A 121,896-nucleotide genomic window follows, 5' to 3' on the forward strand; every position below is an offset into this window, starting at 1 on the left:
CAGTGATCCTGACACCCAACTAGTTTATCGTGTTTGACGCCAAAGGCCCAGGAACGCATCAATCTCGGCACTGCTCCACCTGAAAATGACACGGAATCTAGTGAAACAGAGTGACCGTGTCCTGTCCGATGTCGACACCTCCCGATTGCACACATGGTTTCGCTCGTTTTTCGATCAGGAACCATTATACTACACGCACGCTGTTCTTTATTTTAACTCCAGACAGCAGACGTCGTCAAGTGCTCGTGCTGGGCACTGGGCAGTCAGTCGTCCCAGAAATCCGTGGATGTGCACGGGGACTGTACACGTCGACAGGATGCAGGAGCATGCATGGCCTCCAGGCTCCTGCTGGCTCCAGCCTAGTAATATAACGTGCGTGTCTCGATCGATCGATCAACTCAATCTCAATGGCAGGGCATCGCAGCTAGTGCGTGCGCGGGCGTGTGTGGGGTGCGGTGCGGGTGGCCTCTTTTGTGCGGGCGTACGTGGCCGTGGCCGTCCGCTAGCTTTAGTTTTACCTGCTGAGAGGCCGGCCGTCCGAGCTATCTATCAATCGACCATCGCCATCGGCACGCTCACGCACACCATTGCAAAGTGTGACAGCGTCGCGTGCGCGCTGTGCAGGCAACTTTCTCATGTGTAAAGGCACTGTTCGGGAAAGGGAATCTGCTCCTCTTTGGTCTCTCATCAGACATACTACTGGTCCGATTGTCGTTGGCGCCTGGCGGGCTTGAACATATGTCGCTTGAGACTGCCGGATTGCGACCTTGGTGCTCTCTATTTTTCGATGTGATGCTGAAATGTTTTAGTGGAAAAACACTGTTCTTTCGCTAAAAAAATATTGTTCAAGTAATGCTGATCGTGTCGTATTTACTAGTATTATGTAGAGAGTAGAGTAATAAGCTTTTTTTTTTCTCTCATATCGAGAGCCGAGAGGATGCATGGAGTTGTGCAGTCATGCGGAACTGTGACCTGAACCTGACCAGTGTACATTTTGGTCTCATCAAAACAAACTTAGTTGGGCTTCTTGGCCGGTTGTGCTACTACATGCCTATAGGAGGGCCTAGGGTCGGAGCCCGACCCAGCTTGCTAAATGCTAACGCTAGCACGCAGTTCCAACGAGCGATGAATTCCTCCTCTCTTGCTTCCTCCTCCCAGTCCCAGCAAATTCCAGCAGGTACGACCACGACAAGCAGCGGGTACCGCCGTACTACGCTTTCAGCGCGACGCCGGCCGGGCGCCCGGGCCCCAACAAAAGCGCGCTCCCAATACCGGATCGTGGGGCGCCAGCCGCAACGTACACGCATGTGCCGACGCCGTGCAAAGTCGCGCAGGCGCAGCCCGCGCCCGCCGATGGACAGCACTGCCTGGTGCCTGCCTCCGTCCGTCTCGCTCCGATCCGTCGTCCATTATTGGTGGTCCAGGCACCACCGCAGCAGGCGGCAGCAGAGTCCCGCTCCCGCCCCTCGCGCACGAGACTCCACAGCGGAAGAAAGAACCAAAGGCGATCGATGATCCATCCAACGACGAGGGCGCCTACCCGGCGGTCGACAGGCCACATGCGCAAGCTGCTGCTGCCACCGTGGGCTTCAGCGCTGGCCGCTGGCTGGCTGGCTCCCTCGCCTCGCTCGGCTGGGGCGCGCGGCTCTGCGGCAGCATGCATGCGGGCATGCACGGCCACCGCCGGGCGGGCGCCAGGCAGGCACGGGCAGGGAAGGGGCCGGACTGCCGGAGCAGGCGTGCGCGCGCGTCCGTACGCGTCGCGTGCATGCGCAGGCCGGGGGAAGGAGCTGGATCGATGCGCTCGTGGTACGTCTCGTCTCTCGTGGGGCGCGGGCCGCCCCGCGCGGCAGCAGCGCCCGGTCCACACCCAGGCGTTGTTTAGTTGGCAAAATTTTTTGTTTTTGACTACTGTAGTATTTTGTTTTTATTTGACAAATATTGTCCAATCATGGAGTAACTAGGCTCAAAAGATTCATCTCACAAATTACATGTAAACTGTGCAGTTAGTTTTTATTTTCGTCTATATTTAATGCTTCATACATGCGACCAAAAATTCGATGTGACGGAAAATTTTGAAAATTTTTGCGAACTAAACAAGGCCCCAATCCCATCGTCATGCAATGATGCAAACTGCAAAGCGCGCGCCTGGCGAAACTGCTTAGTTAATTTCGCAGGGGGGGTCGCTCAGCTAGCTGCGTGTGCATGTTGCACTTGGACGCCATGTGATGTACTAGTACGAAGCGAACGCAAAGCGAGGACACGGGAAGGGGGCTAAGCTAGGGCTAGTAGCTGTCGTGCGTGGCCATGCATCTCGGTGGGTTCCAATTAATTTAAGAGCTCCATCGCGAGACCATTCGCTTTGCCATTTTGGTGTGCATGGGCGCGTCGCTCGCCGGATCGGACTGGGTGCCCTCATGTGTCCGCCCCATGTGCCAGCTGCTCCTCGCCACGTCACCCCGTGCGCGAGAGTGATGGACGTACGTACGTGACAGTTTTGACGGCAACACCATACTCCTAACTCTTTAGGGCTACCTAGCCTAGCTATCGGATGGTGGTGAGTGGAGCGGACAAATATACATGATGCATGGGTGGTACGTACTCGGTCAGATGGACACTGTGTGTGTGCATGTGTGTGGCGGAATACAGCTAACCCTTAACTAACCATGCGTCCATGCACATGGAAATGGAGGCGCCACCGCGGGCGCTTCTGCCTTGTAGTAGGATGATGATTGATGAGCACGGCCGGACACCGGCAGAAGCTCAGAGTGTCATTTCTCGGGTGATCTAGGAAACCACGCCGCGCCGCTGCTTGCATGCATGAACGCGTCTGACGATGACGCTGATGCAATTCTTGTGACCTCCCGTGCCCTCCTACTCGAAACACTAGGCAAAGATCGACAGGTACTTCTCCTACATCCGGATGCCGGACGGCCGGCCACTGCCAGGCAGGCCAGCCCGGCCCTCTGATTCCGATCCCTCCCACTGCACCCCCCCGCCGGCAAGGTTGCATGCATGGCTACCTCTAGCCCTTGTGCCCATTTCGCATGTCTTTCCGAGCACAGTCTGAACTGAACGTCTGATCCCCACCTCACGCCCGTCCCCTCGGTCAGCAGCTCCCGCACATTTGCACATGCATGCAGGCTGGAGGAGCTCCTTTTCCACGGAACCGTGTTGGACTTGGACCTCGTCGTCGTGGCACCCGCTGGCATCACTTGATCTCAGGCTGCTCTCGCTTCTTTTAAGTGGCATTGTTTATAGCAACTACTAAACGGACTTTCCCCCATCCCGCGCGTATGCTAGCAGTATAATAGTACGAACGTGCAGGCAGCAGCGGCGGTGGTACGTAGTGGCCTGAAGCAAGAGACTTCCCCAGTCGTGGGGGTCAATGCCATTTGTTGTTACTCACGTGACACTGTCATTAATAAATTTGTAATTTCACAAATGTCTATACGACTATATTAATATTGTGAAAACCATTAGCTACACACATGAACAAATTTAAAATGGTATGGTAAACGGCAGGGAAATTCAATACGTAGATTATTATATTATTTCCCTTGTCTTTTGTTCTTTTTTTTCCTTTTATGTGTCTAACCACCAGTTTGGGCTGACTTCCAAGGTATGACACGTACGCCGTCATGGCACGCAAGAAGCCGCAGCCCTGTTCTATCTATCTGTATTGACATTTCTGGCAACGCACTCCAATAATCAGGGACCGATCAATCATCAAAAGAGGTTTATGCCAGTACGACTTCTCCGTGGATGTCATGTGCGCCGTCTACCTACTGTAATGATTGGTGCACATATACTTGTATATCTGTCTCCAATTTTCTTGTTCGTAACACGTTGTACTGTTGTTGTTAGCTTGCTTCAGACAAAAAAGGAACAGTGACCATCCATGCATCATCCAGCTACGAATAGAGAAACATCCCCTGTAAAAGGGAAAGAAAAGGAAGACATTAGCAGCAACATATATAGGCCCTTTACTGACTATTTTCTCTCAAGCTTGCATCCATAACTTTTGTGCGCTGTAGCAGTTTTTTTTTTGTGTCGCAATTTTTAACAAGAACGCATTCTTCTTATTATACATGCAGTCTCTCGTGTCTCCTTGTTGCTTACGTAGGTCCCCCTTTTGCGATGCGATCGAACGAAAGCGGTCTAGCTTTCATGGCGTCCGTCCGTCCGTCGTTCGTTCGTAGGTGTGGTGCAATGACCAAGTCTAATCTGGGCCAATGCAGAGCCCCTCGCCATCGCCGGCCGGCCTTACGGTCTCGTTGCCACATCGGTGCAGCATTGCTTCAAACATTCGTCTGTCCGCCTGTCCCCGTGTGCCGACAAGTGAGAATCGACAAGCCGAGCAGAGGGCACAAGGCAAAGATGTGGACGGCACGCTGAGCTCGAAATAGACAGTGGTAAATACTGGCGCGCAGAGTGCGCAGGCGAAAGCTACGAGAGCAGGTGCAAACAGAGAAGGTGGGCACGGCAGTATCTAAGGTATGGCGAGCCGAGGCGGCAGCATGGTTTTTTCTGTTTTTATTTTCTTTTCTTTTTCCATTCCAGAGGAAGAAACGGGGGGAACTTTACCTCATCCGTCGGCGATAAAAACCCTTTGCCCTTCCGTCAGTTCCGTGCCCATGCCATGCCATGCCATGCCCTACCACCAAGTGGCCGCGTCCGGCTCCGGCCGGCCCGTGCATGTGCGCGCCAAAGGGGGCCAGGCCAATCAATCGCCTTTGTAACCGACCCAACCGAGGCAGCGGCCGGCCATCCAGCCAGCCATCCCACATGCGTACGTGACGCGTCGCCACACGGTCCTCACCCCCGCGCGGCCGATGATGGAGCCCGTTCTGGCAAGTTGACGCGCGCCAGCGCCACTCGATGCACTCCCTGATGACATGGTCTGCGCGGCAGTGCACCTATCCCATTCCCCTCCCGAGGGACATATGCCGGCGGGCAGCCCAGGTGGGAAACTTGGCGACCGAAACTAGACTGCAGTCTGATGATCCACATGGCCGGAATTCATTGCTTGCACTGATTGGATCGCAGATCGCAATACTGTCACGCTAGCTAGCTCTGGCCAACCAGAGATCAACAATACCACAACAGTTATACTTCTGTAGTATGAAGTGGGGTTAGGACATCCTCAATAGGAGTTTCATGTCACAGTTTCCAACACATCAATATTTTGGAAACAGTGCATAAGAGTTTCATGGGGATGAAACTCTCACTACTTCCATGAAACTCTTATCATCTCTCTTTATTAATATAGCGCCACATCAGCATATTTAATGTGCATGAAACTCTAATGGAAACCCCATTGAGACTGGCCTTAGTTTCCTTGAAAGAATGAACGACTGTAGTGGCTTCTCTTAATTTTCCTAGTGATAGATTCGTAACTGTCAGTAGTCCCAGCATAAGAGCACTCACAATGCAAGACTCTATCACAGAGTCCAAGACAATTAATTACATATTACTTATGGTATTTTGCTGATGTGGCAGTATATTTATTGAAGAAAGAGGTAGAAAAAATAAGACTCCAAGTCTTATCTAGACTCTAGGTCCACATTGTTCGAGGTAATAAATAACTTTAGACTCTATGATAGAGTCTGCATTGTAAGTGTCCTAAGCTACTAGGCTCAGGACTGTTCGGTTCAACGGAATGGAGCCCTAGATTAATGAATCGCAAAAAAAAAAGCCCTGGATTAATTTCAACCTGAAATCAAGCGATAATTTGTACTGTATTTGATCTCCTGGAATAAATCCAGGTGGAACCAGGGCAAAACGAACGAGCTCCGCGCTCATAGGAATACTTGACAAACCAATGCATGCTTGGCTAGTTTCCCGTGCCTATCGGACGGTTCAAGGCGCGCGGCCTACCAGCGGTCGAAACCAATCAGTGGACGTCGGTTTCATCGGGCTGCCTTTGCCTGCCGAGCATTGCATTGCATCTTGGACTTGCACGCATGTGCATTGCTGAGGTCGAAACCGACGGCTGAGGCGGCGCTTCTCCATCCAGAGTCCAGAACTCCAGGTAAGCTCGCGCGCGCGCCAGGCCCGGCTAGGCTATGCCAGGTGCCACCCATCGCCCCCAAACCGCCCGGGGGAAACACCATGATTACGCCTCCGCCCCCGCGTCGCGTCGTTTCCCCCTGCCGTGTCGCGGATTCACGGGGCAAAGCGGCGCAAAAGAACGAACCGGACGCTGCCGGCTCGCCCGTCTCCGTGCACGCGCGGTCGTTCTCGCCGGATCGGAGGAGGAGCGAGCGTGATGGTTGCATGCGCCCGTACTCGATTTCACGTGCGCGGCGGGCCGCCGGCCCTGCAGCCGCATATGCCGTCGCCGACATGCAACGTGCGCTCTGTTTTTGGCTTGTCGTGAGTACGTGTAGTAGACTAGTAGCTAGATAGCTCGGTTTTATCGGATGGGTTACGTATGTGCTAGCATGTGTGTTTATATGGAACGGAGACGATCGACAGCGTGACAGGCATATCTGCCCCCGTGTCGTATGCACGCAGTGTATGGACAATTTTGCTTCTGCCGCCGCTGTGACGACGCTGCGGGCAATTGATGCCAGGACGATTTGATCTGAAACAGATACCATGTGATTTGCGATGTTTGCATAATTTAATTTCTCCGAGGGCCAAGGCGCTCTTAAAAACCTTTATTATCAATACCCGCTTATCCAACCAGCAGTACGAAAGCGACAAGGATACTCGACGGGTATCTATACACATATAATTTAAATTCAGTACTCCTACAAATAACGGTGAGCCGTCTATCTATTTCGATCGAACAATTACAAAATTATTATATAGTAATCAAAATATAATTTTCTTAATCTCAAAAAAAAATATAATTTTCTTAGGCACTGTATTAGATGCCATAAACGTGCCATCTTGATACTCATTACTATTCTCATCATGGTGCGTCTTTCTTGACATTATTGTACATCAACGAGCTCAAGTTTAAATGAAAAAACTAAATTTAAATTGCTTGAGCTTCGAGCCTTCACATATGTTGTTTCTTCTCATTCAGCTTTATAAGAATTACAACTAGCTTGTCTTTGTCATTTTGAGCAATGCTTCAACACATGTGAATTAATACAACAAGTCAACTCATATAATCCAACAAAGATTTGATTCTCCTCAAGATACAACTCCTCGTAGCTTAAGTACTACCCTGACTCTTTACTTTAGCCATGGTACTTCAGCGCTCCCGCCGTCACTTGACTTGCCCTTTGCCTACGCTTAGCAGAGCCATTTTACTTGCTATCTTCACTCCATCCTCAAATCACATCCTTCATTGAATCCGTAATAAGCATACATTACGAAACCATTTTTACTTGCATCATTGTTTTATGCTTGAAAAAGATTGTTTTCATGAGTTCTTTCTCATCAACATATCCTGAATTGCCATGACCGAACTTGAAATGATAGACCAATTTATTCTTGACAAAAATCATGGCCCATTGTCAATTCCTACCACATGCTTGTCATACCCTTACAATTAGTCGCATATCAAATACCATACATGTTTGTCAATCAATCTGAGCCACGGTTGATAAAAGTTTCATTCAATAAGGCACAAAGCGACTACAAGATGCACAAGTTACTTCACCTCATCACCATCATCTCCTTCAGAATCTAAACACGGATCGGCTAGCAGTAGCAGGGGAAACACTTGACTCAGGTTGAGCTCGAGCTGGTTGAGGTGCTCTAGATTAGTGTGTTGTGCCTGATCCACTCTCTGATATCTCTCTTGAGCTTGTTGAAATATTCTCCTCAAACTTAGTGGTTGCCTCATCTAAGATAGGATATCCAGGAAGCATTAATGAATTCCATCTGGGATGAGAGCTGCTATTGTTGTAGTGTACTACACCCTAAATCCGAGCTAACTGCCATCTTAATGAAAAACAAATGAATGGTCGGATCGCAAAAAAAAAAAAAAAAAAATCTGAGCTAACGGCAAGAACACCATGAGTAAATTGTAAATAGTTTCCCATCAATACTACCTTGAGCTAATAACGACGTGGCCCGTAATCAAGATATCAGCTCCAAACACATACGACGCGCCGATAAAATTCGGTTATCGCCTGGACCCGGTTCCAGCCCCTGGCTGCCATGCGCACATTTCGTAACGCAGGGGAAGATCCAGTGACTCCAACGAGGACGCTGGACGCCAGAGGGAGACCTTTGCACTCCACGAAGATGGCCGGAGCCGGACCAGGCCACGTCGGCCTCGAAAAAGCGCCAAGGCGCCCTCAAAGATTTTATAGTTGGGCAGCAGGTGGGCCCTGGCATTATCCGCCCACGTGGTGGGCTAGGCATCTCCTCCCTCCTCCTCCGTCGTTTCCGTTTCGGTTCGGCCTGTGGCAAAAAACGAATGGCGAACGGCTTCGGCAGCACAGTTGTAGCGGTGTGGATCGAAAAACCCGGGCCCGCTCGCAGCGACAGGGAGAGAAAGGCGGGAGCGATAGCGAAGCAAGCATGCATTCCAAGCAGCGCAAAGCGGCGCGGATGTCGTGCCACCACGCCCACCCGATGGAAAGGAAAGGAAAGGAAAGGCAAAGGGGTGGAACGCGCAACAGGGCCGGGGAGGTACGGGCGGGGAGGAGGGGACGCCCGGGCGGGACCACGCTCGTGGCCAGGCATCCCACATGGCTCGTGGCGTCGCAGACTTGGCGGCGGGGCCCGGCGCGGCGAGCAAACAAATAAAGCGGCCGCGCCGGTTACTCCGTTGGCTGTCCTGGAGCGACGGCAGTCTAACGCGAGCATCAATCGTGGTCGGCCTAGTTCAGGCGTCATTTCGCCCGCCGTGCCTAAACGTGCTCTGTCTTTCAGCTTGAGCCTAACGACTGTTTTATTTAGTGGTTTCAGAAAAAAGTTTTATGTTTTGCAGAGAGAAATTGAGCCTTTTTTTTCCTTGTGTTTTCGGGAAGGCAGGCAGTATACGGAGTTAGGCCTCCAAACAAAGCATGATGTCTGACTGTTCAGGAGGTAGCACAGTCCCACTTTGATGTTGGCAGGCACTGCCAGATAGAGATAGAGAGAGAGAGAACAGAAACATCACACATGAAACCAAGAAGGCAGGCTTTCAGAACGCTGGCATACCAGTATACCACTAATGAACAACAAATCTAGGCTACTAGACAACAAGACCTCAGCGAAGGCTGCGCGGCTGCGGCGCCGGCCGGCCAGCACCAAGACCCAGCAAGGGCCAACGCTATCCATTTGTACGTCCAAATCCAACACGACGACGAGCGCCGGAAGGGAGAACCACCGTACCATTATCAATCTTCCTGCCGGCCGGGGCGGGCGGTTTCTGTTTCAGACGAGAAAAGAAAACCGCACTCTGCATGAATTCGTGACGGCCGCCGTCTGATGCAGTGGAGCTTTGGATTGGACGGGACAAGTAAGGTAGCAAGCTTGCAGGTTAGCTAAAAGAGGACGACGGCCTTCAGCGCCTTCTCGGCGGCGAGGCCAATGGCATGCATGGACGGCACAACACGAGGATATGCTTCTTCTCCTATGCATCGTCACAGACAGAGCACACAGGGCTGGGCTCGTGTAGAGGGAGTAGCTAAAGCTAGGAACATGGCACTGCAGGATACAGTACACGGCGCCATTGATCGGTGGTAGCAGTAATAATACTATACGCTACATGACGCACGAGTCATGATAGGCGCATACGGCCTGTCACGTAGCCGCGTGGCGCGCACAGCCTAGCACTAGCAGTGGCAGCGGCACGCCCTACTACCTGAGCGAGGATGGCGACGCGCCAATCATGCAGCGGCCACGTCGCCACCGCCCCGTGCCCCGCCATTTCGTACGGATCACGTGGAGGCCTCGGGCCCTCGGCCCCGGCCCGGAGCGCCCCGACGATCAGGCTCTCTGACGCCCGGGCCGGCCACCACCCCCCCGTGCATCATGGCTTTACATGAGCCAGCTCGGCCACGTCCGGCGGCAGCCGCTGCCGCGACGGTGCACCGGCGCGCCGCTCCTCCCTCCCTCCCCTGTCGCGTAGCGCAGGGGCAGCGCCGTACTTTCGCCTTCCACGCCGGAGCCCGCACCGAGACCCGTTATGGACTAGTCCGGCGGTGGGCCGGCGAACGCGACGCGGGTGAAGAAAGGGAAGGCGGGGAAGAGACCGCGGGATCGGACGAACACTGTGACGGTGGGTCCGCCATCCTCGCCGGCGCTGTCCGCGAGTTGTTTTTACTGCATGGCGAATGCGATGCGATGACGAGGGTCGGAGGGACTCGGGAGTCGGGGAGGGGGGCGGCGGGGCCACGGTGCGTGAGCGTGGCTGCACGCAGGCCCCGCGGGCGTGCTCGATCAGATCGGCCACGTGCCCATTAATCCCCCCACGTCGCAGAGCATTTCACGTTCCATGTTATGTTAGTACGACCGACCAGTTGGAAATAAAACAATCGCGTACCATCATCCCCTCGGATCTTTTTTTTTTCCCTTTGTGACGACGCGATTGCCAATCCTCTCGTCTCTCCTCCATCTTTGCTTGCACACGGGTCTGTCTGTAGTCTATGGAAGTTTTTGCTTTTGGCTTTGTGTTTATACTGCTGTGGAAATCTTACATGTATCCAACAAATTTTGAATTCGAAATTTAGCGAATGTGACCGGAGCCGCGGAAAGCTCGAGAAATTTTTTTCTTGGGTCGTGCGTGGCTGCGTGCAAGTGCAGACCTCTCTCGAGGTCGAGGAGGATGGGGCGACTTGGGATCGCGGGCACGCACGTAACGAAAGGCTCGCGGTGCTCGTCCACCAACGCAAAATCGGAGCATCATTTCAGGTTTCTCTGAAGTACAGGTCAGTAATTACGGTTATGAGATGATACAAATACAAGCAAGCCATGAAGAACGGTTGAATCTGCTTGCAGAGGTAGTCAGCAGAGGATCACGCTACAGGATGTTGAGCAAGAAGCACACGAAAGGATACATCGTACACGATGATGTGAATGTGATCTGAATGAACATTTCAAGATGCATTCATCGGAGAGCGATCGAAACAGACAGATGAGAACAAACCAAGCTACAAATGAATCCTGAGCTGGGAGGAAAGGGAGGGAGAGGAGACAGCAGCAAAACCACTGTGGCCTACGGCTTCTTCTATCACATTACAGAACGGGTTAATCACTGGGACGCCATCATCATCATCATCATCATCATCTTCATCATCACACTAACCGCTCACCGAACTGGGAGAAACAAGACGACAAAGGAAACTAGAGGGAGGGGGGAGAGAGAGAAAGCTAGAGGTTAACTAATCCCGAGGAAAAATTCGTGGGGGAGAAAAGAGAGGGAAAAATTTACAACGAATGCACGAATGCTGAGGCTTCGGGTCACGGCGGCGAGGAGGAGCCGGCGCCAGAGGATGAGGAGGAGGAGGTGGTGGCGGAGACGGCGGACAGCGCCTCGGCGAGGGCCGTCATGGCGCGGACCTGCATCTGGAGCGCCGCGATGTAGTCCGTGGTCTCGGCGAGGAGCGTCGGGAACGACAGCTTCCGGCAGCCGGGCACCAGCCGGCCCAGCACCTTGGCCTTCCTCGCCAGAGGCGGCGTGGCGGTGCCCTTCGCCGCCGAGGCGCTGGCGGCGGCGGCGGCATCGTGGCGCGTAGGCGGTGGGGACGCGGGGGCGCGGAGGCGCGCGCGGTGCGCGGCCTGGAGGCGGCGGCGGCGGCGGGACGCGAGGATGGCGCGGCTCCAGTGCGTGCGCCCGCGCGCCGCGACCGCAAGTGCGCGGTCGGCCGCCTCGCGTACGGCCCTGCTGCGCGTTGGGGCCGAGGCCGCCGACCCGGCGGCGGCGGAGGAAGGCCCCGCGCGCACGAGGCGGATCGCCTCGAGGAGCTTGGACGAGTAGATCTCGTGCTCGCGCCGCGTCCGCCACTTGGACGGCTGCGACGGCGCCGCTGGCTCCGCCGCCCCGGCCGCGCGCTTCCGCTTCCGGCCCCTTTCCTCCACTGCCTCCAGCTCCACCGCTGGCGTCGTCGAGCTCGACGTGGACGCCATTGCCAGTGCGCACGCCAATAATCGTTGCTCGCAGAAGGAAGCCTGGTGTATCGGACGCTAGGAGGAAGGAGCTGCGATCCAACAAGGAGGGAGAAGAGGATGGGCGCGACGCTGCGCTGGCTTTGCGCTCGGCTCGGGGAAGGCAGGGAGGAAGGAGACGGGTGGTGGTGGGATGGAAAATGGGGGAGAAAGAGGTGGGAGACTGGGGGAATATAAAGGGGGGGTGCGGTGCGGCACTGGCAAATGGCGACGCCGATGGTGCTCCACTGCTCGGCCCCCTCTCCCTCTTCCTCTCCTCCTGTGATCCGCTTGGATTTTCTGCCGCAGCTCTTCTACGCTCGTGTGTTAATAAATAAATAAATAATGATAAGCCTTGTTTACTTCCCAGAAAATTTTACAAAAATTTTCACATTCTCCGTCACATCGAATCTTTAGACGCATGTATGGAGTATTAAATATAGACGAAAATAAAAACTAATTGCACAGTTTGGTCGAAATTGACGAGACGAATCTTTTGAGTCTAGTTAGTTCATGATTGGACAATATTTGTCAAATACAAACGAAAGTGCTACAGTGTTTATTTCTCAAAATTTTTCGGAACTAAACAAGGCCATAATAATAATATATTTTCTTTTTTCTTAAAGAAAAGATGCCTTGTTTTTCTTTCCTTGTGGTCTAATCCAATTTGCATGTGTGACACTGGGAGTGAGCTGCTAATTATGAGGTCCACTGGGCTTGGACTGTGTGGCCCGGTGTCCTGTCCACCACTGTGGTCACGCTCGGAGGTGTAGGGATCGCGTGGGCATGATGGCCTTTTCCTAGTTTCCTTTGTGCTCGAGCTCGAGAGCGAGTGACCTCTCCAGCTCTCCTCCTCTGTTTATGTGGCTCTGTTCTGCTGTCCTAGCTAGTGTGAAACTCTGAAGTTCAGTGGCAATACCGCGTACGGTAGGCACCGTATATATCGCGTCGCATTCCATCTGAATCTGTTTTGATAAATCGATGGTAGAATGTACGTGCACCGCATTTTATATGCTTGTTGTACATTACAGATTACCGATGCTGACTTTTTCCAAGAGCCTGAATCTTTTTTTTTTTCGCACATGCCAATCTGCCTTCAGAGTTGAGACTTGAGACACCCGCTGGTTTGAGTTTCAGCTTGCATCGCATGCATGTCTGATTGCTGGTCCAGCGTGCCAGGAAGAAAGCGCCGAGCGCTGAACACAATAGCGGGGCTCTTGCTATCGCTAGAGGTCTCCCGATCTCCATGCATTGCATTCCTTACATCGAGCAAACAGCACCAAAAGAGGCTTCATTTTCATGCCCCCATCGAGAACCTTGTCCACAATACTAGCTAGCCCGGTCACGGTCTCAAGGAAGTGACTGGGTTTATTACGGAGTAGTACTAGATGCATACTACTACTGTAAGTACTCCTACGACTGACGCGCTGAGCCGATGCAGATGCGTCATCAGCCCCCTGTAACAGCCTTCTGTCTGTGAGCCTACATCTACGGCCACAAACCGACGGGGAGGGCCATGCTGCATGCAGCGCCTGCCCTGCCCAAACCCGGTGATCCTGCTGACTGCTGTGATCCAGATCAAGCGGCGGTGGCTCAGGCCTCGCATCCTAGCTAGGCATCGCATTATTTCTGGTTCTGGGGCCGTAGCGTAGCGTAGCTAGGCGCGGTATAACGTGGGGTTTCGGCTGGCTCCCGCTCTCTCAGCGATCGATCTCTACTCTAGGGCTACTACTAGCTACGCTACCTGCAGGCCAGTTTGTTTAGGCGGAGCCAGGCGAGTGATCCGATGCTAGTGCTACGCTTTAGCCATGATTAGAGGGGGGCAGCACACGCCGGCGCGAGCGTCTGCTTTGCTGTGGAGTGTGGACTAGGAGGGGCCTGTAGCCGGCCGGCGCTAGCGTACGTAGCATGTGGCGCCATGTTCCTCCTCTCATGGGCCTGGTCCGCTGCTGGTCGTAGCATGCATGGAGCCCCGGCCGGGGGCGGGCGGGGTCACATGCGTTGAGATGCGAGGACGTCGCTCGGCGCAAGCAACCCCCCGCGCGCCGCTCCGCTTCCCGCTCTCAACTGGGCTAAATCATTTCGTGTCTTGTTCCCCCTCGTGCTCTTCCCCCCTCCAAACTAGCCCGTGCTTATCCTCTCTAATTTGTTGGTTTGCAGGAGGAGAGGGGGCTTCGGATTAATTAGGATCCGCCTGTTCGCTTGAACTTTTCCGTCAGAATTTTACGATCAGTTACTAGTATAAATTAGCATTAGCATTAACAAGCCATTCTTATTGACTGACAACCGTCCGTTTCTACTGCTAGGTCTTGTTTAGTTCACCCTGAAAATCAAAAAAATTTCAAGATTCTCCGTCACATCGAATCTTATGGCACATGCATGAAATATTAAATATAGACGAAAACAAAAACTAATTACACAGTTTAGCTGTAAATCATGAGACGAATCTTTTGATCTTAGTTAGTTTATGATTAGATAATATTTGTCACAAACAAACGAAAGTGCTACAGTACTTAAAACTTTTCACTTTTCGAAACTAAACAAGACCATAGTATGTGACCATTTTTTTCATCTGGGCGAAAAGTTGTACTACTACTAGTATTTGACCCATAACGATGAGGATGAGGGTGGTGGAGGAAAAGAGAAAGAAGGGAGAGAGGATCAGGGCTCAGGCCATGTGCGTTCCATGTTGCATGTGTATCCTTCAGGATGGATCAACGACGTTACTTGGCCGTGTAAAAGACCCGTGGATGCTCTCGCTCGCCCCCGTTCCCGTTTTATGAGGCGGCTGCCGAGCCTTTAATGGTCGCGCCAAGTCAAATGCCCCGCCTCGGCAGGCGTAAACTAGGTGAAAGCGCAGGCCGCTCGTACGCCCGTAGCCGTCGTGATTCCAGCGTTTCATCTGATTTTTTTAAAAATTTTTTTAGTTAATAAATAAGTACTCGTCACGTCTGCAAGCTCTGCTCTGCATGCGCCCCCGCTGCAGCTGCAGGGCCGCGTGTGTGTTTTTAATCCCAAAGAACAAAGCCTAGCGATAGGCTGCACGCACGCCTGCTCCCTCGCTTCCTAACAATGGTTTGCATCATCCTCCCGCCGTACACATATGCGTGCGTGGCTCTTGTGACGTCGAGATTGGAGAAGCATGCAACCTCTGGGCGATCGACGGCGATTCAGTGATGAGGTGAGAACTGAGAGGGGCAGAAGGCATGTCGTCAGGGAGCAAATGTGACAGAGAGAGACGCAATGCAATGCAGACTGCCGATTGCTCTGCCACCGAATAGAGAGCATCAGCATCAGCGTTGAAACTTGGGAGTCATGGTAACAACTCAAAAAAGTTACTAGTATACTTCATAGATTTGGAGCGGGCAGAGAGATATAATCAAACACCACGTTGATGAGTTGCCTTCCATACTTCTGGACCAATCGCTAATTAATAACCATTTGCTTCTTAATGGGGAGCCACATGGGCGTCACTGCCTCATCGCTACCGCGAAGATGCCAGTACGGCTTTCTACGTCACACTGATGAAACGCGGAGACGCTGTCCGATCGAATCTGCTGCTCTTCTACTCTTAAACCATCGCGGTTTGAGTATACAACCAAGTAAAAGTACTATAGTACTTCTTGGTTACCGATGGACTTAAACCATATGGGCATCTGATCATGGAATCAATAATCCAGGTCAAGCACTGAAAATAGACCAGGAGAGAGAGAGAGAGAGAGAACAAAAGAGAGGCTGCAATGTCTGCTCGACTGCAGAGTGCAGACGGCCCTAGAACACATCCTATACTCGCCTTCTGCCACCAACGGAGCACTACAGGAACGTACTGCTACAGGTGACCTGCACGCCTTCCACGTGTTCAAACAAAAACGATCGAGCATCTACAAACACAGTAGTAAAACGTCAAGACACTCGATTGATTTGCATCGGGTATGGAAGACAGGAGGCCCGGAGCAAAGCCTCAACGGTGCCATGATAACCTTGAGCAAGCTAACGACACTGTAAGCGCACGGCAATGATCCGTGGCCAATGTAGCATGCAAATGCAGAAACCACATGGAGGAGGTGAAGGTGATCGAGAGCCAAGTGAGAGATACTAGTACGTAGTACTCCTAGAAAAAGATCCGGCACCCTTTTCGTGAATCTGCGTGGCAGCCTGTGCGACGCCCGTGGCTTAGGCAGGCAGTCAGGCCGTGATTGGGTTCGGCGGCAGCGGCGTAATGAGATCATGTGGCGTGCGGCGAGGCCGGCGGGCGGGCGTCTGTACGTGAGGGGCACCGGGCTACCGAACCGTACCGAGCGGCATGCAGGCGGCGTGCATCAGCCGTGCCGGACGCCGCGCCAAAGCTGGGGCGCCCTGCAGAGAGGGCCGGTTGTTGGACTTGCTACGGTGGCAGGCTGTGTCCGAGCTAGGCGACGCGACGAGCCCGCCCGGCGCCCTCGCCCGTCCACCACCAGCCGGCACTGCCGAGGCAGGGCGGGCAGCCGGCCAGCTTGGTCCATGTACTTCTGCTACCTGTTTGCCTGCAGGTGTGGTGGTATCTATCGGTTTCGCGCACTCGCTGTGGAGCGGGCGATAGAGATGTGGTTTGTGTACGGCAGTATATGTACGTGGCGCCATGTAGAGCTCCAATCATTGTAGTAAGCTCACACTCACATGCGCGGTTGAGCCGGGTACGGAGGCATTGAGGCCGTTGTGGGCTTGTGGTTATTAAGGAATCGGAATTCCTTGCGAAAGTCCGGACGCGATTATAACCAATCGTATGGGCCAAATCCATGTAATGTAAATGACCAGGTACGCTAAGGGGGTGTGCTGCTTTTTAGTCCCAACAGAGGAAGGAGGAGAGCCTTTACTCCACCATTTGGTGCTAAAAAGGCAAAAAAAAAACTTAATTAAACGTGGCCTAACTCCAGTTCCTAAGTATGGAGGCCTCCAAATCTTCCCCTTTAACCTATCTCCTAGGGTGCGTAGGAATCAGATATGGACAGATATATAGTTGATATTTTGATTGTTTTCATATTTCTATTCGGACTAAGATTTGAATACGGATAGTATATAAATAGATAACCAATATCATAAATTTGTGATTTAATTATTTGGATACGAATACAACATCAGAGGTTGAATATTCAAACTCGGATACAGACATTGTGGGGGTATAAACCCCTATACCCTCATGGGCCTATATGGGCCGCACCATCAGAGGTGGCTCGGCCCACAAGATGAAGACGTGCGGCGCACGACTGGTCGGCGTGCACCGCAAGGCTACAAGATTTTGTACCAAATAAGATACTTTGCTTGTAACTCTGTCCCTTCAGGATATATAAGGAGGGGCAGGGGTCCCCTAGAGGACAAGTCATATATCATATTCTCTCAACACAAATCAATACAACCAGACGCAGGACGTAGGTATTATGCCAACTCGGCGGCCGAACCTGGATAAAAAGCTTGTCCGTGTCTTGCGTCACCATCGAGTTCGTAGTTTGCGCACCGTCTACCGATAAACTACTACCGTGGGTATACCCCAAGGTAGACTGCCGACCAGCTTTCGTCGACAGTGGCGCGCCAGGTAGGGGGTGTGCGTACAGCTCTCCCGACGAACGAGATGGTCATTATCCCCGACTTCGTGGTCATGGCGGGCGACTTCACGTTCACCGTCAGCTTCAACAGCTTCACCGTCACGACCACGGAGGAGGTGTAGATCCGATCTGCGCCAACCACTTCTTCATCGACGGCGGCGGCGGCTTCAACCACGCTGGCTACGACTCCAACTACTCCAGCAACGTCTCCGACCACGCCGACAACGCGTCACCCGCTTCTCTGCTACAAAGGGAGGCAGATCGACGACACCGACCTGCTCAGGCTATCGACCAAGTTGTGTGGCCTACTTGCTCTGACCACGAGTCGCAATAATAATCGCCACGAAGAACGGCGCTACGACAGCCGCGACCACCATCACGACAAGTCAAGCAACTCTCCCGACCAGACTTTCGTCCAAAGATAAGTACAATTCTAATATTTAATTTATTTTTGGCATAATATTTTTTATTATCCTTCAAAACAACTTTTTGTTTAGCCGACTAGTTTTTTCTCCTACACGAGTTTTCCAGAGCCGGTACTGTCTCCGACTCCTCCCTACACGTGCATGAGATCCGCTCTCTGCGTTCCGGGTGGTCGGCAGTAGCTCTCTGGCGAGGCTGGCAATCCCACGCGTGTCTAGGTTCCGCACCTCATGCTGATTGTTGGCTAAACCAGAGCTGGTACAAGCTCTAGGACGAATTAACTACTCGTGCTAATTTTATAACAAAAAATCTAAAACTTATCTTAGTACTGATTTTTTATCTAAAGGTTATTTATACATCATGTACTACCAATTCTTTATATTTATTTTTTAGGAGTTTGGCCCAGTCGACAAGCTACGCTTGGAGACTCGTCGACTATTCCCTACGCTGTGCCCGGGGACTGCTCCGACCACCGAGCACGTTTACGTTCCCAACCACGCTCGGGGACTTGTCGACTACTCTCTATGCTGTGCTCGAAGACTGTGCCGACCACCGAGCACGTTTACGTTCCCAACCACGCTCGGGGACTTGTCCACCGGTCCCTACGTCGTGCTCGAGGACTGTGCCGACCACCGAGCACTATACGCTCGGGGACTGGTCGACCAGCTCACCAATTTAAGAACTTGGGGACTGCACCGACCACCGAGCACTATACGCTCGGGGACTGGTCGACCAGCCCACCAATTTGAGAATTCGGGGACTGTACCGACCACCGAGCGTTCTATGCTCGGGGACTGGTCGATTGGTCTATTCAATTGCAGACGGACTGGTAAATTCAATTTTTTAGACCTTGCTACAAGACTCATACTTCGCCTTCCAGCAAGCTCGGGGACTACATTGGTACGATGCATCTGGCGATGCATCTCAGTTACAGAATTTCTTTGAGGACTTTTATTTTGACCCTGGCACCACGTGCCTACGTCACCTACTACCAGGCTCGGGGACTAAGTGGGCACACTTCACCTTGCGGTGAATATGCTTGCTTTTTTGATGTTTATACCTTTCAAAAAAGTAAAGTGGGCACACTTCACCAGGAAAAGAAATCTTTTTTAATTTAGAGCACCATGCATTCTTCGAACAACTCGCTTCTTCGATGTCAATGTTGATCAACTGTCTTTTGAGTTGGTCAAAATACCGTTGCAACTGTTTGGGCGACTTTCCTGTTTATTGAAGACGTCAAGCCTCGCTGATCGAAGAAGCTCAAGACGGCGTGTTACATCACAATACATGGTGCTCGGGGACTAGCTGTGGGGGTATAAACCCCTATACCCTCATGGGCCTATATGGGCCGCACCATCAGAGGTGGCTCGGCCCACAAGATGAAGACGTGCGGCGCACGACTGGTCGGCGTGCACCGCAAGGCTACAAGATTTTGTACCAAATAGGATACTTTGCTTGTAACTCTGTCCCTTCAGGATATATAAGGAGGGGCAGGGGTCCCCTAGAGGACAAGTCATATATCATATTCTCTCAATACAAATCAATACAACCAGACGCAGGACGTAGGTATTACGCCAACTCGGCGGCCGAACCTGGATAAAAAGCTTGTCCGTGTCTTGCGTCACCATCGAGTTCGTAGTTTGCGCACCGTCTACCGATAAACTACTACCGTGGGTATACCCCAAGGTAGACTGCCGACCAGCTTTCGTCGACAGACATATTTGAACTTCTCTAAACAAACTCAAAACTTGAATAGAACCGAAAAATATCCATACCATTTTCTCCCTTGTTCTAAGAAAATATTTTTCTACATAATTCACTCTGACACGTCTTTTTTGTTCTGATTCTCTCTTACACCAACACCCTATATCCCTCCTTTGGCGCACCCCCCTCGGTGATGTCAATTGGCCTGACATGGCTCCTCTCCATGTGCCGGTGCCCCTCTCCTTCTCCCCCACGCACCCATAGCTCAGTATATTGGAACAATGGTGAATATGTGAGAATGGAGAGTTGGATCACATATGCCAGTGTCTAATGTAATGGATTTAAAGAACCTAATTTAAGGACGGTGAATACATGAGAATGGCAAGTTGGGTCACATATGCCAGTGTCTACTGTAATGAATTTAAGGGACCTAATTGAAGGACTCTTGTTGGAGTAGTACAAACAAAGCAAACCCTCAAAGGGTAGGTGAAGCCCTCAAATCAAAAGTAGCCCCCATTATTTCAAGGCTCATGTTGGAGATGCTCTTAGCGTTGTAGAATTTCATGTACCAATTCATTAAGCGAGCCTAAGTGGCATGTTCTATGTCGTCCTAGTTTATAAAACTTGGTGTGCAGGGACGAGGAAACTCCTTCCTCAGTGAACGACACCTTTTGACCATTGCGAGGCTGAGTGGTTTACTGCAGTTGTCTTAGTTACCAGTGGTCTTTGTGGCTTGACCAACACCATGACCAAGGTAAAGGTTGGTGACTGGGAGCATATCTTTCTTTTGTGGAGTTTGAGTGTACTAGATGTTGTATTTGGCACCATGGGATAAGTATTCATCCACGAGAGTTTGTCCTCTCTTGACTTGCTCTTACCTTACATATTTAAGCTTTCACACTGTGCTTGTGTTTTTTAGATAATGGATAGAATCAAGTCAATATTCACACGTGGATATACGCAGCCATCACATTGTGCTTGTTACGTGTGACATTTCTATATTTCCTAAATTAGCATAGATTAGTTGGTTGGGTTGGTTTTAGATTGTAAAACTCTTTATGGGTTGATTAAGGTAGAGCGTACTAGAAAAATCTATTGTGCACGTTATGCTAGTTTGGTTGTAGTTTTTGTAATGTAGATAAAGCGGATTTTAGGTTTGATCCAATCTTCCCCCTCTCCTCTTCCACCCCGCGCCCGGTTGGGCTCACGTGCTCCTACCGTCATCATTTTTTTTGTGACTTTCTATCATCGTCATTTAAGAAGTACCATTGTAGTGCTATTTGTGGGAGAAGTAAGAATGAGAAATTTTGTTTTTACTCTGCATACAAAGGGAGGTTCACCTATAATCTCATTAACCAAAACGGGAACATTTTGTTTTTGTCTTACATTCAGCTTTGGGTGGATGCATACCAAGAGATGTCTACACGAACGGATCTCCCTTTGTTTTTTCACGAACAAGTGTTTGAGCGTACACAACCACACATAACTAAAGGACCACTGCCGGTCTACCTCATAAAATCGGGAGTACAGATTCGGCGTGTACCGGCCGGCCGTCTCGCATATAATCGTGTGCACCTGCGTATCTCCTGTGCAATCTGATGCGAAGATCGATCGATGCATGAGCACAGACCGAATGGTCCTGCTGCGTTCTGAACTGAATTGAATCTCACCGGTCACCACCACCCTGCCCCTGACGACTGACGTTCAAATAATGTGCCCTCCTCACTCCTCAGTCGATAGCTGGTCGACGACGCTCACACGTCCACGTAGGCTCTGGGCAACACAATTATTCCGCGTGATCCGGCCTGACGAAAAACCAGTGCGAATCCTGTGGGATTCGACCGATCAGCTAGCCGGCTGGAAGAAGGCGTGGTGCGCGGCAACGCAAACGTGCCGCTGCGTGCGCGCGCCGAGACCGTCCGGCCTCGCCGCGCCGCTGTGCTCTCCTGCCGTGCCGTGCTGGGTGCCGGGTGCGTGTCCGGTGCCGAGTGTCGCGTCCACGGAAAAGGCTGGTGTCTCCCCAGGAGGGGCAGCGCGCCCGGTCGGCATGCATGATTGGCAGGCAGGCAGAGGCAGAGAGGATGCCTTCCTTTTTGGCGTGGAAACCAGTGCCGGATGGCGAAAGCCAGCAGCGGCACGGCGCACGCGCTCCCCGTCCGTTCCCAGGGGCCGGCGTGCGGCGTCCGCGCGGGCGGAGGCGCGGAGCGCCGAGCGGACAGCCCATGTTTTGCTGCAGATTCCTTCCGCTGCCTGATCCGGGCCGAGTAGTACAGGATATCTCTGGCGCTGCTGCCTCTGCCTCCGCATGCGACGTGTGGTGGCGGCACTCTCTCGCCTGGCAGTCAGTGCCAGCCCCTGTTTCGTGTGGGTTTTCGTGCCTGCCTCTGCTCCTGCATGTACGTAGGCTGTCCTCCGTTCCTTTCGTTTCAGAAGCGATTCAAGCCCTTGAAACAAGAGAAGCGATTCAACTCGGGCCTTGTTTAGTTTTTTTTAAAAAAATTTTGCAAAACTTTTCATACATAAAACATTAAATATAGATAAAAATAATAATTACACAGTTTAACTGTAATTTATGAGATGAATCTTTTGAGTATAGTTAATCTATTATTATTAAATTCAAATAAATTATTTTGTAAAAAATTTTGGAACTAAACAAAGCCTCAATCATATACGGGCACCTCGTTACCGTTTCCATTCTTCCATGTACGGTACGTTGCTTCGTTAGAGTCGGCGCAGAGGCAGGCAGCAGGCTCGCACAATCGATGACGGATGGATCTAATTCTGACCGATCCAGACGAATTGGTGCTTGGATTTTGCTCAGCAGGTCGTGCGGGGGACATTTCACTATTTGGGCGTCAACTAACACAGCTCTCAAGATTTGACCGCTCTCGAGACTTGTAACTTGTTTCCATGGCAACAAGCGTCAAGCGGTTCGAATCGGACAGGACAACACGGCGATTGTGCGAGCGTTCGCGTCCTCTGCATGGCGATTTCCAGCTTTATACCTACTGACCACGCATGCAACCAAACGCATCTCGTATTAACGTCCATAACAGAGCAGTCAACCGAGCAAGCAACCATGCTGTGCTCTGCATCACCATAGCCTTTTCCGGCAAAAACCTCCGGGTAGCAGCATCCTCTGGGCTCTGGCAGCCTGCCTGCCTGCCTGCACACGAGATAAAGGTGAACACAGGGCTCAGCTGGTTGCAGGGCACACCAGTACCTGCTTTCAAGGTTCAAGCTCTCTCAACTCCGCGAGGCCACGCCGGCCAGATGCCATCGAGCCATGTTGATGAACAGGTTTCACCAAACAGGACTGTTCCTGACAAATTTGGCAGGGCCCAGGCCCAACAGCCCCCTGCCCAGTGCCCAGTGCCCACCGGCTCGCCCTGGCGCTTGGTTCATGATTCATGAACGTATCGATCGAGATGCTAAATGAGTCGAAGAGAGGGTGATCTTGTGCTGGTCATACAAAAGATCGCATGTCAGCTGACCACCAAGCTAGTACACTTCATCATGCAACAATAAGCTTGGTAGGGTTGCCAGCCACCAGCTAATGGAAGGCATGGTCCAGAAACAGCCTATGTAGATACAACTACTGCATCCGTCCTATCTATTTTTAGTCAAACTTTTTTTGTATTTAGTCAAACTATCCAAAGTTTGGCTAAATTTATGGGATATAATAGATTCGTCTAAAAGATTTGTAGAATTGAGTATTCAAATTTATGACACAAAATAGGCAAACAAAAATATGATCCATAACAAACCTAATAACACTTATTTGGTATCACAAATATTATTTTTTTTATAAATTTCATTAAACTTAAAATGATTTGACTCCGCACTATACTTAAATTGCACCCTTTTACGGATGGAGTACAGAGAGTCTGCTCCATTTTTATTTTTATTTTCAGACAGTGAAAATGCTGCTCATGCAGAAACATGATGACCCAAAACAGGAACTGCTTTGCAAATAGAGAAGTGAGGTCCATGCCACTGCACAAACACATGGCAGCTATGGCCTAATCCATGGGTTCTGAGGATGAAATAGCATAAACAATCTGACCATTGGTCTAGTCATGACTCACGAGTCCCACTGAAATTATCAGACTAAAACACCGAACTCCAACCGGGGCCAAACCTGTCACCTTAATCATTTGGAAGATGGTAGGAGGATATTTAAAAAAACAGACACACAGGTGTCGACTGTACAACATGAGTATATATAGGTCAAAGAAACGTGCCAGCTGCCTTCCGAAACTCAAGGTAGGAATCGCAAAAGAACTGGGGAACCAGCACAGCAGCAGCACCAAATGTGAGTCACCGAATCATGGATCCCATGCTTTCCACCTGTCCCAAACGCGATGCTGCCGCAACGGACCATGATGGATCGATAATTGTACAGTGCAACCAAATCATGAATCAGCAACAGAAACCATCACCAATTCAGGGAGCTACCACTAGTGTTGGTTGTAAAAGGATGACAGCTAATCTTGCTCTTATGTCGCCAAACAAACAAAACTGACAGGCCTGCCACAAACTGAAACTGCATTACCAGTGTATTGAGATCAACACATTTTCTTGCGCCATTCATGGATACTCAAAGATCACAATGCACGGCTGCCATGACTGCCGCAACTGAATCTTCAACTTCATGGCACATGCCTGCACTCATCATTTTGTTTTATTATTTGGACAAGGAGCATGTGCAAGACCGTGATTTGGAAAACTTCCGCTGTCAGAGATTTTGTGCTGCAGATAGGCAAGCAGACAGTGTTTTTGTATCACATGCAAGGCACCACAACCCTTTGCTTGGAATAAAATTGTTCGATTCAAAGAAACATTCATCAATGATTAGGGTTAACACTTAACAGGGTTCCAACAAATGGACTCCATACGGTGTTCCAAGCAATCAATGAACTGATAATAAACTACTCCATTGATACTGCTGTGCAGTTAGGGGAGACAATGGAGCTGGGTTACAAGCAGCATGTCAGCTATACATCATACAGGGGAAGTTAATCTTGCACTTCAAGAATAAAAAAAACACTTACCCCTGTGGGCCTAGGGCCAAATTGACAATCAATACAATGATGCAAGTAGAACAATCACCGTGAGTCTGACTACACCTTGGCATTCTTTCTAGCAGCTATTAGCTGTGTACTACCTGAATTATCTCTTGGCGAAACAGAATAGGATAGCATAATTTGTGCTGGACTGGGTTCGGCCTCTTCACGGAATTTGACATCAAAAGCAACCGATTGGTAAAGACAAACTTCATCTTCTTTACAGTAGTAAACCTACAAGATAGAATAGAACATACTCAAATGCATAATCTGATAATACTAAGGAAATTGCTTTTCTTTAGTTGATACCACCAGTAAATCTATGATAAAAATATTAACACCACAGTACTTCAGTTAACTAAGAAACAACAGATGACACACATAGCATATCGTAGAGCAAAGCCCCTCTAAACTTTGGGTTATAAATGACACACATGGTTTTAGCCTCGTACATCCTAACTCCAGCAGGGAATGCACACAATTTACGATGACCATATGAATAGGATGGTCTGTATTGACTATTTTCCTAGCAGGGAACTTGTACCCCCTGTAGTACAACTTGAAAGGATGACTGTAGCAATTGACTCTTGTTTACACTTATAATCATCCTACCTCGAGGCAATTTTTACCACTGCCCCATCAAATGGCACCAATTAATTACAACACTCTTTCTATATCTATTAAGATGCTTTCCCATATCTTTCTAGGATTAACTTGGTCATTTGTCACATCTTGATTCATGTGCCAAGAGATAAAGTAAGGTAGTGTTAATTATCTCACAAATTGTGCTCGCAAAAAAAAAATATCTCATCGGTGATTCCATGTCACTACCTTGCAGTTTATCCTTCCCATTGAGAAGGATGACGATATCCTTCTGAACTTCAGTGATGCCTGTCCTTCAGAGTTTAGAAATCCGCTCGCTGGCTCGATCTCAACTTCATTAGGCGGCTCTGTTTCCACATCAAATTTACTGCGAGCTTCCTACACCTCAGCCAAAAAATGTTAATACAAGCACTATTGAATGTTGTACCTCAGTCCCTAGTAATGAATGATGCAAACTTGCAAAGTAAGATAAGAAGAAACAATGTCTTCTGGTTATTATTGACCTTAGAGAAATGGTAACCATCAGGTACTGTGATTGCAAGAGACAAGAATCCTTCCTTTGAAGAACCACCATCGACAATAATAACATCTGTATCTGCTGATAACCGCCGTCTTAGGCGTTTCAATGCCTTTGGTTTTGGTGATGGCGGTTGCACTCCGATCAACTCTAGTGTCTTCACCTCAGCACCTTTGTCACTAAGAGTTATATATCTGATTGTGTTGTTGTTTGTATCTGCTACAAGAAGCCTTCCTGTACATATATCAGTGACGCCATTGTATTATATTCACTAGTGCAGCAGAACACAGGGGATAAATGAGGAGGAAAATTTTCAATGTAGAATGTCAAGAGCTGTATTTATTAAGTAATAACTGTATCAAGGCTAAAATTGCTAAAGGACACGGGAAGTGATGTTCTGTGGCCAACAGACACAGAAAAAAAGAAAAATTGGTGTTGTGTGGCCAATGGACACAGAAAGAAGTTCAGTTAATTGGCTGGCACTCTGCAATGTGATGATTTGCTGGAAGACACCATGCCCATTAAAATAATCGTTACCAGCTCGAGAGGAGAGATAATTTACCCTTAGCCCTTTCTTCTTCCACTCTCCCCTTTCTCTTCTTTCTCTTTCCTCCCCTTTTTCTTTCTCGTGTGTAGCAATGGTTTGGGCCAGGCACGTCAGTAGTGGCGGCAAGATGGGGGCTCGGCAGCCGACGCTGCACTGCACCTGACGAGCTGCATCCAGAAGTGGTGGCAAAGCAGGGTGCATGCACAACCGGTGACACGGGTAGCCCGACGCGCTGCAGCTGGCGGTAGCGGTGAGTGGGGCAAGCAAGCAGAACATGCCACACGGGCCGGTAGTGGTGGCGCCGTGGCAGGCAGGCCTATGTGAGCCAGGCACAACAATGGCGACTGAGGGAGAAGTGGTGTGGACCGAGCACAGCGGTGTTGCGGGAGAGAGAAAGGGAGGGAGGAAGAAAGGCCATTTCTCACCATATTCCTCTTTCATTTCAGGCTGGAAATGACTATTTTAATGGCGCGGTGTCTTCTGGCAAATTAAAACATCACCAGAGTTACAGTCAGCCAATTCAATTAAAACATCACTTTTCATGCCCCGTAGGAAATTTCACCTTGTATCAAAGACCTGACCATCTGTATTCTGTTTTTGAATTTAGCAAAAGGTGTTCGGATTCGCTACAAATTACTGTTGCAAATCACTCCCTCTTGAGAGTTTATCACAAACACATGCTAGGTTTTCTCTCTGGTGGACGGACACAAGTACAAGACAACAATTACTTGGGGTCTGTCATCAAATTGTGAAAGATTGGGGCAGGATTGAGGTGATTTCTCGCAGGAAATATAATTCTCAAGGAGCTTATCACATTGGCTCATCAGGGTACCGGTTGAAGAGGAACCAAAGAATTTTTCATAAAGCGCTCCAAAGACTAAGAGGTACTGTTGGAATAGAATGCTTAACTATGGGGGGATAACCTTTATATAATAATAAAAAGTTTAGTTATTAGTTGTTCCTAAGGGAGACTCACTCTCTGCTGACCCCCGAAAGAAAATCCACGCCTAGAAATCTGAATAACCTTGTTTTGTTTTCCCTTCAGTTTTTGGTCTTTTAGACATGCTGTACATTTTCTATCTGTTTTACTAAACAGACTTGATTGCGAATGAATTGATTGTAGAAGGGAAGTGAGGGTAGTGATAGGCAAAATAGAATCCAGATGAGATTTTTAGTTGTCAAATTCAGGAAACCAATTCTAGAGAAAAGATTATGCTATGGTATAAGTTGACTTGTATGGCAGTTATAGTAATTAACTGAAAATGAATAAATGCCGAAATTACCATCACCAACTTCAACAAGTCCTGCTGGCTCAGAAAGCTGCATCCAGAAAATTCAAAAAAAAATGTCATCGAGCTGTTCCTAGTCACAATTATTTGTTTGTCACAATAAGAAAAGAAAGTAGAGTGCTCAAGAAGCAACACCCTCTACCTATCTAAAGACTACAATTAAGCTAGATAGCAAGTAATGTGGATCATGTCATTTCGAAATGATTTGCATCATATCAGAAATTGTCAACTTAAGGAAAGAAGAAAAAAATGAGGTCCAAGTTTTAGCTCACTTGAGCTGCCAAGCCTGGACCATCCTTGTATCCTGCACGCCCAGTTCCAGCAATAGTTGTAACTTTTCTTGTGACAGGATCTAGCTTTTTTATCTGCCATTTCAGATTAGGATAAGAAAAACGAGAATGAATTAGAAAAAAAAAGACACATAATCTAATATTATTTATTAACAACGAATTTTGCAGATATGGAACTGCTCCATTATTATGAAATCTAGAACTGGAAAAATGGACTATGTGCACTGTTGGTATTCTAAAACCTGGTTCCATTTACTTGTAATATTGGACTAGTAATTAGTTTAATATAACCATTTTTTCACAGTTACAGTCACCTATGGCTTATGTGACAAGCATTACCTTTAACATGATTGTCATGCAATCATCTAAGTGTTGACTAATACTCCCTCCATCCCAAAAGAATGCACATCTCGCTTAAAAAAGTTCGACTCATGTACAGTGATTTTGAGACAGAGGGATTAAGTCATTGAGCACACAAAGGTCCTCACCTGTTCCCAGGAAGGTGCTAGATATTCAACTGGGGTAGGAGAAAACTAGTTGTTTATTTATTTGTTTTGGGTGGGTGGGAGACCTGGATCCTACCATCTGACAGTAACTATCATGTTATCGTTGTCAGGCATGGAGCCAGCGATGGGGCTGCCAGGCCTCTAGCACCCCCCCCCCCCCCCCTACGGCCGCCGGACCCATGGAGCCCCCTTAGTCTCCCTTAGGAACTTTTGTCATGGATGCACTTTAAGGAGAGGCCATAAGTTTATACACAAGAGGTTTAGTGCTGGATATTCTGGGCCCTATATAATGGCTGTAATCAGTACAAGCATTGATATCACATCTGGAAGTCAGCATAAGCAGTGGTATGTCATCAGGAGTATCTGTCCTGCTGACTGGAACATCAAGGGGGAAGTGAGAGAGAGGACTACAAGAACTCTGGAATGAAACTATAGTTTGAAAAGTATCAGGAGCTGCAGAGGGGAACGCGAGATACAGCAATGTAGTTGGAGGACCTGGAGCAGAAGGTGATGTGTCAGAAGCGGAAACAGGAGGCACAATTGGAGTCACAGTATAAGGAAAGAGGAGAAGATGGAACTAGGGGACACGGGAAGGCAAGAACTAGAGGCCGAGGAGAACAGAAGTTTAGGAACCATGCTCTGTACCATGTCAGAAGAAGAGGATAGGGAGAACATATATGGCCCCAGACTCTGGGCTAGAAGGACAACTTAACTACACACATATCTTACAATTGACAGGTGTCAAAATAAGGTTGCTACCTTATGATTGTAGGAATCAGCTATATATACTTGATTGTCACTGGCATAAGCAACACCCAAGGGATGCTGGAGTAGCACATCTGAGCCAGTCCCATCATAATCTCCAAACTGAAGAGACAAAAGTATCTGACTTAAAAATGCCCAGACAGATTAGCATCAAATAAATTAACAAAATATCTTTTGTATCTAGAGACAAATACCCTAAACAAATTTTCTGGAAATACTGGATCTCCTCCAGCCAGCAATCTTGAGCCTCCTGTCTTCAAATTAACAACTCGAATGGAACTGCTTTCACTATCAACAACAAATAACTCCTGCATTTCTGTGATAATAATTCCTGTAAGTCCTATACTCAGTTCCATCAGATCAGAAACAGAACGGGAAAAACGGAGTCAACAATTAATACCAGAAGCTAATGAAATCCCAGAAGGCTGTGCAAACGATGTGCTGGTGGCGCTGCAACATAAATTTGAATTTTCAGAAAATAAATTCAAAACTTCATAGGATTAACCAAATCAAGCGCAAGGATGTGCAGGAGCCAAATGAACACACTAAAGGAAGAAAAGTCTCAGGCTGATCACATAAGAAGCAAGCCTGTACGCTAAGATCTGGAATGGTTATTTTACTTCAACTATCATGGCAATTAGCATAAAAAAGAAACAACTAAACATGGCTTCAAGCTGTCAAATAGGGCCTGTTTCGCTGTTTAGAATAGCTCCAGCTCCAAGATCCATACAGGATTTGCAGCTTGTAGGATGAAATAAAGTGGTTTAGACATATGTATTTATCACAGGAAAATATCGCTAATGACATCATTAACCATCCATCAGATAGCAACTGTCATTAACCATCTTCATAAACATATTACTGCGCTGTAGGACCAATTAGAACAGCACATTTAGAACTTTCTTGACAGATAATTTTTTTGAAACATATTTCCTGACAGATAATGCCAGAATCTGTTACCTTGAGCCATTCAGATTCCTCTCATAGCCATCACCGCTAATAACTTTGGTTACTCCATCACGTACAATGTGCTTCCAGATCTGGTGTTGCCCAGCCATTGCAATATACACGGTCTCCTCTGTGGGATCGTAGCATACATCCCATGGTGAATTTAGGACCTGCATGAACACTTTCCAGTCAATCTCTTTTCTATCTACTGTAAGCAAAGATATGATAAAGTCAAGAGTGTTGGATTAATCCATTAATCAAGACCTACAGGTGAAGCATTACTGAATTACATGGACAATGACCCCCTCAAATTTCAGATAAACCCCGACTCAACCCCACATATCTTCCAGTTCTTACATGCATGGCCATTTGCCTCCTGTTCCATCTATATATAAGAAGGTGTGGTATGGCGTTGGTTGATGAATTGAGCCTGATACATAATCCTTGTGCATTGTGACTAGAAAACCATAATGTACTTTCACAATGTTATGATAAATTATGAACTTGAATTTATAGTTTAAAGTACAAATGTTTTGAAGACAGATTGCTAGAATGAACATGACTCTCACTAGTTACCTATCCCAACTTCCCATGATATGGAGTCAGTTGGTTCAGCATGCTGCCATCTAAGTATCATAGTCTATTTGGCTGAAAGCCAGCATACTAAATTTACTAAGGCGTAACTGTTTTTTTTCTAATGTTCTAGGATAGGAGGCGTTGCTCTTTAATCAACTAGTTCACACGCATGCAGACATGCAATATTTACTGCACCTGCATGGTTTCTCACCTTTCTATTCACGCTCATGCAAGTTACTGTCTTTCTCTCTCTATTGGGGACTAGTTAGCATGCACTTAGCCTTTAGTTGAGCGCTGGTCTCCATACGCATGGTACATGAACCAAAGTATCAATCGTGAGAGAGATCAGAAATTAAAACTTTTCTTGGTCTGCGCACAGAAGGCAGTTGCGCCTTCTATCCTGAGACGGAGGGAGTAATTTATACAGTCATCATCCCTAGACACAGGTAATTCGAATTTGTAAAGGGTTACGTATCTTGTAAACAAACAAGTCAACGAACCATGGATCTAAACCATCTAAGGCATCTCTAACTGCTAGTACCAGACTACTAGAGAATCTGTAAGTGTTTGTGGATAACCTGGACCACAACAGGGTTTCATTATGAGAATATGAGCAAAAGAATTCATGTCTTTATACAGACCAGCAATATTGTGGCTATACTTGTCTGATATATCATCTTCAAATATCAAATCTAATAGGCTGATTCCTGAACTATGCTCCTTGCAGTCAAGACAAGCTATTGATACTTTGCAGCTAGTTCCCAACTAAATTTCCTGTTCCTCTAACAGCCATGAATGCCACTTTGAGGGTGAACCAAACAGTGTTAGGAACAAACTATGTGGCTTATAGAAGTTGCATGCAAAAGTGTTTAGTTTCTGGTATGATGATTCCAGAGTAGTCAGGGGGAAAAAAGCCAGAGCATGCCTGGTTTGTTCCTTGACCTCCTCCTTTGTAATCAGATCCTTTCGTCCCATTTCCAGCTAGTGTTCTCACAGTCTCGTCCACAAAATTAATTTCTCTGAAAGGAAAAGAAGGCATTGAAAGCAGAAAACAACACACCTCTGAGCACATACTTAAACTATGCTAATCAAAATATTAAAGGAATAACTGCAGCCTTGTTTAGTTCACACCCCAAAAACCAAAATCTTTTCAAGATTCCCCGTCACATCGAATCTTACGCCATATGCATGGAGTATTAAATATAGACGAAAATAAAAACTAATTGCACAGTTTACCTGTAAATTACGAGATGAATCTTTTAAGCCTAATTACTCTATGATTGGATAATGTTTGTCAAATAAAAACGAAAGTGCTACAGTTCCAAAAACTTTTCAGTTTTCGGAACTAAACAAGGCCTGCTTGAAAAAACATCAAAACAAGGTGATCCCTGAGAAATGTTCCACCCTAAAGGAATTTTTTTTGAAGTATTATGCACTTCTTTGGTTTGTTTATGAAATTATACATACATGATCCCTGAGAAATTAAATGTAGGGCCTTCTGACATGAAGTGAAAAGAGAAGAGTTCGAGAACTTGATAAAAATCAGGAACTTAAAGAAGAAAACTACAGGCAAACAATTATACCTTTATTACTTTGTTTGGACTTAAAAAGTAGAAAAAAATTATAGATTTCTAATGTGAACAATCAAGTTTAATAGTTGCATTGAGAAGTCTTGTAGCCAAAGCTAACGAGGTGACTACCTAAAGCTGTTGCAGTGGAGGGGGAGGGTAGGTGAGAAAATAGTTTGTACATAAAAAAAACTATAGGGTCATAGTGTACCATGGCCACCTTATCCTAATCATGTTTGTAGAAATAGTTTTGTGGAACATTGCATACACATCCAAACAGTCCCAAAGGTCAGCTCATGAACGGAAATACCAAAGTTACTTTTGTATGAGAACAGGACACCTGATACATCCCAAGTACTCAACCTAGCCACGTAGCCTGCTTGATATAACTCCCTACTCCTAAGCCCAGGTACCACTTTCCTGGGTGTGTTTTTAGTTTTATGTTCTGATATACACTTGTAAAAGTGTGGAAGGCAAAAGTGACAAGGAAAACAAGTTTGAATATAACTACCAAGTGCATAAAAGAGTAGTGAGTGTGAATCAAACTGCAACGACACAGGTCACTAGTAAGTCATTTTACAAGTTCACAGAAACTGAATAATCTAATTCAATTCAGCAGAGGTACTTACCGCAGCGCGTGGTTCTCAGTGTCTGCAACATATAAGATATTCCTTTTGGAATTGTAAGCAAGACCCTGCAATAGGTGGCAATGAATAGTTGTATGACATTACATGCATGACAAAAGAAAGTTCAGATCAAGGAATTTGAATAATTTTGTCTCAAAAAAGATAGGCCTAAGAAAAAGAGCATCAGTTCGGAGCTTCAGAGCATGCTGACTAAACATGACAATGCACAACGCACTCCATTCGATTCAGCAGCAATTGCGTATGGACGACTACTATAGCCAAGTTATCTCAAATTGTTAGAATTAATTGCTCCTTTACTGTAATCCCCTAGCTACCTGTGCAGGCGCCAGGCTTCTCCTGGCCCTTTCACTCGGCTGGCCCTTTGGGCCACCCTCCTGTAATCTCCTATATAAGTGTAATCCCCTCTGTAATCTATTCATTAAGTATTCTAAGCCTGTTGGCTTCCTTTCTATCATGGTATCAGTAGACTAATTGGTCCTCTGCCTCATCCGCTTCCGCTCCCCCAGGCGCCCCGCGCCGCGCGCGCCCGCGCGTGCCCCTCTCGGCCGCCGCCCGCACCTCTCCTCTTCCCCTCCGCTCTCCTCCTCCTCTCACATTACCTCCAATCCCGGTATGGTTACCACTTCACCTTCCTCCTCTTTTCCCACCTCCATTGTTGTTGGCAACGGTGCCACCCTCCCAGTCGTTGGCACTGGTTTCTCCACCCTCCCTGGCCCGTTTCGCCTCAACAATGTCCTCATAGCCCCTGACATTATTAAAAACCTTCTTTCTGTCCGCAAGTTCACTACTGACAACTCTGTTTCAGTTGAATTTGACCCTCTTGGTGTTTCTGTGAAGGATCTCCATTCCAGGACCACTCTCCTTCGGTGTAATAGCCCAGGCCCCTGTACACCTTGCAGCTGCCTTCCTCGCCAGGCAGCCCGTGTGCACTTGTGGCCACTCCTTCCCCGACCACCTGGCACCGACGTCTCGGACATCCCGGCAAGGCCGCCCTTCAGAGCCTCGCTCATTCCTCCTCGATCGTCTGCAGCAGCCCTGATGACGACTCCCTCTGCCATGCGTGTCAACTTGGGCGCCATGTTCGTTTACCTTTTTCTAGTTCACTATCTCGAGCAGCTCAAAAATTTGACTTGGTACATTGTGATCTATGGACGTCACCCGTCACCAGTGTATCCGGTTTCAAATATTACCTAGTCATTCTTGATGACTGCTCTCATTTCCTGTGGACGTTCCCCCTTCGTCTAAAGTCTGACACCTTTTCTACTATTGCCAATTTCTTTGCTCATGTGCGCACCCAATACGGCTGCACCAACAAAAGCATCCAATGCGACAACGGACGTGAGTTTGACAACTCCACCTCTCGTGCTTTCTTTCTTGCCAACGGCGTTACTCTCCGCATGTCCTGCCCCTACACCTCACAGCAGAACGGAAAGGCCGAACGCATGATCTGCACCACGAACAATATCGTTCGCACCCTCCTCTTTCAGGCCTCCATGCCACCCTCCTACTGGGTTGACGCCTTGGCCACTGCCACTCTCCTCCTCAATCGGCTCCCCACTAAAACGCTTCACATGAGCACCCCCTTCTTCGCTCTCCATGGCACTCTTCCCTCCTACCACGAGCTTCGCGCGTTCGGTTGCTCCTGCTACCCGAACCTCACAGCCACCACCGCCCACAAACTCGCTCCTCGCTCCTCCCTATGCGTGTTCATTGGCTACTCGCCCGACCACAAAGGCTATCGATGCCTCGATCTCACCACGAATCGAGTCCTCATCTCTCGCCATGTCATCTTTGACGAGACCACCTTTCCTTTCTCCCTCCGTCGGCCCTCGCCTCCTCCCAGCGAGCTCGACTTTCTAACTGACGATGAACCTCTTCCAAATTTTGCCCCCCCTGCAGGTACACCTGGACACTACGGTTCCTCGTCCGCCTCTCGGCTGACTGGACGGGGTTCCCCATCAACTCGGGCGCCGCCACCGGGGTTCCCTGCTCCTCCGCAGGTCACCACGGTCCCCCGCCCCCACCCGTCGGGTGCCCCGAGCCCGGTACACGGCGTACCCTTCGCTTCGACGGGCGCTGTGCCTACGACATCCGCGGCGCCCACGATGCCTGCAGCTTCCGCGGCATCCACGCCGCCCGCGGCGTCCACACCACCCGCGACGTCCTCGCCGCCCGCGGCGTCCACGGCGCCCACGGCAACCACGCCGCCCGCGCCCGTGACACCTGCGACACCAGTGCCACACCCGACGACGGCGGTGCCCCCGACCCGGCCGCCCATCATCCACGTCTACACCCGACGCCCACCCGGCGCCCGGCTCCCTCCAGCGCCCGCCACGGGACCTGCCCCACGCCGCTCCAACATCGTACCCTCTCCACCGCGCTACATCAAGCAAGGTCCTCCGGTTCCTCCGGCGGCTGTCCACATCCCACCAGTGGTCAATTCCCATGGCATGGCTACCCGTGGCAAAACTGGGTACCGACAGCCACGTCTCGCCCTCCATGCGGAGGGCCTGTCACCGGTCCCGCGATCCTGCCGCGACGCCCTCACCAATCCACATTGGCGTCGGGCTATGGAAGAAGAACATGCCGCCCTGCTGGAGAACCACACCTGGGACCTCGTCCCTCGCCCGGCCAAGGCGAACGTGGTCACTGGCAAATGGATCTTCAAGCACAAGTTCAACGCCGACGGTTCTCTGGACCGATACAAGGCCCGTTGGGTCCTTCGTGGCTTCACCCAGCGGCCTGGCGTGGATTACGACGAGACGTTCAGTCCTGTCGTCAAGCCCGCCACGGTCCGCACCGTCCTCACCCTGGCTCACTCTCGGGACTGGCCGGTTCACCAACTCGACGTCAAGAACGCCTTCCTCCATGGGACTTTATCAGAGACAGTGTACTGCTCCCAACCCACTGGCTTTGCTGATTCTGCACACCCGGAACACGTGTGCAAACTCAACAAGTCCCTTTACGGACTGAAGCAAGCACCCCGTGCATGGTACAGCCGGTTTGCTACCTATCTGCTCTCCCTAGGATTTACTGAAGCCAAGGCTGACACCTCTCTGTTCATACTCCACCGAGGAAACGAAATTGGATACCTGTTGCTTTATGTGGACGACATCGTCCTCACCGCTTCGTCTCAACAGCTACTACTCCGTGTGATCACTGCCCTGAAGAAGGAGTTTGCCATGAAAGACCTTGGGCTGCTGCACCACTTCCTCGGCGTGTCTGTACAGCACCATAAGGACTCCCTCATCCTCTCCCAACGGCAGTACACCCTCGACATTCTTGAACGTCATGGCATGAGCGGCTGTAACCCATGCTCCACTCCTGTTGACACTTGTGCCAAGGTGTCCGCTACAGCTGGCCCCCCGGTGGCTGACCCCACTGCATATCGTAGCCTCGCGGGCGCCCTTCAGTACCTGACATTCACCCACCCTGACATTACCTATGCAGTCCAACAAATCTGCCTTCACATGCATGATCCTCGTGAGAATCATCTGATTGCAGCCAAAAGGATTCTACGCTATCTTCAGGGCACCCTCAACTTTGGTCTGATCATTCCACGGTCTGTCCCTTCACAGCTCATTGTCTATACCGATGCCGATTGGGCAGGCTGCCCCGACACCCGTCGTTCAACTTCAGGCTATGCGGTTTTTCTTGGTGGCAGCCTTGTCTCATGGTCGTCGAAACGACAACCTACTGTCTCTCGGTCCAGTGCTGAAGCCGAGTATCGGGCAGTTGCAAACGGTGTTGCTGAAATCTCCTGGCTGCAACAGCTCTTACAGGAACTGCACCAGCCCGTGAAGACCGCCTCTCTTGTCTACTGCGACAACGTCAGCGCCGTTTATCTCTCCACCAACCCCGTCCAACATCAGCGTACCAAGCATGTGGAGATTGACCTTCACTTTGTCCGGGAACGGGTCGCCATCGGCGCTGTCCGTGTTCTTCATGTCCCCACGTCTTCACAGTACGCCGACGTCTTCACCAAAGGACTACCGTCTTCGGTCTTCGCTGATTTTCGCTCCAGTCTGAACGTTCGCTCCACCGACGTTCCGACTGCGGGGGGGTGTTAGAATTAATTGCTCCTTTACTGTAATCCCCTAGCTACCTGTGCAGGCGCCAGGCTTCTCCTGGCCCTTTCACTCGGCTGGCCCTTCGGGCCACCCTCCTGTAATCTCCTATATAAGTGTAATCCCCTCTGTAATCTATTCATTAAGTATTCTAAGCCTGTTGGCTTCCTTTCTATCACAAATATCAAGAGCAAATAACATGTTTCTGTAAGAGCAATATCTATTGTATGGCAACAATAGTTGTTTCCTCACCTGAGGGCGGTTAAATAGGGCAGCATCAAATGGGCCATCAAGCAATCCTTCCTCAGAACTCCCAACTTGACATATGAACTGCCCTTCCAAGTTGGTCACCACCTTACAGAAGAGAGAAATAAGGCTTTATTAGTAAAAAGAACAAAATCAACTTTCTATGATAAGCAAATCAGTCTGATGTGCCATATTGGTAGAAACCTAAAAGAATAAGAACAAAGATACTCACAATTCGATTATGATTGCTGTCTGATATGAATAATCGATTGTTCTGCACATCAACAGCAAGTTTCCCAGGAAATTTGAGAGGCGAAGTTAGTAAACGACTATCCTTGTCCTTTTCCAATGCCAAGGGAAGGGGGTCATTTCGTAACAGTTCCTTCTCTTCATAAAATTCAAGTGCTGCACCAATTACTTCATCCAGATCCTGAAAAGAGCATGGATAAATAGATTTTGCTGACATGAACTATCAACATGACAACATACAGACAATAACTACGATGAAACAAGGCTAGATGAGTTACTCGAGTTTTCTTTTCTTTTCCTAGGCGAGGGGCGCAGGAGCACCACCATTAGATTGAGTAGAGGAAATTTATGTACAAGTCTTGGAAATGATTTTACAGGACACGAAAATATGGAGTTTTTCTCAACTACAGTAACGAATTTTTAGTTTATGTGCTTTAGCAAATAACGCTAATGCGATACATATACTCCTATTTTTCAAAATATATTCCTCCTTTACTAGGAACTACAGTTTCAGAAAACTCTGCCCCTTCAGTTTTGCAATTTGCAATTATACTGCTGAAATTACCAATTGAAAGTTGCAGGGTTGTTAAAATATCTCGATTACCAAACTTAAGCATGGCACAACTCCATTAAATATTACACATCTTTACCTCCTTTGGCTGTGCATATAAGATAGTTGGACAAACACTGTGAATGGAAGTGGTAATAATCACGCTCAGGTATGCTGTGGCATTAGCAACCACCAGCAAGAATCAGTATACACCAAAAGGTACAATATTTAAGTAGGTGTTATCCAGAGCCAAGTACTATTGGACAATATTCTGGGGCTCCGTGTAGTGGCTGCAAGTGTGTAGAATCTAGATGGTACAAAGCATCACATAACAGCACAAAGCACAATCGAAGAACCTATCTCATACAGTAACTTAACAACATGCTATTATTTGGTGGTGTCCACACATCACATAACAGCACACAGCACAATCAAAGAACCACTCACTACTATTACACAACAGACTCACAAACTCAATCACTCACTACCTAACTAGGCATCACATTCCAGCAACTGTCTGGCATGGATCAGAACCCAACTCCAGTTGCGTTCAGCGGCCGATGGCGGTCCTTCCAGAAGCAAGCGTCAGGTGCCAACCGCGCTGATGATCGCATCGGCTCCGACTTGCACCTTTTCAGAACGAATGGGGCGTAGGCTGCCGCATTGGTGACCGGTGGCAGCTCCAGCTTCAGCTTCTGTTCTGTTGTAGCTGGTTTCAGTGGTGGTGTCTTCTGGACAACTGGACATGGCATGGGCACAGCTGAGTTGACCGTCGATGGATCTTTGCTCTCTTGTACATCATTCATAATGGTGGTGCCTTCTGCATTCTCCTTTTTTTCAGTCTCCACTGTTCCAGTAACAGAAGCCTTCTGTTGCCGGTGATTGCGGTTATTCTTGCCCTGGTAAGACTTCCAATGGACAAAGTCAGTGCTGCAGACCCATGTTTCCTTGGAGACCTCCATGGAGAGCTTTGGCTCATACATCATCAACAGGAGGCAATCTGGTAACTCGCCACTCTTCTTCCTCCTCTGTATCACTGGTCCTGCCCCACCTTCACACTCTTCTGCTCTAGTTTCTACTTTCTCTACTTCCTGGTTCGTTTCCTCGTATTGTGTTTTTCCTTCTTCCTCTACATTCTCGGTAGTTTCTTCTTCCTTCCCATCGTCATAGAATTCTTGTCCTTCCTCTGCACTGTTTGGAGCAACATCACAATCTTTCTCTGACTCTGCCTCAGAAGAAGTCTTCTTCCCCTTTCTGGATGCCATCAGCACCTTAGGCTCTGCAACAAGATGCTCCTGCTCAATCGAGAAGCTCCACCTCCGGCCATCTCTATCAATGGAGAAACTAGCTCTCCTTGAGTCCTTCAAGCTTGAGAAGCTAGACCGCCGTGCCTCCGTCTCGGCTGAGAAGCTGTGCCGCCTGCCAACCCTATCAGTGGACGATGAGGCCCTGCTGCTAGTGCTAACACGCCTCCTGCTACTCAACCGTCGCAATTTGGTGCGGTCCTCCTTCAGAGCTGCCGAGGGAGAATAGCTGCTTATTGACCTCCTCCCCTTCATTTCTTCATCAACTTTCTCTTGTGCTGGAACTTCTTCCTCACTGATCACCAGCTCCACCATGTCTGGCCCTTGGTTTTCCCTCTCTGTAACTTCTCCCAAAGGAACTTCCAACCTGGCATCTTTCCGAACAACATTTGCTTCCTCTACCCCTACTCTGCAGGATGCATCCTCCTTTTCTTCTACTAGATCTCCACATTTAGAACTCTCTTCAGCTTCTGCCTTTGCTTGACCTATCTCCCCTGCTTCAGCGCCATCATTTTCATCAGAACCACACTCTTCGCATTTCAAGTCTTTGACAGAAACAGCTGAACAGCGAGCTTCGTCTTTGCACTCCACTGGCTCAGCCTCAGCCTCCTCTTCCTCTTCTTCCCCGTTGTCGTTGAGGCACCCGGTCACCTCATTGTCCACCTGCTCCACGGTAGCTGCAGCTGGAGACCCCCAGAAGCGGGTGGCAAGAGCAGCCATGCGAACTGGGTCTGACCGGCAGCGCATTAGCAGCAGTGCATTCCTTGGGGGGATGCAGACACTCACCCTCCCCTCTTCTTCCTTCCCCACCACCAAGATCTCATCTTTCTTCTCCACTTCCACCTCCCCTACCATCACAGCCTTCTCCTCCTCCTCGACATCCCATCCTTCCATGACGAGCCCCACTTCTGATGCCCTCATCTCCTCTGCCGGCACAACGGCAGCTCCCTTGCCGACTTCGTCGTCGTCCTCCTCCTGGATCGCCAGGAGGCATCTCGCCACGGCAGCACCGCACAGCCAGCTACCTCCAGCAGGAGTGCCCTGCCGCCGCTTCTTACCACGGTGCGCGTCGGTGGAGAGCGCGCCTCGCTCACTGCCTCCGCCAGGCCGAGACGGCGAGCAGAGCGAGCGACCACCGCAGGAGCCAAATGTCTTCAGTGCCTCGCAGATGTTGACCGGGATCTGGTACACCCAGCCCTGGTTCTTGCCCTGGGGTCCGTCCCGGTCGTCGCCCGAGCGGCGGAAGCTGACCTCTGCGCTCCCGCCACCACCGACTCCGCCGCGCCTGGAGCGGGAGCGCAGCACAGCGGCGGAGGCGTGCTTGGGCTTGCGCTTACCGCCCTTGACGCGGACCTGACCGATGCAGGTAACCTTGGGGGAGGACGGCTCGGCAGGTTCGAATCCGCCCCGGCCGCGGCGGCCACCGCCGGTGGACCCGGACGGGAACATTGGGGACTGGCCGCCCTTGAGGCTGCCGCTGTTGCGGAGGCGGCGGCTGAGTGAGGGGTGCAGAGGCGGGGCCGGCACTGCCTCAGCTCCGCTTGCGCTGGCACTGCCGCGGCCGGGGCTGAGGAGCTTGGAGGAGCTGGAGGGACGGAGGGAAGACTGCGCGCTACCGCCGGCGACGGAAGCGGCGGAGGCAGCGGAGGGGCGGGAGGTGAAGCAAATGAAGAGCTCCGTGCCACCTCCGCCGCCGCCGCCGCCGCCACCCCGGTCCAAGTGCTTCTTGCGGCGCATGAGGGGGGAAGGAGGGGGGGTGTGAGGCTTGCGAGCTCTCTCACTCTCCCAGTCTTGCTTTGCTGCAACCTGCAATGCCGCTGCTGGGCGCCTGCAGCTTGGGCTGCGCTGGTCCGCTAGATGCGGTCGCCGGTGGGGAAGGGAATAATTAGGGTTTGTTGGTGGTGCGCTGGCAGTTTGTTGGTGACTGGTGACTCTCACTCTGAGACCTTGTTTAGTTTCCAAAAATTTTACAAAATTTTTCAGATTCCCCGTCACATCGAATCTTTAGACGTATGTATGAAGTATTAAATATAGATAAAAATAAAAACTAATTGCACAGTTTGGTCGAAATTGACGAGACGAATCTTTTGAGCCTAGTTAGTCCATAATTGAACAATATTTGTCAAATACAAACGAAAGTGCTACTATTCCTATTTTGCAAAATGTTTTGGAAGTAAACAAGGACTGAGTGAGCTGTGGATAGGGTCATGCCTCAGGTCAGGAGGTGTTGAAACGGTGAATTGTGTAGCCATGGCCCACGGGGCTGTGGTGGAGCCCACACAGTCGCTCCGATATACGAGCATGATTATCATCTGATTGATCCTTCGAAGCGATAAAGAAGAAAAAATGTTTTCTCTGCAATATTCTCGGAAATAAAGTTCAGGATGTTTTCTCTGCAATATTCTCGGAAAAGAAAGTTCAGGGGGAAAAGTACTTGTTTTGTGGAAATAGTTTGAACATTTCATGTCCATTCAAAAGTTATTCGCTCGAGCAATCAAGCTCAAGTCTTGATATAACGGATCTACACGCCATCTCTAGCATAGTAATACTTTCGTGGTCGTATTTTTTAAGGAATTTTGTAGTACTATACTAGGTTCCTATCATTTGTTTTTTTCTTGGGGCCCTACAGAACATAGATTTGTCTCGGAAAATTCCAAAACAATTCATTTCTTTCCCCCGAGTTCCTTTGAAAATTCCAAACTTTCTTCTTATATGCAGTACCAGCCCCCTAGGAATTTGGGTTATCTCGTTCAGAGCCTCATAGGATGGGCGAACAGACTCGGTTCACTCCGCCATCAGCCCATCATTATCTCTTCCACCACGCTTCCACCAGTTTAAAATAGCCGTATCATTTTTTTGGTAATCAGCCTATCGATCATCCCTCTGCTCTCACGGTCTCACCGTCGCTCGCTCCCCCTCTCCACCAGAGGCGACAACGTTTCCCCCTGCCAGGCTGCCACTGCCACTTCAAGGCTGCCGTCGACAGGATCCTGGCGGATCTCACGTCCGTCGTCAACAGGATCGGCGGAACTCACGTCCGTCATGGACGCCTGATCGTCTTTGAAAATAGTGAGAGAATAGTTCGCATACTCTCTTGAAAAAAATGGATTCCAAAAAATATTGTTTGCAAGGTCGAAGCATGCAAAGGTAAAAAAGTGTACACAAATATGTTTTCAAGAGAAATGCGTAATACCTTTCTATGACCTTCACCTGATATCTGTGCTAGAACCTTTCCGTTGGGTCCAATAAGAACAAATGTAGGCCAAGAGTTCACACCCAGTTCTCTCCACAAGTACATGTCACCGTCATTTACAACCTTCAAACATCTCAAGTAAGTGAGTCAAGAACTAAAGAAAAAGGAAGCATTTACAACCTTTAGACATCTCATGTGAGTCAAGAACAAAAAAAGAAAGAAAGGAAGGAAGCAATAAACAACGAGTTCGCCAATCATAAACAATACACCACAACGATGTACTTATTTTCTACTATTCCAGTACCTATGAGATATTCTATGATATATCTAGGTTGTTTGAGTAGTACCCATGTGATGTTCAACCACGTATTTAAAAAAAATAATGTTTTGGAAGTGAGGTCTTGTTTTGAAGAACTTATATATCTCGTAAAAAAACACAAGGTGCAATCCAAATTTAACACATAGTGACTTCAGGAAAAAAAAAACTTAAGACTTCATATGATTTGATACATTGCTCATACTCTCTGATAACTGGACCGTGCATGCTCCAAAGCCCAAAGTCCTAACACAGCCAATTATCTACAGGCCTACTGTGGAGATGGTCAGTGCGGTAGTGCTCCAACCAAACTGACGCTAATAGGCCCCAGAGCATGCTCGCATTGTGGGAGCCTGGGAGGACACTCCAATGAGGATGGCAGCGGATCGCACCCTTTGGGTGGTTGAGTGCTCTCTCGGTCTCAACTCATAACAGTGGTGATGCAATCTGAACATGTGGACTTATAAAGTGTTGGATTGATTTGTCCCCGACCCCCCGTTATTTGTTGCCTGATTGATTTCATCTAGCTTTCTTGGAGAGACCACAAGGGGCGCAGTGGTTTCTTCTCATTGAATTGGTCCATCTACTGGCGAGCAGGAGGGCAAGGCGCCTGGACGAGGGCACGTTGCCGATCACCACTGCGGATCTTATCCACATGCCTGGTGGAGCTTTTGCAGGGGGAGGGAACGTGCCTGATGCAGATTGATTGGTTGGAGTTTAGTATTTCTTTTTATTTTATTTGTTTTGAATGAATGTCTTTCTTTTTTTCAAAAAAAAGAACTTGGCAGGAGCACTGCCATATCATATCAGTGAGTTTGGTCTTTCTTGGTGGCATATCATATCATTGAGTTTAGTATTTTCTTCGTGGCAATGATAGGGAGATCCCACATTCGTAGAGGCAAAAGGGACCTTTTACAATGTTTCCCCCACCTCTACGGCCTGGATTTAATATATATTTTATTAATAGATGTGGTGCCCAGGGTGAGAGGGGGATCCTGTCCTACGGCAACGGCCACACTTGGTAACTGTCCTTTTGCAAAATTTGCATATATGCAAAAAAAAAAGTGGTTGACAGATACCTTCACTTCTTCAGACATGGAAAATGATAGTTGGTAGATACTACATGTTATCATGTCAATGTGCAAGGGGGGAAATCAAGCAGGTATCTGAGCAAAGAGGGTTTATGCAAATTGCTAGAAGGATTATACTTCATTTGAACATTTGAGAAGGTATATTGTTGTCATACCGGGTGGGTAACGTTGTAGCGCAGAACAGCATTACGGATAGCTTCAAGGTCCTTTTCGTTATCAAATTTGGCAGAGTGCACACCAACAACAGTGAACTGCAGGATCAAGCAACACACATGTGAATATCCAATATATAGCCATATACAGACACATGGATAGATAAAGAGTGTATTGCACTTGAGTTATATAATGCGGCCATCATAGGTTTTACAAACATAGGCTTGTCCCATTTCCAAACAAAGACATGCTTAAGCTATTAATTGTAGAACTGAGAAATCAAGATAAAGCTATCTGCATTTCGGAAAAGATTTACTACCAACTTCATTAGTTGAAATTTCAATAGTACTGAACAAGAATGCAATAGAAATTTATAACCAACGTCAGAAGATCTGCAATATGGCATCGTGGTGAATATTAGTATCAGGACGATGAATAACCACATATCAAAGTAGCGAAGGTAGAAAAGGAACAAAATAAACATGGAAAGTAACAGTGGCAACTAGTGTTGAAAGATTAGTTCAAGCATGAAACTACGACCTCTACCATTCTACCACAGCAATTAATATAATGCAATTATTCACAGCTCTCCTACATATTTGTGTGGGGGGTGGGGGGGGGGTGTTGGGAGGTGGAAGCAGACATAATCAGGAACATTCCAGCATATGAAGACAAATCAAACACTCACAGGCTTTTCTTTATACTTCTTCTCTACAAACTCAAGGTCTGGCAAGACATGCATGCAGTTAATGCAGCAATAGGTCCAAAAATCCAGCAGCACCACCCTTCCTTTTAAATCCTGCAGGAACAATTTGACAAGAACAATTAACTGTTGAATCATAGTTAACCAGACCTAAAATTTTCAGCAGATAAAGAATCTGAAAATTAGAATAGTGGCCATCCATCATGTTTTAGTAAGGAAAGCATCCAACTGTGAAGAATGTCCTATCAACTAAGATAAAGCAAATAGAGTTATGCATGCAGTTTACATGCATGGAGTAGTAGGGATGATAGTAGATTTGCATGCAGGAACAGTAGGGAATATGATGTTTTAGGAGAAGGGATGATCAATAGGTTTACATGTATTTGAGTCAAGTATATATTCGTGAAAAATGTATATGCATCAGAAGTTTAACATCGAGAATGGGAGCTTCCTGACCACAAGAGCACCACCAGTGCTTCACGAATGCTAGAAGACTGAAACTTTTGGATCATGTTAATTACAGTCTAGGCAGCCCCATCGAACAGAGTGATAGAGATGTATGCAAGATCTTCATAGTTTAAATCCAAAAGACAGGGTATGTGATTAGTACTGTAGCAAAGTTGCAGCTATGATAATAACCTAAAATGAGTTCTAAATTACTCGTCCAAACTGAAGTGGAGCTGTATTCAACCAGTCAAGCTTTCTTGGAAACTCAGGAACATATGTGGCAGAACCCCTACAGTAAAATTAGAAAAAGCATTTGTGTTTAAGTGCAAACGAACAGACTTTGTACAAGAAAGCAAGTCCAAGCTTCACAAGCCTAGACAATAGATTAATGTGCAGTTCGTTAGCTACCCACCCAGATTCAAACTCAGCTAGATATTTCTTTATTTGTTGAACTCTTGATGACAAAGATTCTCCTGCAAGCAGATAGCAAGATGAGCAACAAGTGACACACATGACAACTGGAAACCAATCTTCAATATAGCTTTGGATCCAAATGTTTCCGAGCGGTTTCAATCTCTCTAGGCATGCTAAAAAGAATTTTAGTCACTACGGTTACTTTGCAGGCCCAGCCTAAAGCCCACAATGGCACCATCAACATGCATTATGCCTGATGGAATTTCCAATTACCCAATAGCATTGTGCTGTGTTTAGAAGTGGCAGCCCGAAGTGGGCGGCCGGGTACCATCAAGCACCTAAACATCTTGGTGGCAAGTAGGTGCTAGGCAGGATGGTGATGCCTAGCACCTAGGTGCACTGTGTAGCTGATATTTTAAAGAGTGACATTGTTTTAGGCTCGTGATTTTATTGTTAGCAATAACATCAAAAGTCCATCTTGACTGATCCGTTAGAATTAACTGTAACAATGAACCTGTAAAAGATCCTCCTGCATCTGGATTTCTTACCTTCATTTCTGGCAAAAACTGAACTATTTCCACCCATGAAGAAATTCAGCAGCCCTTTGGGAGATGCAAACTGCATTGCCTGTATACATTAAAATAATTCATGACAATTAATCTTAATTAGATTTGTCATCAAGAATTCAGTGATGACATGGACACCTATATGAAAACTCATAGCCTTCATATAAATTATAGAAAACAAACATGTAAAAATTTATATGAATAACAAAAAGTGGTGTTAGCCCATAAAAACAAAAGGTAGCGTTAATTTAGCACAAAATTTTAAGAAATGGACCCTCGCTTCACATCGCGCCATTGTTAATGGTGTTAGTCATTGAAATCCATCCACATGCATAGTAATTTTTTTCTAGAAGATGAAGTCCATTCATCAGTTTTAATAGTATTTAAGATGTCACAGCTTATGAGATGACACCATGGATAGCAATATCACACCTAGGCTGAGGAAAATGACAAAGGGGGGAGCCCATAAAGTCAGAAAAGTTATGGGTTATGGTGGTATTAATCACACATAAATAAGGTCTAGCTAACACAGTAATATGTAACACCAAGGAAGGATACAGATGTTAGCATAGACCCTCACATTGTTCCTGAACAAGCTACCTGGGTTATTTTCTAATATAAAATCAAGGCAGATCCAGACTGTAGTTAGTTTCTCACTCTCAAATAGTTACCCAACTACCTTATGCACATAAACAGCCCAGGATGACAAAAAAGAGACATTTATTAAATGGTGCATTTCAATCACTCAGCATTTTTTTTTTTGAAAGAGTAATCACTCAGCATATTGCACATTAATATCAGGAAAAACTGCAATAACTACATTATCAATGTCCTCATAGGACAACTGTTTTAAATGGAGGGAATGAAACAAGTAATTGTACCCCAGAGTCCAAATGCTGAATCCACTAGATGACTAGAACTCAAAGTGAGGACTTGAATGAAACCAAAACAAGGACAAAAAGAAAAGAGTACACTTGCAATAAGGCCCTGTTTAGATTGGAGATGAAAAATTTTTTGGTGTCACATCGGATGTGTCGGAAGGATGTCGGGAGAGGTTTTTAGAAACTAATAAAAAAACAAATTACATAGCTCATCAGAAAACTGCAAGACAAATGTATTAAGCATAATTAATCAATCATTAGCACATGCGGGTTTCTGTAGCACTTAAGGCTAATCATAGAGTAATTAGGCTTAAAAGATTCGTCTCGCGATTTTCAACCAAACTGTGTAATTAGTTTATTTTTTTATGTACATTTAATGTTTCATGCATGTGTCTAAAGATTCGATGGGATGGATGAAAAAATTTTGGGTGGGGAACTAAACAGGCCCTAAGTGCAGAATCCTTCTCAAGTGCAATATAAGTAACTGTAGTGCAGAATGAAAGTTTTATGCAGCTATGTGGGTATCTGTATTAATCAGTTTAGTCCACTATGAATTGCAGGGTTGTCTTGATAAAAAAATACTAAAATGTCTCGTGGTGCAACCAGACAATGAATGAGGACAACAGCCATACTATATTCTCGAGAGGTGCACCACCAAACTAGAACATATGCCCAATGCTCATTTTATTAAACAAGTTTCCTGTGTTTTCCCAGATGGAACTTGCGAGCAACCAAATAATTCTTATTTTATGCATATTATAATAAAAATGTGTAAAAAGCCAAAGCTACAAATAAACACCATCAATATACATATTAATGTATCAGCTGAAGCAAGAGTTGTGCAACAGCTAGTTGTGTAAAGTTGTACCTTCCAATTTCTGACTGCAACAAAAAAACAGGAAAGGGCTATTCCCAGACTCCCATATCTCAATATTTCGCGTCGAGAACCCAACAGCCTGCAGGATTTCTTTTCGACATATCAATAAATTATGTTATGCAAACAGTCATGACTAGATAGTAACTTACAGATTAGAATAACACTAATATATCTGTTAGAACATGGAAAACAACCAATGCACAGGAAAGAGAAGAACCTGGATGGTGTTATTTATCCAGAAAATTTTCATGTTTAGTTCATGTTGCCAAAAAGATTTTTCGAAGAGATGAGATTTAAGTACACAAAGGAAACAGTGAACTCAAATACGATTGATATTTAAGCTTTTCCTCTTGGAAGAAACTGACCTTACCCTTCATTTTTTGAGGTTGGAGAACCTTTTGTGTCAGAAAGTCCAGCACCAGTTGTTCCGTTCAGACTCTCAGGCAAAGCATTTCGTACCGAACTACTATTCTCAGTATTTTCTGCCCCTTCATCTGCATTAATTGTCTTCAAATCAGCACCAAGTACTATGGTACAACCAACAGAAGAATGTATATCTAGCTCCGATTTCAACAAAACAACAATTTCACAGATGATACGGTTTGTGGGCAGATCAGTTTGGCAAAACAGTCACTCATAACTTTCAACGTTAATGCAGAAAAAAAAACAGCATGAGTCATATCCAGGCTGATAAATCAAAACCAATGTAATGGATCCAAGTTTCTATGTCCAGTTTTTCATACAAGAGATATGTTACTAGATCAAAATAAACTGTTTGTATTACATACTGTGGCGAGCATTAGAACCACCATACAAAATGTCGTTAATTGAAATGTCTCCAATATTCTTTCGTATGAGTGAGGGACTGCCTTGTTGTAACGCAACTTCCTCTAGAGTAGTCGTCACAGCGATACATCTGCAAGATGTGTGGCCAGAAGAACTTTTTAAAATATGAATCTTTTTCATGGTTCTAAATAATTTGACTATAAGATATATATATGTATTGCATAAAAAGTTTGAACTTTACAGATTAACAGGCAGTAACTGCACCCAACTTAATAAGGATATGGATGTGACTTCATGTAAATAATTGGCACATCAATTCCTCAAAATACAAACTTAGATGTGAAACAAGACAATCCCACCATAAAATCTGTCAAGACAAAAATCATAATAACTTAAAGACCTGCATCGCAGTCGCAGTCGCAGTCGCATTTGTATTTGTCCACAGCATTTTATAAGGAAAATCCATGGTAAAACATTTATTTAGGGTGAACTCAAACTAGTTGAACTTAAGTGCTATGACCAAAGTAAGGAAACCATATTTTTGACAGAAGGAAAAAAAATCCAATATGGACCTCATTTCCGCAGCTTTTGCAGCTTGAACACCAGCAAGTGCATCTTCTATCACAATGCACTGGAAAAAAACCAAAAGTTCATCATATAACACTTCAAACAAATAAATATGATGGAAGGAATGAAGTAACCAAAGAACTTAATAAAAAATAATATACTACAGAGAATTTCATGTCGATGCTTAAAGATTTCTGTTCTTGTCGCGGAAGACAAACAACAAAACCAAAACATGCCTCAGTTATAAAGTTATGAGGCAGCCAAATGGTCAACTTTGAAATCTCAACTCGTACCCAGATTCCATACCCATAACAGCTAAACACAACCCCCAACCCAACCTCAAAAAAAATTGTCACTCATAACATCCAAAGGTAGCTTATATGAGCCAACCAAGGTATACCTCCATCAATAGCAAACTGCATTTGCTCCTAATTTACATGGATTTTTTTCATATACAATAATTCTATCTAATTTACATGGATCCTTTTCGAAATAGCAAACTGCATTTGCCCCTACTGAGCATAAATCATGTGGAACCTATAAACAACTGCTACTTGGCTAAACTGGGGAGGACAAAAGTTTAGTCCTATTAGGTCTCCTCCTGTTGTTAGCTTATCTAGGGTGTATATAACAAACCCCACACAAGAACTGTGTATGCCATCATACCTTAGAAATCCCCATGTTTGTAGCCTTAAGAATCAAACCAGCATAGTTAAAGATTAACCAAAGCCATTTGCTCATAACAACAGAACACATGCAGTCCTTTGTGTTGCTACATTCTACACGTCCAGGCTTGTTTTCATAAAGATGTCAACCTTGGCTATCCATTTTAGTTTGCAAGATAAATTACCTTGTTTGTGTCAACACCTAAGTTCTTTGATGCTGCCAGAAATATGTCCGGAGCGGGCTTCAAATTTTCAAACGCGTCAGCAGAAACAATAGCATCAAATCTGAAATCCAAAAGGGATTCGTTGGACCAAATGACAAGTTGTGGGAAAAATAAAATGAGTGCAAACATAATAATCTTAGGGGTAATATTTTGAAACTCAGTTCTGGTTCAACTTAAATCTACTAGAGGCATAGACATATCATAGGACAGACCCAGTGCTGGCGGCTCCCACATGAGTAGGGTACTAGGGTCTGGGGAAGGAATAACCAAGGCAAGCCTTACCCCTGCATTTTGCAGAGAGGCTGCGTCGAACTCAGGACCTTTGGCTCAGTGGGAAGGCTTCTCACCATTGTGCCACGCCTGTCCTTCCCATGCACATATCATAATAGCAACAAAAGTTTTAGTTCATTCCTAACTTTACGAGGGTTTCGGTTTTGTCCAACGAAAGAAAAAAACATAGATACTTCTTAGTTCTTATGGGCAGTTTAAACCATATAGGAAGATATAATTAGGCTATGTGACTCAGGTGAATTAGAGAACCATAGGAGAGATCTATAATACATACTTGCAGATCCAAAATGTAAAGTGTTGTGGAGGCATTCATTGGCAAGACCTACATACTTCGCAAGAAGCAGCAACAGGTCCACTAGTGGCTAAGTTTATCATAGTTGAGAGTTTGTTTGAGTTAGCTGCTCAAGTCACATTAGTTATTTGAGAGAAGAAATAGCAATTTGTTTAGCAAAGTTATTAGGGCCAACCCTATAAAACAGAGTACAGCAGATTCATCTGGATTAAGCCGAAATAAACCTAAGACCACACAACCTCTTCGGGGAGCGAATCAAGTCTATTTTTGCCTCTACGACTCCCTAACCGAACCACCAATCTAGCCATATCAGTAAGTCATAGTAGCCACCCCACTCTATAACTAATATAAGTCATCCTACACTTTTCTGGCACTTTTCCATTCCTATTTCCTATTATGCCTTATTAATTATCTTACCTTTTTCATATCAAAATTATATCAGATAAATTGTGGGAAGGATAAAAAAAAAGGTTAATTCTGGAAAGTGGGCACTTGGGATTCAATTTAGAATCAAACACTTACAGAGACACAGGCAAACCAGCAGCAGCCAGATTGGCATCCACCTTAATCCTGTCGGCACTGGATGCAACAGCAACCTTAAGACCAGAATTTTTGCACTGTGTAGACAAAGCACATAGAGCCTTTTAACATCAATAGATTCAAATTTATTTAAACAAATTTCAGTGCACATACCTCCATGATGAGCTCCAGAGCCCCAGGGAATCCGATGCCAGAATTTGGCTTTGCGTACTACAGATCAAAACAGAGCTCTTGACCATGATATAATCTAATTCTAATAGACAATACAACTGATACAAGCTGTTGCATTAGTAATCTAACCTTGTCAAGATATATCTCAAAAAACCTCTTCTTGGCACTTTCAGGATTGAAACCTTTTACTCCTTTAGCTCTTGCGACACCTCCAAGGAAATTGGCCTCACCTAAACATTGAGAGGAAACTACAATAAATTTCTGAAAGGTAGCAATAATTTTTTTGTATTGTGTAATAACGCAATGAGCAAACAATGGGAATCATTTTCTGGTGGGGTCATCCTATATGAAAAGATAGGCAGTTAAATGCTTGATAGCATGTAGGACAATTGCAGTTGATGACTATTATCAACACTTGCATTGCAAACTAGCAACCACTATTGTAATAGATCAGAGGCAATGCTGAGCATCAGCAATACCCAAATTATAAAATTTAATGAACTTGGGAGACCCGAAGTTTATAGGATACCAACATGATGTCACAATTGTTGTGATGCAAGCAATGTGACCATGGTCCCAGGAACGTGGTGGGCCATAACAAGCATTCTAAATTTCTAATACACCAATCTGTATGTCAATATTTGGTAAGGGCATATCGAACTAGCAACCACTGTAGTTACCGTTGGATCAACAATAGTATTGGGCAGGAACATATAATTACAAGTCAAACAGTCTATAGCACGGAAGTTAAGTGGCATAGGATGCTACTGTCGAAAGCGGAGTGGATAATGGATTACTTCCTCAGACCTCCAACCTATAATTGGACGTCTGGCTTTTCGAGGAGTTGAACTTTTTAAAAATTGATCATACAATGCAGAAACGCGAATGGCAGGGGCAGCTGGCCAGTAACTAGGAGTCTAGGACCTCAGATAGTTAGTTACCAGTGCCCATGAAGGGGACGAAGTCATCCACGGTGACCTCGACGCCCATCTCGGCGAAGACATCGACGCCGGCCTGTCGCGAGGGCTCCTCGCTGTCGCAGAGCACGCCGTCCATATCGAAGAGCACGGCGGAGACCTTCCCCCAGGCCGCTCCCTCCGCCACCTCGGTCCCCGGAGAAGAGGGCGACGGTGCGGAGGCAGCTGCAGCGGCGACGACGTCGCGCCGCCCGCGTCGCGGGAGCTGCATAGCCGCCGATCGGGTCTTCGGGAGGAGGAGCGGGCGGGGAGGCGGCGCCTGGGAAGTGGGCGGGTAGTTGCGAGAAGCGAGGAGGCGGTGGAGGCTTCCAGACGAAGGCGCGAGGTGCCGCGCCATGGCCGCTCGGCTTGGGTGGGACTCGCCGGGTCGGGAGCGTGCGCTGTGGCAGAGATGGTTTTTGTGGAGGAACGGCTCATCGCTCGCTGGCCGCTGCGGCGCACGAGTGGATGGGTGGAGGTGGAGCGTGGACGCGGTGCGCTGCTGCTGCTCGCGATTGTCCTGGGCGTACATGTGGGCGCCGTGTGGCCTTATCTTCTGTGATAAACTCCAATCACACGAAACAATATATGCGTTTCAGGTGATGAAAACGAAAATACATCTGCAGTTATAGGTTGACGCAAATGTGTGTTGAGAAGGGAAAACACGGAGCGAAGAAGATCAGCCAGCAAGGAATATGCTTCGAAGTTCGAAGATGTACACAGGCTGTTTTCATGCCTGCATTTGGCGTTTCCGAGTTTTTTTTTTGGTTGACGCCAGCGTATGAGCCTTTATAAAAATAAAGTAATTGTGGCCATTTTATATGATAGCATTACATTGTCAGCGGATGAGTGATCCAATGGATGAAAGTTAAAACATTGTAAGGATTGTGGATCCTTCGAAGGAAGAGGGAAAATAGCGCGATTGCCACTGCAAAAAATAAAGAAAAAAGGCATTAGTCATGTCCATTGCAAGTAACATCATTATTAGTCATTCCCTAGATTTGGTACCCTGTTCGTTTCATTAAAATTAGATTATGCTGATGCTAAAATGTTACAAGATAAAAATATTTTACCTTCGCTCAGGAGAATGTGGTCACACACGTGTACGGTGACTGTGTACCTATTTGTTTTTGTCTAATCTTGCCGTTAGTTCCGAAAAGATTTCGGATCTCGGTAGCACTTTCGTTTGTTTGTGGCAAATATTATCCAATCATAGACTAACTAAGCTCAAAAGATTCATCTCGTGATTTACAGACAAACTGTGCAATTAGTTTTTGTTTTTATATATATATCTAATGCTTCATGTATGTGTTCTAAGATTCGATGTGATGGAGAATCTTGAAAAGTTTTTGAATTTCAAAGTGAACTAAACAAGGCCTTACTACTCCCATAGTATAAACTTAGGGCTGTTTTGGCAGTGTTTGATTAGAGTTATTAAAGTTTAATTAATATAATTTGTTTTATTTGGTAATTAGTGTCCAATTATGGACTAATTAGACTCAAAATACTCGTTTCACAAATTATTCTCTAACTATGTTGTTAGTTTCATAGATAATTTATATTTAATACTTTATACATGTGTCCAAACATTCGATACGACGGACGGTAAACTTTATCGCACTCAACCAAATAGGCTCTTAGTTGGTGTTTTTTTTTATTTTGGCTAGTGTAGCACTTTCGCTTGTATTTGACAATCATGGACTAACTAAGCTCAAAAGATTCATCTCTCAAATTATAGACGAACTATGCAATTAGCTATTTTTAATCTATATTTAGGCCTTGTTTAGTTCACCCCGAAAACCAAAAAGTTTTCAAGATTCCCTGTCACATCGAATCTTTCGGCACATGCATGAAGCATTAAATATAAACAAAAATAAAAACTAATTGTACAGTTTACCTGTAAATCACGAGATGAATCTTTTGATCCTAGTTAGTCCATAATTAGACAATATTTGCCCTAACAAACGAAAGTGCTACAGTTTCCGAAAACTTTTCATTTTACCAAAATTTTTTGGTTCGAAGCACTGTAGCACTTTCGTTTGTTTGTGAAAAATATTATCCAATTATAGATCTCGCGATTTAAAGGCAAACTGTGTAATTAATTTTTATTTTTGATTTTGACTATAATTAATACTTCATGTATGTACCGTAAGATTCGATGTCACAAGAAAGTTTTATATTTTTTTTGTTTTTGGTGAACTAAACAAGGCCACCAAGGCCCAAACAGCCCCTTTGAGAAAAATGAAAATTGTTGGAGAGCACTACGAACAAGCCTTCCTCGAGCCTCGAGAACCACACACACATGACACACCCACGATCCATCACATCGCAGGCTCGCGGCTCCCTTCCTCTTGTCCCGCACCAACAGAAAAAAGAATGATGCCTTGTTTAGTTCCAAAAAATTTTACAAAATAGGAATAGTACCACTTTCGTTTGTATTTGACAAATATTATCTAATTATGTACTAACTAGACTCAAAAGATTCGTCTCGTCAATTCCGACCAAACTGTGCAATTAGTTTTTATTTTCGTCTATATTTAATACTTCATGCATGCGTCTAAAGATTTGATGTGACGGGGAATCTGAAAAATTTTGCAAATTTTTTTGGGAAGTAAACAAGGCCTGAGAAAAGGAATCCACAAAGAACTCGGACGGTAACAGTATTTAAACAAATGTATAATCTTTGTCTCTAAATAACTGTCATTGTTAATGTGCATGTCACAAATTTAACTTGATTTTAAAAAATATGTATGATATTTATATCTTCCAATATTTATTAAAAAATTAAATTAAAAGATATTCTTAATAATACTAATTATACACCATAAATATTAATATTTTTAATATATATTTAAAATCAAAATTGTTTCTCAAAAAATAATAAATATTTAGGGACAGGGAGTAGGCCTCATTTGCCATTTGAATAAAGCAGTACTCAAAGGGCATTTGCGCTTGCACTTGCGTGAGAAGTGTGTCTCTTTCACAGTTTTCCTGTTGAGATTGAGAAATAGCCTCAGCATTTTTCGCCCTTTTTTTGGAAAAAAAAGAAGCGAGTCTAAGAGCAACTCCAACAGCTTTGCTATTCTTATTATGGAGGCTTTTTAGAACTTTTATAGTAGAAAAATAGGCTTCAACAGATGTGCTATTTGGTTTTGTAAAATAGAAAGTTTGCTATCCCTTGATTTTCGTTGGCCATATATAGCCAACCACTGGCACTAGCTATCTGATAGCAAGAATGTTGTAAACCTCTTCTTTTTTAAAAAGTTATCTATTTTATAAAATGGCTAAACATTAGAATTTGACTACTCAAGCTCATTTTAACCAAGCTCTTGGAGATGCTCTAAGGGGCATTATTAACGCGCATGCGAACTTTTTAAATCTCGTTTTCAGAAGTCCTCTTGAACCAGCCAGTCAGCCAAAGACAATCGACAGACAACGCACCACGCTCACCAACCGAAAAGCCCGAGATAAAGAATCAACTCCGTACAATACTAAGCCCGATGCTCTCCAGCCAACGGAGCTCTCAAACGGCGATGCCTTCCAAGTCGACCGCGAGCACTCTGGCGAGCGCCTCGAGCCCGACGCCTTCGTCGCCGCCGTCCCCTCCGCCGGCGACGCGGATCATGGCGCGGACCTCCTCGTCCGCCGCGGGCATCCCGGCCCAGCCGAGGTAGGCCTTGAGGTCCTCGAACCCGACCTTGCCATCCCCGTCCCGGTCCATGAGCCGGAAGGCGTCCTCCATGGCGGCGCGGCGCCCGGCGCCTCCCGCGGCGGCGGCGGCGCGGCTGGCCAGCAGGCGCTCGAACTCGTCGTACTGCACGAAACCGTCGCGGTCGGCGTCGGCGGCCGCGATCATGGCCGCGAGGTCGTCGTCGTCGAACCGCTCGCCGGCCGCGGGCCCCTCCGCGGCGGCGTAGAAGGACTTGAGGTCCTCCCGGCTGATGCGGCCGTCCCGGTCCGCGTCAAGCACGTCGAACGCCGGCCTCAGGTCGCCGCCAGCGCCGGAGACGGCGGCGGCGGAGAGGTCGAGCCCCAGGTACTTGCCGGTGGGGCACATGCTCGCCTGCTTCGCCGGGACTCGGGAGACGACGGGAGGAGGAGGAAGAGGAGAGGGCAGGGGGGGAACTCGCAAACTGTCTGGACCTCTGAATCGGAACGGGACGTGCGCTCTGCTTTTTTTGCGGAAGGTCGCTGCTAATTGCGGCTTGTGCTGTTCGCATCTCACCAGAGGCTGGTATTTATAGGAGCGGGGGACGGACTCTCCCGTCATCGAGGACGTTTTTGCCTGTGGACCCGGTGCAGGAACGGTGGACGCAAGCCCATCGCACTGACGCCGTGGGTCCTGGTGCTTTTTGCGGTGGGACCGCCGAGTCCGGTGCAGCGTGAAGTGGTGGACGGGGTGTTTCGGGCCCGACAGTGGGAAACGGTGACATGTCAACGCGGCAGGAGATACTTGGATTTTAATTGGTTGGCAGTTGGCTTGAGATCTGTGATGAGCTTGCGACGCAAGGAGGAGCCACAGCTTGACGGGAAGCTGGGGTCGCCGTTGGTTGGACTTGGACCACGACAAACTGGAAGACGTGTTGGGTGACGTCTTTGCGGTCTCTTGCGGCGCTGGGCCGCTGGGCGTCGCTCTCCGGCTGAGATCTTCCGTGGCGTCAGCTGGCGATTCCACCGCCCCGCGCGCGCCTGTGCAATTTTCTGAGGCCGTTCCCGACTTCCCGTGCGCTGCCACGAGGTTGCTGCTGTAGTAGCTAAACACCAAGCACCAGCACGTGGGTATATAAAGAAAAGGAAAGTTGTGCAGCCACATGGTAATAAATATATTCATGCCATAAACATGCATACTGATATTATATTTAGCCTTTTCCAATTTAGCTAAATTCAAGTTTTTTTTTCCAGAATCTGTTCAAAGCCTCAACGCGGTTTATATATAACACAAATATAAGCATGATTCTCCTATGTTACCAAAGCTCATACATGTTCCAGACTTCATCAAATCCACACCATATATGGTTTCCCATTTTGAGCAATGTCGCTGCACGGAAAGAAAAATCCGGATTCCAATTTCCATGGAGGTGGAATCGATGGTGCAATACCGACGGTAGAGAAAAAGATAGCTTTCATTTCACGGTTTGGAGAATCGTGAAATGCCCGGGATTACATTCGCGATTCGCCCAGTGCCCTACGAACGCGAGTGCCCGGCGGCCGGCGCGCATATATTCCTGGACGAGAAGGACGCGACGTGGCAACGTGGGCACTTGGCAGTCCATGTGTCGTGACTCGTGTGCCCGCCACTGCCAGCCGCAGAGACACGGACACCGTTCACATCATCACATATTCACATGCCATCAGCTACGTGACAACCGTCAGGCTGGTCCAAATCGATAGGACGGCGGTAGGAGTACTAGGGTAGATGAAATGTCACATGGCTGGCACAGAGCGGTGACCGTAGGTTCGTGAGCAACAAAGTGGAGCACGGCTTGCCGGTGATTAGGGAGGGCACTATCCTGTTATTATCCCCTCCATCCAAAAACAATGGAAATCTTTGAGGAGTTAAAAATAGAAGATTTGACCAAATAAATAAAAATATCAATTTTTAAACTATATAATAAGTATCAATAGATTACTTATGAAACATATTTTTATCATAAACTTATTTGAGAATAAAAATGTGACATTATCTTGTATAAATTTAATCAAATTTATGATTACTTAACTTCTCGAGAAACACTGCAATCCTCTTCCTGCTAAACCCCTTTTCTCCCCGGTCCACCACTGGTTCATCATAGAAAAAGACCTCACAAAGCCAGGATCACTAACTAATAGAATAGTACTATTAACTAATACTAAATATATAAATAGAAAATTGAAACAAAAAAGTAACTATTTTTTATACTTTTCTAGTTCTATTGCTATCGTGCGTTTTATGTAATCGATCAGGTCATATAGATATCCCTTCATCACAATATAGGTCATCAAAAAGGATCCCGAACGGCTCACCAAAGCACGAAAAAATCCAATCCTTTCGGATCAGGGATCCAAGCGGTAGCAACTAGACTCTGATCTATGTGTCCTAATTCCAAAAGGATTACAAATCCAGACATGAATCTCGATACACATATTTGTATTTTTCTATGGAGAGTGTACTTTCTATCTGTCCTGAGCCCAAAAGAAGCTTACTTCTAGATCAGATAAAAACAAAACTATGTTAAGTTTACTTAGACTTATACGAAGTAATATCAACAATTATAATTCTAGATATGTACATATTGGATATCATAGTATACTTTTCTAAAACTTTCGTCAAACTGATTTTTATTTCACAAGTTTGGTCAAACTGACTTGACTTAGTATATTCTAGCCAAAAGTGTACAATTTTTGGAGCTAGGAATATTTTATTCATTCATCCAACAAAATTTCCATCAGAAAAATTATATGCAAGGCGATCTTCGTTGTACCTTATCAAAGTGCGCAATGCTTAACATTTTTTGGACAAATTTAGAAACAAGTACCTTATCTTCGTTGTATCTTGAATTTTTTTAATTTTTGGGTGAACTAAACAGGCCCCGATTTACCGATGACCATGTTGTTTAGTTTATCTCAAAACCATTTTTTTAAGATTTCCCGTCACATCGAATCTTGTGGCACATATATGGAGTATTAAATATAGACGAAAATAAAAACTAATTGCACAGTTTACCTGTAAAATACGAGATGAATTTTTTGAGTCTAGTTAGTTTATGATTGTACAATAATTATCAAATAAAAATTAAAATACTACAATACCTAAAATTATTTTTTTCGAAACTAAAGAAGACCCAAACGGAAACATTTGGAAAGATGCATCCATTCACTGCACGGGACTAGTGGTTTGCACTTTGCACACGTCATCAACGTCTGAGGAATCCGACCACAAAATAGAATAGCCCAACAAGGGGGGAGAAATCTAGTGGCCCCTGAAGAAAAGGAGCCCAGTGCAAAAGTAGGCCTAAATTCTTGGACTCCTCTGCACGTCCAATATGGCAATATGTATGGGAACAAAATAGTCCATACAGATCGTACAGCACGGCCCATGAAGAGAAAACCCTGAAAACCCTAGCACTCGTAACCTCTGCTCCTATAAAAGGCAGCGCCGCGAGACGACACTCTCACCACCGCAGCGCCGCCACAGGTAAAGAAGAAAGACCCACTGTTTTCCCCTTCTTTCGTGTTCGTGTACTACTTCGTGATATTGGTGGTTGATTCCGTGATGAGAAATCCAACGAGACTCGAGCCCCTCGATGAGTCGATCCCTCAGATTTCTCTCCGGGGCTCGAATTTTCCACTGGGGCGAGATTTCCGGAGATCTTGAGTCGCTTCGCCTACTGCCCACCGTGAGGCGCAGCGAATAACATTCTCCAAGATTTGCCCGCAAAAAAGTTCTTCCAGATTTCTGTCCGTATATTTTTGTTTATTGTGCGTTTTCCGGTTGTTCTGTGAGCCCCGTGATGGCACAATCTTTGAGACCTGAGATTTTCTTCCTTGATGAATTTCAAAAGCATGATTACTGAGGGCCACAGATTCGATCACCTTTTCTTACTCCTTTTCGTCAGAGCCTAGTTGTTTTACTTGATCGTGTTGTGGATGATGAAATGCACTGGGCTCCGAGCAGTGAAATTTGCTGTGTTTTGACGGAGATGCACTTGCCTAGAAAGCATTGTCTGACATGCACAGTATAGTCTTATAGTCTAGTAACATATCATTGCCCTGATGAGTCATTGAAGAAGGCTGCATTGTACCAAGATTGGGGCTCAGTTTCTTTACCCTCGTCTTGAATTTGCCGATTCGGCTGTAGCCAAATTAACGAGGAAGAAAAACTGGTCGGCTTGCCCTTATTCAGTGGGTTATCCGCTTACCGATCTTCCCATATGCCATCAAATCAAGCTTTTTCTTCACTTTGCTATTAAAACGAGGTGATAGTGGAGGGGCATGGCGTATGCTGTAGCCATTCTTGTAGAACACCTCGAACAGCAAGTTCCTGCCGCTGTCTTTCTCATACTTTTGATTTCTAGTGATCCTTCTCCACGGGCGTTTTAAATCACTGGAGGAAGACGTGGCCGGTGGTTCATCATCCGGGCAGCCTGATGCCATCGTCGCAGGCTGCGTCATTGATGTTTACATTGTTTAACCGAGATCTCAGGACATGACTATTCTTAAATATAAACCTTAATCAGAACCTCGTATTGCAATGAAATTATCCTAAGAAATTCTAGAACTTAATATTTGATGAACGTTTAAATCTCATTTGAAACAAAAAATCAAACAATTTAAACTTTTGACTAAATTTATATAAAAAAACTACTAACATTCTTGATAAATGATAAAATTTGTTATAGAATATATTTTATAACAGTTTTATTTAGAAACGTAAACACTAATATTATTTACTATAAATTTAACTAACTTAAGCTTATTTAGCTGATATAAATTTCCTACATTCTTTACTGGGCTGAGTGTTCTGAACAAATTGTTTGATAAGCTCCTGCTGGATGTCGTTAATAAGCTCAGGCGAACAGGCGCCGCAAGTGGCCATCAGCTGAAGCGAGCACACCGGGGTCTATCTCTATGCTGCAGCGAGCACAACGGGGTCTATCTCAATGCTTCATCATGGTCTAAGGCCTTGTTTAGGCCCTGTTTAGTTCCCCACTCAAAAATTTTTCATCCATCCCATCGAATCTTTGGACACATGCATGGAACATTACATGTAGATAAAAAAATAAACTAATTACACAGTTTAGTTGAGAATCGCGAGACGAATCTTTTAAGCCTATACTCCATGATTAGCCTTAAGTGCTACAGTAACCCACATATGCTAATGATAGATTAATTATGCTTAATAAATTTGTCTTGCTGTTTCCTGACGAGCTATGTAATTTATTTTTTTATTAGTTTCTAAAAACCTCTTCCGATATCCTTCCAACATATCTGATGTGACATCCAAAAAATTTTCATCCCTAATCTAAACAGGCCTTTAGTTGACAAAAACTTTTGGTTCGAGGGTACTGTAGCACTTTTGTTTTTATTTGACAAATATTGTCCAATCATGAAGTAACTAGACTCAAAAGATTCATCTCGCGGTTGACAGACAAACTGTGTAATTAGTTTTTATTTTCATCTATATTTAATGCTCCATGCATATGACGCAAAATTTGATGTGATGGAGAATCTTGAAAAATTTTGGGTTTTTTGGTGAACTGAACAAGGCCTAAGAAAAACATGTCAATAACTGAGCCTGGATGGCCCCCCATGATCTTAAATACAGGCTCCCCATGATCTTAAATATCTGATGTTTTATATGAAAATTACAATTTTATTACATCAAGATTTAAAAAGTTTGCTAAATATCTGATTTGGGTTTTAAGATCATGAGATAGCTTCGACATGAAAAATCCAAATAAAATGGATTCTTTGCATGCTGACTGGAGCTCCCCTAGCGGTCTGATCCGATCTTTGAAGTTTTTTTTCCGATGAAAAAGAAGAATTATATTAGATAAAAGTTAAGGTTATCAAAATGTTATAAGCACTTACGACTACACTTTTAGAAACTGATTTTCATCTATGCCGTACCAAAGTTGTAAATAATTCTAGATCTCAAAACCAAATATATATGATGGTTTGCAATATGCATGACTCATCAAAAGGCCTAAGAACATATCTCTAACGAAAGATGGTCAACTTCATGTAGGTGGAGTTTTCTTTTTTTCTGGTGTCTTTCTTCTTTCTACTATCGAAGAATACGCAAGATCGATAAACTTATTTTTTTTTCTAGTCTTTTATCGTGGTCAGATCTAACCATAATAAAATAAAGAAGAGATCAGAGAAAATTATTTTATAACAGCGCCGTCTTCGCCTTGATGTTGTCATGTGGAAATAAAAGTCTCCATGTTCTCGTACCTGAGAGGATGTTGATGCCGTAGTTGTGGCCCTCATTTTCAACAAAGAATCCTGCTCACTCCCGTGGTCGGAGTCTCGGAGAGGAGACCCTAAGCCTAGGGACTCAATCTACTTGGAATACTTATTAAAAAGGGAGATCGTCCCCTCCAGCTCTAGTGATGCACTAGAGGGGATGAGAGGGGGACCGATGGTTGATGGAAATGGGGGGCTATGGTGGCTGCAACGCTCTTGCAAGGGCAATCACGAGATCGTTACCCGACAACAACTCTCTTGAATACCCTAAGGTAGGTCAAGGAGGGATGGCTGCTTTTTTTTTGTTCTCGAATATGCAATATATTTATACATCTTTGTATTAAGGTAGAAAGTTTGATACACAATGCGTTTCTAATGAGCGTCCCAGGAGGTCTGTAGGATTAGAGCCGGACTATCCAAACCATGGGCGGCTGGGTCGAGATGATTCTCTGAAGATGGAGCATCAAAACAGGCCAATAGAGCATGCACAATAAGGTGGTGAAGCTCCATGATGCTCTAGGATGCTAGGGGGTGTTTGGGACTGCTCCGCTCCACTAAAAATCCACGCACTTAGTTGGAGGAAAAAGGGTGGAGTTGTGAGAGTACCTAAAGAGGTACTCCACAAACTCCAGTTTTCATAGAGCTGCTCTATGATAGAGTTTGTGGAGCAGTCTTAAACACCCCCTAAGCTGGCCTAGGAGTGGATTATAAACTCCATTCTCCTCGTTTTTGTTTGGTAAAAAACAACTCCAAATTACTGCTGAAGCCGCTGAAGAAACCCTGTCAAACAGGGCCTTGTACTAGGCAAGCATAACTTCTTTTAAATCTATTGGCTCCGTCCCCGGAAGGCAGAGTTAAAAGGATGGTTAGGTTTTGAAGGGAAAGGGCTAGCCTAGAGAATCGTTGATCAAATTGGACAGCCTATTCGAGTGTTGGCTGGGCCAAAAACACTCGTTTTGGTCATAGACAGGCCTTTTTTTTTTGTCCCCCTTCGGCGATTTGTGAATGAAAAGTTTTTTTGTCACATTAAATGTTTCATGAGATATTAAAAGAGGTGTTCAGATACTAATTAAAAAACTAATTACATAACTTATCTAGAAATTGTGAGACAAATTTATTTAGCCTAATTAATATGTAGCAGTTATGACTAATCATAGACTAATTAACTTAGAGCATCCCAACAATTTAGCAAATAGACATTACATTCATGTATTTGTAAACAAAATCTAAAAAACACCTATCCAACGGTTTGACAATTGGGCTTTGCAATTTTGATAACTTAGCAAATAGAGGAGAAGGACTCCCATATATGCCACTCCGCGCTTGGCATTGCGTCCCTCGCGCAAAATCTGTCGTCTCCGCGCGTGGTCGCGCGACTACGCCCTCCTTCAGCCGCGAGATTTTCTTTTTTGCCAAGTGATTAATGCCAAACCATTAAAAATTACCTCTTTTCACGTTTGCCATATTTGTTTGGGGCTTGGCAAACTCCATCATTTGCCAAATGAAATATGCAAAACGATTGAGATGCTCTTGCATCTCTAAAGGCTTTGGCAAATTGACTTGGCATTTGTTGTTATTTGCAAACTCCCATAACAAAATGCAAAGAATAAAAATAGGTCATCTCCAAGGGAATTGGTATTTGAACTTGGCAAATGATAAAAATGGAAGGTCTCCAGGCGCGCGAGCTTTCCTCGCGCGTGACTTTGCTCGCGCGATTGGGTTTGCAAAGCCATCCACAACTTGGCATTTTTGCCAAGTTTGCTCCCTCATTTGTCAAGTTGCCCAAATTGCAAACTCCAAATGCAAAACCGTTAGATACTTTTTTTGGAGCTTTTTGGCAAATTACTCAAATGCAAACCTCAAATGCAAAACCCTTGGAGATGCTCTAGAGCATCTCCAAGGCTTTGGCAAATTAACTTGGCATTTGTTGTTGTTTGCAAACTCCCATAACAAAATGTAAAGGATAAAAATAGGTCATCTCCAAGGAAATTGGCATTTGGACTTGGCAAAGGATAAAAATAGGTCATCTCCAAGGAAATTGGCATTTGGACTTGGCAAAGGATAAAAATAGGAGGTCTCCAGGCGCGCGCGCTTTCCTTGCACGTGACTTTGCACGCGCGATCAGGTTTGCAAAGCCGTCTACAACTTGGCATTTTTACCAAGTTTGCTCCCTCATTTGCCAAGTTGCCCAAATTGCAAACTCCAATTGCAAAACCGTTGGATACCCCTTTTGGAGCTTTTTGGCAAATTACTCAAATGCAAACCTCAAATGTAAAATCCTTAGAGATGCTCTAAGGGTTTTGTATTTGATTAATTTGTCAAAAAGCTCCAAAAGAGATATCTAATGGTTTTGTATTTAAAGTTTGCAATTTGGGCAACTTGGCAAATGAGGGAGCAAACTTGGCAAAAATGCCAAGTTGTGGATGGGTTTGTAAACCCGATCGCGCGAGAAAAGTCACGCGCGAGAAAAGCGCGCGTGCCTGGAGACCTTCTATTTTTATTTTTTGCCAAGTTCAGATGTCAATTCTCTTGGAGATGACCTATTTTTATTCTTTGCATTTTGTAATGGGAGTTTGCAAACAATAACAAATGCCAAATCAATTTGACAAAGCCTTTGGAGATGCTTTTAGAAGATTCGTCTCACGATTTCTATGCAAATTATGTAATTAGTTATTTTTTATTTATATTTAATGCTTAATATATAAAAAGTTTTTAGACGGAAACTTAATAGGACCTTGAAAAAGATATATATGGTTGTCATCAAAATATCTATATGTGACCCTGCCGGTGAGTAGCAAGTTGTTTGGACGACGGCGCACACCGGTGATAGTTAACGCGGTCTGAGAGTAGATTGCATATGGCCGGGGAAGGGGAAGTACTTCCGTCGCACATCTGACCTGCTACGCGAGCGGTACTTGACTGAATCTTCACTGGGGCCGTCGGCGCGCGGCGGCCGGCACGCAGGAGTAGGATTAGAACCCAACCCAACTCAACTGGGGTTTCATTTTCCAAAAATTAGTTGGCATTTTCCATTTACGATTTCTTCCTTTGCGTGATTGCGTCCATGAATGGAAAAGACAGACACGGATGCCATCCAGGAAATCAACACGAATACACGATCAATGAAGCTGTGTGCAAACGTATACCATGACGAGAGTAAGCTGGGCTTGTACCTCCTCACCAAGTCCCTAGTCCCCAGAGAAGTGCAGCGCATGATCGTCTACAAAATGACACCTCCCCCGCTTGACGTGCGACCCAGTCCGTCGTCTCGCCTCATGCGTGCCAGCCGTCGCGCGAGCAGTGGAAACTCCGTCCGGATGCTTGGAAAATCCCGGATTGCTTACGACGTGCCGAGGCGGCGTCCTGGACCGAGCGCGATGTGCTTTTCTACGTTTTCTTGCCGCTAGCCTCAGCTGTTACCATCTGCCCGTGCTCGTCTAGACCGCTTCAACAATATGCTTCAAGCTCCAACAGGGTTTTACTAGTATTTTCCGTGACATCTTTCGCTAAGCTCGTAGCTGCATGTCTGAGAGTATCTGACATGCCTGTGATGGGGATTGACGAATAACATATGGTTGTCCGATAAGAGCTGCACTGTAAACCACTCCAAACATATGGTATCTCTAATGTCCAAGCTAAGTAAAAAAAAAAAATCCATTCCTAGTCATTTGTGCACCAAGTAACAATACACACTAGTTTAAATAGAAATAACACTTCTACATTCCGAAACATACAGCTGCGCTTTTGGAATCCACAGTAATAAGCAGAAATTTACCAGTTCAGATAATATTTTTTTCCAACATTTCCACAAGTCCAGCTTACTGGTACGACATCAGTGAAAAAGCACGACACCTAACTCCGTAGACCAAGCGCCGGACAGCTGCAACTTTGCGCCAATCTGCGTACGTACTCGGCAACACGCTCCTCCGCAGGAATATTGGCGTACACACACCATACCAGAGAGGCAGAGACGGTCAACTCCTGTAGCCGCGCGTTTCCGTCCTTCAAAATCCCCGTCCCCTCGGCACAAGCTCCAAGTTAAGTTTCTCCCCCGCGGGTGTCTCGTCTCGTGTCGTGTCGCTCGCCATGGAGCGCGAGAGAAACGGCGGCGCGGCGGCCGCGGGCGAGGAGGACAACGGCTTCTTCTACCACGACGACGCGCAGGTGGAGGCCATGCAGCGGCGCGTGGACGCGGCGGCGCCCTTGGCCGACGACGACCCCTACACCATCTTCCGCCTCCCCTCGGCTGTGCGCGAGCGGCACCGCGACCTGTACGAGCCCAAGGTCGTGTCCGTGGGCCCGTACTACCACGGCCGCGCCGGCCTGGGCGCCGCGCAGCAGCACAAGTGGCGCCTCCTCCGCGACTTCCTCTCGCGGTCGCGGGGGAAGAATAAGCAGGCCGCCGCCGGTGGCGGTGGCCTCGGCGCGTACGTGCGCGCCGCGCGCGAGGTCGAGGCGGACGCGCGCCGGTGCTACGCCGAGGGGTTCGGCCTGGGCGCCGACGAGTTCGCGGAGCTGCTGGTGCTCGACGGCTGCTTCCTTCTCGAGTTCTTCCTCAAGAAGGGCGAGGGGCAGCTCGCCGCGCCCGGGGGCGCCAAGTGGGCGTGGCACCACATGTACCACGACGTCCTGCTGCTGGAGAACCAGATACCCTTCTTCGTCATCGAGAAGCTGCACGGCGTGGCCTTCGCGGCCGGCGGCGACGACGGCGGCGCCGATGAGCGCGACGCGCTCCTGGACGTTTTCTGCAAGGCCTTCGCCGGCGACCTGCCGTCGAGCCGCGTCATCCGGCCACGCAGCGACAAGACCATCCACCACCTGCTGCACCTGCACTACGAGTGCAACGTCCTCAACCCAGCCGCCGATAGCGACAAGGCCCGCCGCAACAGCATCGGCGGCGACGCCAACAGCGCGTCGCTGGCCATCTGGAAGCAGCCGGCAATCCCGTCGCCGCGCACCGGCCAGGGCAGGAAAGGCCGTCTGACGTCGATGATCCCGCCGGCGGGCAAGATGGAGGAGGCCGGCGTGACGTTCAAGCGCAAGGCGACCCCGCGGGACGTGTTCGACGTCAGCTTCCGGTACGGCGTGCTGCACGTGCCGGCGTTCGTGATGGACGAGGGCGCCAAGGTGCTGCTCGCGAACCTGGTGGCGTTCGAGCAGGGAGGTGGCCGCGCGGCGCGGCAGCTGGACGCGGGCAACCTGGTGACGGGCTTCGTGGCGCTTGTCGGATCGCTCGTGAACTCGCGGAGGGACTTGGAGGTGCTCCGCCGGTGCGGGATCATGCATTGCATGCTGGCCGACGACGACGCCGTGGCCTACTTCAACCACGTGGTACAGTATACGACCATGGACTACGACCGGCACCTGCTGGCCTGCCTATTCAGGGACGTTCGAGAGCACTGCCATTGGAACAGATGATCGCTCTGCAGTACCGTGGTTCCATTTGGCATTTGTGTAATTATTTATTTGGAATTATATATTGATTTTGTATCCATCAAACTAGAGACTATTTTAGTGGGGAAAGCTAAAGAATAATTTGAGTGATTTCGAGGGAACAAACAGGCCTTTTTTTTGGAAGGCTGGTTTTAGACTAAACTACCACCGTAAAATCACAGTCCACAGGTCTGTAAATACATGTTGGTTGCAAAATGTTGCTTGGATGACTGGTTAACGTATTAAAATTACAGGTGTATGTTATAGTGTTACACCCGAAAAAATACAACGACCTCCTGTTGTGAAATGTCACGGCAACGACCCGTCTTCCCGTGCGTTGTTGTACTTGTACCCATCCTCCACTTGTCAGTTTCACCACACATTTATTAAAGCGCCATGTTAGCAAAACTGTATTTTTTGCATGAAACGAAGAGGAGAGAGAAGGAAGTAGTTTCACCGTGGTGAAACCCTGCGGGCGTTGTTTCCCACGCGGTGAAACGGAATGAAATCCCCACTGAAGGCTAAATCGTTTCACCATCTTGCATTTGATCCAATTAAATGCTTTGCCCAGCCTAGAAAACGTCAAGGTGAAACTCATGCATTTAGGAGGTTGTTTCATTATTCGTTTCATTGATGCTCTGTCAGTGGATTTGTTTTGGAAACAGTGCATTCAAACGGGCCACTGAAACTTGGAGGCTGAAACAGTTTCAGCCTAAATGGAACCCTTGGAGGCTGAAACTCACGTCCTCTTTTTTGGTGCTAAGATAGCTGCTGCACTCGATCTTCGAGATGTACTATCCCTTGCTAAGGGCAAACATACTCTTGCTCATTCTCCAATTTTGTGTTTTTTCTCTTGCCAGGCTCTTGCTCATTCTCCAACCTGGCCTTGTTTAGTTCCAAAAATTTTAGCAAAATGTACCCTGTAGCATTTTCGTTTGTATTTGACAAATATTGTCCAATCATGGCCTAACTGGACTCAAAAGATTCGTCTCGCAAATTACAGACAAACTGTGTAATTAGTTAATTTTTTTATCTATATTTAATGTTGCATGCATATGCCGTAAGATTCGATGTGACAAGAAATCTAAAAATTTTTGCAATTTTTTTGGGAACTAAACAAAGCCCTCCCTTCTCTCAAAATTTTTGATTGGGGTAACATGATCCCCACATCTCTAACTTGTCTGTAACAGCTTCGTGATGCAATGAAAGTTTAAATTTTCAAGAAAAAAAAAACGCCCGGCCACCAACTCGGCCAGCACCTCTCTTCTCTCAGCAGCGAATGCTTCACACGTTGCATTCATGGTCGCCACTATGCCCGCCCTTCATCACCGTCGGCAAGAAGAAAACGACATCCCCGTACATCTGTTTGCACTGACGAAACAATCAAGAGTCAAATCCAAGCCTAGATGAATCATTCTTGGCGCCAGGAAGCTTTGGCTTGATGATAGGGAGAATTTAGGTAGCGTGGAGTTCGATTGTGATGATTTCACGCTAATTTCGTCAAGTACTAGCCTATAGCATAAGTCTTTCTAAATTTATTCTCTAAATCATGAGTTATTTAACAAAAAATATTTTTTATATCTTTATATTCTCCAACAATTTCTCTATATCTCGTATGCAATCTAGAGAGCTATTCTTACTCTCTATCTTTGGCTAGTGAGAAATCCAAACCATAGGATGTCTATATTTAGATATCCAATTTAAAAGGTTGTTAGAGGCTATTTCTTTCAACAAAACATTTATTCTTGTAAATTAGACAAAATATAAAAAGTCTCTGGATGCTCTTACTATTGCTTATCCTCGAGCTTGATCCGGTTTCTCATTGCCGGATTCGACGAATATACGGTGGATGTTCACCATATGGGTAACAATTGCTTATCCTCGAGCCTGATCCGGTGTCTCATCGCCGGATTCGACGAATCCGCGGTGAATGTTCACCATCTGGCTCACTTCTCACATGTCCAGAAATTAAGCCGTATTTTTTTTCTATCAGCCAAAATGTTTTTCTTTCTTTTACAATAAATTAGCAAACAGTATTTTTTAGTCATGACTTTTCGACAATTGACAGGCACGAAAAGCTTGTTCGCTGCCGCAGCCACGGCGAACATGCCCGAATAACCGGATCTCAGCTGAAGTCTTCAAACTGAGTTTGCGAGCTTAACGTTCAAATTTATTAGGTTTTCAAAACTGACACCTGCAGTTTCCCGCGAATTCCAGAAAAGTATTGATTACAATAAAGTGACTTTCATACCCTTCTAGATGAGCTTTCTACGAATTGAGTCAAAAGACAATTAGACAAGTTTCAGACAATTTTCAAAAGGAGGAAAAGAAAACACATGAGCCATGGAACATAATTTTTTGGAAATTTTGCCATGAAATAAAGCGACTACTTGCCCTTGCACAACTGCAGGGCACAGCATGTCTGCTGCCTAGTCCTGAAGACGCTGGGGGGTTTTATTAACAAACGGGTTTCTGTCAGTAACACGTTGCAAAAAAGGTGAAAGCTATTTCATATTTTCATAGCCTGCACTAGCTCTTATGTGAAATCGACTACAGCTTTATCGCGGACAAATGAGTCAGTTACATATATCAGCCGTCTGACTGCTTGTGTATCGAAAAATAGCACTCAAACTGCGCCGAAGCCCTTCTGTATCCAACACAGTTAGATCATTCCCTCATGAAGATTGACAGCCCAGACAAACCTAGCCTATCATAAAGCATCCAGGACTTTCTGCATCTGGACATAAAATTAGCGAACCGGTGAAGAGAAGAAAATAACCAGTGAATACACAAGAAATCCAGCCAGAAGGATCCCTCCATAGACAAAAGCCTGGGATGACTGCTTTGGATGACTATATTCAATGCTACAGCATTTCATCCTGTCTCTCTCGTTAGCTAGAACACGTTCCACATACCTGTCAAGAGAAGAAAAAAAAAAGGGTAAAAATGATTCGTATGAAACAGAGTGAAACCAGTGAATTTCAAAAGGACAGCACAAAAGAGTAGCCAGGTGCAAATGAGCAAATCTAGCATCTCTGTGTAAACATACTGTTGTGTAAATATAGTGCTTTGCAGGATGTCGGTACTGTTTTGATATGCATCCGCCAGACGGTGGTCATACAGTAAGGAAGACAAGTCCACGAGTTGCCCTTCAAGTTTCTACAAGGGCATCATAGATTAAGGAAAATCAGAACATATATATGCATCTTTCATCATGAAAGTACACTTATGCAATATATGAGATTACTTACATCCAGGTACTCTTCTAACTTCTCAACAAGATCATGGGGGAAAGGCTCCGGCAGAGTGGTCACCTTCTTATAGAATTTCTCTACCCATAACTCAGTGGTTGACTTGTTTTTATTACCTTTCACAAGTTCTCCTAATGGCGTCTTAAGATGCTCTGATGCAAAAGATTGGACAAACTGCACCAGACCAGAGATAGTAGTTATACTTTCTGTGCATTGAGGAAATAGGTGAATAAATGTACGCTGAATTGCATGTAGGACCTCTGATGTGTCTCTTATTTTGCGAAGAGCAGCATCGACTTGAGCATAAATTGTAGTTCTCTACACACATTAAAACATGGGTTACATAGTGGTAGTGGATATGAAAGCACAGAAAAAAAAACAATTTATGCCAGTAAAATATCAACAAACTTAAAAATTATGCGGCAGCAGTTATGATTTATGCAGTAAGCATAATACCAAGATTTCTTAGATTTGGATAATTGGATGCATTGCATAGCCAAGTTATGTTGATCCAAAAATTTGAAACTGGCAAAACTCGGACAAAAGCAATTGGGACATAGTTTGGCCTCTCTCTTTTTTTTTTTGGTCAGTTTGCATACCTATGCACTGTGCAAACCATAGGAAGCATGAACAGCTTTTCTACTTTAAGCCTCGCTTCGACATAGGAAGCATTGGCCTCCCTTGCTCCCTGCCTACTCATTGTACATTTCATAGCAATGAAAAATTATTGCTGACAACATTACCAGTGCTACATCCTGGAGAATTTGGCTGATCTGGGAGGAGTTTGAGAATGGTCCAAACGGATGACAGCCTGCAGCCCACAGCCAGTTCACTACATGTCTTTCATGAATACGTGATGCCCTTTCATATGGCGCACTCAGACCGCCAACTGCTGACGCCAGACCAGCCAAGATGTGGCGCTGTGCGAGAGACGGAAGAGCAAACTGCCTAGTCGTTTCTGACACATAGCTGTGACAGCAAATGGATGATATAAAGAATTAAATACAGAAGCAACTTGAGCAATGCAGTACATACAAGAATTCATGGAATATCTTTGCCTGACAGAAACACAAAAATACCTTAGAGGAATCTTTTCATTGTTATGCTCAAGCACAATAACAACATCTTTACTTGCCCAAACAAGACTTTCCTCTTCCATGAGAAGTTCAGCATCAACATCGGCCAGTGATAATACAAAACTGAAGGGTTATTAAGGAAAAGGGTCAAATTTTAGATCATTGTCAGAATTAAATTCTGAGGCATGATAGATTGATTTTGTAACCATGATCTGCTAGAAATGGAGAGATAGAGGGAGGAAGAGGTGCCTGCTCATGCAAGTGAAGCTTACACTGGGATCACTCTGGTCCCATAAGTTCTGTACAGACTTCCATGTTTCTTCTTTCCAGTTCCTCTCCTTTCTTTCTTATTTTTGGGCATGTAAGATTCCCACAAGGGCTTGTGCTTAATAGAATCTTTTACATCATCTTCTCCATCGGTCCAATGCTGTAGCCAATGCCAAAAAATCACAATAAAAAATCCATAACAGCAGTCATATAAATAAAAGTAGAAAAATATTTTGTATAGAGCCTCATGAAACAGATGCGCTTGCAGGATATATCAGACAGAACATATTATGCACCTGCTTTAGGAAGAATCTACTTGAGAGAGAAGGATTTGCAACTTCTAATAAACCAGCAGACAGCACATCAGCAGACCGCTCCATTTCCTGTACATGTCGAGAGCACATCATTGCAGTGCTGCATTAAAAAATTTAAGACAAGAAATTTAGACCGATCTTTATAATTCTCCTATACTCTGCACCATCTTGAAACTGAGTTTTACTTCAAGAAACTCAGTAACACATCCAGTTGATGATGGCCTTTTACATTTGGCGAGAACATGTCTGTTATTTGCACTTGATTCAATCCTTTCCCATTACAAAAGTATATAATCAGGCGATGAAGATTATGAATCATACAATTGTGCTTGTTTATCCTTAAGGCATGATTAAACAGCTATATAACAGATGGCAGGTCAGGTGAATCCAAGCCTACTTCTCTGTGTGCCAAATTCTCATTTTTCTTTCCTGAACACACAGGAGAGCTGCATAACATTGTATTAATAGAAGAAGACATTCTCATTTAGACATTAATATATGCAAAATGTGAAAATTGAACAATGTAAAAAAAAATAAAGACTGCCAGAAGTGTCCATTTCGTTTAAGCATACAGAAAACATACAAAACCTGCAGGTATGTGCACTAGCAACAATTGCAAATTTCTTCTGCAGTTCAAACATGATCACTTGGATAAAGCCAAAATCCAACAGACCTCTTTAAGTATTGCTCCATCCAAGTAAGTTTTGGTACGGACATGAAATCGGCCATCACTCTTTGTTTCATGAAGAGAATGGCTACGTGTTGCTTTGGAAACTGCAACAGCTAACTTTTCGTGCTGGTGCAGCGCATGCGAACCAGAAATTATTATTACCTCCTGACCAGGGTGGACCATCTTTTTAACCTGAAAAATGTGAACTAAGAAAACTTGGAGGATGCATAATGGCATGTAATAATCCAGGTCACAAATTGAAAGAAAATAGATTATATATACTATATGGATCCTAATCAACAAACCATATGTGGTTCTTTGCTGTACAAAACCAACAAAACATAATTTGTCCATGATATGTCGTGTAGACATAGGTTAAGCCACCTAATTGTACTGATATTGTTTTTCAGCTAAGGGGCCGTTTGGCAGCGCTCCTTGGAGCAGATTCTCCATGAGAATCACTCCTCAATCAAACAGCAAAATCCCGCACGGATTCTGGTGGGGAGCAGAAAATAATCACTTCTCCATTTACACTGGAAGCGGTGAGAGGTAAATAAATTAAATAAATAAATAAACTGCTCCATTCTCACCTGCTCCCCATCTTGCTCCCCCAACAGAATCAACTAGAATCACTCCAACAGAATCAACGAGCTGGATCCAAGGATCAGGGAGTGAAGCTCTACCAAACAGGCCCTAATATACACTACTAATTTGACAGACTAGCTCATAATCTGGTTATTTTTAACAAGATAGCAACTCGAGCACAGATTGTTACTATACACTCTCCTAAAGGATGGATAATGCATATGGCTATTAGATAAACAGAGGAAAACAATTTAACAATTTTGTTGCATTTGCCACAAAACATTGTTCCTTGTAACTGGTAAGTCAACTAACCTCCCTTTCTATAGCTTGAACATCTATGCTATAGTTATGGCCTTCTTGAAGAATGTTGTACCTATTGTGGTTCTGTAGCACAATAATAGGTACAAGCAACCTCACTGCCATGTCAACAGTTTCAAATCTGGAATACAAAAAAAGGGTAACATTAGAATAACTAAAAAAAATAGAAGAATTCATGACCTCTAAATCATAGGTTGAGATAGAATGCTAGATATCATGTATCGCATGGCCAACATAATCTAGAAATGCCTTGAGTTAGCATAAGTTGGAATTCATCTATAACTTGTTCATTTTTTTGCCCTTATTTGCAAAGTTAGCTATCATTTGTCGTCCTTTTTTTTTGGCGAAGTTAGCGGCATTGATGGAATAAACGATAAATATAAAATGCCAATCTGTAATTCATTAGGTTAGGTGATAAGTTGTTAGACATTTAGTACAATCATACAAGACAGAGTGACCTAGTTAGCCTGCACGTTAACAGACAAAGATATGCATGAGGAACTAAAGACGATTGTCCATACACATGTTACAAAGGTAGCATAATATGAAAATTCTTTAGTACTTGGGACCATCACATGTTTCCAATAAAAACACTGAAAAGTGAACAATACAAATAACCAACTGCTTGCTGTGAATACTTCATCCGATCAAGATAAAATATTCTGACAGTTTCAGTCATTCATCAAATAACGAAGAAACTTTGAATGAAGCAAGGTATTTCTACCTTTTGAAAATACCTTATATCAGGAGCTATCACATGCTCAATGGTAGTTGAAATTAAACCTCCGAGCTGCCCAATGAAAATATCTTGCGTTGAACTAGCACTTGGGGCAGCAAGTCCTCTTGGGAAGATTATTTGCGATAGCCGTGGCATTGACCTATAGCTGACACTGCCTTCTTCAGTTTCTATTTTCCCATATGTACAAGGGCCTGCTGAAAGATCTATTACAACAAATCTGCAGACGGCAATCCAGTGGGAGTTCAGAGCACAAATAACTTAAAGCTGCTTGAGCAATTGAAGTGCATCATAAAAGAAAACAACTCCAAAGTGCAATGAATAATGGTCTGGTACGGCAGTCTACATAAGCATTCCTTATGGACAAGGTCATACACGTGAAATTATTTATGTTCTAAGTTTCTCGGTTTACCTATCCGTTATAATCATTGGCATATGGTAACGACCAAATAACACAAAAGAAATCTGAATTTCAGCTAGTTTTACAGGCAATTAAATATGCAAAATACATGCCTTTATAAAGTAATCATGGAAAACAATCATCTAAATATTATCTCTGCTACATAGCTGAGTACACTCATGGGAATGACTACAAGGTGGGGTGTGGATATAGCTGCCAACTGATCACACAATTGGCAAGACTAAACATATCACCTTGACACCTTCCCTTTAAAGGTCAGAAGTTCCCATGATGACATAAAGGGGGTGTACCCGATGCTTATTTTGAGAGAGGATTCCCTGTGTGCCACCCAAAAAAAAGTTGCCCCCCCCCATCTCTGCAATAAAAAAAGTGTGTTTCCCTCTGGTACCACAATTCAAGTTTTTTCTATCTCCAGACCACTACCGTTTGTTTTTGCTGACTTGGACTTAATTGGATGGCAAAACACAAATTCACCGCTGTGTGCTGTAGGTTGCTAATTGCTATTAGATTCCATTTCCTCAGACGCCAGTCAGGAGCCCTCAGGTCATGGGAGCTGAGCCCATGTGTCCGCGCCACCAGCCCCCTCAATGCCACCGTGCTGCCATCAGGCACCGCCCTGACCGCGGCTGCCCTGGGTGGCACGAGTGCCCCGTCGGCTTCCCTCTTCTCCATCCACGCCGCAATGCGGTCGCCCACTACTGCGATGGCTGAAGCCGCCATGCCCATCTGCGCCGTCGCCCCCAGCTCCACAGAGCGCATCTCCCTGCCGATCCTGGTCAGCACCTCCTTGCCCCTGCCGCCTGCTCTTCTGGACGCAGCCAAGAGGAAGCATTCCCGGTTGGGTAAATGGGAGGCCCCGATGCGGACAAGGCTGGGCCACGTGGTTGAGCTTCTTTTTTTTTAGAGAGAAAATACAGCAGGGAAGGGCCCCACTGTTTGCTTTATTAGGACTTGTTTAGTTCTCACACAATTTTTTCACCGCATCCCATCGAATGTTTGGACACATGCATGGAGCATTAAATATAGATTAAAAAAATAATTAATTGCACAGTTTGCATGTATTTTGCGAGACAAATCTTTTGAGCCTAGTTAGTCCATGATTATACACTAATTGCTATAATTACACATGTGCTACAGTACCCCCAAAAACTTTTCAGGGGTGCGAACTAAACAGGCCCTTAATCAAAAATTAAAAGGACAACACTGTACAAAAGCAGATGCACAAAGAAGGAAGCCCGAGGTGGGTTAAAGAGCTAATCTAGGGAATAGGAAAGAAAGACAGCACACTTATCATTGCTGAGTCTATGAGCCTGTAGTGTAGATTCTTCATAGAAGGAGCTTTTCCAAGATCCAAAGGACGGGCGACCTCTATCAAAAACATAATTATTTATTTGCTTCCAGATTTGCCAAGTAGGTGGAGCTTCTCACACCCCCGTCCCTAGAGATGGCTGCTTCTGCATATGATGGCGTCCCCACAAGGCCACAAAGCTCGCTCCAATAACCTGTGGTCTACAGGAACGACAGCAGTGAGGTAGCACTAGCATCTGTTTGATATCTGATCGTCAGTGCTACATCGAGCACTACTGGCTCTAGTGTTTGGTTGGGTTTGGATGTCATTAGATTAGCTGCAGACTGCGGTTTCTTCTGAGAACTTGTTTGTTCTTTTGGTACAAAGGAGTTGTTCTCAGTAAATTATAGTGGTCTTGGGGAACCAGGGTGAAGTATCAAAGGTAATTAAGCTTGTTCTTCTAATGCTATTGCAAGGAGCTTTTGTGGAATTTGTGGTGAGCTCTGGTAATGTAAGAGTACTAATTTCTATTAGTCTTGTTGATTTTGAGTAGTTTCTTTCAATCCTGCTGCTACATATTACATAGAAAAGCAGCAGCAGTGCTTCATCAATGAGTGGCGTAGAAGGAAAACGAAATCTAGCAGGAACCTACAGCACACAGAGGCAAATTGGTCTTTTCCTGTTACAGCTAACGCCCAAGTCACCAAAAACAGATGGAAATGGTAGTTGAGGTAAAAGAAACTTAAATTGTGGTACCAAAGGAAAACACACTTTTTTGTGGCAGAGATGGGAGAGCAATTTTTTAATGGCACACAAGGAATTCTCTCTTATGACACAAGGTGGGATGTAGGGCATTGTTAGTTAGCCTTACCCTTGCTTATTTTGCAAGGAGGTTGATTAGAACCTGTTAGAGTATATGAGTATTAGGCCCATGAGGCCCATGTATCCCTAACTATATGGCCACCCTGGTTAGGGTTAGCCCAATAATGAAATCAGACATTCTAACATGGTATCAACTTAGGGTTTCTTCCTCCCCTGCAAGCCCTGCTCCACTCCAGTTGACACACAGGGCAAGATCTCAGAGGCTGAGGGTATACCAGTGACAGATCCCACTGCATATCGGAGTCTTGCCGGGGCACTTCAGTACCTCACCTTCACCCGGCCGGATATCACCTACGCAGTTCAGCAGATCTGCCTCCATATGCATGATCCCAGGGAGCCACACCTCACCGCTCTCAAGCGGATCCTACGGTACCTCCGCGGCACAGTCGACTTCAGTCTTCTCCTTCACCGACGGTCGTCTTCCACCGAGCTCGTTGTCTACACCGACGCCGACTGGGCCGGGTGCCCGGACACCCGCCGCTCCACCTCCGGCTACGCCGTCTTCTTAGGCGGCAACCTGGTGTCTTGGTCGTCCAAGCGCCAGCCGGTCGTCTCCCGTTCCAGTGCCGAGGCGGAGTACCGTGCTGTCGCCAACGGCGTGGCTGAGGCTTCCTGGCTCCGGCAGCTCCTCGCCGAGCTCCACAGCCCTCTCTCCCGGAGCGCACTAGTCTACTGCGACAACGTCAGTGCGGTGTACCTCTCCACCAACCCGGTCCAGCACCAGAGGACCAAGCATGTGGAGATCGATCTACACTTCGTCCGGGACCGGGTCGCTGTCGGCAATGTTCGGGTCCTCCACGTCCCGATCACCTCCCAGTTCGCCGACATCTTCACCAAGGGTCTCCCGTCCTCGACCTTCACCGAGTTCCGTACCAGCCTCAACATCACCAGTGGCTAGTTGCGTCTGTGGGGGGGCTCGTGTGTTGTACCTCTTTTCTTTCGTGTCCAGTCTGCGAACTCCGCTGCGACGGTAGTTCAGACTGCGGGGGGATGTTAGAGTATATGAGTATTAGGCCCATGAGGCCCATGTATCCCTAACTATATGGCCACCCTGGTTAGGGTTAGCCCAATAATGAAATCAGACATTCTAACAGAACCACGACCTCCAGGACAAAGTGGAGAGACTCAGCACTGTGCCAGGTTTGCCCTCCAACTTCCCATGATAATATAAAGAAAATAGAATTGCTACAATATCTATGCTTATCAGAGAGAAAAGAGAAGGATTCACACTATGCTTGGCGGAATCTGATTATAAAGATGCAAACCACCCTTACGTCTACTAGAGATTAAGTAGCAAATACACCCTGTTCTTTTCCATTTGATGTTTCAGGAATGAAGAGCCGTCTTGTCACCTTCTAGCAGTGGGGAGACGAAGTGAACGACCGATTGATTGTTGATTTGGTTCCAGGAGAGTGAATTTGCCCCAGGAACAATTTGTCCTTCTGCGTGGCTAATTTTAGGAGAGATAAAGGAAAAGGAGAAGAAGAAAAAGGTAAAATAGCAGAGGAAACAAAAAAGCACACATTTTGGCTGGCATTTTTGCGAAACCCACGATTAGCATGACAAATCTGCGAAGCCCACTGTGTTGGCTGGCAGATATGCAATTTTCTCTTTCAAGAAGATACATACCTACACCTTCCTGGCATAACCCCCACCTCATTTAGTGTGTGCAACATTTTACAAGACTCAAGTCTCCTAGTTCATTGGTCACAATGGCTGGTTAAGGAGACAAACTAATTATATGACGTAACAATAACAATTGATACAAATTAAATCTTGTGCGTTATTCTTGAAGCTGCGTAAGTATAGAAAAAAGAGCCTGAGTACAAATTAATGGTGTTAAGACTTAAGAGCTATAGCGCTAATACAGCCATTTTATTTTTGTAAGATATGCGATTTTACCGGTAAACGTGCGATTGCGTGATGGTTCACATCTACACATCATGAAATTGAAAAGGGACACGTGTCCAACAAAAGAAAAAGGTAAAATTTCATGATTGTTATGAAGTGAAGCAGTCAAAACTTCAAAATGATAATGCTTGTTTGTTTTCCCGAGATTACTCTCTGAATCACTCCCGCACTGACCATGTGGCCACAACAGGGTTAATTTACTTCACTTCTAGTGGTGAATGAAAATGTGGCTTTTTGATAGGGAAGCAGAGGAGCTTCACTGTAACTTGTAAGTTGTAACAAAATAGTAGCAGATTAGAACAATTATCACCTTCCAGAACTTAGCCAAACTTGAGTTGCCCCACCGCCATTGTAACGGTAACGGTAAATGTATTCTGCTTCTTGTTTTTTTAGTTCTTGTTCTGTTAGTCCACCAATTGTACCATACATTAAACTATCAAGATTAACTTCTTTGTTTCGAGGATCCATTCTAACCTGCCAAGGAAAATATGTACCATGTTAGTTACAAATCTCAAAAGAATAAGGAAGGTGAAGATTAAGAGCACTAGTTTTCTCCTTACTAAAGTAAGGATTGTGGAGCCTGGATCAACTTATAAGATTCAGCTCTGGATATTTCCCAGATGTTACAGAAAGTAAGGAAGCTGAAAGGGCTATCTAAATGTCCTTTAAGGAGAACAAATTAGTTTCAATGGAGGAAATTACTATAGACTTCAATCTGTAAAAGGTGAGAGTTTTGCCTCTGAGGATACATTTTCCCGCTGGTGAATTTTTTATTACAAATATCCAAGAACAGTTGTTATTATGTATATGTATATTTCAATAAGTTTCTCAACTTCTCATGTACTGTTTCCTATAAAGTATGGGACGATGAAACAAGATATTGCATCTTGACTCCTATATATCCATGAAGGAATGCACTTTCTATAATCTAAAATTTGCATGCAGGCATCAGAGGTCAGAGCACAAAGTACAAACAGGAAGCAGACAATACAATCAAGAGGGGGGTGGTACAGGGTTTCACCTTATCAAAATTAACAACAAATATTGCAACAGGAACAGGCCTATCCATCTCGTTTGCAGGATAACCAGCCTCCATGTCAAAAATGAATGAGTATAGCCTCTGAAATATTGACTCCACTGCAGTCGCTTCTACTTCAAATAGAGGCAATTCCCTGCCATATTCACTCTGTGAGGGACAAAATAGTTAGAGTGTATCGTGACAATTATGAACAACTGTTAATGATCACTGTATAGGATAATAATATATTCCTGCTTACATCTCTTGCAGTTCCTGCAGGTTGCATGGCCTCCTTCAGTGACTTCTCAAGAGAAATCAGCTCCGGTTGTCCAGCCTAAAAAATTGCACTGGGTGACAATAGGATAACACAGTTGTGAAAAGCAATTCATTATTATCTGAAATAAGGAATTACCGCTATGACATTGTACATAATATGATGCTCGATATCAATTGGCTCCCCTGTCTCGAAGCAAGAGGGCCTGTGAAGTGGGAAACCCACTTTTAGGAATTCTTCGAGCTTGTGGCCATCCAAAGAGTATCTATACCCTCCATCGCCATTGAAACCAATAAGAACAACATTAACCTCAAGAGGCACTTGAAATGGAACCTGAAGAACATTCCTGGTGAGTTAAATAAACATGGAAAACCTATAAAAAGAAAAGCAATAACATACATGTTTCAGATAAATAAGGAAGGATAACACTTGACGATTGTTGTTTAGATTACACTAAGTTTGATGCCCTTTGTTGTTATATAAAGCACTAGCTTTAACTGTAACAACTTCTTGATTACACCATAACACTTCGGGTGAGCACGTAATCCGCCATCCTCAATTCCAGCCAGGATTTGTACAGTCACATCATGTAATTATACTTGTACACGTGACAAAAATCTGAATAAATGGCCACGACACACTTCATAACAAAGCTCTCAATCTCACCGAGGAGAGATGAAATCCAAAGGGCAGATCCCACATAGGGAGCAGAGACATGAGGGACTATGCTCCGACTCAGCTCGAATCTAGTCGAACTGAGCTCCTATTCGCGGATCGCACTGGTACACGTGAGCCATGGATGCGCCGGCGGAGAGGTTTAGTGTGGAAGGCGAGGAGCGGAGAAGAGATGGGAGTACCTCTGCTCGGGTGTGGAGCATGCGGCGGATGTCGGCGCGGACGCTGCCCTCGACGTCATGGAAAGCGCCATGGTGCCAGTGCGGGTGCCCTGGGTCCCGGCGGAAAGCCTCCCTCCGGGCGGCCGACGACACGACCGCGGAGGCCGTGAGGACGAGGAAGAGGAGGAAGATGGGAGGCCCCATCGGAGGCTGCCCGGAGAAACCCTAGGCTAGGAATTCTGGAAGCTTCGCCGCCGCAGTATACTGGAGGCAGCAGTGCAGGGGCGCGGAAGGCGGAGGAGAGCGGGGCAGCAGGCGCGCGGCGGCACCACGGTCCACGGCGAGCACGTTGTCTCGCCCTGACGCCCTCCTCGGCGTGGCCGTTGCTTTGAGATTGGTGATGTTTGACTTACGTTGACTGTGGAGCTCAGCAACTCCAATTAACTCTCTGTATTTCTTCTAATTAATTAATATTAAATACAGAAAAATAGAGATTTGATGAAAAAAACTCTTAATAGCCTCTTTATTTAGATCTCTAGATATAGATATTGTTCTATTCTGAATTTCTTGCTAGCCAAATATATAAAGGAGCGCGTATGATATATAGAAAAACTATTCTAGGGTACAAAGGTATTGAGAGCAATTTTTACTCGAATGATTTTCTGAAATAATGATTTAGAGAGTATATTTTTGGAAAGGCTCTCGGAGATGCTCTATGCGAGTCAACTTTGATCTTTTCAGATTTTTCCCTTTTGATTTTATCTCTAGGATACTCGATTAGACAGCTTATGGTTGTTTGACAAGACTTTGGGTTCTAGTTACTCATCAAAAACCACAAAAACCTACCAAATAAATCTAAAACTAGTTGTTTTGATATAAAGAACAATTTCTTGCATCAAGAATCTTAATTAAATAGAAATAGAGAAGTTGGTTTACAAAACAAAATTCCAAGAGATAGTTGTTCTTCAGGAGAGACTTAAGCCTATTCGTTTGAGCTTATCTCCTGAATCTGTCAACCATTCAGTAATGTTTTTCTCTCATAACAAAATCAGCGAACAGGCTTTGATTTTCAAAAAATTGGATCACTAATTACCTACCTTCCAACATGTCTATTATTAGTGTTGATCTATTGTCATAACTATCTCGACTAACCTAAGATCCTAGACAAACATAAGGTTGAGTGGAGGGTGTGCAAATTGTTGTCCTTATGGTTTCCACATATCCTCTTTAATTTAATTATGGGTAATAGTTTTCTAAAACACGGTTACTCAATTGACCATTTTTAGTTAATTATTAGCAGTAGCTTTATAATATGTGACTGTATTTTAAAATATTAGGACTAGTACTTAAATTGGTCGTTGGAGACTCTTTGAGACACCAATTCACACAGCTAATTGATCGGTTCGACATCCTTTTGTGAGTCTATTGTTTATGACATATGTAGTGAAATAATATTGTTGCTGTACTATCGAATTTTGGGTTGGAGAAAATAGGGTACCCATTCCTTTACATGGATAATAACGCATTGGAACATGTTGATTTGGACAAGTTGCTGTTAAGGACATCGCCCTATCGCAGATCAAGTGATAGGAGCTTTGCTAGTGCATCTCTACAGATACGGTCAACGTCGAGCTTGTTGCTTGACGTGTTCAGGGCTTAAGGCATGAGCCCTTTTTGAATCTTATATATTTCAATCTAATGTTCAGTTGGAAAAGTGACGCACTGCAGTGACAAGATTCAAAGTTTGAATCCGTTTAGGGGTTGTCTGCTTTGCTGGAACTTTGTCAAGAATATATATTAGCAGCCGCACTTACGCTGTGCCGCCTGTCGTTGCTTTCTTAGTGTTCGTCTTGCCAAGATTTCCCACATATTTATCCTAACGAAGATTTCCAAAATTTACAAAAATATGTTCTACGTAAAATGCAAGAGTATACCTCAACACACCATTTTCCATTAAACCACTTGCGGAAGATGGGAGACAGGGAAGATACAATATATTCCCAGCACCTGATCGGTTTTAGCATCAGAAAAGAGAAAGCAACACGGTTTGGCAACTAACTACAACACGTGTTTGCAAGGTCCTGACTCGTGAGCACTGATTAGTAAACTTAGGTAGAAGTATGTCTCTTTCCATAATATGAGAAGACAGTATCTGTATATTGCCACACCGGCATCTTTATTTTTCAGACTACTGCACACGCTTTCAGTAGTTGTACATCGTACACGGACCACGGAAAATGTCATCAACAAGTTACAGCTTTGATGGTGTTTTAGAACTCCGGCCCTGGATGAATTTCTGCATATTCGTGAATTGCTCCTTTGTCATTCCATTGTAATAGTTGTGACCTCTTTCCTGAAAATTGGAACCGTAAAGATATAAGCTTATGCATTTTCTGAATATAGTCTCATCAATGAAATAGACACGATGTAGGAAACCTGTACTAACTTCTATTTATAATACCAACAGAATGCCATAGACCACACCTGGCTTTCAGGATCAACCAACAACTAGTAAAAACAAATATTCAGCTCAAAATTTTGCCCGGTATCACCAAAATAGAATTGAAGTGTCCCTTGTTAAGGTCCCTGAGGATATTAGATGAACACTTCTACGGAGCACCCATAGTTTTCCAATGACATATGCACATTTTGTAGTTAAACTACCACACAAAATCAGCTAAACTTGTCAATTTGATCAAAAAAACCATTAATGCAAGTAAAATGCACCACAAAATGTAGAAGCTCGAACCTTCTCAAGTGCCTGAGCATGTTCCAAATCCAGCTTAAACCCATCATTTATAACCGATTTGTATAATACAACTAAGTTGCGGTTGTTCCTCGCAATAGCCTCGGCAACCTCTATCGCCTTACTCAGCACCTCATTGTCATCCACGACGTGGTTAACAAGGCCCCACCTCTCTGCCATTTCAGCAGTAACAGGCATGCAAGTTAGTGACACTTCCCTTGCTCTATTCGGCCCAATGATGCGAGAAAGCTTCTGTGAAAGACTCCAGGAAGGAAATATCCCAAACCTACATCACAAGAACAGATATTGATTAGAGCACAGCAGTGAAGTAAACAGGTTAAAAGGCAATGGCATGAATAAATTGGAGTGGAAAGGTACTGAGCAATGATCTGGAGAACAAGCGCATTGTTCCATTGCTCTGGCCAAAGCTGAAAAGCGCAATACTACAGCTTCTGTGGAACTATGTTCAGGCAATCTTGTGTTCAACTACAAAATTACCAAACAAAAACACCGAAAGCTCTAGTTTTCCAACCAAGCTTCCGTATATCCCAAAGTTCCAAACATAGCTGAAAACTAATCGAGTAAACTAACAAAGAGTGCCTCTAATTGCTATCCTAGTCTCAAGAGCAGCTAAGTTATTACACTTTACTGATTCGAGCATATCATGATCTGTATGAAGTGGAGGACGATAGACGTACTTGGCGTGGGTGTCCAGGAACTTGGCGGAGCGTCCGGCGACGAGGACGTCACAGGCTAGGGCGATCTCGAACCCGGCGGTGACGGCGAACCCGGCGATGGCGCCAACGATGGGCTTCCGGCAGAGCTCCATCTGCGCGACGGGGTCGGTGGCGACGTCCTTCACGTCGCCCTTGAACACCTCCTCCGCCGCCGTCAGGTCCACCCCAGAGCAGAACGCGCGACCGCGGCCCGCGAGCACGACCGCGGCCACGGAGTCGTCGGCGCCCAGCCGCCGGAACGCAGCCGCCAGGGAGATCATCATGGGCTTGGTCAGCGCGTTGAGCGCCGCGGGCCGGTTGATGGTCACCACGGCTACCGGAGATCCCGGCCTCGCCGGCTCCACCACGATAAGGTCGCCGGAGTCCGGTGATGCGGCGCCCATTCGGTCTGATTGGGTTTGGGTTAGCGTCTCGGGTTGGTGTACCCGTCTTGTGGGTCTGTGCCGCTTTCTATGCTCCGGCTAGCGGTCCCTTTTGACTTGGCCTTGTTTACTTCATCTAAAAATTAAATTTTTTTTAAAAATTTCTTCGTCATATTAAATTTTACAGCAAATACATACAACATTAAATATATAAAAAATAAAAAATAATTATATAGTTTATCTAAAAATTACGAGATCAAATTTTTAAGTCTAGTTAGTCGTAAATAATATTTGTCAAATAAAAATAAAATGCTATAGTAGATCAAAGCAAAAAAAAAAAACTAAGGCCTTGCCTTCTTCTGGAATGGAGCCCAGGACACGGCATAAAAATATGAAGGACACGCCATAAAAATATGAAGGGACTGGTCAAAAGCAACTCCCACTTTTAGCATCCAAATCATGGCTCCTACTCTAGTTTCATATTTTTGTGAATTTTATTTATTATATATACTAACAACTGAAGAAAAAATTTATTAAAAGTTTAACCTATTCGCTTAAGCTCGCTGTACTTCGACAGTCACGACATCTTAAACTGTTAGGTGATACTTTTGATGTGTGAGTGATTGTAGCAATTACAAACGATCGGCCCGAAACAAGAACAACAATATAAGATATTTATTTATTTATTATTGTTTCTATAAAATTTAAACACTATATTTTATTTTATCATGACCAATGTATCCATAATTTAAGTTATTAATATTAGCAATATGAAAATATTCTATTGATTCCAAATTGAATTAAAGTACAACCTTTATATTTTTTTTCTTTCGTTGTAATGCACAAAAATATTTACTCTTAAATGTAGCATATAACTTTAGGTTCATACTACCATGTGTCCGTAGTATTAAAGTTTTGTGACTTCTTTTGAGGATCCATAAAAATATTTAATATTAATATCTTATTAAAGTTGGCAAGGAATCAGTTGTCATCGTGTCTCGATTCTACATGTAAGCACTTATCGATAGCACAAAAGATTTTACTCATAAATATATCATATATTTTAGCTTCATATTTGATAGAGTTAGATATCAAGATTTCGTGACTTCTTTTGAGGATTCTTAAAAACTATGTAATTTTAGTTATCTTATTAAAGTCAGCAAGGATTTAGTCGTCACTGTGTCTCGGTTTTCAAATGTCAGCACTTATCGAGAGTTGCACTGGTATATGAAGATGAACATATGTGGATTTTAATTATCGGTTCTTACTGTTGTAGAGAATGAAGTTGAACATATGTGGTTATTAATTTTGGTTTTGGATTTTTGGTGATTGATGAACACAAATGTTTGTCAAGAAAGATGAATTGCTTGTCGAAGATTTTCGTGTTGAGGATCGATTGTATGCGTTGAATGTTGATGTCTTCACTAGAGGAATACAATCGTTTAATGGAGATGACAAGGTTGGGGTTGGAATTGTTAGAACAAGTTGTGTAATGGGGTAGGAATGAAGTTAAGACTTGAGTCTCCGTTTTATTGTTTCGTATTTTGTGACTCATGTGGTAGATTGATTATACCCATTCAATTGTGCACAATGGAGGCCAGAACGTTATATTCCTTAAATAAAAAAAATCTTTGGTTGAGATAAACGATAGTTTTGTAAGTTATTTAGGACATGTAAAACAAATACAAATGCCCACCCAGAATATGGTCAAAACTTCCATGTGAGATAAGACTGGGATGGGCCGATATGGGTCCATTTTGTGGTCCAAATCGCGGGCGTCGCTGTCCGGCCGCGAACGGCCCACGCCAAGTACATAGCGTCTACAGGTCAGTAAATGAGCAGCCCAAATCCGTCTCCTTCCTCCTCCTAGATCCGGCCCATCTCTCCACCGCCGTCTGGTACTCTGGTTCTGTCCCGCTCGACGGCGGCGCCCGGCGGCGATACCGTGCTCCACCTCGCGGTCCGTCTCAGGTTACTAGGCCTCCTCCGCGCGCAGCATCTCGCCACCTGGGTCCGGCGTCGGGCGCCGGACGCCCGCCCTCTCCGGCGCGCTGCCCCTAGTTGGCCACGCTCCGCGCTGCCCGTTCGCCGCCGGCGGCGGCAGCGGTTGCCCACGCGCGCGGCGGCCCGGGAGCGGTTGGCCGCATCCGCAACCAGCAAAAGAGGGACGCGAGACGGGACGACCGAGGAGTCTGACACTTGGTGGGGCCCGCTCGCGTACGGCTCTCCTCACAGGTAGCGACAATTGCGGCTCTCGCCTGAGGAATACCTCGCTGTGCAGTCGTGTACTCGTGTCCACCTTCTAAACCCATGAATGAACCCCTTCTGCAGGCGGCGCAGCCTATTCCACCACCGACGCCGAAGGCCGTACGCCCCCAATCGAATCGACCGCATCCATGCCGTCGATCACCGGAGGTGGACGCGGGGGCCTCTTCTCGGTGCACCAGGGCGCGCTCTGGTGGCTCCGCCGTTGCCACAGCCCGCTCTTCTCGTCACTAGCCGGCGGAGGAGGCCGGGGCGACGCGCCGCATCTTCCCGTACTCATCGTCGGAGCTGGTCCAGTTGGGCTCGTCCTCTCCTTCCTCCTGACCAAATTCGGTAAGAAACTCGTCCCACTTGCTCATCGATGTTCCCAATTAGCGCTTCTGATGTAGGCGAGCTGGGCGAAAGTTCATGGGACAAATGTGATAAACCAAGTCTCCTCTCTAGTGTCGAGTGTTAATTGGATTCGAAGAGCTCAGTGGCTTGATTTTGGTAGAAGTCACGGAAATTCTTGTGAATAAGGAGCAACCATTGATGCAGTTACTTAATGTTTTATTCAAATCTTGTAGGGATCAAATGCACGGTGATAGAGAAGAATGTGGAATTCACTAGGCACCCCCGAGCACACTTCATCAACAACCGCACAATGGAGGTGTGTATGTCTACTAATGCACTCTAACTTCGACATTTTGACTAATGTGTGTTGTTTGGGTGGTGCTTTCACGGATGGCTGGTGTTTTCAGATCTTCCGCAAGTTGGATGGTTTGGCTGGGGACATTGAGAGGTCCCAGCCACCGGTAGATTTGTGGAGGAAGTTCGTCTACTGTACTTCACTCTCCGGTTCCGTCCTTGGATCGGTTGATCACATGAAACAGGAAGGCCAGTTCAGTTCTTCTCATGTCGAGTGCTTGATGTCTTGCACCTCGCCGTGTATGTCTTCTGACAAGTATTTTTGGCAGATTTTGACAAGGTCATTAGTCCTATTTCCGTTGCACATTTCTCGCAGTACAAGTTAGTCGATTTGCTACTCAAGAAGCTTGAAGGAATTGGTTTCCAGACATGCTTTCCTGGTGATACTGGCAACTCAACGCAAGATCTGGTACTGGAAAGCAAGATATTGATGGGACACGAGTGCACATCCCTTCAGCAGACTGATGAGGGCATTCTGGTTGGAGTGTCAGTTAACAATGGGGGGAGGATAATTGAGAGAAAGCTGCACTGTGGTCTTCTTCTAGGGACAGATGGCGCAAGAAGTACAGTGCGTGAATTGGCAGGTATATCGATGGAAGGTGAAAGGGACTTGCAGAAACTGGTCAGTGTGCATTTTCTTAGCAAAGATCTAGGCAGGTATTTGTCCAGTCAGAGGCCAGGGATGCTGTTCTTTGTTTTTAATCCAGGTGCAATTGGTGTACTAGTTGCACATGACCTGGAGAATGGGGAATTTGTATTGCAGGTACTCCAACCTTTATGATGTTAGATAGATTTAACTTTTAAGATGTTCGAAAATTGTATATTTCTCTTGTGTATTAATATTACATTTATTATTTTCAGGTTCCATTTTATCCTCCTCAGCAGATGTTTGAAGATTTCAGCGCTAAGGTGGATCTCATTCTAACATCTTTCTTGCTTCTAGTTTATAAGCTACTGAAATCCTATGTTCTGCATCCAACCGTGTTTCAGCATTTGTTTATGAAATTCTTGTGATGTGCTGTTTCTATTTGAATCTGGTATGCATGGGTGAATTTACAGTGTAAATTTGATGGGTATATGTACCCCAGCTTAAATCTCAAGTTTCGTCATGATTCTAGGTATGTGAGCAAATTATTGTCAAGTTAGTTGGATGGGAGCCAGCAGATGTTCATGTTTTAGACATAAAACCATGGGCAATGCATGCTGAAGTTGCAGAGAAGTACATCTGCTGCAACAATCGAGTAATCCTTTCTGGTGATGCTGCTCATCGGTTTCCTCCTGCCGGTGGTTTTGGTTAGTGGTTTACTTTGTTAATTTTTCTTACTATATGGATATGAAGTCCAAAAATCAGAAACATGCATATTCTGATTTCTTTGCAGGAATGAACACTGGTGTCCAGGATGCACATAATTTGGCGTGGAAATTGGGCTTGCTGCTGAATGGTGCCGCCTCTCCATCAATATTACAAAGTTATGAGTCAGAGCGCCGGCCTGTTAGATTCTTCTCACAAGCTTTCTGTTCATCCAATATCAATTTCTCTACTATTAAATTATAGAATTAATTTAGTGTGATACAATTGCTTTCTTATTGCAGGTTGCAATTTTCAATACAAAACTTAGTGTGGAGAACTTCAAGGCAGCTATGTCTATTCCTGCGACCCTTGGCCTTGATCCAACTATTGCAAACTCAGGTAAATGTCCTTCTCCTGCATGAAGGCAGTAGACACTTTGTTGTTTTTTATTTCATTGTAGATGTTGACAACAGATACAAGTATGCAACTATAAGCTACCCTGCAATTTTCCCATCATCATTCTGGTTTATGTACTGTTTACACACATTTTCAGTGCATCAAGTTATAAATAGAAGCCTGGGATCAATCATTCCGAGAAATGTACAGAAGGCAGTTCTGGAAGGATTGTTTTCCCTTGGTCGGGCACAAGTCTCAGACTATATCCTGAATGAGAAAAATCCCCTTGGGTCCTTGAGACTATCAAGATTGAGAAGTATTCTTGATGAAGGCAAAAGTCTTCAGCTGCAGTTCCCTGCAGAGGATCTTGGCTTCGTGTAAGACCCTTTACAACCGAGTGTTCCTAAAAAAACAACCTGTTCTTTATTTCTTTCAGCTTAGTTGATGGGACATGAATGTATTTCATTGATCTGGCCATCTTATCAGAATGCTGAAAAATATGTAAATTTTCTTTTGTCTATCTCACTTCTGCCTTCAGCTATGAAGAAGGTGCCCTTGTTCCTGAAGCTAGTTATGAGAAGACTCAGGAAGGAGGAAAACTACAGCATTCTAAGAGGGCATCAAGAGAGTACATCCCATCTGCTAAGGTTGGTTCGCGGCTTCCCCACATGCTAGTAAGAGGACTGCCTGCTTCAAGTGAGGTTTGTCCCTTCGACACCTGATTGGTACACATGTTTTAGCTATCCCTTCTACTGCTGCTTACATTGCGACTGTGATGGGTTCTTAAAGGGTATGTTCTCAACGCTGGACCTAGTGAGTGGGGATAAACTCGAGTTTGTTCTCATCATTGCACCAGTGAAAGAGTCATATGAGATTGCTCGTGCCACCCTCAAGATAGCAGATGAGCTTAAGCTATCAGCCAAAGTATGCGTAATGTGGCCAAGAGGTTCGACTGGTGCTGAAGTGGAAGAGAGCAGGTCTGAGTTGGCGCCCTGGACAAACTACATCGATGTTGAGGAAGTACCTAGGGTGTCTGGTAGTTCATGGTGGGAGATGTGTCGGATTAGTAGGAAAAATGTCCTTTTGGTTAGGCCTGATGAGCACATAGCATGGCGAACAGAATCGGACAGGGTCAGGGATGCTGAATCAGAAATTAGGAGAGTATTCTCTCATGTTCTGTGCCTAAATAGGTGTAAGAATTTGTAAATTTCCTTTCATTTAGTGATTGGGTTTACATACAACATCAGTGAATTAGGATAGCAAATCATTATATTTGACAAGTTACTCGCTAAAACCAAATTTGGACTGAATTCTGACAGACCAGATGACTGCGGTTTTAGTTTAATCGTGAGCCAATGAGATAAATCATGTAAAAGTATTGCTGCTCGTTTAATTTAATCGCGCATTATTTTTCCTCTTCATATGTCTGCGCTTCGCCGACCATTTGTGTGTGATTCCTATAGATTGTCTCTTGCACGAAGGTCAAGCTGTACGCACCAGGCCCAGGTTATCAGGCCCTGTTCCGCTGACTGAAAAAGGCTGCTGCTGCTGGCGGTCTCCTACGGTTCTCTTACGATGGAACCAAACCAATCCTCATCCGATGCATTTCATACCTCAAATCATCTAGACACTTTTTTTTATTGGTTGTAACAGCCAAACATGTCACGAGTTCACGTCGCAAGAAGAGGTCAAATGGAAAACTAGAACGAGCAGAAATACTCCTAAACGAGCTAAAACGACGCGCACGAGATACCATCAACCATCATACATTTCTCCTACCTAGCTAAGCACGGAAAATGATGTTACACCGAAGAAGGGTCCAATCACCGCAAAAAAATGAATCCAAATTACTCCGCCGGCTGGGTGATCCATCCACCGGTTGCGTTCAGGTGGCGATGAGCTGGCGCACGTTGACCGGCGAGATGTCCTCGGGTCCGCCGTCGAGGATCCGGCGGGCGATGAGCGCGTTGGCGGCCTCGCTGGGGTGGTAGGGGTCCCAGAACACGTACTTGGACCTGTCCGCGCAGTACTGCGACGTCGGCCCGCACGGCACCAGCCCGCCGAACCGCCCGCCCACGTAGCAGCACGCCGAGTCCGCCACCTCGAACCCTGCACATCGTGCACGAGCACAGCAGATTACAATCCGAATCCCCATGTGAATTAGCCCGGTTATTTCTTCATGTTCATGGTGCGGCTGGTAGCGGTACCGTGGGCTGTGTAGTTGGCGATGATGTCGGAGAAGATGTGGTAGACGTCGGCGTAGACGATGCGCGAGCCCGGGAGGGCGGCGCCCAGCTCGTCCACCAGGGCCCTGAGCCGCCGGTTGAAGGCCTGCGCCAGCTGGTTCGGGAACTCGGCGCAGGCCGTGCCGGCCGACGGGTTCGTGTCCCTCTGGTACGGGATGCAGCCGATCGGCCCCACGTTCACCACCACGATCTTGCGGGCGTCCAGGAGGTACAGCCTCTGCAAACGCACGGCAAACCACGGCTATAACAACGCGCTGCCCAGCTGCATGCAGCTGGAAGCTGAGATATATATATACTTACGGTGAGCTGCTGGCGATACTTGGCGATCATGGCGCTGATGAAGGCGACCGGCGGCGTGGTGACGCGCTGCGGCACGGAGAAGATGGGCGTGAGGTAGTTGTTGATGAAGTCGTTGGAGCCCATGGTGACCGAGAAGAGCGCGCCCCGCAGCAGGCTCACCGCCTCCACCTCCCCGTGCCGCGCGATCAGGTCGTGCCGGCTGTTGGCGTAGTTGTCGATCTGGGCGTCCAGGTTCAGGCGCCCACCCTGTCCAACACAGATCAGCTTGCGTTAAGGGCTTAAGGCAACTACATTGCCTGTGTCTCTCATTCAAAATGATCTCTTTGTGTAGATAGCAGACTCGTGGTTACTTGTTAGCTCTGTGTTTCACGCGAAAGAGAAGGTCTTGGAGAACTAACTCATGCAGATGCGATGATCAAGTTATTATACGTGGGAACAAGCTAATAAGCATTGGGGTAAAACATAAGCATTTCACAGAAACAGATTTGGTGGAGGCCATGTACTGACGAAGATACTGCCGGTTTGGTTGAGGATGCCTCCGCCGCCGGACGCGTAGTTGACGCCTCTCATCACGGCGTCGCCCGTGGTCTCCGGGGCCATGTACGGCGGCACGAGCCCTCCCAGTCCCATCTCTTGCCCTGAAGAAACATGCATCCAAAGGAAAAATGTGGAGAAATTCAGGAGGGCAATCAACTGGCAGGCAATGCAATGCAATGTACGAGTAACATAACATCTAGTATCAAAGATCAGGCAAAGAGACTGAGTGCGGATGGCACCTAGAATGTCGATGATGGTCCGGCCGTTCGTGTACCGGCCGGTGGGCTGGTGGCCGAAGAAGTCGATGCCGTTCGGGGGGTAGTTGGCCTTGGACAGGGACACGATGTAGTTGTTGTTGCCGGCGTCGACGAGCGAGTCGCCGAAGATGAAGTTCGCCGGCATGCCAACGCCGCCGGCAGCGCGGGTACGAGCGAGCACGGCGAGCCAGCAGGCCAGCAGTAGAGCGAGACGAGACGCCAGTCTAGGCCGATGCTCGTGCGGCCGACGCATCGATCGATGAGGCAAGTGTGTCACAGCGAGACTGACAGGGAGGAAATGATAGAAGCCTGGAAGTTGGTTGCAGTGGAGGAGAAGGTTGATGGCGAGGGGAAAAAGCTTTGCCTGCTTATATAGCAAGCACGAGAAACAGAATCTAAGCTCTAAGTGGCTGCAGAAAATAATCCAGAAATAGGCTTGGTTGATGCTTGCAAGTAGTACCAAATAGCTCTGCAAATAGGCAAATACTACCACAGATGGCAGACAGAGGTTTAAGCAGAGAACGATGTACGCAAAGAAAGCCGCCAAGAAACCGAGACTGACGGGGAGGAAAGACCGTGTGACCTGCGAAGGTCGTTGCGAGGGACTGAGGGAGCAGCATTATATGAAAAAACCACACATGGCATTGTTTTCGCATGACGGGTAAGTATTATACACGTACACGGTACACGTCTAAATCCGCCCGTCCGGCATTGATTATTTGAATGGTTGCCTGTTGCTGATCTCTGAAGCCTTCATCAGCTGCCCGTGAGCTCTCGGCACCGGGACGGACGGTGATACAATAGAATTCGGCTTCTCTCGCCATGCAGAGGCTTCCGCATTTGGCGCATCGCATTTAGGAGCATCCGTGCATGGCCTTGGCCTGACGAGCATTCATTCCGTTTCCCCATTTCTGGAGCGCGAAGCGGGGCAGCGTCGGCAGCCCAGCCCAGCGGCAGGTCTCGAGCCCTGGATCGCCCTGGATTGGATATGATCCTTTAGTTCTTAAAAAAATTATAAGATTCTCTATCACATCGAATCTTGTGATACATCCATATTAAATATATACAAAATAAAAATCAATTACACACTTTACCTGTAATTTGCGAGACAAATCTTTTATGTCTAGTTAGTTTATGATTGAATAATAATTACCAAATACAAATGAAAGTACTACGATGCTCAAAATTCAAAAAATTTTGCCAACTGAACAAGGCACTTGCAGAGTTGCCGTAGTGTGAATTTACCGTGGACTATGGCGCATCAGAGTAAATGGAGTCCCTGCAAGATTCAAATTCAAAATATTTTGAAACTAAACAAGGCCTATGATCGGGACCTGTAGATCTATGCAGGCACCAGGTGACAGAAACAGCAGCACGCCCGGGCATCTGCTGCTTTGGGCCTTGTTTAGTTCACCCAAAAAAGCAAAAAGTTTTTTAAGATTCCCCGTCACATCGAATCTTGCGGCATATGCATGAAGCATTAAATATAGACGAAAGTAAAAACTAATTACACAGTTTAGCTGGAAATTGCGAGACGAATCTTTTGATCCTAGTTAGTCTATAATTAGATAATATTTGTCACAAACAAACGAAAGTGCTACAGTACCGAAATCCAAAATCTTTTCGGAACTAAACAAGGCCTTAAAAGAAAATAGAATACCTGACCCCCTGTTCACGAAACAGAGCAGCAAAACACGCGATCGAGAAGCCATACCGTATCGAAAATACGCGGTACGCCCATACTAGTGGCTCGACCGGTATCGTGTAGTGTACCGTAAAGGAACTCTTTCGTTTTCCTAAGCTAAGGCCTTGTTTAGTTCGTAAAAATTTTCAAGATTTTCCGTCACATCGAATCTTTGGTCGCATGTATGGAGCATTATATATAGACGAAAATAAAAACTAACTGCACAGTTTACCTGTAATTTGTGAGATGAATCTTTTGAGCCTAATTACTCCGTAATTGGACAATATTTATAAAATAAAAACGAAATGCTACAGTATTCAAAAACAAAAAAAATTTGCGAACTAAACAAGGCCTAAGAAAAGGGGTTTAGGAATTATGCTGAGAGGAGAAACAAAGCAACGAACCGGTCAAGAGCTTGTTATTGGTCTGAAAAGTCATAGCAGATATTGTTTGCTAATTTACTATAAGAAAAAAATAATACTGATTGACCAAAAAAATACAATTTATAAGACAAATGGTCTGCCTTGCTTTGTTGAAGGCTTGCAGCCTTGTAGGTGATTCGACTTTCGAGGCAGTGGCATCATTTGTTGTATAACTATTGCGAAATATATAATAGTTATTAGAGTTGTCATGGAATATTTTTAGAGTTTTGTTGTATAACTATTTCGAATTATAAATTTTACGACTCTTCAATAAACTTTGTCAGGCTTTTAGCCTGTTTGACTAAAATCATATATTTTTTTTAGAACAGAGATAGTAGCAGTGTACATTTTTGAATAAATTTGTTTGTTTTCATCTCCCAACTCCCAAATAAAACATAAGCAAGTTGCACGCCAAGTAGTACTCCCTCAGTACAAAAAAAATTACAATTCTCATATTTTGAGAAGTCAAATAATTTTAACATCGACTAAATTTTATATGGAAAAATACTAATATTCATTAGACAAAATAAGTATTTGTTAACTTAGTTAAAGAATATATTTTCACAATAAATATATTTTGAGACATAAATATTAATACTATTTACTATAAACATAATCCAAGTTAGACTAGTTTGATTGACACGTTTCTTATAATTGCATTTTTTTCTAAGAGACAGGAGTAATAATGATATTGCCATTCATCCCATCGGCATTTACATACTCGTAATACGACTTCAGTTTTGCGCATTAAGGTGTACTACTACTTCCGTGTATTCTAGCACTAAAAATTTATCCTCAAATATAATGTTATTTTGAGGACAAAAATCATTTTTGTATTAAATATTCTTCATTTATCAACAAATCATCTATCACATGATGATAACGTCTGATTAGAAAATAAAATAAGGATATATATGTTTTTTATATTATCTCTTAATTTATCCTAAAACTCCTAGAATCCACTATATTACAGCAGATTTTCATCTTAGGCCTTGTTTAGTTCCTCTCCAAAACCTAAAATTTTTTAAGATTTCTTGTCACATCGAATCTTTGGATACATGCATAAAGCATTAAATATAGACAAAAATAAAAACTAATTACACAGTTTGTCTGTAATTAATGAGACGAATCTTTTAAGCCTAGTTAGTCTATAATTAGACAATATTTGTCACACTCTTTTACCAAAAAATTTTGGAACTAAACAAGGCCTTAATGGCTTTTCTTACAAGAAAAAAAGCAACAGGTTTTGAGCAGCCATCCCAAGCACAGCATGTCCGGTTCCAGGATTCATGCTTGCATCTGCATGAAACGCATGGGTGTTGAACTATTGGTGATATGCTGCAGTTTCTGAACGGTGAGGACGACGACCGTCTTCGCCACTGCTGAAGACAGGTCAGAGGTGCATCGAACGCCCTTACGGACTTGTCCAATGATGTATTGTACGGAGTGCTCTCTTGGTTTCAGGGCTTTAGGCTGGTTTAGTTCGCAAAAAATTTTAAGATTTTCTGTCACTTCGAATTTTTGGTCGTATGCATGAAGCATTAAATAACGAAAATAAAAACTAATTGCACAGTTCATTTGTAATTTGTGAGATGAATCTTTTGAGCCTAATTACTCCGTGATTGGACAATGTTTGTTAAATAAAAACGAAAGTGCTACGGTAGCCACAAGCCAAAATTTTTGAGAACTAAACAAGGCCGTAAGCCCAAATTAATCAGCCCATAGGCTTGTCCGCACTATCCAAACGAGGGCGGGTTGGAGGCTTGGAGCCCATGGGCCGGCACGACCGAGTAAGCACGCCGTGTAAAGATCAGTGATCACAGAGCCAGTTGGTGGCTGCATTCGATGGTTAACACTTAACAGCCGGTCAACACGACGGTGATGGTTCTGTGATTGTCCGGTGACACTCAGGAAGTGCATGTGATTGCTGCAGCTCGAGGAACATCGCATGTATGCATTGGAACAAGCGGAAGGCAACAGCCGATCCGGGCCGTCCAAGCGCGTGCCGTCATCGCGGGCTCGCGGCGGCGGCTCTCACCCCGGATTCCCGGAAGAGGCCGGCCGGCGTCCAAGTAGCTCGTCGTCATCAACGCCAAAGGAAGTGGCTACCAGCGCGCTACCGTCAATCGGAATCGGAAAAGAATGAACATGAGTAATCGATTAGTTGCGATAGGGCTTCGACAGACTAACCGACGATGATCCTGGTGAAGTTTATTTTGCAGCATGTGCTCTCTTTCCCACGTTCCGAGAGGTGTCCAAACACACAAACTATTTTAAGATATGTGTTTATATATTTTTCAAATCGAATCCAGTGAATAAAAGAGTGAAGACATGTACTCTTAAGGAAAAAAAACCGCATCCTCCTATTCTCGAAAATTTGTGCATGTTATTGCTACACAAATAGTTAAGTGGAAAGTTCTTTCTGTTGTGGCGCGTCCAGCGCATCATCACATTTATTTGGCATATAGCAAGCAACCATATATGATATATCATATATGAACTCTATGTAGCTCATAACAGTTTCTTTATTTCGACAAAATACAATAATGAAAATAGTACAATACAAAGCAACCTTTCAGATTGCTACTAACGCAGTGTATATATATACTCCGTATAAACTACTATATATCATACAATTATCACAGACTAGACGCATATGCAACATTCTTATTCTGTGTATTAAGATCGTTATGCAGAGAGTATGATCAGGATCGATCGGTATAGCCGTATAGCACACACATGGTAGGTTGACTCCACGCATGCCTGTCAAGGGAGTCTGCGTCGAGACCTTGCATGCACTCGCTATGCACGCATATGCATGCATGCATGTAAGAGGTTGAATCAGACACCGCCACCTATGCCACCTCCACCTCCGGCGCCACCACCATAACCACCGCCGCCGCCGGAGCCAAGGCCACCCCCAGCGCCAGCACCACCACCGTAGCCTCCGCCAGCACCTCCGCCGTAGCCACCACCGGCGCCACCTCCAGCTCCTCCACCGTAACCGCCTCCAGAGCCACCTCCTGCGCCTGCACCTCCACCGTATCCACCACCAGTGCCCCCACCAGCTCCTCCACCATAACCGCCTCCTGCACCGGCACCTCCGCCATAGCCGCCTCCAGCGCCGCCTCCTGCACCAGCACCTCCGCCATACCCGCCGCCAGTGCCACCGCCTGCACCTGCTCCTCCGCCGTAACCACCACCGGCCCCGGCTCCTCCTCCGCCACCAAGACCACCTCCTCCACCAGAACCACCACCAAGACCACCGCCTCCACCAGAACCACCACCAAGACCACCGCCTCCACCAGAACCACCACCAAGCCCGCCGCCGAGACCTCCACCGGAACCACCCCCAAGGCCGCCGCCTCCACCAGCACCTCCGCCGGCACCACCACCATAACCACCTCCCTCACCGCCACCAAGCCCTCCGCCTCCGCCTAAGCCACCTCCAGCTCCACCACCGAGGCCGCCTCCGCCGCCTGCACCCCCACCAAAACCACCACCCTTCCCTCCTCCAAACCCAACTCCAAGCCCTCCACCGTGCCCAAGGCCACCACCAAGCCCAACACCACCGCCGCCGCCGCCGCCGTACCCTCCCCCACCACCAAGCCCGCAACCACCACCGCACAGGTTCTGCTTCTCCAAGGACCGCGCCTCGGCGGCCACCGCAAGAACCACCGCGACGGCCAGCCCCAGAAACGCCATGTTCCACACACCCCTCGGCGCCCTCCCCATGTCGTGCCAAGCAGGAGTTCACTAGCTAGCTACAGCCAAGCAGTAGTAGTGAGTAGTGACGCTGCTGCTCTGGACTCTGGAGCGCTGGACGAAGAAGACCGAGCTCTATCGGTGATCTTATATAGCGGGGCAGAGTGGCGTGTAGTCGCCTACCCAGTTAATGCGTAGTAGGGTGGTTGCGCGCGCGCGCGCGCACGGCCTCGCGTCCCTGCTTTCAGGACAGCCAGGTGGTGAGCGGGAAGGCACCAGGCACTAGCTGCGCGCTGGTCGCTGGGCGGGACTGACTGGGAGGCCCAGTTCACAGCGGGGCGGCCGGCTGCTGAAGTCTTCTCGCCCCGCCCGCCGCATTGACCGTGATGGGTGTGGCGAGCCGCGAGCGCCGCGCCGCGCGGTGCGGCACTGGCGCTGGGCGATGCTGCGACGTGCGTGTCCCTCGCCTTCCCTGCACGTCGACGGGGAGACGACGACGATGAGAATAGCAGATTGAGCTGCATTTATGTCGGCGCGCTGTGAGGGACGACGGCGCAACTACCCGCGCACATGCCAGAGCGACTTCGGCTGCCGGAGGGATCGGGGGGCACCGCCATGCATGATCGGTGGAGAGCGATCTGGCGAGTGATGCGGCCAACGGCGAATAATATCGCGCGCTTGTCCGATCGACAACCAAATCGAAGTGATCGGATCGGAGGTGAGCTGCGTGAGGAGATGGTTGAGCCTGTCGTTTACCAGAATGGAAATAGAGCGTTGATTTTCTTCGAGCTGAATATGCTTTTCCATGATATTCATTCAATATACTCATATCTCAGTCGACGCTGCTATCAGTAATCGATCAATGGACTTGGAAATTAAAGATGCAAGTATATGTCTGTCTGACTGTCTCTGTAAACCAAATATGGCAAAGCGTAGCAGTCATCCACGTACGTACGCTTGCTTATCTGCGCAATCGGCTATATATCAGCAATTTACTTACCTTACAGTATGGAGTTGTAAGTTGTAACTGAAATTGGCCTGCAACTCCAGAAGTAAGAACTGAACTGTGGCCCAAAAAAAAAAGGAAAAGAAAAAGAAAGAAAAGAGCTTCAGTCCCATTTGCTTACTTCTCTCATTTTCCACACGAACCACAGGCTCACAGAGTCACAGCAGCAGCGCAGTTGAATTCCATGGATATTTTGGCGATGTCGATCGAGAGCTCTAGCAACAGGTAGCAGTAACCAGACTAGCAAGCGACAACCGATCGGGCCTGATGAGTCCTGCATGTGCAGTGCAGAGGAGGTGTACCGAGCTGCTCTCATCAAGTAAAGCCGTTGCGTCAAGAACGGCGGCCGGCCGGCCTGATATTTTGGTGTCGTCATGTGAGATGTTCAGAGGTAGTACGTAGAATCACTCACCGCTGGTCGGACGAGCGGCAAGCACCGACGTTCGCCGGACGGTTTGAATTCTGCACGGATTTGATGGACAGAGGTGGGGTTCAGTGGTTCATCAGGACATACAAATGTTCTTGCTCGCGTGTCTGCTTGTAAAGCAACGACAAAACTGAGCTCAAATCAGTATATCAGATCAGATATAAAGCAACCACGTTCGTTCAGTGTAACAACCGATCTTCTGCTCATATGAACTGTAGGTACGTTGAAGGACTGCATGCTGACGAGTAGCTTTCAGCTAGCTGCTCGCACTGACGGACAGTTGGTGGTGGTCGTCTGGAGATCGCTGTAGAGTATTCCATAAAACAGGCCAAATTAAACGTGCTACCACAACCACAAATTACTAATTCTCTTAGTAAAGTGGATTTTTTTTAGTGTTTTAGCATTCAAAATTTAGTATAAATCTTTTCTACTAACTGTCTCCTAGCTAGTGGGATTTTCTAGTGCTTTGACTATAGTGGTAATATTTTATAACTACACTAGGAGAATTCTACTATTTATATATGGTAATGTACGTTGTATATAGCATGTAGTAAGCATATCTAGACCCTCAAGGCAAGTGGTAAACTTTGATCGCTAATAACAACCGTGTTATCGTGACTAACGTTTATTTTGGGTGAGAACATTTTAGGGTTTGTTTGGAACAAAGAAACCTAAAATGGAGGAATGGATGAAAACATAGAAAAGAAATAGGAATGCATTAGCAAACGGAGGAATAGAAAACATATAGGAAAGGAACGAGAGAAGACTGTTTGGAACGCAGGAACATGTACCATATGAAAATTAAAATCATGTGAGTAATATAATAAATATTATTAGTACTAAATTAATGATAGATTAATATAAGATATTACAGCACGTCGTGTTTAATTGCATGTCCGCCCTGATCAGTTAGCTTATCCAATGTTTGGCGCCAGCTATCCTGCTGGGCAGATACAGCACCGGCTTATGAGCTTCATTAGGGCTTGTTCGGTTGATCCGGTTTGGGTCCCTGCAATGATTTCAGATAAATTTGCTTTATTAATTTACATAGTTTTGATAAGCTGGAATGGTTCCTGGACCAAAACCATGGCAACCGAACACAGCCTTAGTTAACTAGTGCGCGAGCTGAACGATTCCCTCAGCTTAGAGTGGATAGATTTTTTCATTCCTCTAAAAGTACATGTTTGCTCACCATTTTGGAAGAAAGATTCAGCCTCATTCCTTTGTCCCAAACGGTGCAGCAGTGCTGAAAACTATAGAAACTCGGTTCCTCTACTTTTTCATGTGTTTCTCGGGCGAACCAAACGGTAGAGTTAGGTCACAACGATACACATATAATATGATGCCCAATTTCAGTTTCTATGGAACGAAGGACTCAATGTTTTCTTTGAACAATCATATAGGAGAGAATCCTCACCTGAATAATATTGATATATCGTGACATAACCACATCAATAACCTTATTTTAGGAAAAAAACAAGGCAAAAACACTTTCGTCCGGCTAATTACAAAAAACCGGAGTAAAACCCTTACATAACTAAAACTAAAATCAATGGCCGTAGCACAAAGGCGAGACTCTGGCATATCCACAACTACATAGGCTCCAGCAGGGCAAATTTTGGCATGCAACCACAAATACAACAGCTATTGAGAAGACTAGAACACCAAGGCACAAGCACTTCTTCGATGATGCGTGTATGACGCCAAAGACGGCAACTAAGCAATGGCTTGGTGAGGCTTTCACCCAAGGCAGCAAGAAGAAGCATGCGCCATTAGCTAGGGAAGGAGAAATTTCACCAACCACCAAACTGATTAATCCAAAGCTGAAATCGTTGGTTTTCTTTCTTTCTGCAACCGATCGGTTTCAATTTTTGTGCAAATGGAAGTTTTTTTTAAAAAAAAATAGATGAAACTGAACCGAAATGTCGGTTCCAACCGATTGCCCAATCCTATTGGCACGTCACTCTATAATATCACTTCGGACTAACAATAAAAATAAATAGTTTGTACAAAGACATTGGTTAGTCTCAAATGGTAGTAGTCACGAACAGAAGTACTTATCATTGCAAACATAACATCTCAATATCTTTATTCCTTAACGAAGATGATGAATAAGTAATTGTAAGCATACAACAATGAAGACGGTGAAGTTCAATTAAAATTACAACATAAGATTTGGTTGGTCATATGTACTAGTATTTATCTGCATCACAAAATAACTCCATGCTTCAATGCATATACAATATAATTCACCAATGTCCACCGCCAAAGCCACCGCCGCCACCGAAACCGCCGCCGCCGCCACTGCCCAAGCCAGCGCCACCTCCGGCACCACCACCAAACCCTCCTCCTACACCACCTCCGCCACCCAAGCCACCACCACCACCGAACCCTCCCCCGGCACCACCTCCTGCTCCACCACCAGCGCCAAACCCGCCACCACTACCTCCACCAAGACCTCCGCTGAAACCTTTGCCTCCCCCGAAACCACCACCTATTCCAGAACCACTACCACCTCCAAGGCCACCACCACCACCAAGGCCGCTGCCTCCACCAAGACCACCTCCAACTCCACTTCCCAATCCACCACCTGCACCGCCGCCAAGGCCACTGCCTCCGCCAAGACCACCTCCAGCTCCACCGCCTGCACCGCCACCGAGGCCACCTCCAGCACCGCCCCCTAGACCACCACCTGCACCGACACCACCTCCAAACCCTCCTCCCGTGCCACCACCAAGGCCTCCACCAACACCACCGCCTAGGCCACCGCCTGCGCCAGCACCCCCGCCAAGGCCACCTCCTCCACCAAGACCACCTCCAGCACCACCACCTAGTCCACCACCCGCTCCACCGCCTAAGCCGCCTCCTCCACCAAGACCTCCGCCACCTCCAAGGCCACCACCATGCCCAAGCCCTCCACCGAGTCCACCGCCTGCTCCGCCGCCACCACCAAGACCACTGCCCACACCTAGGCCGCCACCTTTTCCACCTCCAAACCCGCCGCCAAGACCTCCACCATGCCCAAGCCCTCCACCAAATCCACCACCGGCGCCACCTCCTCCACCAAGCCCAGCACCACCACCAAAGCCAGCGCCTCCGCCGAAACCGCCGCCACCGCCCAAGTTCTGGGTCTCAAGGAACCGCGCATCAACGGCCACTCCGAGAGCCAGCACCACGGCCAATGCCGCGAGCTCCAAGGCCCTCCCACGCCTCGCCACCCTCCCCATGACGATGAGATGGACAGTGGAGTAAATTGAGCTGCGTGTTGCTTATTGATGCTTGCAGCGAAGGACGCTGCATGCTTATATATATGCGCGGAGCCGATGTGATCAAGTGGAGCGAGCGAGTGGGCAGTGTGGAAAGCTAGCTAGCAGCAGACTGCATGTGTACGTGGAGTTAATGTCGGTAGTTGCAGCACGTCTCAACTGTCACGGCCTCAGCCTCCAAAGGCAAGCCGCGCCAGCGAGGAGACACGCTGTGCGGGATGCCGATGCCGTCGCCGGAACAGACAGAGAAGAGCACGACATGGGCGAGCAGAGAGCCAGAGACGGGCCCGGCCCGGCCGTCTCGCGGCTATTTACCACGGCCGGGACTAGGGGCCCCGGCACAGAGACTGTTTGCAATGTGTTTGTTTTGAGGCTGCTCGATCGTGCATGAGCGTTTGCAGTGGATTCGGTTGGTGAGCTGTGGCTCTCTGAGCGGACGGGGCGCGCGGGGGACGCCGGTGCATTTATGTTGACGCGCTTGACCGGGTGGGGCGCCGGCCGCTCAACCAACTGACGAGCCAGAGCGCGCGCCAGCGCAAAGACTCAAGACGATGCGCCCATGCCACCGCGAGCGACACTGTCACGGTGCCGCGGCGCTTTTCGTTTCCTACCGGCTGCGCGCGGTGTGCGGTCGCACCGGTATAGGGTAGTCACCTTTTTTTTTTAAGGATATACACGTAATAATCACGTACCCACGCACGGCTGGCGGCCGGCACGCGGGTCGCAGGACATTGCTTGTGCTGAGCCGCCGGTACGTTGTGACTTGTGAGACCTGCCGCTTTCGCATCACAGGTCTGTGTCTGTCTTGAGCTTCGTAGCGAGTCCCACTGTGTCCCAGTATCAGAACTGATACGTACAACGGTGGTGGGGCAAAATTTACTTTTTGTCATTATGTACTGCCGACAGTATAGATAGCCGGTGAGCAGTGTACTAGGTAGTAGCCACAAAAGATCAGTTATCTGGATACGCATGGCCTGTGGTTTGTGGCACGGACTCTTTTTACTTTGGAGTCGTGCATACTACGCCACAGTCAAAAACTCACAACTCAAAGGTACATTACGAAAGCTACTAATAACCTGCCTGAAGCAAACTCGCGCTTTCTATCTAGCTCTCGCCTGATCCAGACATGTATATCCACAGATTTAGCGAACCCACCACCATTAAGGGCACGTACAACGGTTGTGTGGAAGCCGTCTGCACGCATCTACCGAGACAAAACCAACAGAATTATCACGGAGAGAGAGTGCTGCCGTCGCCTCACGAGCCGACGGCCATGGCTCGTGCTCCCAGAGCAAACACGGGCGTGGTCTGATCCCGTGCGGCAAGCGGCCGATGCTGTTACGACGTACAACAAGCTACTGTGATCTCTTTTGCTTTCTTGCACATGTATACGGCAGTGAAGCTTTTTTGTGTAGTCAGATTATGCTTATAGATTATGAATAAATAATTTTTTATTATATTATGTATAAATATACTTATGTTTGGTATTTATTTATTAACAAGCAACATAGTGGTATACATGAATATATCCACGTTCGATCATTGCTACATACAAGCATTAAAGAATTAACAGACAGTCAAACAAATAACTCATTGCATGTGTTGTATATTTAGCTGTCTCTATAGAGTGTGACATCATCATGTAGACAGCTTGCTGTCTGTAGGTTGTACATGCCCTAATAGTGCTATATGCTAAAACCAAGACCACGACCAGCTCCAAGTCGAAAGGCGCCCCTGCATCATGCACCAACTACCGAATAATGCATGGAAGCAGCAAGGCATGAGCTCCACACAGAAATTTAAAAAGGTGCACCGGTGTGCCCTATAGACGCAGAAGCAGCATTTAATCTCACATGCAGCTGCCGCATAGCGCATACCCTTGTATAGTTTTTTTTTTTTGACAATTAACGATTTTATTTCAGCAGCAAGAAGTGCAAGCAACCTTAGTTTCTAAAAATTTTCAAAATTCTCCATCACATTAAATATTTAGAGGCATGCATTGGAGTATTAATATAGACAAAAACAAAAATTAATTACACAGTTTGTCTGCTGCAAGACGAATCTTTTGAGTCTAGTTGGTCCATAATTAGATAATAAAGCCTTATTCAGTTCCAAGACGAAAAGTTTTTGGATGTCACATCGAATATGTCAGCATATATTTGAAGTACTAAACGTAGACTAATAAAAAACAAATTACGTAGCTTGTCTAGAAACTGAGACGAATTTATTAAGCCTAATTAATCCATCATTAGCACATGTGGGTTACTGTAGCAGTTATGGCTAATCCTGGACTAATTAGGCTTAAAAGATTCGTCTCGCGATTTACAACCAAACTATGCAATTAGAGCACTTGCAATGCAATACTCTATCACAGAGTCCAAGACAATTAATTACATATTATTTATGGTATTTTGCTGATGTGGCAATATATTTATTGAAGAAAGTCTTATTTAGACTCTAAGTCCACATTGTTCGAGGTAATAAATAACTTACTCTATGATAGAGTCTGCATTATGAGGCTAGTCTCAATGCATGTTTCATGAGAGTGTCATGCACATTAAATAAGGTGCCACATAAGCAAAATTGCTGACTTGGCAGGGGCATTAAATGAAGGAGTTTCGTCAGATGAGAGAGGAGTTTCATCTCCATGAAACTCCTATGGCTCGGTTACCTAGTTTATAGTCTTGGTAACTGTGTCATGAAACTATACATTGAGCTGGCCTGAGTGCCCTTAGTTTTTATTTTCATCCATATTTAATGTTCCATACATATATCCAAAGATTCGATGTGATGGATCATGAAAATTTTTTGAATAATGAACTAAACAAGGCCTAACTATCAAATACAAACGAACGTATTACCGTAGTCAAAGCCAAAAAATTTCACGAACTAAACAAGACGTGACAGAAGACACTTATGACTATGGTGACTATAGGAGCACACATGCTCAAAGTCAAAGGATGCAGTAGTAGGCTCTGTAACAGAGGTAGCCTTTCTAGACCTTGTTTAGCTCCCAAAAAATTTTACAAATTTGGTGCTGAGACTCTTGTAGATCATTGTCTGTCGGCAGGATGGTCTTGGGCCTTGTTTACTTGCCAGAAAATTTTGCAAAATTTTTCATATTCCCCGTCATATCGAATCTTTAGACGCATGCATGGAGTATTAAATATAGACGAAAATAAAAACTAATTGCATAGTTTGGTCGAAATTGACGAGACGAATCTTTTGAGCCTAGTTAGTCCATGATTGGATAATATTTATCAAATACAAACGAAAATGCTACAGTGTCTATTTTCCAAAAATTTTCGAAACTAAACAAGGCCTTGATCAGCAGCATTTAGCTTGGTTCTAAAAGAAATTTAAATTTTTTTGTCACATCAAATTTTATGGTATATACATAGACCATTAAATATAGATAAAAAAATAATTAATTACGCTGTATGTAATCTGTAAAATGAATCTTTTAAATATAATTAATTTATGATTGATAATAATTATTAAATACAAATAAAAGTACTATGATAACCAAAACTAAAAAAATCGCCGACTAAACATGGCCTTTTAGAAAATGGACCAACTGGTTGCAGACTTGCGACTTGCGACAACAAGGCTGTGTTGGTGAAATTGAGCAGATCGTGACAGTTGCTGCAAGTGCTTGAGCTGCAGCCTCAGCCATAATGACACCGGACATGATCGCCTTTGATTGTTTGCGCCGGCTGTACCTGCATGTTAACTACTCCAAGGGCAGCGTAGGTCTCGGCGGCATCGAACGCTGATCAGACAGTAGGGATGCGTCGGTATAGCACCTGACTCCAGGCAGTAGAGCCGGCATGTGGAATTGTGGATGGTGTACCTGTCCGCGCGTGTTGTGGTTTAGGCCCTGTTTAGATTGCTGACAAAAATTTTCCAGGTGTCACATCGGATGTGTCGGAAGGATATCGAGAGGAGTTTTTAGAAACTAATAAAAAAATAAATTACATAGCTCGTCAGGAAACTGCAAGACAAATCTATTAAGCATAATTAATCTGTCATTAGCACATGTGGGTTACTGTAGCACTTAAGGCTAATCATAGAGTAACTAGGCTTAAAAGATTCGTCTCGTGCTTTTCAACCAAACTGTGTAAACAGGGCCTTAGGCTGGAGCCTGCGAGTGTAGTGTTCATACCTGTCACATAATTTGTAAGTCATCAAGTATTGTATACTCGAGTACAGTGTGGAGTATATGTTAGTGCCATACACATACATATATGCCTCGGTAATGGGCCACTGTTCACTTGAGTCTATCTGTCAAATCTGCCGGCCATTCAAGCCAACAGTACTTTCAGTTATAACTTATCAGCCAAACAAATAGAGATCTACAGATATATAAGCGTCACTAAATAGCAAATCTTGAATTAGAGCAAGTATAATAAGTGGGTATTTAATCTGTTCCAAATTATAAGTCGCTTTGACTTTTTTATACGTAGATTTTTTTTCTATGTATTTATAGACATATAGGGTATTATATCTAGATATATAGTAAAATGGTTGTAAAAAAAAATCAAAGCGACTTATAATTTAGAGCTAAGGGAGGATAAACAGGCTATAGGAGTTAAGTTCCGTTTACACACACAACAGGAAACTACGAGTTGCATTCAGGTTACATAACATGTCCGTGCTAATGTAACTCTAGTTTCCGTGCTAATGTAACCTGAATGCAAAGTTAACTAGAGTTCCGTTTACACACCACACCACCTGGCATTTCATCGAACATCTCTTGTGCTCCCTGAATGTCACTGGATCCACAAACTTGACATGCTTCGTCATGGCTGCAGCAGAATCCTCAAGACGCATTCCATCCAACACCTGGTTCACATCATCCATGTCAGGTTGCAGGGTAAATGAAGGATTACTAGCATGAGTAAGACAGTCATCGTTGGCAAGTTCAACAATTGGGTTCTTCTCCTCACCAACCAAATAGTCGCTACCTTGATCTAGCTGCTTCAATAAACCATGATGGTCAGCCACTTGATGAAATTCCCCATCCCACATCACTTTCTGAGAAGACAATCGTATGCCTCTATATCGACAAATCAATGCCGCCCTTGCCCAACACCAGTTCACCTGGTGACACTACGGGATCAGAGCACTCAACCACCATCTCCCCATCTAAATGTTGCTTTTCCTCATCCCAAACCACTTCTAGATGAGACAATACAGCCAACACTGGATGCCAACTCCATTGTTGTGGCATTCCCACAAACACCCTAGGGGCAAAACATAGCGCAGGTGCTCACTGCTTCAATCACGCCGGAAGGGAATCTGAGGAAGTATGTCAGTGTCACAAGCAGGTACTTGTGGTCGCCGCCACCAGCAATCAGGGGTGCCTCGACCGGAAGCCGCCCGGGGGTCGAGCATCGCCAACGCCTCCACCAACTGTCACACCCCATAGCCACCGGTGATGAGGACCAGGACGTGAGGAAGACGGGGATGATCGTACCAGTAGTTCCCATGCCGGCCGGCGATCCACAAGGATCACGGGACGTGAGAAAATTCGCCACCGGGTAGTTCCCATGCCCACACACAAGGATCGACAGGATGTAAAGTATTATAATACAGAGTAAGATTTCTTTATAGTCTTTTTACAGCCCACTCATATAATGGTTAACTCATCACTATTAATACATGACTCATATATCTGTCTCACAGACTTTCTTGATTTTTGTGTCTAAACCGGCTATAAGAGCAAGTTTAATAATATAGCCCACTTCAGCTTTCTCCCAGCCCACCATACAATAATTAGCTCTTCACTATTAATACATGGCCCACTTATCTCTCTCACAAAGTTTCTTGGTTCTTGTGCCTAAGCTGACTGTAAGAAGTTTACAGTCCTTCTACACTCTCTCATCACTTCTCTCCTCCACCTCAGCATTTAGCCAGCTTACAGCCCACCATAATACTTGCTCTAAGCTTACAACCCGCTTTTACTCTTTCTTCTCCACCTTAGCATTTAGCTAGCTTACAGCTTGCTATAATACTTGCTCTAAGATGGCGATTTTCAAGCGAGGAACCAAATCTAGATTAGGGTGCAGTAGACCTAGAAAGGCCTGCAAAATACAACCGTGGGAGCTGAAACAACTCCTTATGCATAGTACAGAACAGATTTATATATACATATAAGCTATATGTACTACGTGGAACTGGTCATGAACCTACACTAAGAACCACATTTGCCGCATTTGTACATAACCACCCGCCATGGATTCTGATCTTGAAACCACAGCATGGATACTCAAACTTAAGCGGCGCACCGAAAACATCCTCAACAACATTCAATCACTGAATTGCCATGGCAGCTTTGATTTGTTTCCAGGCTTCTTGTAAATTAGGCACCCTCTTATCAGGGACCTAAGTTACCTAATCGACCGAGAAGTTAGGTGGGGTCAGTGCAGATCTTAACATATATCAACTGATTTCTCTATCAGCTGCTGGACGAGGCTGGGGCAGCTCGAGGACGATGAGGAAGAAACTCCGCTCTGACTCCCTGATGTATTGGACCTCACCGCCCATCAATTTGAGGATCTTCCTGCATGTGCTTAGTCCTACGCCTTCTTGGGTTGACCACTGGGAATTGCTGAACATATCCTGGACAATGTCAGCGGGAAGGCCCTCACCAGGGCAGGCAAACCTACGGACATACAAAAATCAAAAGGAAATCACTTAGTTCCATTTATTGGTACTCTCAAGTCCCAATAGAGGCATTGAGTTTTCCGTTGTTAGCATTTGGAAGCTGATTCTCCAGAATCACCTAATGCACAATGCAACAAATGTAGGTTGTTGTCTGTAATAGGCTTTAACGTCGACTTTTGAACTTTTCTTGTTAAACTGGTTGTTCCCAGTATTGTACTGAATGATGTTGCTTTCTTAAAAGCAGAGGTCTTTTCCTCTCTCTTTTTTTTAAAAAAAATGTAGGTTGTTGAAATAATATGAGTTGCAGAAAAGAAAATCACTTTTGCTCAAGTTAGGCCAGCACACTAAAATAGTAAAATTCATCTAAAAGATCCAGATGATTACAGATTTACAGTCCATGGCACCATTACAGGACAGTTTTGAACTTCAATAGGTAAGGTCGTCAATTCTCAGTTTCTCTCACCAATGCTCTATGGCAGGCAGCAGTTTTGGTATGTAACAGACATCCTAAAGTACTAATCAAATAGATCCAGATTTGTATTTGCCTATGCTAATCTAAATATCGTTCTGTAACAAAAAAAAAAGGTGATATCTATTAGTTGGTACATCATATGAGAGCAATTTAAAATATATATTAGTGGGACGGAGGTAGGTTACACACTTGAACCCAGTTCAATCAGGAGCTGTAACGACTTTGTATAAGCTGCAGTATAAATCCAATGTGTGAGCTCAACCAAATAATGTCAGTATTCGTTTCTCTATTTTCCATTACTGTTGCCTTCTGATACTGTTTATGTTACCATCAAATCCCACAGCCAAACAGTACACTAAGGCCTTGTTTAGTTGTTGGGGTGAAATTTTTGGGGTACTGTAGCATTTTGTTTGTATTTGGTAATTAATGTCCAATTATGGATTAACTAGGCTCAAAAGATTTGTCTCGCAAATTACAAGCAAATTATGTAATTAGTTATTATTTTTATCTATGTTTAATGCTCCATGCATGTGCCACAAGATTCGATGTGATGGGGAATCTTGAAAAGTTTTTGGTTTTTGGGTGTAACTAAACAAGGCCTAAGTTAAAGAAATTAAGTCGACAGAAGAAAACGAAAAATATAGCATGACGCAAACAGGATAATTCTCTCGAAATTCTCACGGATGTATATTTGAAAGGTATTAGCCTACCCCAACTTGCTTGGGACTAAAAGGCTTTGTTGTTGTATATTTGAAAGGTATCACACCACATATGCGGCCAACCAGCCAAAGGTTGAAGTAATTCATGTTACTTGTCTTCAACCAAAATTCATCAACAAATATTCCTTGAAGAAACAAAAAAAAACATTTTGTGACGAATTATAATCAAAGAGCAAGCAGCTAACCTGAAGATGAAAAGCTCTGTATCTGTTCCGTCAGAATTCTGTTTTACATTTGGTCTGACTTGTATTTCTACCCAGCCATTCTCGGACGGAGCAGATCGCACCATGCTTAGCAAGAAGTCAGCCAAAACTTGTTGAATTCTAAATTGATCACCATATGCTGATGCATCCTTGATTTCATCAGGGATATCCCGAATAAGTTGTAAATCCCTCTCCCTCAACAATAACATTGCTTGGCTGACAACAGCATTCATAACGTCTCCAAAAGAAAACTCACTTTTCTCAAGTACCAAAGAGCTGTTACATAAAGAGAAACAATTCAACAAATTTTCAGTTAATCAATCGTGGAAATAAGGCAAATAACAGCAGCATTCAAACTTATGTCTTAGGTTACAAAGAAGTGAGAAAACACTACTGTCTACAGTCTAAACACTGGACCAATGAACCTAAATGAAAATTAGGTCAAGCAAATACCTTCTTTAGATAATGAGGTCAAGCAAATAATGTGACAGTAATAATATAGGATTGTGTAAGTAGCTATTCCAAGTGATATCTTGGTAAGTTTGTGTTTAGACTTTGCCAAATGAGAAGCAACTAATATCTTGAACATGCCTTAAGTCACTTTCTGGGAATTCATTACCAATAGCAAGACAGATGGACCTGACCAAGTGTATAAAAATCAACCAGAAGGGATTTGAGTTTCCGTGCAAGCAAATGAAATACAGCATCTCCAAATAATTTATGAAGCTCCTCAAACAAAACTACAGGCAGAGGCATGTTAGACAAAGCTGCTTGAACTTTGGTGACACCCCTCTAAAATGTGGTAAGGTTATCAGTTCACAAGGCTATTCCTTTAATTCTAACAAAAATCCATGATATAGCATTTGAAGCACAAAGTTTCACAATCCTGGTAGTAATAAGTATGCTAACATTGGTAAGCAGAAAACCCCCACTATGCACTTTTTTTGTTTTTACAGAAGTTGACTTTTTTAACATAATTTGACATATTCAGTATATACAGTAGTTATTGTATGTACTTGTGTAGTATTCATGCTATCCTTGAAAAAAATGGAGAAAAAGACACCAGATTCACCAAGTTCCACTGGAAACTGTGAAAACCATCAAATCTGGCTTGGTTCTGGTTTAGTAGCCATATCGTCAACCATTAGATAATTACAACCATAACAATGTACATAATCAGCCAGACGCATGCCAGTTACTGTACAGTATGATGGTATGGTACTTTGTTTCAAATAAAAAGAGGTTCCAAACGCATAGGAGTATTTTTAAGCACAGTACTACAGTAGGATATGCTGAAGCTTCTAAAACACCAATGCATCTTTTGAAGTACAGCAATCTGGACTGCCTTCACATTTGCAACAATATATGTTGGCAAATGTTGCTGATCTTACACAGTTTCAGATATTGGCTGAGAGAGAAGCAGTCCACAGAAGTGCCATAAGGGATAATAACAAAGGTGTCTTAAAGGAAGGGCGTACCCAGTGCTGAGAGCATCCCGCACTGTGCGGGGTCTGGGGAAGGGTATCAGCGGCAAGCCTTACCCTTGCAATGTGCAAATGCAAGGAGGCTGCGGCTCGAACCCAGGACCTTCTGGTGATCTGGTCACAGTCGGTAGTACTCTACCGCCTGCACCAGGCCCGCCCTTCAACAAAGGTGTCTTAAAGGGTGGTACAAAAAACAAGGATCTACGTCTAATGTTGGCAATAACTTAGGTGCAAGGGAAAATATTAAAGAACTGCAAAGACAGTAGAACAAACTGTGATAGTCTAATGACTGATGAACTTCTCTAATTCCTACTCCGATTTTGTACCTCTACCAGTCAAGATTAGCGCCAATTAAAATTTAGATCAAGGCTACTCCAGGCTCAAGTTAAACGAATATGAATGATCAAATGTAAATATTCAATGCAAATATTAGAGAATGGGTGAGCAGAAGGGGTAAACTTAGTACTGACCCGTCCTCAATACTTTGGAGAGTGGCGTCCTTAACAATCTTGGACATCTGTTTCTCACAAGCAGAGCAAGTTTCAAGGAACTGCCTCTGATCATCATTTAAATCAGTCATTTGCAACAGAGAGTTGGTAAATCGGATGCCACTAAGAGGATTCTTTATCTCCTGGCAAATATAGGCCAATTCTTTCATCCTTGCATAACACTTCTTTTCTTGTTGTCTCTGAATCTCAAAGGCTTGCTGTATTTCAGCGCTTGCAATCTGCAAAAAACAAAAGGCGCCAATGGATTTACCATCCATTTTGCTCCTTGTGTTGGCGGTCAATAAGGCCTGCACATACTTTCCATTCTTGTCGAAAAATGAAAAAGGGAACTTCTCATAATCCTGCCCTCCTATAGCATTGTGAATGACAACCATGAACTTTGTCAATGCATCTGGGCCCTTGAGTCGACAAAAACTTCCAAACACCTCTCCAATAAGAAATTTACCAACAACTTCACCTCTCGACCATCCTGTAAGTTTTTCCATGGCTGTGTTCCATTCTGAACAAGAAGTGTTCTCATCTGATGCAAAAATTGGGGGTATCAGAGGATTAGGATTGTGTACAATAGCTTTATAGTCCCCTTGTATGTTGATAAATTTATCCATGACCACCTTTTGTCCTGTGACATCTTGTCCAACAAAACAGACACCAACAATATTTTGTGTGTAATCTCTACTGGAACAAGCATTGACAATAACAAATATTGCTCCGTTAGATTGCTCTGACCCAAATGTCTTCAACTTTATCTCCACATTTTTGTCTTCCTCACCTGTATGGGAAGCAACTTCACAAATTAGCACTCTCCAATCGCACATCCATCAAAGCTAACATAGCTTAGCTACATGCATTGGGAAGTAGATTAAAATAGTTCAAACAGCCTGGGCGAGAAACAATGTACTCCTGTGACTAGCTAACACAACCTTTGGTATAAGTTTCATATGCTTACTTTTCAGATATGAGCATTCCTATCTGCTAGTTATAAGCACCGGATTCTAAAAATACTGTGGAAATGGTTGAGTAAATTTGATGGTAGTCTCTAGTTGGTCCCCATTTTCTATATATTTGTGCATCTAAGAAACTGAGTATATCTATTAAAAAACCTTGACCAACATAGGGGAGCTTTTTAATTAAGAAGAAACATGCAAAAATTCGCCTCAACAAACTTGAACCGGGGGACTGGGTTTGGGCGTACATCCACACCATCGACCAATTGAGCTAGGCTTAGCTCCTTCAAATATCCATTTTCCAAGAGTATATATACCACACGTTTCAATATTTGGTCTAATAAACATGTATACATCATGTCCATACACTTCTGTTATGGCATATACCTTTCTTTTATATATACCTTAAGAGATACAACCAAGAACAGATAATCTTTTCCTCAACAGCACTCCGCAATTCTCATATAACATAATATAAAAAGTAATAGCATCCATGTAAGAAACAAAAATGGAATACCTCTTAAAGCTCGTGAGAGTAGCTTTTCGACTATCTCCTCAGATTCCTTGAAGATAAGATCGTTTACCAGAGATTTGCCCATTGCCTCCTCAACTGAAAGGCCTGTCAACTCAGCAATTTTCGCATTCCAACCATTTATACATCCATCAGTATCTACTGCAAATATGGGTACTGTTGCTGTCTCTATCAACCGAACCATCTCTCTTGCTACAGAGCTAAGCTCATTTATCCCCCGCAATTCTAGCTCCCCAAGCTGAACTTGTCCATTGACAATGGCTTTTGAGTTGCTAGTGCCCTCTGCAGCATCTCTGAAGGAGTCACGCAATATGAGTTGCAAGGAATGTATCGCGTCCATTTCTGCATTCTCCCATGGTAGGCTTCTGCTTTTAACCACTTCAAGAAATGCCTTGAATGATGACCGTGGGTGCATCCTCTGACCATCATCCTTATCCTCAGGGTGATGCTTTGCGCCACCCCATTTGATCTCTTTAGCTGTGTGTGACCGAAACCAAAACAAGTAATCACTCGGTGTAATATAAGCCACCGCCATTCCACACACAGCATCCCCTAATGCAGCAGCACCAAGGTAGCCTGCATCAGCAAGGCTGTCTGTGCTGAGCCCTGTTGAGTCCCCATGACACACCGTCAACCACTCAATGATATCCTTAATCTGAGACTCAGTGGGAGTGACACCCAATGGATAGTACTTCCCATGATAATACAGTGCAGCCCCATCACACTTCACAAGGTCCATGATGCTGGGGCTCTGCGTGACGATGCCAGTTGGTGAATCTCGCAATAGCATGTCACACAATAGCGTCTGAGTTCGCAAAATGTGCTTCTCTGACAGCTGATGCGCAAGCTGCAATTCCATGTTGAGCTGCAGCCCAAATGCCTGCATGAGAAACTCGCAAGCATACCTCAATGGAAAAGGGATACACCGTGGTGACGTATGGTGACACACCACTAACCCCCACAACTTCATTGCCGAGGAGATGCCTCCCCGACCTGTTTGCTCGTCATCACCACCACTGCTAATGATGACTGCCATAACAAGTGATGCAATTGACCCCATGTTCGCCATGTACTGCGCATGGCACCCGTGTGGAGCACGAAGCGTGGAGCCTACCAAACACAGTGGCTGCGACATCCCAGGATCTTGTATGACTCTCACCGGGGTGGCATGGCAATCAGCAATCATCCGCACGCGGTTCTGCCGGAACAGGAAGCGCGATGCCTGGGGGATATCTGTGGCGGGATAATGCAATCCGAGGTAAGGCTCAAGGTTATCGCGCCGGCTCTCGGCGACAACTTCCCCATGCTCGTCTTCATGGAACCTGTACACCATGACACGGTCGTAACCCGTGAGCTCGCGAACATGCTCCACGACTGTGTCGCAGAGGAGCTTGATGTCCCCGCCAGGTAGCGCCTGGAGGCGGGAGATGGCACGGACCGCGAGTTTCTGGGACTGGACTGCGCCGGCGATGGAGAGAGCGGGGTCCTCGGTGCGGGCGGGCTCGAGGTCGATGACGACGCCGACGTCGATGCGGTGGAGGATGGCGTAGAACGGCTTGGAAGAGACCCTGGAGTGGATCCATAGCGGGTTGAGCAGCGAGATCTCGCGCGCGGCGAAGGCGCGCTCCAGGAGGACCGCGGACGAGGGGGAGAAGAGGAGGCGCGCGTCGGCACCCAGGGAAACGGGGGGCGGCGCCGCGGAATCGAGCGAGGGAACGGAGTGGTGCGGCGACAGGTCGAGCAGGTCGGCGGCGTTCTCGGAGAAGGCGAGGAGGCGGAAGGAGGAGTCGTCGGCGACGGCGAGCGTGCAGCCGAAGGGCTGGATGTGGCCGCCGCGCTGGATGCGGGAGAGGTAGGCGGCGATCTGCTGCTCGGAGGACGGCGTGGGCGGCGCGCGCAGCGACTGGGAGTAGTCGAAGCTGCGGCCCGACGCGCCCGATTGCTCGAACACCGCGTGGAGCCGCGCGTCTAGGGTGTACTGCGCCACGGCCTTGGAGACCGACTCCGTGGCCGTGGCCGTAGCCGTGGCCGCGGTGCCCCCGCCACCTCCTCCTCCTCCACCTCCCCCGCCCGCGCGGGACGTGCTCCCGCCCGACGACTGCGAGTGGTGGTGGTGGTGGTGGTGCGCGTGACGCGGCGCCTCGGGTCGCGCGGAGGAGGGGGAGCGCGTGGGCGTGGCGCGGCTGCCCGACGCCATGGCGGCGGAAAAGAAGTCCTGGGGCTCTCTCTGGATTAGGCGGCCCCGGCCCCGGCCGGTCTTGCGCTCGTCCGTCGGCTCGTCGACTCGCTCGCCCCCTCCACTGGGGGGTTAGCTTCGCTTTGCTTCACCGCTCCTCACTGCGCTTATTGACTCATCATCATCACGAGGATAATAAAATAAGAAGTGGGTTGCAGGGGCGTGGAGCCAAGGATATTGCGCGCAGGGCGATGCGCCGATGACGATGGCATGGCTGGGATAGGGATGGTAGTAGTACTGACTGGGGCTGTGGGGGATCGAGGCTGGGCCGCAGGGGTTCAGGTTTGGAATGGATTGCGCTCGCGCTGGGGACGACGACGAACTCCCCAGCTGAAAGCTGATGTGGATGCGGATACTTTCACCTTTGCAGCTTTTTGTTAAGCGCACTGAAAACCGTCTTTCTTCCTTCTTCTTTTTGTTTTTTTCCTTTTTTTAAGGCCTTGTTTAGTTTGTAAAAAAATTTAGCTTTTACGACCATAGCACTTTCATTTATATTTAACAAATATTATTCAATCATAGACTAAATAGGTTCGAAAGATTTGTCTCACAAATCATGAGTAAATTATATAATTAGTTTTAATTTTCGTCTATATTTAATATTCCATACATAGATCCAAAAAAATTGATGTGATGAATAATCTTAAAAAAATTAGGATTTTGGAGCAAACTAAACAAGACCTTACATGATCAGATGACCAGTCTTGTGGGTATCCCTCCCTTCTGCAGTCTCGCTTTAGCTTATCAGCTGAATCTGTCAAGCATTTAGCAGTATTTTTCTCTCATAATGAATCAGACAACAGTACTTTCTATCGTAACTTATCAGTCAAACAAGCAAGACATTATATATGTATAGATCCATGTACATTTGCTATAAGTTTAATTTTGACAACCGATATCTGAACTAGTATATACTTTGGGCTCTGTTTAGTTTCAATGTGTAAAATTTTAAGATATCACATTGGATATTATATGGAGGTGTCACATAGAGTATTCAGATATTAATAAAAATAAATCATAGAATCTGTCGGTAAACCGTGAGATAAATTTATTAAGGCCTTGTTTAGTTTTCTCATGAAAACTTTCCGTGATACCGTAGCACTTTCGTTTGTATGTGACAATTATTGTTCAATTATGGACTAATTATGCTCAAAAGATTCGTCTCACAAAATTACAGACAAACTATGTAATTGTTTTTTATCTATATTTAGTGCTTCATGCATATGTCGCAAGATTTAATGTGACGGAAAATCTTGAAAAGTTTTTTGGTTTTTGGGAGCAACTAAACAAGACATAAGTCAAATTAATCCATCATTAGCACACGTGTTATTGTAGCACTTTGCTGTCAAATCATGGACTAATTAGACTTAAAAGATTCATCTCGCAAAGTAGTCGCAATCTGTACAATTAATTATATTTAGTCTATATTTAATACTTCATGCATGTCCAAGCATTCAATGGGATATGTGCTAATGATTGATTAATTAGACTTAACAGATTTATCTCGCGATTTACCGACGGATTCTGTAATTTATTTTCTATTAGTATGTGAATACCTCATGCGACACCTCTAAGTGATGTCTGATATCATATCTCAAAACGTTACACCTTGGAACTAAACAAGACCATGAGAACTGCTCTTATAATGTATAACACTTTATATTTATATATCTCTATACATATATTGCTCATTAGAGATTTTTTAGAAAAAAACTTATTTATAACAAAATGACTTAGGATTGGAGGAAGTAGTTGGAAAGTAAATTGCACCCTTAAAACATATACCCTCATATGATTAAAGCGTAGTTTTCTAGTGCTTTCTAACACCGGCTAAATAGGCATGAGGGTGTGGCACGAGAAACTTTTGTGGACTTGTTTGGTTGACTGTTGTAAATCCATTTGGATACAGAGGTAAGATCTGTTTGGATACAAAAGGTTAATCAGAACTAGCTAAAATTAGTTAAGATTAGTTCTAGTGCATCAAACAAAGTCTTTAACTAGCTAGGGGTCAGCCAATTAGCTAGCCAACCACAATTAATTTGAACTAATTTGTAGTCATAATTGATAACTAGCTATGTGTATCTAAACATGCTCTATACAATACCACACTTTATTAGCATCTGCCTAAGCGTCATACACTTTCTTTTACTATTTTTGGCTTTGTTTAGTTCCAAAATTTTTTGAGAAATAGACACTGTAATATTTTTGTTTGTATTTAATAAATATTGTTCAATCATAGACTAATTAGACTCAAAAGATTCGTCTCGTTAATTCCAACCAAATTGTGTAATTAGTTTTTATTTTTATCTATATTTAATACTTCATGCATGCGTCTAAAGATTCGATGTGACGGGGAATTTGAAAAATTTTGGAATTTTTTTTAGAACTAAGGCCTTGTTTAGTTGGCAAAAATTTTAGGTTTTGGGCACTGTAGCACTTTCGTTTGTTTGTAGCAAATATTGTCCAATCATAGACTAATTAAAGTTAAAAGATTTATCTCATGATTTACAGATAAACTGTGTAATTAGTTTTTGTTTTCGTCTAAATTTAATACTTCATGCATGTACCGTAAGATTCGATGTGACGGGGAATCTTGAAATTTTTTGGAAACTAAACAAGGTCTAAACAAGGCCTTCGTACTCATGTGCTAAACATTGTTCACCACATTTTACAAAGTCAGTGGTTAACCAGTCATGTCATGAGAAAAGGGTCTCGTGCCTATACCATCGGTCCGGCCAAACCTTTAATGCTAGACTGATGGTTAACTCTTCAAGTGTGTGCGTTCTATCATGGTTAAGTTTGTAGAAGATATAACGCGTTAAAACATAGAACTAATTTTATCATTTTAGCATGGAAAGAAAGAAAACAATAATATTACATTCAAGCCCGTCTCTATTCTCTAACTTAAAATCACGGAGACTCCTGAGATTCATACATGTAAATGGGGTGGTGATGAAGTGATGAACAAGGGCGCGAGAGTATAGCTTTTCCTGCCTTTTTTAAGGGGGCTGTAGAACTCTCTTCTATATCAACAAAATGTCACAATATTGTGCTTGTTCATTAAAAAAATCAAGTTTAGAAATTGAGTCCATGAGCTATGGAACTAAAGACATAGAACACAAAGCTATGTTCTCTCTATCTCACTTATTATCTCCTTCATGTAACAAAGAAACATTTTTTACAAAAAAAAATCGATGAGATTTATTGATGAGAATAGTTACATAATTTGTTAATAATTCATTCAAGAATAAAATTAAGGGGTCATCATCCTAAATACAACTTTTCTTTATATGTATAGCTTGCTTAGCTAGCTCATGTATCGCTTGGTTTGCTTCTCGGTGGTCAGTGCGAAGTATATTAAAGACACTTTGAGGTGATATGATCGATCATTGGTTATAAAAACAATGGATAAAGGCAAAATAAAGAAGTTTCATTTCTGTATTAGGCTCAAGCGAAAGCGGACTAGCATGTTTGTTTGGCTGAAATTTTATGGCTAAAAATATTGTTTGTTGATTTGTTGTCAGAGAAAAACATTATTGAATGGTTGACAGACTCAGTAGATAAGCTCAAGCGCTTGGTACAAAGTAGCCCAAAATTTCCGCTCATTAGACACCCTGGACCATTTTTTTAGGAACCACGTGACATCTGGATTCTTATCCTTTGCTCCATCCAGTTGTTCATGTCAGGCACCATGCCAATATGCCATTGTCCGTCTCATCCGCAGGATCAGAAAGACAAACACAAGGACAGGGGTCAACAAACTGCTCGTCACTGCAACAGACGAAGCGCTGCCGCATTCGTTGCGCTTCCTGGAATCTGCGTTTGCCAGTAGCAAGCCGGTCGATGTAAACCCCCCCGTTAAATTCCAGAACGATCCTACCCATCCGAGAGCTAGTCGGTTTCGCAGACTGGATAACCATTGCGCATTCATTGGCCACAGGCCGCAGCCG

General features: G+C 45.4%; 12 protein-coding genes and 1 long non-coding RNA gene across 17 annotated transcripts; 2 read left to right on the plus strand and 11 right to left on the minus strand.

Moving 5' to 3' along the window:
- On the minus strand, positions 6,984–8,145 carry LOC110431994. 2 transcript variants are annotated; one of them, XR_002449448.1, is made up of 2 exons: positions 8,016–8,145; positions 6,984–7,898 (listed from the first exon to the last, which is right to left on the minus strand). It is a non-coding gene; the product is annotated as an uncharacterized LOC110431994 (long non-coding RNA). The 2 variants fall into 2 exon arrangements; XR_002449449.1 differs by having other exon boundaries at positions 6,984–7,905.
- Positions 10,953–12,249, minus strand: LOC8081064 (transcription factor bHLH147). The gene has a single exon (XM_021460107.1). It carries the CDS (start codon positions 12,022–12,024, stop codon positions 11,359–11,361), a length of 666 nt encoding a protein of 221 aa, XP_021315782.1. The 5' UTR covers positions 12,025–12,249; the 3' UTR covers positions 10,953–11,358.
- LOC8081067 (NHL repeat-containing protein 2) lies at positions 24,649–53,166 on the minus strand. Of its 4 annotated transcripts, XM_021464637.1 has the most exons (29): positions 52,605–53,166; positions 51,793–51,893; positions 51,646–51,702; positions 51,475–51,569; positions 50,652–50,729; positions 50,331–50,430; positions 49,486–49,544; positions 48,916–49,043; positions 48,498–48,621; positions 48,119–48,206; positions 46,352–46,430; positions 45,802–45,862; positions 45,603–45,678; positions 44,928–45,038; positions 44,242–44,337; positions 42,680–42,802; positions 37,616–37,813; positions 37,390–37,491; positions 33,053–33,117; positions 31,781–31,874; positions 30,292–30,449; positions 29,732–29,781; positions 29,526–29,647; positions 29,326–29,433; positions 28,043–28,135; positions 27,765–27,801; positions 25,921–26,168; positions 25,646–25,795; positions 24,649–25,048 (listed from the first exon to the last, which is right to left on the minus strand). In XM_021464637.1, exons 1-29 carry the CDS (start codon positions 53,149–53,151, stop codon positions 24,872–24,874), a joined length of 3,525 nt encoding a protein of 1,174 aa, XP_021320312.1. In that variant the 5' UTR covers positions 53,152–53,166; the 3' UTR covers positions 24,649–24,871. The 4 variants fall into 4 exon arrangements, with proteins under 4 accessions (XP_021320312.1, XP_021320318.1, XP_021320322.1 ...); XM_021464643.1 differs by lacking the exon at positions 50,652–50,729; XM_021464647.1 differs by lacking the exons at positions 24,649–25,048; positions 25,646–25,795 and having other exon boundaries at positions 26,005–26,168; positions 27,739–27,801.
- Positions 38,329–41,492, minus strand: LOC8081066. Its single transcript, XM_002467922.2, has one exon. It carries the CDS (start codon positions 41,221–41,223, stop codon positions 38,710–38,712), a length of 2,514 nt encoding a protein of 837 aa, XP_002467967.2. The 5' UTR covers positions 41,224–41,492; the 3' UTR covers positions 38,329–38,709.
- On the minus strand, positions 55,932–56,904 carry LOC8081068 (calmodulin). The gene has a single exon (XM_002467924.2). It carries the CDS (start codon positions 56,887–56,889, stop codon positions 56,143–56,145), a length of 747 nt encoding a protein of 248 aa, XP_002467969.2. The 5' UTR covers positions 56,890–56,904; the 3' UTR covers positions 55,932–56,142.
- On the plus strand, positions 66,229–68,238 carry LOC8081069 (UPF0481 protein At3g47200). Its single transcript, XM_002465321.2, has one exon. The coding sequence runs from the start codon at positions 66,654–66,656 to the stop codon at positions 67,983–67,985; it is 1,332 nt and encodes a 443-aa protein (XP_002465366.1). The 5' UTR covers positions 66,229–66,653; the 3' UTR covers positions 67,986–68,238.
- Positions 70,374–82,214, minus strand: LOC8083982. The gene is made up of 16 exons (XM_002467925.2): positions 81,869–82,214; positions 81,150–81,344; positions 80,997–81,071; positions 80,741–80,905; positions 80,030–80,193; positions 75,219–75,437; positions 74,476–74,602; positions 73,582–73,770; positions 72,891–72,977; positions 72,600–72,754; positions 72,331–72,450; positions 71,995–72,220; positions 71,510–71,569; positions 71,252–71,425; positions 71,050–71,159; positions 70,374–70,915 (listed from the first exon to the last, which is right to left on the minus strand). Exons 1-16 carry the CDS (start codon positions 82,049–82,051, stop codon positions 70,750–70,752), a joined length of 2,415 nt encoding a protein of 804 aa, XP_002467970.2. The 5' UTR covers positions 82,052–82,214; the 3' UTR covers positions 70,374–70,749.
- On the minus strand, positions 83,779–85,780 carry LOC8081070 (probable enoyl-CoA hydratase 1, peroxisomal). Its single transcript, XM_002467926.2, has 3 exons — positions 85,292–85,780; positions 84,597–84,879; positions 83,779–84,200 (listed from the first exon to the last, which is right to left on the minus strand). Exons 1-3 carry the CDS (start codon positions 85,711–85,713, stop codon positions 84,099–84,101), a joined length of 807 nt encoding a protein of 268 aa, XP_002467971.1. The 5' UTR covers positions 85,714–85,780; the 3' UTR covers positions 83,779–84,098.
- LOC8081071 (2,4-dichlorophenol 6-monooxygenase) lies at positions 87,298–91,752 on the plus strand. Its single transcript, XM_021451402.1, has 12 exons — positions 87,298–87,927; positions 88,024–88,290; positions 88,524–88,606; positions 88,698–88,833; positions 88,914–89,407; positions 89,506–89,553; positions 89,763–89,937; positions 90,024–90,136; positions 90,238–90,334; positions 90,489–90,708; positions 90,870–91,032; positions 91,121–91,752. Exons 2-12 carry the CDS (start codon positions 88,089–88,091, stop codon positions 91,535–91,537), a joined length of 2,148 nt encoding a protein of 715 aa, XP_021307077.1. The 5' UTR covers positions 87,298–87,927; positions 88,024–88,088; the 3' UTR covers positions 91,538–91,752.
- Positions 91,937–94,282, minus strand: LOC8083983 (GDSL esterase/lipase At4g16230). Its single transcript, XM_002467927.2, has 5 exons — positions 93,654–94,282; positions 93,385–93,515; positions 92,878–93,123; positions 92,539–92,794; positions 91,937–92,440 (listed from the first exon to the last, which is right to left on the minus strand). Exons 1-5 carry the CDS (start codon positions 93,922–93,924, stop codon positions 92,217–92,219), a joined length of 1,128 nt encoding a protein of 375 aa, XP_002467972.1. The 5' UTR covers positions 93,925–94,282; the 3' UTR covers positions 91,937–92,216.
- On the minus strand, positions 98,258–99,789 carry LOC110434341 (glycine-rich cell wall structural protein-like). The gene has a single exon (XM_021458202.1). It carries the CDS (start codon positions 99,510–99,512, stop codon positions 98,619–98,621), a length of 894 nt encoding a protein of 297 aa, XP_021313877.1. The 5' UTR covers positions 99,513–99,789; the 3' UTR covers positions 98,258–98,618.
- LOC110432449 (glycine-rich cell wall structural protein-like) lies at positions 103,165–104,142 on the minus strand. The gene has a single exon (XM_021452894.1). The coding sequence runs from the start codon at positions 104,140–104,142 to the stop codon at positions 103,165–103,167; it is 978 nt and encodes a 325-aa protein (XP_021308569.1).
- On the minus strand, positions 109,767–118,264 carry LOC8081072 (phytochrome B). The gene is made up of 4 exons (XM_002467928.2): positions 115,699–118,264; positions 114,199–115,006; positions 112,227–112,520; positions 109,767–110,848 (listed from the first exon to the last, which is right to left on the minus strand). Exons 1-4 carry the CDS (start codon positions 117,908–117,910, stop codon positions 110,626–110,628), a joined length of 3,537 nt encoding a protein of 1,178 aa, XP_002467973.1. The 5' UTR covers positions 117,911–118,264; the 3' UTR covers positions 109,767–110,625.

The sequence above is a fragment of the Sorghum bicolor genome, chromosome 1 (genome assembly GCF_000003195.3).
Source record: "Sorghum bicolor cultivar BTx623 chromosome 1, Sorghum_bicolor_NCBIv3, whole genome shotgun sequence".
NCBI classification, from domain to species: Eukaryota; Viridiplantae; Streptophyta; class Magnoliopsida; order Poales; family Poaceae; genus Sorghum; species Sorghum bicolor.

Excerpts from the sequence above, each read along its gene's own strand:
- LOC8081067 (XM_021464637.1), bottom strand. The coding sequence starts at position 53,151 with ATGTACGCCCAGGACAATCGCGAGCAGCAGCAGCGCACCGCGTCCACG. Across the intron at positions 33,118-37,389 it reads CCCTATTTAACCGCCCTCAG|GGTCTTGCTTACAATTCCAA; the intron begins GTGAGGAAACAA and ends CACCTATTGCAG. Across the intron at positions 31,875-33,052 it reads ACTGAGAACCACGCGCTGCG|AGAAATTAATTTTGTGGACG; the intron begins GTAAGTACCTCT and ends TTTTCCTTTCAG.
- LOC8081064 (XM_021460107.1), bottom strand. The coding sequence starts at position 12,024 with ATGGCGTCCACGTCGAGCTCGACGACGCCAGCGGTGGAGCTGGAGGCA.
- LOC8081068 (XM_002467924.2), bottom strand. The coding sequence starts at position 56,889 with ATGACGGGAGAGTCCGTCCCCCGCTCCTATAAATACCAGCCTCTGGTG.
- LOC8081070 (XM_002467926.2), bottom strand. The coding sequence starts at position 85,713 with ATGGGCGCCGCATCACCGGACTCCGGCGACCTTATCGTGGTGGAGCCG. Across the intron at positions 84,880-85,291 it reads TTCCTGGACACCCACGCCAA|GTTTGGGATATTTCCTTCCT; the intron begins GTACGTCTATCG and ends CTTGTGATGTAG. Across the intron at positions 84,201-84,596 it reads ATGCTCAGGCACTTGAGAAG|GAAAGAGGTCACAACTATTA; the intron begins GTTCGAGCTTCT and ends TCCAATTTTCAG.
- LOC110432449 (XM_021452894.1), bottom strand. The coding sequence starts at position 104,142 with ATGGGGAGGGTGGCGAGGCGTGGGAGGGCCTTGGAGCTCGCGGCATTG.
- LOC8083982 (XM_002467925.2), bottom strand. The coding sequence starts at position 82,051 with ATGGGGCCTCCCATCTTCCTCCTCTTCCTCGTCCTCACGGCCTCCGCG. Across the intron at positions 81,072-81,149 it reads TTATGTACAATGTCATAGCG|GCTGGACAACCGGAGCTGAT; the intron begins GTAATTCCTTAT and ends GCAATTTTTTAG. Across the intron at positions 72,221-72,330 it reads AATGAAAAGATTCCTCTAAG|CTATGTGTCAGAAACGACTA; the intron begins GTATTTTTGTGT and ends TTGCTGTCACAG.
- LOC8081069 (XM_002465321.2), top strand. The coding sequence starts at position 66,654 with ATGGAGCGCGAGAGAAACGGCGGCGCGGCGGCCGCGGGCGAGGAGGAC.
- LOC8081071 (XM_021451402.1), top strand. The coding sequence starts at position 88,089 with ATGCCGTCGATCACCGGAGGTGGACGCGGGGGCCTCTTCTCGGTGCAC. Across the intron at positions 90,335-90,488 it reads TCCAACTATTGCAAACTCAG|TGCATCAAGTTATAAATAGA; the intron begins GTAAATGTCCTT and ends ACACATTTTCAG. Across the intron at positions 90,709-90,869 it reads GCAGAGGATCTTGGCTTCGT|CTATGAAGAAGGTGCCCTTG; the intron begins GTAAGACCCTTT and ends TTCTGCCTTCAG.
- LOC8081072 (XM_002467928.2), bottom strand. The coding sequence starts at position 117,910 with ATGGCGTCGGGCAGCCGCGCCACGCCCACGCGCTCCCCCTCCTCCGCG. Across the intron at positions 115,007-115,698 it reads ACTCTCACGAGCTTTAAGAG|GTGAGGAAGACAAAAATGTG; the intron begins GTATTCCATTTT and ends CTTCCCATACAG. Across the intron at positions 110,849-112,226 it reads ACAGAGCTTTTCATCTTCAG|GTTTGCCTGCCCTGGTGAGG; the intron begins GTTAGCTGCTTG and ends GTATGTCCGTAG.
- LOC110434341 (XM_021458202.1), bottom strand. The coding sequence starts at position 99,512 with ATGGGGAGGGCGCCGAGGGGTGTGTGGAACATGGCGTTTCTGGGGCTG.
- LOC8083983 (XM_002467927.2), bottom strand. The coding sequence starts at position 93,924 with ATGCGTCGGCCGCACGAGCATCGGCCTAGACTGGCGTCTCGTCTCGCT. Across the intron at positions 92,795-92,877 it reads AGTATCGCCAGCAGCTCACC|AGGCTGTACCTCCTGGACGC; the intron begins GTAAGTATATAT and ends GTGCGTTTGCAG. Across the intron at positions 92,441-92,538 it reads CGCCAACTACACAGCCCACG|GGTTCGAGGTGGCGGACTCG; the intron begins GTACCGCTACCA and ends CACGATGTGCAG.
- LOC8081066 (XM_002467922.2), bottom strand. The coding sequence starts at position 41,223 with ATGCGCCGCAAGAAGCACTTGGACCGGGGTGGCGGCGGCGGCGGCGGC.